The sequence below is a fragment of the Zonotrichia leucophrys genome, chromosome 2 (genome assembly GCF_028769735.1).
Source record: "Zonotrichia leucophrys gambelii isolate GWCS_2022_RI chromosome 2, RI_Zleu_2.0, whole genome shotgun sequence".
NCBI lineage: Eukaryota > Metazoa > Chordata > Aves > Passeriformes > Passerellidae > Zonotrichia > Zonotrichia leucophrys.
In genome coordinates, this window is record NC_088171.1 from 111,836,081 (window position 1) to 111,980,259 (window position 144,179).

Sequence of the window (144,179 nt, forward strand, 5' to 3'; positions counted from 1 at the left end):
AAAAGAACAGGATGTACACAGTTACAAATGCACCACTAAGCTCTATTTATGTGTCTTCTGATTAGGAAGGCAGCAACTCATAATCTTTAATTAATGTTTTCTCATATGACCCTAGTGAGATAGGGAAGTAAGAACTAGTAAGAGAGAGATGAGTTAACATTAGCCATCTAGAAGTTAGCTATCAAGTCTAAACCATCCATCTGGGCTCACTATTTAGGCAGGACAAAGAAAGAAATATATGGAGTAACTCTGAAGACAAATGGAATAAATGAAGATAAGGTGAATCAGCATTTGGTTAAATCTATAGGAAGCCTGGTTGTCTGTTGTGGCATCTACTTTTTAGATGGCTGGAACAAGAGGAATTCCTTTACAAACAGTTTAATAAGATATCTCAGGAGGCATTGAAATTAGGCTAGGCTTCCCAATGCTAAGACTAGTCCTAACTCTCTGTCTTATCCATGCTCACATGGCCTGCTTTGGCCATTTTAAGGGATACCCTGTGCTGGTGATGCAGCACAAAGCAGCTGCACGAGAGCACTCTCTGGTATCAATATCTACCTCGGATTTTGAGTGTAGAAATTGTGTACACACACAAACGCTGATGCACATATGCTTTGGAGGCACAAAAGGAAAAGGATTTTAACTCTTTGCGGGTTCCAAGAAATGAAGAATTTACAGTAAAGATACTAAGGGAGCAGACTGGAAAACCCTAACCCTCTCTGTTAAATGTGATTGGTGGATGTTTCATTTATCGGTAACACATTCTGAATTGTTAATCTATTCATACCTTGCTCTGGTGCCCTGCTCTCTGTAACTGCAGCATGCAGGACTAATATCCTCACTAACTCCTATGCATTTGGCAATATGATCTTGCCCAATTTTTACTGCCCCCCTAAGGAAATAAAAGCACTGTGTATTCTAGGAAAAAACACACTTTTAAAATATTCATATTTCCATGGTTGTGTGTGTGTCTGTTGTGTAAGTTTTCCTTGGTGGCAGTGAACAAAGTGCTCTTCTGTGGAGCAGGCTCTCCTGTCTCCTCTAGCAGACTCAGTGTCTGTACAGGGAATTCCTGTTCCTGGCCCAAACCCACAGGCCCTCGGCACTGGAGGACAAGGTCGGCCATCTCACACTCTCTCTTTCTCCTGGCCTGATAGTTGATCTCCGTGCTGGAGAAATGTGCTCTGAAGGAGAAAAAGAGGGGGGCTGAGGTGAAGGAGAGAGAGAGCACATGTATGCGCTTTTAACTTGTCCTGGGAACTTTGGCAAACATTTCCTCCCTAAAGAAAGTTTGTTCAACTTTTGCAGAAGCCCTGATAGCCTCTGATTTACTTGACTCTTCATGTAGATGAATTAGTGGTACCTGGCTGTGTCATTTTACCAGCACTGTGACAGGCATCATCCAAGCCTTATTTCACACCTCACATCTTCCATTCTGCCTGTGAAGGGTTTTCTTTCCCTTGTAGCAGTGACTGAGCAACAGCATCCACTGCTAGGCAAAAATCTGCCTACAGAGAGCTTCCTCTGTTTAGACTTCAGTCAGAGGACCGATGAAGCATACTTTGTGGCTACTTATGGTCAGGGCGGTATGCATAGTTTTTTATAAGCTGCACACTGTCAAGACAGGTAATTGTGTAACCTTAGCTGCACTCTTTCTTTCTCCCCCTCTTCCCCTGAGGCTGGAGTGGCACCTTGCATTCCAGCTGGTGCCGAGAGCAGGGCTAGCTGCGCTGTTGTACAATCTGGCTCGTGTTCTGTCCTTCACTGAGGAGGATGGTATCAACCCTTTAAGGCTCTCCCCTGATGCATGGTCCTGGCTGATTGCTCTCCCTTTCATGCACAGTACAGGAAACTGCAGGGCACAGTGTATGAGGCACCTTTTTTATCCTCTGCAGCTATGCTTTCCATTGAGAGAAAGGGTAATTATCCTATTTCTGCTTCAGTGTCAGGTACCACATGGTTTATGCATTTGTCTCTTCGAAAACATGTTTTGCTTTGATGTTTGCTTTTCTAATGGGGCTAGTTTGCATAATACCTTCTGCTGCAAAAGAATGCTGAATCTACAGATGAGCTATCACTTCTCAAAATACTGATTGCTATCAGCTGGCTTGCCGAAGGCCTTGGCTGTGGCTCTGCATGCGTGTGTCTGTGCGTGTGTGCACAGTCGGGGGAGGGAGGGAGGGAGGGAGAAGGTTAATTTCCTTTCTTTGACCAGTTTTGACATAATGCCTGAAATGAAGGAAGTGGATCCATCAGAACATTAACATTTACCTGCTTTCCCAGAGCTCCATAGCAAGCTCTCTGCCTGTAAGGGTGAGGTTATACATGGGTAAGGAGTGAGATGACAGGAAAAGGGAAACGCTGTATTTGTGATACTGGTTTCTACAGTATCTCTGTCACAGTCTTTTTAGCTGAATTTACACCTGTGGATTTCCCCCAGTGTTGACCTTTAGCAGTGAGGATGTCTAAAGTTACATAGATAAAGCATACAGATGCAAAAGTCAGGTCAGGGGGCATGAAGCAGAATAGTTTTAGGGAGTGTTAGGGGATATACATACATATATAAATAAATATATTTATATGCACACAGATACATGCATACATGTGAGTGAATATGTGTGTGATATTTGCAGTATGCTTCTTCCTTTTCTCAAATGATAGATCATTGCTCACCCAAGCAGACATTTCTCCAGTGAAATTCCCTATCTGCTGCCTACAGGCCTGACCTCATTGCTTTTCTGTGCCTGGCCCTGATGCATGATTAACTCATAGCAGGCAATAGGGATATGGGGAAGGAAAGAACTTCTCATTTCCTTCTCTGGAAAAAGAACCTGAACCAGACACTGCCCTTCCTCAGAAAATGCTCTGACAAAGCAGAGAGCAGAGCTTAAAGAATTCCCACCAGCAGCAAGCCTTGAGAGTCAAATTTGAACATTTTGATCTCAGCTTGTTGCTTGCTGGACTAAAGCTCTAGGATGTTTTTTTCCCATGAAATTCAGGAACTGCCTTCCTAGAGCATTTCCCATTCCTCTGCCTTCAGGATTCATGCAAAACCCTCAAGGATTCAGAGCCCTATTTCAATAAATATTCCTGCATTCCAATACCATCTGAATTTATCTGTTTCTATCCCTCAGAAATGGGGTCCAATTTTTAGAGAAGAAACTTTCTCACAAGATTTTTGGAACTCCTTGGCTTTAGTGAGACAATTGGAAATACCATGAGAATGATAATTAAGAAAAATTTGTGCTGACACAATGCCTTCCATCTGTAGATCTGAAAAAGCTTTATGAACATTAATAAATTCATCCCCTTACTACCCTATGAGACCAGGATATTATTGTCCCTGCTTTGCAGGGGGGTAATGAGGGGACTGTTAGGAGTCTAAGGGCCTGGTCTAGCACTCACTGGAGCTAATGGGAAAATTCCCAGTCACTTTACTGGGAGCTGGATTGGCCTCTTGGCGGCTTCCTCAAGGCCACACAGTGAGTGAGCGATAGCTTTGGGAACGGGACCCAGAGCCACAGGACTGCTTTGTTCCTTTCCAACCCTCGACTTTCTTCAGGTCTTTCATTACTTTTCTGTTTGGATGAGGTGCCTGAAGTCGAAAGCATAAGGCAACAATATAGAAGGTTCATTTATAGCATTTCAAACCTCAAGAGAAAGCTTGGCTCTGATCTAGTCTGAGGGAGGAGTTTTAGAAAGAACCAATTTTTAAAGAGGTATCTAAGTACTCAGTTCCCACTTTTATGGGCAGGAGAGGCCTGAAGACCTGATTAAAAATCAGTCTGTAAATAACAACCTTGCTCTGACCAGGTAAACTATCCCTTGTGTGAGCTCCTGGAGAAACTTAAGAGAGCTGAAACCTAGCTGAACCAAACCTTGCAAACAGGTCAGCTCCCCAGAGTGTGTTCCCACCCTGTGGAAACCTCTCCCCACCCAGGTATGCCCACAGATCAAAGCCACATCTGCTGCTACCAGAGACACCTGCCTTACCTCAATGCAGCAGCCCACTGGCTCCCCCACCCCAGGGTGGCCCTGGCAGCTTCCCCCAGGCTCATACCCTCCTTTCCTGGTCTGCCTGCCGGCCTTATTACCTTTCAGACTGGGTTCTCCTACCCTCTTTTTGATCTTTTTTGCAGCTGGGCTGCTTTCCACCTGCTCCCCGGGTTAACCCTTTCCTTGCCATCACAAACATTGCAGATGCGTGTAGAAATATGCACAGGAAATGCAGAGGTGTGGGAGCTGAAGTCAGCACTGAGCAATGCGATGCGTCCTTCCTAAGCACCCTGGTGACAGTGAGAATAGCAAGTGAGATTTCTGATTTGTGAGAAACAACTTGGGTTTTTTTTGCTAGTCGGGGACAGTTTGATGTTCTGAGCTCACCAGGAGGGATCCTGCAAGGCAGGGGAAGGGCTGGTCCTCCTGGGGCCGGTGCCTGCTCAGCAACTCAAGGCCGGCCATCTGGCATTGGCCCAGACCCACTCCAGAGCAGGGCCCGTCAGGAACTGACCTTGTGCTCTGCATTTTCCCAGACCTTGAGCAGCCAGCACAAATCCAGGTAGGGTTGTGGGAAATCTATCCTGCCATTAGCAAAATCTTGTAGAGCTAGAGACTTTCCTACAATGCTCTTCAGTTGAGACTGCAAAAGAGCTTTTGAGCCATTTCCATGTTGAAAGTTTATATAAATTATTATTTTTTAATGACAAAAATCAAAAGAGAATAGCTTAAGTTTTGATTTGAGACCGTGAACTAAAGATAGAGGTAATGGAATAACCCTGGAGACTCCTTATAATTGAAATCAGTAACAGTCTGTGTAGCTGTTTTTTGAAGGATTGTAACAAAATCGCACTACCCATAGGGCAAGTACTTACACAGACTCCACAGTAGTCCCTTTCTGAAGCACTTCATACAAGGGAAAGTTGTTTAAGAGAGAGCTATGTTGCTCAGCAACACTATGTATTTAATTTTTTTTTCCTTTTTTCTAACATTTCATACCTCATGGGATTTTAGGCACTACTGCTAATTTATATGAAGGCTCCACTGTAGTTTTCTAAAGTTTATTTAACTGTAGGAAAACATTTCCAAATAAATTATGTAATCTACAAGATATGTATGTTATTTGTGTGCTGCTTTGCTGGTATTTCTGCTAAAGTACCATTTGATAGGTCTTGAAGCTGAACTGGGATATCATCTGTTCATTCACTGATTGAAATTATTATTTGGGTAGTTTCACCCTCCTGCCCACTGAGAGGTAGGGAGAACCCTTTTACAATTCAGACTATTCTTTATCTTTATATGTTTTGTGCAACTAAAAAACTGGTTGAAAAGCATGCAGGGAAAGCAGATCTTTGAGGCTCTGTGAGAAGATTACAGTTGCAAGTATTCAACCTGATTCCAAACACACAGTTCCCCTCCACCCCCCATTTAAATAAATAAGATAGAGCAATCCCTAATAATTTCCCACTCTTACACACCCTGCTTATGGAATGACAAGAGTTATATGGATGTTTATGTGCCTATGTTCACTCTGCTAAATGCTGTTTCTTGAGAGTGACCATTAAGGAGTACAAATAAAGCCTGAGAAAGGTTTGTGGCTATAAATTGGTAAGGGAAGGTTTTCTTCACCCAGCTCCCCCTGCTCCTGGAAAGCTTTCACACTTTCTGGCCTCATTACCCATGTTCCTAGTTTCCTCATTACTTGGTCTCATCTACTGCTGGGCAAATCCTGCAAAACAGTATTCATAATATGTGTTCAAAGACAGCCCACACTAACTGACATGCCTCTTTAATGCACTTTCTGTGAACAGGGGGACAAGCAAATATTTGTTCACATAAATACTGCTGAAAGAGAATCTTCCATGGGTAACCACTGATGTCTGTAATTGCAGAAGGGTTGGGGCTTGGGGGGGAAAGGTGTGGAAGATGGGTTGGTATCGTCATTTTGAAAGCACTTTGTGGGTTTGACAGTTAGGAAATAGGTTATGTGATAACTTATTGTTTTGTGATAGCTTCTGCTCATCATGCTGCTCAGTCAAATTCCCAAATCCTGCCTTCAAGAAGAAAATCTCATTCCAGAGAGAAGAATGAGCACGACCTGTTGGGTCAACTTGACAGCAATAAACTATCTGATACATAATCAGGAGTAACTAATGACTCTGTACGAGCCCAGGTCTTTCCAACTCCACTGTACAAGTGGAGTTGGAGGCTTGATGAGAAGTTGCAGAAGACAGAAAATATACCCATTTTTGTTCCCATCACTTAGAGAAGTCCCAGAATTAGGTCACCTCTAAGCTGGCAGGTACTTCAGCCAAGGGATCTCACTGCCTTCATCGGGGGCTTTGGCTGGTAATAAACTAAAAGAAGCTCTGACAGTTGCAGAGAGGATAGTTTGGTTCAGAAGAAAACCTTTGCAATGTGAGGAGAGCTTAAAATGTGCTGTTTTCCACAGAGCTTAGGATATGGTTAACATTTATAAAAAAGGGGTGTTAGCTGCTTGAAAAATGAGAAAGGTTAACCTTAGTAACTGCGTATTTGCATTTCAAAGTGGTAATTATAGGTATGTGTATACACAATTAAATAGGCTGCACAGAGTGAAAATAAACAAATAATAAGTGTTCTTAGGCAAGGCTTAATGAACATTTTTGTTATAACATAAATTAATATGTGTTCTTTGAAAGAACAACAAAATGAGGTATTTCTGTTTGAGATTCTCAAGAATTATACAAACAACAAATGAGCTAAAAAAACTAAAGGTGTAAAACCCTTTGACACCAACATGTACTTTTAAGCATCCAGAAATTAGACCTGGCCAGCTACCCCTGTGCAGCTTTTTCATTCCCTTTGGTAATACATTCAGCAAGTTCCTCTGAACTCTAGGCAATCAGACACATAGATGGCATACCTAAGGCTTGCTCCAGCAGGCTCCATTGACGTTTGCACTGTTGGAAGCCATTCTAACACAGCTTTTTATGAATATGTAACATGCAAACTGGATCTTACCCAAGACCTGCTTCAGTTTTAATGACTCTGCTCCTGATTGCACACCCTGACTGAAAACTGTTTATCTGTAGGTGAGCTAACCAGATCCAGGAAATGTTAGCCATTTTGACTTTGGGGTTTGGTGACAGGAATTGCACGCCAGCTGCTCTTTCTTGCAAACATTCCTCACATTTCTGACACACAGTAGGGTGGATGCATGTTGTGTAACAGCGTTTTAACCTTCTCATTTAGCTGGTCAAGTGACAAAATGCTGAAAGAAAACTAGTGTGTTCAAATGACATTGGCCAATACTTATCTCACATACCAAATAACCACTCTATTTACTGTGGCTAGTCCTGAAAAAAAAAAATCTCTTCTTGGAAAAAAAGGGCTTTGTAAAATCCTGTCTTCACTGTGTTATACTGCCTGAGGACAGCAGAAACAGCAGAGTGACCTGTTCCAGCCACATGCCTTAAAGGATTGTCTCAAGAAAATTAGAGTGTAGCTGAGTCTCTGTGTCCATTCAGCCTAAGTAAAGGCTTCTGTGCAGAATGTGCTCTCTCACTTAGCTCTGTCTTGGTTTTAGTTAGGACCTACTAACTGGACAATTTCACCCTCTCTCATAAAATAATTCTTCAAATGTTTCAATTTTCTCTTTCATTTTTCTTCTGACTTCTGCATGGCTTGGACTGGGGTTCGATGTTGAGTTCAAATATGTTCCAAGCTTGTTTGCTAAACCTCATCATCCTCTTGCATTCTCAGCATGCTATTGTACTGCCTAATCCCTGGTGGTAATCTGCCTTTTCAGATCAGTGCTTTCCTGGTATTATCAGAGAGATCAAAAAGAGTTTTCAGCTGGCTGAAGGCATCACTTAACGCAGTGGGGATATCTGGACCTGCATCTACCTATGTGTCTGCAGTTTAAAAATCTGAAAATGCTTTTGAAACAAACCGATAAAAATAAATCAGAATTGTAGCTGAGTTCTCAGTTAATGCAAACGAAAATAGAAGATGTAGAAAGTAATTACACTGTCATTATATCACCTTCTAGGCAGCATTGTATTCAAGTCTAACAATTAGTATTTCCATTTCCACTTCCAGATCCATATAGAATCTCAGTTCACCAGACAGCTTAATTAGAAAGGTATGATTTTTCTGTAGCCTTAAAATATAAATGAAAAGAAAAGAAAAGAAAAGAAAAGAAAAGAAAAGAAAAGAAAAGAAAAGAAAAGAAAAGAAAAGAAAAGAAAAGAAAAGAAAAGAAAAGGTATTGACAGTCCTGATCAAAATATTACTTTCTTCCATAGCATTTAATGTATATGTACATCTAAAATATCTTCCTATAAAGTGTTTAGGTACTATTCTCCTTTGTGGAAAAACCCAACCAAACACCACACAGTTTTTTATAATGCTTATGGCTTTTTCTTCTGTGAAGAGGCAGTTTCTTAAAAAAAAAAATCCAGAACTTTTCTGACCAATGGTTACTGTTGTGAAGGTTTTTCTTTGTTTCTATGTTCTTATAATCTCTAGTTTTAACATAGAGATTAACTATTAAAAACTGATAGAAGGTGCTCACTAGGATAGAAATCAAGTGGTTTAACCACTTGTGGGAATTTAGAAGTGTTGCAGGGGTTTTGTCAGACAGGATGCCTCCCAACATGAGGTCTCATATCCCTGAACTTAAGGATGGCTATGCAGGTGCTCTGATTTTGCATACAATTACATTAGGTCATATCAACCCCTCTACCAGATAAAGGCTGCAGCTCCATTGTGCAGGGAATGAATAACAGTTTATGAGCATGTGAGGGCATAACTGACTTGAACCACAAGAAGGTTCTGAAGAAGTGAGCTGCAGGCAAGGCAGAGACAAAGCAGTGGATGCATCTGAGACCAGTCATGCGGATGTCCCTGATGCCCATTAGCATACTTGACCTGACTGGAGCAATAGTGAGCAGGGAAATGCCTGTGAAAGCACTGCCAGGTCACCCCTGCTGCTGTTCCTAGAGCTGCCCTTCCCTTTGGCACTCTGAGTGAGCTGTGTCGTCTCTGCTTTGCACTCACAGGCTGTGTAATGGGCTTGGCAGGTTGCTCATGCTGTTGAGAAGTGTTGCCGTGACTAATGTAGGAGGACAGCCTTCCCTTAAAGCTTTTGTACTCCAAAATTCCTAATAAAGCGGTGCTGTATAAAAATGGGACAAAATAGGAGATAAAAACTGTTCACTAAATCTTCCCAGACTGAAACAAGTTTGGCACCATCAGCTTATGCTGTGGCCCAAGTCCTACAGCTGGATGAAAGAATAGAAGTTCAGCATGGTCTAACAGAAACAAGATTTATGCTTACATTGCTCAGAAAATCTAGATAAGGAAGCGTAAGCAAAATATAGCCTAAGCCTGATATTAGACCCTGATTATCACTAAGATACTACCACGACACTACCCACATCCCTGACGGCTGCTCTGGAAGATCCTAGTGAACAAAAGCCAACAAAACTAGCATAAAATTGGGGGACATATGCAAGATGTGGCCTGTCCCTCAGTGAGGTCCCATTGTTTTCAGGTGTCCGACAGGATGATATGCTTTGCAGTCAGCACTTGCTGCTCCGTGTGGTGTGGTACAACCTGTTTGTGAGTTACATGTATATTCTTGTACAAAGTCTGTGAACGTGCATTGAACTCCTCTGCCTTTTCATCTCCTGTGCAGGGTACTTGCAATGTTGTTCTCATTTTCTAATCAATTGCACTTGTTGCTTGGGGGCCTTTGCCTTCATGTTGCTACACTGCACGAGCTGTCACATCTATTTCTAGACACCTGTCATTATTGCACTGGGTAGAAGACACATTTCAGACGTCTTTTTCCTTTCCTTCCCTTCTAAAAGGCTGTTTTGTTGAGTGAGAATGAACTTTTCTAGCATTTCTTCTTCCTCTTATAATGATCAATTTCTAGAATGCTGCTATATATATACACACATGGCTATTCATAAAGTTTTTACATACAGTAAAATTTCTTTTCGATGAGTATTTTGGATTCAAATATTAGTGTGTTTTGAAATTCTTTCCAATGTCTCCTTCTAATCTAACATATTCAACTTAAAAACAGGACAAACCAAAAAGAAATTCTCCCATAATGGTGATGTCACAGCAACACAAAAAAAACCAACCAACCAAACAAAAAACCCAAAAAGAAATAAGCAAAAAAATCAGTCACTATTGTTGCAATTGTTAGAAGAAGAGAAAGAGGTTTTCCTTCCTGAAAAAGCTAATTATGAGATCTGTTTCAAAGTAAAGTATCTCTAGCAAAAAATTGCCCATGTCTCTGTAGACAGATACATAAGACTCCATTTCTTCCTCATCAGAGCCAACTTTAATTTTTTTGTATCATATGTGGGGTTAGACACAACTGTTCTGGACAAAGACATGAAAATTATAGTTAAGTCAGTTGTTTCTTTCAAGTATTGTATTTGCTGTGTTAAGTGAATTTTTTATATTAATTTATATTAATAAGTTGTTTTTTGTTGCAAGAGAATTACATCACAATTAGAGGATACAGCTACCAAAGTATTTCCTCAGTACCTCTGAGATGAACAAAACTATTATTTGTTTTGACCACTGGCAGGTTGTAAACTTTTTTCTTTGTCCTTTGATAGGCCTGCCCATCCATAGTTCTAAGATCCTTACAAAGGGATTGACAAGGAACGCTTATTTCTGTAGTTTGTAGAACAAAAGGGCACAGAAATACAGAGTGAGAGGAGAAATATGTGCCCAAGCAGTGAGCCCTTGTGTGAAAGTGGGGCATAATTTGGGTGAGAACTCTTCTGAGTTGGTTCTACTGCCTGAGTAGTTATCAAGGAGTAAGTTGGACTGAACTCCTCTTACATGTCATATTTCAGCAATAATTTATATATAATAAAGGTAAACCAAAATTGATACTGAATGCAACCAGGCAGAAAAGGATTGTGTTCAAAATTCTTCTACAACCAAGTTAGACTCTTCCTTGAATTACCTTACATCTTTCCATTAGATCTTACATTCCTGAAGTAAGACTCCATGGTTGGTGGTTCTATTATTACTTTAAAACATTTGCAACACATCCCTTTTGGTATTCTGTAACATGAACCCGAAACATCCATGGACATGAAATCGAGTCCTTGAAAGTTTGTTTTCTACAGAATCTTTCTCCAGGATATGACAAGTTACTGGAAAAGACACTAATGTAGAGGTCTCAGTTTAAATCCTATATTCCGATGAAAACTGATTTTGTACCAAGAACAAATTAGCTATTAGCAGTCCAGAGAGTGCTTCTGTGGCACAGTTCACCTAACAGTTACCTGAGAGTTAAGAAACACAAGTCCAAGAACTTATTCTGAAGCAGATAGAACAGAAATATGAACTCAAGTTTTCCCACACTCTGGTAGGTGACCTAACCAAAAGGGCGACTTGGGACAGAGTTTCCACAGTTGTTCCCAGTTATTTGTTTGTCTCTTCCCACTCTCTGCCAACCCCACCCTTATATTTTGACCAAAAAATGATCATCACCCTGAGAAACTTTTCCTAAAACAAATCTAGTGAAAACTCACACAAATAGTTTTGGTTTAAAGGAATTTTTTTAAATTTTATTTTTTATTTTTTTTTAAGGAAAAAAAACCAAACCAAACAAATTCCCAAACACGAATTGAAAGCTTTTCAACAGGCTCTGCTTTGGTATTGTGTGACTGGACTATTTCCTGTGACATTAGAAAAGTAGTCTGTGTACTTGTCATACACTCATGACTTCCATTTAACTAAGTATCAGTGTTTTGTATGCCTGGAGATACACTAGGACTCACCAAACTACCACAAATTCTATTGTATAATGAAGCAGAATTCTGCCCTCGTTTGCTTCTGTAGCAGTGCACTAAATAATATTTTTGTCCTTTATTTTAGAAAACTAAGGGAGAAAGAGAAACTGAAAAAATGACCATGAAGTTTTCAAAGACTGATTACTTTCAAGGAGATTACATAGGCATAAAAACCAAATCAGTAATGTGTGAAAAACAAGTCAGTAATGTGTTTGTAAACTATTTCAGTATTCTCCTTGTGCTCCCAGAATGAGATATTTTAACATTTATGGAAATGGTGGCCTTTGAGGCATGACATTTTCTAAGAAATACTGATGAGTTTCTAAGCTACAAACTCAAATAGATAAGGAGGCTGCAGCAAATGAAGTGAACAAAAGGAGCTCTGATCTCTTTTAATGATGTTGTGTATGATCACTATTAAATTAAACCTTTGACGTTATTAAGGCGTGTTAACAGACTCTGACAGAATCGTGAAACAGGCCATTTTCCACCTTTTGTGGTGCCAAGGAATAGAAGCCTGGTTCCCTGAAAACCTGAGGAAAATGTCAGATGAATGCCTATGAGGAGGAGGTGCTGGGAGCCATCATGTTTTGGGAGCTGTGTAAGGTCCCGCATGATGTTCCCACAACTCGGCAGAACGGGCTTGGCCAACCACCACCTCTGGAAAAGCTGTTGAACTGAAATTTCAAGACACACTCTCCTTGCCTGGATAATACTGGTATTACTAACAGTCCTGGGAATCAGAATTGAGTTATGGGATTTTTGGTAGGCTTAGAGAAGAGAGGAAGAGAAGGTATCCCAGCATCTCCCATGCATCGCTGCCAGATGTGTGCTGCTCCCAGTTAGAAGTGATTTCAGTGCATGACTCATGAGGTGTCGTTTCATTCTGCACTTGGTGCAAGGTTCCCTGAGCCTGCCAGATTTCCCTGTGACCAAAGTGCACGTGTGATTCCCACCTAAATTTTTCCCCAATTAGCAGTTTTACTAGAGTGTCGGCAGTTCCACCCATTTGTGAATGTCAAACAAAATATCTTGACCTTCAGTCATTGTTAACTTTTAAACTGAATATAGAAAATTTCATTTTGCTCACTTCTTGTAGGAGAGATTCAGCTTTACATCCAGTCTATGCAAGAAAAATAAATTAAACTTGTTAATAGAATCTGGCAGTACTACTAAGCTTGTTATATGACTCCAGTAAGGGTGATAATATGAGAAGACAGAATGAATATTGTGCTGTTAAAGTAGTGTTTGCATAAAATTTTTAAAAGCCTACATAAGTTTGGTATTTAACTATTTCAACTAATTTCAAGCATATATATTTATTAAAAATGAGTGACCAATGTTCAGACATGTATATCTAACTTTGAAGTTAGAAGTTGGTTTCTAGGTAGGTGCAAGAACTACAGCAAATTTTGTTTCCTTTTATTGATTATTCCCCAGAGGACGTTTCAACATTTAATGGCAATCTAAACAGCTGAAAATTTTAGACTGAGAAATAGAGGTTTAATTTTAAGTGATGCATTACAATATGTGGGAATAAAGTGTTTTATACCTGAGATTTTTGCTGTATGCCAGGTTTCTTCACTAGCATGCATCTGAGCAGTAGGATCATCACATCTCCTCCTTCTTGCCACAAGCAGTGTGTTGTCTGAGTCCTTTTAGCCCAAGGCTAGAAGGCCTTGCAGCTGAAAATTGAAAATTATTTCAGGTTCATTTTATTGCTGAATGGTTCTTCTGGAAGCTGAGGTTTTCTTAAGACAGGAGAAACTTCAAATGTAAAAATTGTTTTAATTCAAGAGCTCTAGTTATATGTCAGAATGTATTTTGTATGGAAAAGTTTCAATTAGCTTTAGCTAATTTTTTTTTTTTTTTGTGCTTGCAAAACTCTTAATAAGAATGAAGACAGTGTACATAAAGTAGTAGGCTCAACCATTAGATAAAAAGGTCTTGCAATGGGTTAAGTTAACTTTAAAATTTGCTTGCAAGTTGGAAGGTATAATAAAACATATCCCCAAACCAAGAGACAGCCAGCAGGTCTAATTTTAGGGTTACCAGCTGTTTATATTTGGTGATGCCTGTCATTACAGAACAATTTCTGTGTCTGTGGCTAGAGATTCTAGTGCCAAACTGAAGAGTAATAGAGAGAGAGGAGCAGTGTGAATTGGTTAGCCTTTTCTTTGTGGCAAGCAGATTATCTGCTCATCAGTCTTACACTGTTAGTGGGTACTGGCCATCGTCATAGCTAGTTGGCTAAAAATGATCCCCAAATTAAATTTTCTGCCTGTGTGAGCAAGACTGGCCCTTCTTCTTGAACTCTGTGCTATGAGATCAAAACGGGAGACAGACAGAAAGGAAAGAGGGGAAAAAATGAAATTTGGCTGAACAACTTATATAATTGAGTAACTCAGTATGTTAGTTATTTTATGATTTTTATTGGCCTTTTTAAGGCCTAAGTGAGCGATATATGTTGCCAGATTATCATGTCATCTGGTACTTTTGTGGTATCCCCACAAGTTAAGAAAGTCTCATGAGAAAGCCAAATGTCATAGTTTGTTACTGCTATAAAACACCAGAATGCTGCAAAACTATGAGGAAAACATAAAATCATAAGCTCTTCTGTATTTTCATGGTTATTGTCCTCTTTGAAAGGGCACATTTCTGAGAGGCCTTTGGTATAAGCCTTTCATGAGACATTTACAAGAACCCTCATATCAGTTCCCTCTGCCACAGTTTATACTAGGACTTTCCTAAGAAAGCATGTTGCTTCAGCCTCCTAATGACTTTTCAGAGATACTAAGATATCACAAAGTCCTTATTCCCCAGAAAATTTCTGGTGAGATGCCTTTTGCTTGTGTAAACACCCAGTCCATCCTAAACCTAGGTGAAAGAAAAGATTCACTTGGAATTAGTAGCGCAGTTCTAGGGACATTTTTCTGTTTTTTTTTTTCTAGAACAAAAGATAGGAACTTTTCCTCTAGCTGAAAGTTTATCTTTAATTCTCTTTAAGAATACCTGAGTTCTCATTATTGTTGCTGTTACAGAAATATATGGATCTGTGACCTGATGTGAATCTTAACATGCTACTGAGTAAGGAAAAGATACACCTTTGAGAGAAACTGGAGTTTAAACAAAACAAACTATGTACAAAATGGAGGAGCAAATCCATATTTCACAGCCAGGGATCTGGTGTAGAAAGAGACTGTAAGTTTCTCAAACCTTTCACAATAAATCCTCGCTGTTCTAAGAAAAACCTTGATGTGGATCAAAAGAAGTATCAAAAATAAAAAAATTGTGTGGCCAGCAGGACCAGGGCAGGGATTGTCCTACTGAACTCAGCACAGCTGAGTCCAAACCTCAAGCATGTCCAGAGAAGCTGGTGAAGGTTTATAAGATTAAGTTGTATGAGGACCTGGGGTTGTTTATGAAGAGGAGGCTCCAGGGTGACCAGGCTGATCACTCTCTACAACCACCTGAGGAGGCTGTAGACAAGTAGGTGTTGGTCTCTTCTCTTAGGCAACAAGTGAGAGGACAAGAGGAAAGGGCCTCAAGTTGTACCAGGGGAGGTTCAGGCAGGACACCAGGGAGAATTTCTGTATGGAAAGAGTGGTTAAGCATTGGAATGGACTGTCCAGGGAGATGGTGAGGTCAACACCCCTGGAGCTGTTCAAGAAATGACTGGACACGACACTGAGTGCTATGGTCCAGTTGACAAACAGGTCGAAGGTTGGACTCAGTGATTGGGGAGTGTAATCCTGCAAGGATCCTGCAAGGATCCTGTGAAGTAGCTTTGTGGAGATTCATGAGAATTTATAAATGAGCATTTATCCTTAATTAATATTTTTATTATTCTTTTATCTGTCCCAGAATCAGTATTATATTATTGAAAGCTTTAGTGAAACCAGACAGATTCACCCAAGTCAGTGAGACAAAACTCACTGTCCATGCAAAAAATCTGGTTATATTGTGGTTTCTTTTGCAGTGAGCAGAAGGGGAATAGGAAACTTCCAAGTGTGGTTTGTGCTGCTAGTTTTTTAAGATATTTGAGTCAGGAAATCTCATGCTTCTTGTGATGCAGCAGAATGTCAATATTCCATTGGTGTACTCACAAGCATGCAAAGATAAAAGTATTGCTACCCTATTCTCAGAAAACATGGCTGAAGTCCTTATTTTGTATGCTGTGCAGAGCATTAGATAACAAAAGAATCCTACTCACAAACCAGCTACTTTTCCTGAACTGCAGTAGTGTATTAGTACAAGACTAACTTATCCCTTTCAGGACTCTCTCTTGCCTGGGTGGATTGACACAGAAGCTCATTTGTTCTGTATTAACTAATGTTGATTTCTACTCATTGTCACAATGAGCAAGGTAGAAGGTTTCTTTTAAAAACCAAGAAAGGAAAGCAATCTATGCAAGTTGTAGTGGAAAGTAGCAGATGACAAGGAATATACCTGCCTTAATTACAAAATCATTTAATTGTTTTGTGGGATTAGAATATAACAGGTGTCCATACTCTGATGTGAAAACCTCCTTTCTCTGAGAGCAGTTTGTTTTTTTTGTTTGTTTCTAGCAAAGGATTCATAACTATTCTATTTGGTGACAATTATGAATGAAGAAAAGTAAATAATTCACACTAGGCACACTTCTTGCCTTTTCACTGTCCCTTTTTGTTTTCTGCAAACTATTGTGTGCATTTTACTTTACATTTACCCTTACTCACATAAACTTCCCCCGGGTGTGACAGTGACACCAAGTTGGATCATAGTGGCAGCGAGATTTTGGGAGCTGTCAGCTACTTAAAATATGGCAGACAAATCGAAAGCTCTCTGCCTTTGTGCTGGTTTATACCTGAACTGTGCTTGGCACGTCTGTCTTATTTCCAAAAGAAACACATAGTATGGCAGGCAGGCATGGTCACAACAGGTTACAGCGAGGTATGTCATTTCAGAGCATGCAATTTCCTCTTTGAGTCATTTTGCAAGAAAGGTTGAATCACTACATCCTCTTTTTTGACTGTGGTTCTGTCTCTGCATATCAATGCCATGACTAGGTCCGAGGTGGAGGCACCTCTTCAATGTTAACAGGAGGTAAATGACACACACTACAGCAGAATGGCTGTTCCCTTTGCAAAGCTTTGGAACTAGTCAAAAAACATGCAAAGTACATTTGCAACTTTCACAACTGATCAGACATGGAAACTGCTAGGGAAATAATATAGGACCTAAGTAATGAAAAAAAAAGGAAAATAAAATTGCTAACTTGTTTTATTTTCCTTTAAATTTGACATGTGAAGAGCTGAAGAATTCTGTCTCACAATTTTTCAGACAACCAGGTTCAAACCATGCTAACCTGCTCTATCAAAGGAAAAATTAGCAGCATGATTTGCTCTTTTCAAATGTCTGTATTCCTCAGTCAAATCCCAAACAGCTCTTTCATTTGGCAGGGTCCTATTTTAGAGTTTTTAGAACTTTCTGTGTCACTAAAACTGCAGCTTTGACATCTGACATCCGTTTTTTTTCCAGCCTTTCCACAGAAAGGTAGCAGCAATTCCCAGTGGCAGCTTCCCAGAGCAGAGGGACTACCTCAGTGGATAGTTCATTTGTTATGCAGCATCTGGGATTCTTTTCAGCGTCTCCAGTTACTGGCCTGATCCAATTTCCATTAACATCAAGTATAAGATTCCCATGACTTCAGTGGGGACCAGAGCTAGATCCTAAACTTCTGTTGACACTAAACATTGGAACAGAAAATGGACTATGTTGCTGAGTTTCATGTAGAACAAAACAGATCTGAAGCTCTATGTTCATAAGCTATAAAGGATAGACAGAATACAAATACATGATGTTACTAAGGGTTGTTTTATTTTTTTTATTTTTGGTGTTTATTTTTTACAGTGTTTGATGTCTAATATAGTAAAGAAAATCACTTAATAGTCTCAGGATCATGAACTCCCCATTGTCACACTGTCTTCCTACATGTGTGAAATGATGACATCTGTTAATATTCTGATGTCTGTAAGATAAATCAGTGCCAACAGGAAAAGACAGCTCCATTAGAAACAAATGGTTCTAACACAATATCCAGTGACAGGTATTTGCAGTGCTTTGGAGGCACCATTTCAATACAAACTGTCATTATATATGGTGCTTAGGAACAGTGACTTGTCACTTGTAAATGGAGATACTGTTATGGAGCAAGAATTGTCATAAAAGACATTTAATTTAAGGGCAACCTCAAAGCTGAGGCTTTTGCTGTTTTTTATTAAGTACTCTCCTCTTAGTGTATGAAGCTACAGCCCAGCTGCTTATTGGCAACACATAGAATTATAAGCAGTGGCAGAATTACCCCCTTTATAATGTCCTTGGGACTCAAGCAATGTGATCATTATAAAATGGTGCACTTACAAGCTTAACACATGCAGTATAATTTTGGTTTGATGTACACTGTGTAGGAAAAGATTATGTGCATAATGAGAGTGAAGTCATCTACTACTTGAACAGAGAGTGCCTTGCCAAGTGAGCTTCCCTCCCACAGGGATCCTCCAGAGTACAGCTGGGTGAAATAGTTTGCCCAGAGCCTGTTCTTGAGAAAGGCAGAGGATTTTCACTCAAACAATTATTCAGGTTGATTCAGTGCAGAATTTTTCCTTGAGGAAAAAAAAAATTAACACACAAAGCATCCAAAACTAACCAATCAATCAAATCACAAATACAAAACCAAACTCAAATCAAAAAACCTTTCTCATATATTTTTTTAGAAATATCAGTGTTTTAGAGCCTTAAGAAATGTAATAAACATAATAAAAATGTGGACTTCAAAGTACTGGTCCCCACCCTGTAAACAGGAGAGTTCAAGTGGGAGTTGATCATGGTTGCTCTAAATGAAATCCTGGTCTTGCCTGCTTATAAGATAAATAATGATCGGGGTTGTCTCAAAACATAGTGGGCTTCTCTTTACCCATTAGGTTTCACTCACTGACCTGTGAAAGCAACTTTGTGGCCCAGCGCAGACCAGGGCCCTTTTATTCCATCTAGCCTCTAAAAACCTCCTGCTTTACACTACTCTCTGAACTCTGGCTTTGCTCCACAAGCCAGGACAGAAAATAAGTATCTTTTTGTGCCTTCTAGGGCCTTTGAGGAGCATCATGATCACAAGAATCCCTTCCTCTCCTGAGAATGCAATGTGTGCAGTGTGGGCTGCCCTGTCCTTTTGCAGGCTATGCAGTGGGAGACTAGGTTACTGTTGTGCTTTTGCTTCCACATTATGTACTCAAGGCTTACATTACTGTTTGGAATTCTGTTGGGAAGTTTACAAAGATAGAGGCTATCTGAAAATCCAGGTCCAGGCCTAGCTTCATATTTTAAAGTTGCTAAGTCCAAGGCTATTCAGAGCAAAAATGTTTGCTCTGGCCACTCATGGAGTTTTGCTTCTCTATATGTGTGTATATGTATGTGTCCTGGTTTAGGCTGGGATAGAGTTAATTTTCTTCTTAATAGATGATACAGTGCTGTGTTTTGGATTTAGTATGAGAATAATGTTGATAACACACTGATGTTTTGGTTGCTGCTAAGTAGTGCTTACTCTAAATCAAGGACTTTTCAGGTCTCATGACCTGCCAGTGAGCAGGTGCACAAGAAGACAGAAGGAAGCACGGCCAGAACAGCTGACCTGAACTGGCCAAAGGGATATTCCATACCACAGAACATAATGACCATTGGGATAACTGGAGGGTATTGACTGGGAGCCACTCATTGAGGGACAAGATGGACACCAGTGAGTGGGGGGGTGAGTGATTTTATTGTGCATCACTTCTTTCTCTTGGGTTTTACTCCTCCCTCTCTCTACTTGTCATTATTATTATCACAATATTCTAATTATTAAGCTGTTCTTAACTCGCGAGTTTTACCTTTTTTATCTTGATTTTCCTCACCATCCCATGGAGGGTGGGAGGAGTGAGCAGGTGGCTGCATGGGGCTTAGATGCTGATTGGGGTTAGCCCATATCAGTGTGAATACACCAGGCAGTCTGTGGAGTGTGTGACTAGGTGTGTGCTTGTTTATGTGCCAGCATAAGCCCCTGCATGTGGGTATAGCAGAAACCATAAATCCAGACATACAGCAGCATTTATTCTTCCTTTTAAAGAGGCAATTGAGTCATCTTTGGTCTATATGCAGCTTAGTAGAAGACAGGAGAAATATAGGTTGTCACATGACAGCAAGACCTGATCCTCATGCCTACATTTAAGCAAATGGCTTTTGCAACAAAGCCAACAGGTAGAAAGTTTGTTCAGACCAAAAAAGAGGGATCTTCAGAGGCAGCCTCAGGAGTGTATGTGAAGCAGAGGAGGCAGCAACTTGGCGAGGGGGCCAAAGAGGCCCCTTCCCGCGCTCCTTCTCCACAGAGGAGCACACCAGGCAGCACAGCACAGCCAGGCAGTGTTTGTTGAAAGAGCAGGGTGGCTGCTGTTCGCCCCTTTGCTGTCTCTGGCTTGCCTCAGTGGTCGAGGTGAAAGCAGGAGGGGATGTGGCACAGCTGCCTCACCAAGTATCACCACTTTCAAATTCCACTTCTTATCTCAGCCCTTCTTCCTTGTTGCTAATTACCACCTACTCCAAGATGTCAAGAACATACTCCCAGGAATAAACTGCTAGATAAACAAACCCCAGACAAACATCAAAGCTTAAAACAAACTGATAAGTCCCTTTGATTGATTTTAAGGGTCGGTGGGGAGAGGTGTGTTTGGATTGGAAGGTGCAAATGTTGAGCGGAGCAGCACCTGCTGCCTTGTGATCTCACCAAACCATTTGGCTTGAAAAGGCCAGGAGATAGGGAATCAGAAATCCATTTGGAGTTACAAAAGCAGCAGGGGAGGCTTAGATGAACAAAGGGGCTCTCCGGGCAGGGCCGTGTGCTGCTTTTTGTCAGCTTGGTATCACATTCCCTGCCCCAGCGTGACAGACAAATGCCAGGCCAGATGATGTGATACGATCAGCCTTGCTGGATGAGGTCTGTACCTGTATTATATGATGGCAGCAGATGCTGATTCAATACTGGGGCAAGCACAGAGTAAACCAAGGTTTAAACTTCTCAGCAAAAATTATTTCCAGGTACCCGTGTCAGAAGGTGGGAAGGGAGTTGTTCAGAGACAAGGACAGGCTTGGGATGTGCCTGTGTACAGACAGAGCATTAGTGAAAAATGCTCAGTTGGAGAATAAAACATGTATGTGACTGCAGAGCTCCCCCACCCTTTCCTGGGGTCTCACAGGCTCTCAGGCCTGCTCTGCACAGACTGTGCTTACCTCAGCTGATGGAGGAATAGGAATCCAGCTCATCCCTACTAAACCAGAGATTAGCAGAGAAAGTTTACAAAGTCCTAAATATGCCTAAGATCAAAGTGATACAATTTGCTGTGATAAAGCAGGATATCTTCCCCTCCCTTAAGTTCCAGCGCTGCAAAAATACTTCCACGCTCTTGACTACACACATACAATAATGCCACAGTTACTGATGGGCTCTCCATATGCTCAGTTAAGCAAGCAGAATTCAAGAACCCAGACTCCTATCAGCTAATATTATATACTTGTTTGTGTCTGGGGGCATCTAGGGGTGTTTCAAATGCTGCAGTGATGTGCTGAGGTGGATCTACACCATTCATGCTTTAGCATTCCCTCTAAAGGTGACTGTCTGCATAGGAGAGCAATCGCAGTGGGAAGAAACAGAATGACTGGGAATTCTGCTTTGATTGTACCATGCACAGTTAAAGGTGAAAAAGGTGCAGCCTACACAGTTATTTTACTTACTTGTTTCCCTCAGTAAATGAGCTTTCTGATCTCTTACTAGAAAATGTTAGTTTTGTCCTAGGCTTTTTGGTAGGTTGTTTGTTTTTCCACTGGCAATGAGGTGGGGGGGGGGGAGGGAAAGGGAGGGGAAAAGACTGTCTCTTTTTGGTTATGAATTTGCTGTAACTGATGAAAATTCTAATGTAAAGCTCATGTTTACCAAGCTTAGAAGCTCTGCAAAATCTTTCCGTTTTCTCTACTTCTTCAAGTGAACACAAAGGAAATGAGACTAAAGAAATGATGGGTGGGTGAAAAAAAGACAGTTCGTGTTACTGAAAATTGGAAGTGGGTGGATGTTTCAGAAATGCTCGATCAACATTTGCAAAAAGCCAGGACCAATGTCTAGGAAAGTAGTTTACCCTCAGGAATAATAAGAGAAAAGTAATTTTAGGTAAACTACTGAAAATCTCAACTTGAATTTTCATCATACAAATCCAGTTCTTGGATCATTACTTATCCAGTTATAGACTGGGAGACTGTGCTCAGTGAAAAACAAGCAATGGAGGTTGAATTTCTGCAAAATGAGTTTTCAAAACCATATTTATTTCAGGACAGAATGACTGACTCAGTCCTACTACTGGCATTGCCTACAGTGCTTAAATGGTGTTTCAAGATGCACCTTTCTACACAAGAAAATGATAGTAAAAATTCCCAGGCATGCTCCATTTCTCAGTGATTTTGACTGAAACTACTTGGAGCATGTGCAATGACTCTAATATGACTGAAGAAATATTGATGTACATTGAAGAGATCAAGGAGAGACATGTTTTTCTGACTCTCTACTTACAAAAAAAAAAAAAAAAAAAAAAAAGAAAGCAACATCACCTCTCTGTGCATTAGACTTTCTGTCTACTGAAATGGCACAAAAAGAACATCTCTGAGGGCTTTCCAGTGCCAATAGGGATGATTTATAGCTTCAGCACTATTTGTTTTAATCTCTGAGGGAGGGGAGGAGGAAGGGAATGGATTCGATGATACATAGAGAAACATTATTTCCCAAAGGCAGATTTTATTTCTTTAACAATTTATAAAGCTCCAGAAGTGAAATATCACTATTTTGGGACTGGTGTTATATATCAATGAGTTTAGCAGCTGCCAGGCTTATGCATGTATTTTGTCCTGTACATACAGTGCAAAGGCCATTAATTCAACAGTGGTAACAGGGTCTTTATTGCCAGTAGATCACAACATTTTGATCTTAAGAGACAGACTGTGCACTGACAAATGTCAAAGGCAAAATTGTTTAATAAGCAAACCCTGTTCTACCTCTGCTAATCACCCTGCTAACTACCTCAGCTGCTGCATCTCACTTATTCTGCTCTTTGCTAGTAGCAGATCTGACCACAGCTCTGTTCATTCTGCTGTCATTAACTGTGTAGGCATAAAAATGTGATCAAATATTAAATATATTGATAAAAACTTTTTTTGAAGTCCAGTGGGGGGAAGTGGATGTGTACTTTGGGGGAGGTAGAAAAAACAAATCTTGTGACTCTTACTGTAGACATACTAGCTTGATAGCCCCTATAGAATACTACAGGGAGTACCTGGATTTGCAGGAAAAATACAAAAAGTCTGCTTTAAGGTGGAAAATCTAGTGATCAGTAGAGATAAGTGTTTTAGTAGAAGATGGGTTCTTGAAACCCTAATCCAATTATTGAGAGGTCTCAAAATCGTACAGATAATTGTATACAATTCACAGGTCACTCCATGACCATTTTCTGTTTGAATGCTGCTAATTATGAAACCAAAAAGCTTTTTCCTCTTGAGGCTTGTGGGAACTCGAGGTAATAAAACAGTTAAGATAGTTCTCTTTCGGAAGGTAAAGATATATATTTCATTGTGGGGTTTTACACATAAAGCAGGAAAGAAACTTTCAGAGGGTCTCTGCAGCCCTCCCTTTTAAAAAGAGCTCTGTAGCCATGGCCTATTACCTGGGTTTTCATCTCAAAGCACAGTTGAGGTGAGAAAGAATACAGCTCTACTGAGATGCAGACACTGTTCCCCTGTGTGTTTCTCTCCCTTTTAACTAAGTTTTATTTGTGTAGGAGAAAAATCTAGTTTTCAGCTCTGTGGCCACAGAGCCTTTACTGTCAGCAGAATCAGTGTATTTTCCCTAGGCAAAGGCAAAAGAGACAATGGCAGGGCAGTATATACAGTGTGCATTGTTACAGCCTCAGCGGGGACTTCTGGTATGGGAATGATTATGGGAATCAGAGTGAACCAGGGCCATATCCTTCCCTGAGAGTGTTGGGACCCCAGAAAGCTCTTGCAGACACTGATGCCCTTTACATTGCTTTTATTGGGTGCTAGCTCTCAGGCTTTAGCTTATTATTATTATAGGATGTTTGAGTATTTACTTGCTTAGAAATAACTTAGGCCAGACTTTGCTGAAGACTCCACTTCACTTGAGATGCATCAAGATTCAAAAGTAGAGAATCAAAAGTTTGTTTGATAGTAATATCACTGTTGATCCAAGGCTTTGAAAATTGCTGGTTATGGCCCTGAAATGGGGAGCAGCTTTACTCATTTCTGATGGAGCTTGCAAAGCAGAAGTCTGCTGATTTTTGAGCTCCTAAGAATGTCTGCATAGTTTGTTAATCCCTGGAAGTGGGAAGCCAGCTTTTAGCAACAGTATGAGGGACTGGACCTTTGTGTTTGCTAGCTCTGAAACTGGGATTTAGCCAGATTATTTTTCATTTCTCACAAAAGGGGAGTCATAGTGCTTGCTGAAGCCAAATGACAGTTGTGGGAGCTGAGACTTCCATTTACTACATACAACAGCAAAGCTAAGAGGAAGCCATGGCTGCCAGATGTTTGTTTTACATAATCCAGAGGATGCAGATGTCTTTCTTCAGCAATGGACATTTTGTGATATTGTTTAAAGGCTGGTACCTAAGGAACTGTTTCTAGATTGTGACTTGATCTATGTCTGAGTGGAGTGGAGCAAGGGTCCCTTTCCTCTTTGCAGGTTACCCGAGGCAGCTTGGAACCTGGGTGAAAGAATAGCTAGGGCTTTATTGGCTTACTCTTACCAGATGGCTTACCAGAGGAAAGTGGGTGAGAGAATAGCTAAAGTGGTGGCTTCCTTCCTGCAGCAGCCTATGCTGAACCTGCAGAAAGGAAATGGAATGGAATGGAATGGAATGGAATGGAATGGAATGGAATGGAATAGAATAGAATAGAATAGAATAGAATAGAATAGAATAGAATAGAATAGAATAGAATAGAATAGAATATTTCAGCTGGAATTGATCTACAATTGTCATCTGGTCCAGCTGCCTGAGCACTTCAGGGCTGACCAGAAGTTGAAGCATGTAATTAAGAACATTGTCCAAATGCCTCTTAAAAACTGATAGATTCAGGTCATCAACCTCCCTAGAAGCCTGTTCCAGTGTTTGACCACTCTTGCTGTAAATAATTTCTCCCTAATATCCAGTCTAACGACTACAGGCTGTAAGGAAGAAGAGCTTGAGAGGAGCATGAGGGAATCAGCCTTTGCCCAGCTGTTGGCTTGCAAGTGCAGCATCTTTGAAACCAGCCCTGTTAAAAAAGGATCACTTAAAGAACATGGTCTTTTTTGAATTATTGCCTACTGGGGTGCCCTCAGGTTGCTAAAAATGTAGACATTAGGTCTTGAAATCAAACAAAGGTTTTTTGACTTGCAGTAAAAATACAAGAGGGAGAGATGTTGGGACTGATGAGTTTCCAAATAAACTATCCTTTGCATCACAGAAGAGTTTGTACTCTCTGTAAAAAGTCGAGGAGAGGAGTTAGAAATGAAACAGAGGAATAAAACAAGTCACAGATGCCATAAAGAATATGTAGAATTCAAATCATTAAGGTGGTGGCTGTAAAACACTGGGTCCTCAAACAACAAAGAGAGAAAACTAGATGCAACCTGAACAGAAAGGAAGGAATATGAGTGCCTAAAAAGACAAATGTTTATTCTGCTGGCAACAAGGCTACATGGATGAACACATTTCTCTAAGTGCTGTAGGTTACATCTGTACCAGTCACACACACACATGCAAGGCCAAGCCTTGAACAGTGGCTGATGATTGTTCCAGCAGTTCAGTTGTTTGCACAACATCAACAAACATTTTCTATATTATCCCTGCATGTGACTTAGGTGATGGCACAAAGCAGGGATCTCTCTGAATAAGTAGTCCATACACAGCCATCTTGCTTTTTTGGGAAAATTAATCTCTTGAGTTACCTTGTTGTAACTCAGACCACAGCCTGGGATCCCCTGGGATTTTGCAAGGTCTGGCTTATAATTTCATTGGTGCTTGCTGTAAAACTCTTTAGGTTCTCCTCTATTTCCTTTGATGGATAGAAATCTTTCTAAGTTCAGCTATATTATATAGCCAGGCCCAATACAATCCCAGTGTTTACAGTAAATTAGACTGCAAAAATGTGGCCAGGTGCAAGTGGCTTACAATGAAAATAGCCTGAGTGCATAGGTAGGCATAGGTCATCAAAAATTAATGAAACAAGACATTGAAGAGATTAGTAGCCCTGAGCTAGAGCAGGGACCCTGTTCTGGGAGAAAGTATGTCACTATATATGTGTGACTGCTCATGACTTGATCTTAGGCAGTAATCATAATTAGAAAAAGTAAGGTTTCAATTGGCTTCAATCACACAATATGACATGTGGGCCTTCCCATGTAGAAAGACAGGGAATTACAAAATCTTATTAGACTTTGTTGCACTGTGCTACAGTTCAACACCAAAACATTCTCAATGTGAAAAATGAAGAACAATCACCCTGGCCTTCACCCAGCATGCAAAGCCAAAGAAAGCATATATTGGAGGAGACGGAGGCTGCTTCATGGTGAGATGAAGATAGAAGCATATTGGATATGTAGACAGTGAGGATACAGAGGATTTCTTTAGCTTCAGGGAACACTGGGCAGAGAAAACTGTCAGTTCTGCAGTGAAAAGGTAACAATACACCTGTTGAAACAAGCACAGAACCAGTCAGAAAACTCATGCTTCTGATCCTAGACATCTGTTGACTTTTGAGAGACTCCAGCTGCACTCTGAAAAATGTAGAGTGTTTAGGAACTAAAGGGTGGGAAGAAGTTCAGTGATTTATAGGGATGCCTAACTTATCTTTCTAGATTCTGCACATGCTTATCAGAGCCTGTGAACTCTTGAGACAGTTAGCACATAGTGGGCGTATGGTGAGATACCAACAAACAGGCATTTGAAGGAGTAAAGAAAAATGTAAGCAATATATCAGGCTTTAAGCACTATCAAGCAAAGCAGCCCTGGAACTATGGTGACTATGTCTACATAGACACACCTCTAAGCAAATGTGATTGTTCCTTTGGACCATGCACCACAAAATTATGTCCAAAGCAAAAACCATCCAAGGGATACCCCAGTGTCAACAGTCTGCTTCCCTCTCCGTTAAATGTCTGCAGTAAATGACTACAAGTATTTTTTTTTTTTTTTTGAAACTTAGGGAACATCAAATATGTATCATGTCTACAAAAGTAAGAAGTCTTCGGGAGAAAAAAGAAAGAGTCAACAAGATTGTTTCTGATAATGTGAAGCTGTTTGGTTTTTCTTCTGAGCCAGCCCAGACTGGGGATGTGGCAGACTGGGCAGGTGTAAGTGAAAAGCAGATGTGTCAGTCTGACTGGCTCACACACGAACAAAGCATGGTGATGATGCCCTTGTTCAAGATTTGCATATTGATTAATTTTTGAGTACACCTGGCATGAGATGGAGGGGTGGTTTGGACTCTGGTATTGAAGGCTGGCCAGTGCTGCTGGAGGATTAGACTGTCAAATGCTTATCTCTGGCACTGGAGGAACAAAGACGTTTTTGCACGTGGGCACAAGATGAATTTAGGCACCTCTCAGAATTGGAGAGCAAGGTAAGATGTTGCCTGGATACACCTTGCAGGGTTTTAGAAGATGGGCTGTAAGAAGTAAAGGAAGAAGACTACAGCAATTGTCACCATCAGAGCTCTGATAGACAGGGAAAGAAGTATCTTAGTGCTGGAAAGGATGAAATTACTGAGATTTTGGAATACAGAAATCCAATTAATTTACCTTTAGGTGGAACATAAACATATGATCTTACCAGATCCGTTAGAAAGCAATGTGCAAATAAGCTGATACTGAATACATCAAAACTCCTATCCAGTGTTGAAGTTGAAACCACTTTGATCATGAAGGAAAGAGTAAGGCTTATGAGCATTTTGAGGTCTGACAGACACATATGCAGTATATCCTACTGTGAATATAAAGCATCTGGGACCCTGGAACAGAAGACAAAATCCCCAAGTATGCTTACAGTACCTTTCCATCCCTCGTGAGACACTTCAGGCAGCTGAAACAAATGTGCTAGGAACAGCAAAATGACTCATGCTCCAGCATTAATCGCTTCATAATAAAAGACCACAGGATGTTACTTTTTGTTTGGTGAGTAGTGACTATGGTGTGCAACACATGATCCTGAGTGCAGAGGGCCAAGCAATCATACTGTTGGATTTAGGGTAGGCATGAAAGCTTCTAGAGATGAGCCAGGAAACATACTCAGTGGCCAGACATGAAAGGCATACATAGAACAGTGTGCATAGTGCAAAGTGCTGGCTGCAGTAGGAGACTATCTCTGATGACAGCCCAGGGAAACATTGTGAAGTGCTCTGTTCATACTGCAGAGCAGAAATTACATTGTTAAAATAAATTATAATCCAATTTCTAAAAGCTGGATTCTCTTTTTAGATGAAATCTTTGTCTTACAGGGCTATTTTTTCCACTAGTTATAATGCAGTACTTTAAACAGCCAGGAGCCAATGACTGCTGGAAGAGCATGAGACGGATGACTACCAACTTTCGGCACAGGGAAAGCTGGGCAGAGCTGTTGACTCACAGGTGTGTCACTAAATCACTCTGCCAGCTTGAATTGTTCCTCGGGTGATGCAGTCTGAGCACCACACCTGTCTAAGGGCTATGCCTGCACAGATGAAGAAATATGAATCCAATTAGTTCATAAAGGGAAAAAGATTGAGAGGGGAGAGAAATGAATTTTTTCTCAGTATGCATGCACATGAAAGCAGGAAGCCCGAGGAAATCAGAAGAGCTGATTAGGTAAAGGACTGTTCAAAAGTAACTGTTCAAAATTTGAACATGAATACATTCAGACCAGGAAATTAGAATGAATTTCTCACAAGGAATAGGAGGAGTACAAAAGAGTTGTATCTAGTTCAGTAAGAAGCTCAATCAACTCAGGATGGGACAACATTTCCTAAGTTTGCAGGAGATAGATTCAGAGCTCCAAGATTCCCCTTTTCATCTGACATTCCTATAACTTTAAAAAGGGAATACAAAGATTTGCATTCAAATATGCTAACTTTAACTGTTTACAGCTTTAGGTATTCCAAGGCTGGTTGGTAATTGAGATATTTATGTACAAATGACCACCTGGGCATCAGTCTTCTGGTTTGTGCAATTGTGTGGCTTGCATGTACAAAAGAGGTTGTGCACCCAAATAGACTTGCTGTGTGTATGGAGCCTGTGCAAATTGTGAGCTATTTAAAAATATCTTGAAGTGATGTAAAAGCTTTGTCTGCTATAGCTGTTTGTTTCATTGCTGATTCCAGCATTCTCTAAGCCTCAGCATATGAGATATGAACATTAATGAACCTTTCTGTAACATATTGGCAACACAGAAATATAAATTTTAGTGTTTGGGTTGTTTTCTTAATTTTTTTAAAAGACTGTTAGTGGGAAAGCTCCCTCCTAAGATTGATTGGATGACTTTCTCAAGGAAAACATTTTCTAAGATATCCTTATTTTTTACTAAAACAGCAGGAGAAAATCTTGATGCTATCCTTTGGGGAAATACAGACTTAACAGGATACTTCAGCTAACCTCAAAGTCATTGGGAGGGAAGATCTCTGAAATCTCACGAGCTGGAGCTCCAGTTTAGCAAAAGACTTTAGCACATCCTTAACATTAAACATGTGGGCTGTGCCTTTGAAGTCAGTAAGTGCACTCACATGCTTTCGTCTGCTGCTGGATTGGGCTCTGACCACCTGTTTTTTATCTCAGCAGGACAGAGCACCCAGTCATTCCCTGTATCCCCTTACTCATGCTAGTGGCTCCTGAGCAGTCAATAGGCCCACTGTGCATGCAAAGCTGCCTCACTTCAGGCAACGTTAAGCCCACCAGTGGCACTGGAAGTTTTGTACTGTTTGGCATTCTGCTTGGACTTCTTTTTAAATTTTTTGACTGATAATTCTGTTTGAGCTGCATTGCTCCAGGGATTCCTGCACTCTTCCCCTCCAAAAGCCAGACAGACTAGTTAATAAACATTCATAATTGCAGGCAGTCCAAGACAGAAATTAGCTTATCCCTTGTAAATTCATTTATTCACTTACTTGAGTCAAGCTTCCATTATTTTGTTTTTCTTATACCTGCTGGAGGGAACAGAAATCAACCCCCTGAGCTCCTTCAGGCAGCATATTCACTACTTTTTCTTTTAAAGTGCCAAAATACTCAATTTGTATTTTCTTCCTCAGTCTGCAAGGAAAATAAAGTAATGGAAATTTAACTCCAGTGAAAAATCAAGTGCATATAAAGTGCAATCTAATGAAGAAGATTTATTTTGAGTGTCCAGAGATATGGCTGCTAATTTCCTTTTCTGGGGCCCAGACTCTGAAAGTACCTTTCTTTTGGGGAATGGCTGTGTGCCACAGGCTGGTATCACTGGCTGGTTGTGCCCCTTTGCTGCTTATGGCCTGCCAGCTCCAACATTTTCCTGTATTGACAAACAGAGTCCTTGACCTACTTTTGGAGACTAAGGTCTGATTCTCTTCTCAGACTGATTTTGAGACCAATATTGTTTTACTGCATTTGTTGGGGTAACTACCACATGTAAAACAGAGAGGGGAGAAGACAAGACTTCTGGAGGCAATAACTGGGATTTCACTCCCAGTGGTTTGGTGTCTGTAGGCAGTTCCTTGTTCTCTGCGGTGCCACTGCTATCGAGTTGCACATGGTTTTCTGCTGACTGCTCTGGATATTCACATTGCCTTCTAATGCCATTGACAGATGCAATGATGCATCCTGACATTGGCAGACTGAGGTCTAATTTTGCTACCTAGAAAACATCAGTGAAAAGGAGTGAATTTTCACAGAACAGATTCAGGATATTGCCATTTCTTCTATGTTTATGAGAGGAAATGACCATTCTGCCCTGCATCAAATTTGCAGATGCTCCCTGGAACATTGCTCTTGATGAATTTGTAATGACAATGTCTCATTTTTCAAAACTACATTTTTTTGGAAGAAGTAATGTCATACTGGGCTATGGAAAGTAATCTGCCCGGGTGGGAAAAGCAAAAATTATATTAAGAGAAAAAAGAGAATAAGGATGTTTACAGAAAATCAAGTATGTAAAAGGAGTGGGGCCTGTGAGTTTTTTAATTTCAAAGTTCTATTGAATGAGATTTTGTAATTTCTTGTGGCTCAAATGACAATCAGACATCATCTTCTCATAAACAAATTGTAATATAAAGATTAAACCTTAACCTACTTTTAGAATTACTGGGTTAAGAAAAACAACAATAGTGGAAAAACTGCAGTGAAAAAATTCAGACTTTTGGAGCTCATCTGACTCTTCTTTCATTTTACAGCATTTAAAAATTCTTGTTAGGCAAATGCACCTAAGGAGAATCTCAGAAGTCACTAGGCTGAGGATTTTATGAATTAACTCTGAGCCACACTTTTTAGTTTTAAAAACTAAATGCCTGCACATTGTGTTGATTTAAGCAACACACTCACCTATAAACCCTTGTGCCAATAGTGTAAGATGAATTAGAATCATATCTCAAATCTAGCTCTAAATTAGCAACCATTTCATCTCTACATGTCTCTGTCGATTGCCATCCCCCTGATTTATATCACCAATACATGAAATGTCCCATCTCATGGCAAACATCTTAATTGAGAAAGCAGAAATACAGGGATGATATTGACTCAGGAAGATGGAGACAGACAAGAATGAACTTTCCATTATTCTGGATGCTGGTTATGAATGTTTTTCCTCTTCTGAACTTTGACTTGTTATGGTTGGAAAATCATTACAGCAAGTGGATGTAGATGCCATTCAGTGAATATTACATATCTGTTTGGCTCCTCTTCTAAATCCTTCATTAGAGCTTCAGCCAATCTATGTAATCATTTCTGGTCAGTCTCATAACTTTTGTCTGCAAAAGACGGACTTCAGTGTCCATCCGCTACAGCTTCCCTACAGTGTAATGGTCATGTGCCAAATCAAAACACAGTGCAAGATTTCTTCCAATTTTCCTGAAACTTTATAAAAAAAAGTATATTTATTTTCAAAGTAGGTTACTATTTCTGAAAACTGCTGTAGTGAGAAACCTCCTAATTCAAACATTCAACCACATAACAGAAAGAGCATGGTTAGCAGCAATAGAGCCTCATCTAGCCTGTCTGTAGCAAACTTCTAGGGATGAGAGGAAATTCAGTTTCCATGCCCATTTAACTTTCACCTTTTCTGTTAGAAAAGACAAGCTAGTTTTGGACTTTCCAGCCTCAGGGTGCTAGTTTTGGACTTTCCAGCCTCATTTTAAGTCTGATCTGTGAAGTCTCATGACCGTAGGCTTATTGAATGAGCCTGACAATGAATGACACAGAAAGGCTTAAGGCAGAACTACTGTACATTTAGAACAACAGAGACTGAAGACTTGTTATAAGAAAAAATAGATTACTTTTTATTTGCACTCTAATATCCTTCATTCAACCAGCCCATTCACACATTTGTAGATGGTTTGGCAGGGCTGGAAGAGGTCTATAAAACCTGGATATTTGCACTGACCCTTCTTTTTCTTAGCTCCTCTGACAAACTTCCAATTGCTTTAATCCTTTTACATGTTGCTTCTTTTCATGGCTGCTCATTTGACTAGAGTCACAAATATTGAAAGAAAGGTCTCCAAAGAAGACCACTTGTTTTGCTGCGTGTTGTAAGTTATTTCAATTTCCTTGGATTGCATGGGCAAGGCAGAGAGAGAAGGGAAAGAAACACTTCCCTGATGAGAGATACCCTTCCAGCCATACGGCTTAAGTAGGGAGAGAGGACAGCAGAGGCTGACAAAGGATTGTAGAAACAATAAAAGGCAACCGGTTTGTCATCATAAGAAGCTGCACAATGGAAGGAAGTTATATCCCTATTATGTATCAGACTGAGATCTGTGAAAAAGTGTGTCCACTTTGTCATGCTGCATGTATTTAATTTCCCTTTAGGAAACTGGCAGCAGTTACCAAGAACAAGACATACATGGCCTGAAGGACACAAAATAATGTGTGACTTCTCTATTCAATTCTCTTCTAGTCTGCTTTCACTGATTGACCAAATTAGATCACTTCTGCAATGAAGAGAAAGAGACTAATACGCAGGCTGTTCTTGCAAAACATGATAAAGCAGAAAGAACACCTGGAAGACCCCGGCGCTAACACAGACCACCCAAGTCTTCCACACAGAGAGAGGCAGAGGCAAACTGGAAGCTAACAGAGAAGTTCACACACAAGGGCAACAGCTCAGACACTCAAGAAAATAGGAGTTAAAACACAACTAAATTGATGTCATTATACTCATATGGAAATGGCTGAAAAAGAATCAAAATAGATTTTTTAAAATTCCATAAGATTTAGTTTTGTAGTATTTATTTTCTGAGTGTTATTTCAGTTACAAAAGTTCAGCAAGAAAAGGGGATTACTCCCCATGTGATCTAAGGGCAACAAAATGACATCTAAGAAGTGTCAGCTGACGATTATAAAAGTTTGCACCAAAGAAGTATTCAATTTTAATATTTAAAATATTTTCTTACAACCATTCATTTTAATTTCTAAATTTTCAACTTTTAGTCAAAAAAACCCCTAAAATTCCCTTTTTTGCTAAAACCAGCTTTACTGTCAAGATATTTTCATTTTCCTTGTTACATTTCTTTCTGTAGTTGAACTACAGTGATACTTTAATATTCACCATTACATTTTGCTGTATCATCAAGGCTTTTCTATCACCAGTGTCCCCTAGAACTGACAGTAAAGGTAAGTGGTATATTTTTCTCTTGCAAGAAAAGTCTTGGTTTTGTAAGCTATCTTATACAGTCTATTCTTACATTTCTAGAATTTCTGGTTATTTTCTCTGCTTTATAAATAGATGAAAATGGTCAGGCCAAGTCTGCATAATACATTTGAAAAGGGTTGGCCAGTTTCTGTTAGAATAAACAAAAGTGAAATTGTATTTAAACTCCTCAATGGAAAAGACGTCTAATAAGCATGATATTTTTACTTGGGAAATAGAAATGGTGAAGATTTTGAAAATCAGTGAAGTTAGAGCCAAAATATACCCAGAAACAGCATCCTGAAGAATCTGAAATATCTGTTTGGAAAATGACATGCAATCTTGTGTTAGAACTTTGTTGCCAAAGTTGTCTGGCTGCTTCCTGGGGATTATTGACTGCAAGTCTCCAGTGTCTCACAGTGACATGATTGCCACTTCTCTGTTTAGTTAATTGAAGATTTGAGTAACTCATGGTAAAGAGAGACAAACAGAAAGAGCAATTGTCTTGTGGTTGTTTTGCGGTGCGAACTTGAAGAGCCATACCCTTCCAATGAGTTAACACCTTGTCCCCAGAGTAAAGAAGGATAAAAATAAAGATCTGAACAGTATTGTTCCAGTTGAGTAAAATTAGAAGCCGTTTATAACAGCCCTGGCTCTGCCATGCTATTGTTAGAACTTGTTCACTCTCTGAAGTGTTCTGCGTGACGCTACAGTGTGCGCTCCCTCCTCAGAGTAAGAGCTCTTCTCTGATCGCCTTCAGGAGCCAAGAATGTGCCATATAAAATGGAGCAGCTATTAAAATGTGCATGAAAAAACAATTTGCTTTGTGCCTAGTTATACCTTCAAGGGTGATTGTTATCAATGTATTTACTGAGTCTCTGTGTATAATCAAGCTCTAGAACACAAAATTATTGTAAGCACAATAAAACCATGGCAGTAGGAAAGCCAGTGGAGACAATTTAGTGATTTGCTGAAAAGTGTGTGGAGATTGAAAGAGGGGAAAAGGAGGAGGAAGGAAAATAGGAACCCTATTGAACAGAGGGTTATCCTGTCATTCATTCTGTCTGAGTGTGGCTTTTTGCACGATTTATGCTAGCTGGTTGGGTGATCATCCTGAATGTTTTATAATGAGGAAGGATTTTTGTACAAAATTTGCATGAACTGTAACATAGACACTATATGGATAGCCAAAAGGGCCCTAAAGCAAGAGCACAACAAAGACCCTGCCTCTAGGAAATTGTTGGAACAGATTCCGTCTTCCACTAATTTTTGTTGAAATCTTCATTTGCATATCTTAATAAACTAGTCATGCCGGAATGACCCCAAAAGCATAAACTTCATAATAATATTCTTACTCTTCTGGGCCTCAGTTGAACAATTGCTAGCATATTTATGGCATTTGCAGACATGAATATTTTGTTAATAGAAGTGTATTATTATAAATAGATGCTTTTGTTACCCTCTTCCTTGCAAAAGTGTATACCATGCCATGTGTTAGCAAGCGATGAAGTGTAAGGGAAAGAGTTAGGAAGGTAAAAGGGAACATGCACTCTTGGAAGCACAGACAGACATTCTAGGTATGGAAAAAATGCACATCCTGCCAGGAATTTATTCTCATTTCAGCATAAATGGAATTTTCATGTCAGTGATTCTATATTGCTGCATGTACTGATAAAAACCTGTGGATTTAAATAGGCCTCTAGAATCTCGAGACAAGAGTAAATATTTGCTGGGCTTTTATGGAGGTAAACTTCACAGTGACATCTGAAAGTAGAAGGAAAACATCCATGCAACACCAACCCTTCCTTTCTCTGATCCTTTTCCTTTCTGTGAACACTCCAAGTAATAGTTTGTGGCAGTATGAGGAAGTATCAACAACACAAGCTACCTGCAAATTCCACAGAAACTCAAAACTTCAGACCTCTAAGATTCGTTCGGATCTAAAAACATGCCTAAATGGCTTTAAATGTCCATTCTAGAGTCTGGCTTCAAGATCTTGTAGAAAACCCTCAACAAAAAAAGTGGATAGACGAGGCACTGATAAAATCATATTCCTCTGCAACATAGCCTGAATGTAATCTTGACTTCAAGGATTGTGCAAGATTGGGGATCTGGAAGCCCTCATAGGTGTCCTGAATCACTCTTTGCTGTCTGACATCCAGGCGCAGGAGTCTGCTGAAGGGTGCGCTATGTCACAGTGCTGCCTCAGAACTGAAGCCAGGCCTTGATCCTCTGGACTGTTGAAAAGTTAGTGGAAAAGATGCAGGTAGACGGTCGTTCCCACATAGCTCATTGCTTCACACATTTCTAACTGAGCAACCAGGATCTAATCATATGTGTTTCTTACGTGAATAATAGATCTGTTTCCGCCCCTTAAGAGCCTTTGTTTTACTTTGAACTTTCATTATATCAGATTTTTTTGCAAGTGATAATTAAAACAGTAAGTACCTTTGTCTGGATTCAACTTTAGTAGAATTCTTTTCAGAGAGATACAAATTACATTCCCCTTTTCTAAAAATAGCATTGGTGGAGGGAGACCTGGTAAAGTCTCTGTCAAGTATTAGAAGGTCTATACAACAAGCTTTGATTTCCTCTACATAGAAGAATAACCTGGCAAAATTCAAGAGAACTGCAGACATTGACTGGAGGAATTTCTAAGGCATTTGCCTCTCACTTACTGAAATGTGTTAGTCCTTGGACATGGTTCCTTCTTTGAATGTGGTAATACTTAGAGCCTTGTGTTGCCTTTGATCACATACTTTAATCATAGAAATTAGAGATGGAACAGACATATCCATTGATCTAGTCCATTTCCTGCTGCAGGATTGGTCTGCAGTTTATTTTTGAGGGCTTTCTAGTTCTTACATTTCTACCTGAGATAGATCAATGGGTGTTCCTCACCCAGATCAAGGGCCGTGAATGGCTCATAACCTGTGAAACTCATACTGAATTGTATTTTTTACCATGTTGGGTGACAGAAATGCTGGAAATAATGGGGTATTCTTCTCATACAGGTTGAAGCAAAGCATCTGATGGAGAAATGGTTCATTTGTGAAGGTATTAGCTAAGTAAAAGGAAAGGATATCTCAATTAGTATTCTGTATATTCAGCTTTCTAAACAAGAGTACCTTCCTGTGCATGTCATCTATCTTGTCTGTGCAATGTTTTCAGTCAGCTCTTCATTCTTCCTCATTGCTTTTCTCTACATGGAGATGGTCAAGATTTTCCTCACTGTGTTTTACAAATGCTAAATTATTATTTTGCTGAGTGAAAAAGATATCAATTTGTAACTGACCAGATGTGATGTATTACACAAATATTCCATAATTTTCCTTGAAATGCAACATTTAGCATTTAAGAAAGAAGAGTCATAAAGTTTTTCATCGCTTATGGTGAATTTTTAAGTTTTGGTCTTTGAATAAATTGCTAGCAATTTGCCTAATCATTTATGCTATGGAAATTACGATCGAAATTTTGCCTCAGGATTTCTTGTAAAACAATATTGTCTAATGTAATGATCATGCAGTAGGGGCTGTTTACACTTTTTTTTTTAAATTATTGAATTTGTTATAATCCCTGAACCTTTCCTCCACCCAGCATTCCCTACATTAATTGTTGTTTCACCTCAGAAGGTTCTGATGCTTTGCAATATTCCCCTGGCTGCCATGATACAGTCTATCTGGCATTTCCTTTTCAGTACAGTGCTCTTCAAAGTAATTAAAATATAAGCCACAACATGAAAAAGCCTGAATTCAGCTGTCAGGCATGTCTGCATATCATGGCACTGGTCCGACAGTAAGCTTCTTAAATGATGCCCTGCCACAGAGCTCCACACAATGGAAGATTGCCAAACAGTTTTTAATTCATATAATTTAAGCTTGGTGGCATGAATGACTAAGTGTGAAATACAAAAAACTGTCAAAAGAAGTCCAAATGCTTGCTGAGCTACAGAATCTGATGTGACTTTTCAGCTTTCTCTGTGGTTTGGAGTTAGTGTTCATTATCCTACAACAAAATATGGCATCTCTAGTACCTGCTGCTTATTTAATACAGATAGAAATTCAGCCCTTGCCCTGAACCACGGCAGGGGAAAAAAGCAGCAGAAGAAAAAGCATAGTACGTGGTAGCAAACATGGAACTGCCCTTGCCCTAAATATATTTTAAGTGGGCATCTAATGAGCAGGACCAAAGGAATTCTATGGAGGAGGAAGTCTTAAAATAGTATGGCTGTGAGCTGAGCTGTGCGAGGTTTTTGGCTGTCTCTCAACCCACAGAAGGCAAAGTGTCACACAACAGCCCAGTGTTGCTGGGCTCAGGTCATTGTTAGTCCCCGCAGGAAAGGGATTAACTAGACAATTGCCTTTCTGCAGAGCAGAAACAAACTTCCCCATTAATTGCTACCAGCCTCTTCCTGTTCCAGTAGGTTACTCTGGCTTCTTTCACTGCAAAGCCTTTGCTATCAGAGCAGACAGTATCTATGGGCACAGGAGGCACTTTCCAATTAACTCTTTCTGTATTTGCTCCTCTGCATTGCAACCTGATGTGACAAAACTTGCCTTTTAGAGATAAAAATGTCTTACAATTTACCAAAGAAAATTGATCATTACTATTATACACAGCACGTAACTACAGCATAAACTCCTGTTCACTTTCACTGTAATGAAAAACTCATGTTTTACCACTCCTTTTTCAGAAGAAAAATTAATTTGTATGCTACTTGGTTAATATTTTTTTACCTTAGCTTGAATTGCAGTTGCATAAATTGTCATCCTGGAGCAGAGCAATAAACTAGCTGAAGTGTATTAATTTCCTTCCCTCCAGCTATAGTCCAGGCTAGATGCCTCTCAGAAAAGTGAGGCTGCATGGCTGCAGAAATGCATATTTTCTACCTCTTAGCTCATTGACTACCTGCAAACAGAAGCCTTTGTTTATGTATATACCATGGTACAAGAATCTTGTAGTTTAGGTAAATACTACATTACTGCTGCTGAAGAACTGGCATCTTGTTCCTGTGTTAAAAAAAATAAATAATGCTTCACTTTTATCTTTATCTGAGGTTTGGAGAGGGGCATAATACAGTCTGATCTTGTTTCTTTTTTTGTTGTTTTATTCTGTGTTCACTTTGGTGTGGCTGAATATTTCAGAAACCATTCATAGAATTGACATATTTTCTTTTGTTATCACTTCTAGAAAAACTTCTAGTTACTCAGTGGTAAGTGGATTCTGAATATTTTTCTCTTCTGTCTACTCTCCTGCCTCCTTCATGTACACCTATAGCTATTGTTTTTGCAAATATTAAGATTTCTTCTCATGTAGATGTATAAAAAGATCAAATTTCCCCACTATCCTGCTATTAAAATTTGCCCCTTTGTGGATCCAGGAACTTCCTGCATTTTCTGGATTCTTGCTGTCACTGAGCAGGGTTTTGCTGACAATGCCACTCTACTCTCTTGCAAGGCTACACTTCCTGCCTTCACATATTCTAGTAGCTTTTTTCATCTTCCAGTCTTTTTCACTGGCGCTTATGCTTTATTACTAATGTTTATGCCCCTTCCTCAGCCTGCATGAGACCTCACTCCTTACTTTTATACTGGTCTGTATGTCCTCTCTGCTCATTCACAGCCTGGGGGAATATTCTTCTTATTTCCAAGGGTTTAAATGTTATGATCACAATTACACATTTGGGGAAACACTCCTTGTTTTATATGTCAAGCCCCTTTCCTCCTTTTGCAGAGAAACCCAAATTGCACTTCTCTTCCTACTGGGAAGGACAACAAAACTCAGGAAAAACTAAAAACCCCTAGAAAGTTCCTCACTGAAACTCATTGCATACCACACTCAGGCACTGTAAAACATGAACTTTTTACCTGCAATACTATTATTAGCTTCAGTAAAGAGCACAAAACCTTGATTGTTTCCCAAAAGTGTTTTTCATGTGTTGCCTGAAATGTGTACTTTGAACCTGACACTTCAGAGGAGGAAAAATATCCCATTTTGGTCATATGATCAGTTGTATGGTGCTGAAAACATTAGGATATATTTCTTGTTACATTATTATCGATTATTACTTTTCAGTTCTCACTGGTAGCTCTGTATATTCTAATTTTAAACTGGATAGCTTGAAAGTATATGCTAAACACTGTTTAGTAAATTGAATTAATGACTGAAAATGTAAATGACTACATATCTGATAAAGTTTGTCTCTGCTATGATTTTTTTATCAGAAATGTAAGCCTTTTCTTTACCTACATAAAAATGCAGCATTTTTAGTTTTTTGACTACTTGTGATCACATGATCTTCTGAATGCCCTAAGTGCAAAATTGATTTTCTATGTGCATGCCACCATGGAGCATGAGATCCTAGGCAGACAGGATCCTGTCCAGGATCAGACAGGATCTGAACCAGTGACTTGTGGGACAATTAATGACTTCAGTTTCTGTATCGTAACAGCTTGGTAGGTTTTGGAAACATTATTAATGGATGACAGACCCATGCATGATTAGGGAACTGTGTTTTTGAATATTATAACTGCTTTACATAATCACATATAAAATAGTTAGAGAGCCCCAATATCTTTTTTTCCAGAGACGTTTTTTCATGAAAGATGGAAGGGTTTCCAGGACTACCTCTAAGAAATGATGTCGTTGCTTAATTAAAGTATATAATTGGTTTCTGCTTTGACTTCTCTCCCAGCCATGATTTCATTGATTCTACAATTCTAAACCTTATAGAACATTATATTATGAATACAGTTTCTTATAAAATCTTCAGTGCCAGACTCTACTGCAGCAGAAACACGATGGTAATGTAAATGTGTGAAGCGGCTGCCAATGGCCCCAAGCAGAGACTTTATTTCTTGCTTGTCCCGAGGAAACTTCCAATCTCATTCCTTTTAGCATGGGCAAAATTCTGTGATATCCTTTAGTTTATTGAATAGGATAACCTGGTGTTGAAGTCTAATAGATAGACTTTTTAAATATCTATGTATATCTATGTATGCATAGATGTACATACATATGTATATATATATATGTGTGTGTGTGTGTGGTGTGTGTGTGTGTGTATGTGAGTGTGTGTGTGTCTGTAAATGGATATATTGCTCCTGCTGCTGGAGCAGTAGAAATGTGAAATAGCCTGTACTTCTGAAATAAATATCTTTGGATGCGCAATTGGGAAGAACCAAACACCTTGCACAGTTAAAGAAAGGCACAAAAAAGAGTACTTGGCAAAAGTGAATGCAGTAGACCTTTTTCCCCAGAGGCCTGGCTGTCATCAGTGGGGCTGTGGGAGACAGAAGGACTATTTAAGTGAGTGATTTGCAGGGCAGAACAGGTCTTCAGACGCACATGCAGCTGTGAAGAAGTCACTATCTGCTGCCCACCTTCCCATTCCAGATGCTATACAGTATAAGAGTTTTTTCCCCTTTGGATCTCAAGAAATCCCTGTGGTCAGGTCTCTGTAACCTCCAGCTTGACCATGGCCACCAAATGAATACTTTGCACTGGAGGGAAGTCTGCAGCAGAAACCATTTGCCTGGACCTTTCTTCTGAATTTTTATGAGACAGAACTGCTCTGTCTAAAGCAAGGGAGAGATCCTAGGAGTTACAAGTGAACTTTTGCTAAGGCATTTGCTTCACTAGGTCATGAGCTTTTCCTGTAAAGATTGATTCATATTAGCTTGTATAAGAAAATTATTGTGTGGATAACAAATCAACAGAAACCAAAATATGGCAAAGTTTCTAGTTCTGGTACTGAACAGTTGAAAGTCTGGTTTTCATTTGCAGCTTCATTAACAGATCAGTAAAGAGGCCAAAGAGAAATCCAATAAATGAATATATTAGAGAGAACTTTGTGAATGCTACTGAGAACAAAGATGGAAAAACCTCATAAACAACCAATGTTAAAAAGTTTCCTTGAAATGCAACTGATTGTTGGGCTACTTAAATTGACTGCTAAAATGAGGTTAGGAAGGGTTTTGCTTTTTTTTAATGTTATGTATCAGACTAAGGAAAAGCTGTGGGTGAGAGCTCCTAGTTTGCTTTCCTCTGTATTCTGGGTATGGTCTGTTAGCCCCTAAGAGCTTTCTGTATCAAATTCACTGCTTTTGAAGGGACCCTGGGCAGTACAAAACATTATTTTTCATCTTAACAACTGTTTTGAAGTTGTTAGAGGGCAATGGAATAATTTTATGGCCTGAAGAATAGGGGGAATTGGCTGAAGGATAAACGCTCTGTGGAGCTTTCTAAAGGAAACACCTCAAACTACAAGGGCAGAATTCATTGTGACTCGTGACCCTAATGAGTCTTGCATTCTCATTGCCAGCCAAGGGTTATCAGAAAGAAGGCCTATTTGCTGTGTGTTAAAATGAAAGGGAGAGATTTCTGCTGAGGGGATCCCCTCTGTTTTTCTAACAAATTGATTCTTTGTTTTGTCAAACCTTGAAGCATGTCACAATCTCCTGATGATCTAAGGCACGAGTCTCAAAACGAAATAATAGACTTTTGTTCTAACCCAGTCTCATGGAGAACAGTACATGAGCATCAGGCAGACGTGATGTTTCATGTTGTAGATCTGAGAGAGCTCAAAAAAACCCAGAACTAAAACCTGCCACATTTTACCTCTGATGCTGGAGGGCTGAGTGGGGGAGGAGGAGACAAGGAGCCAGCAGAAGGAGCGTGTGGGCACCAGCCGCTCACTGCCCGGCTGTCTTGTTGCCTTGAGAGCTGGAAGGGAGAAATTATCATTTGAATCTGCCTTTTGTCCCAGTCATATGGCACCAGGAAATCACTAACTTGAGAGAAGGTGCTCTCAGCTTCTACTTACATCTCTTACTTGGCCCAGAAGACTGCTAAGAAAAGCACACTGAGCTCAGCTGGATGGAATGAGGCTCAGTAGACACCTGGTACTTATTGCTAACCATCATTTGTACAACCATAGTGACCTGCTCCCTCCCAGTATCACATGCTTTTTGGTGTTACAATTTCTGAGGCTTTTCTCAGTAGTAACCATTGGAATCAAAAATTCCACTTAGAGCAAACTTCAGTTAAATGAAATGAGGTTGCAGTCTGTTAGATCTGGGTAAATATTACAAATCTTAAATAGAAACAAACCTTTGCCTTTTTTTTTTTTTGCTATGATACTTGAATTCAAAGTAAGCAACTCTAGATTATTTCTCTAGAAATTTCTCCATGTACGTTGCACATGTTACTACTTAATAATCTTATGCCTAGGCATTGGAAGCTGGAAAAAGATGACTACTTTTTCTGTGGTCTTGACTGTTACAAAGCCTGTAAATGGGCTCAGTCTTAGCCCATTTTGTGCTGAGGTACTGAATTTAAGCACTTGACATCAAAATTTTATCTTTAAGTACACTTTAACATTATGCTCAAGGCTACCTTATGTTTAGCATAAGTCCTTTATACATGCCTGTGTAAGGAGAAAAACTTTGAAATCTTTAAAAATAAAATTTCAAATACCTAGAGGAATTTAAAATTATAACCCTCCTTCCCCTTTATTATATATATATATACACACACATTATTACATACACATATACATATACATATACATATACATATACATATACATATACATATACATATACATATACATATACATATACATATACATATACATGTATATAATGTAAATAATATATATGTATATAAGTGTATCTTATATAAACACATATATATTATTTTTTATTACATACATAATACAATACATATAGTATTTTGACATGACTGATCTTGTAAAGAAAGACTAGAAAGTTTTGTAGAGTAATTTTAAATTATTGTTCCTGTGTGCTGAAATAAACTGCCTATGCTAAGATGCAAAGATTATTTTATGTTCTTTTTTTCTAGATGAGAGTAAAAGTCTAGAGTTTTCTCCCAGTAAAATTTCCTACAATTCACCCTTCAGTATTTTCCTCTCAGAAGCCACAACAGATATTTTAAAGCCTATGTGAAAGGTTAGATTATGACTCATAAAGACTGACTGACAAGTTTTTATTTCCAGATTCTAGTCTGAATCTGTGTCCTGTATGTGTGCGAAGAAGGGAGTTATTAAGTACAAATTAGGATTTTCCTAAGTGAATTGGGCTTTATAGTAAATATCCCAATTCAGGTAATTGAAATTCTTCAGCTTGGAACATTTGCAGTTCCCATTGTAGTAAAAAATACAATAAATAGAAAGACACAGTAGCATGCAAGTAGCTGTTCCATACTTGAAAGGTAGCAAGCTTTGAGGGACCATGCCAAAAGATCAAGGATGAGTTGGTTTTCTGAGTGTGAATTATTGTTCTGTAATTCATGCTCTGCTATAGAACACAGAACTGGTAAGATCATTAGGTGAATGAGCCTTATATATTGCCAAATCAAATATTAGATTGGTAACCCAGAAAGGTAGATTGGGGTTTCTACTCCCTTTGAATTTACAGAAATAACAGAGGACAAATTAGCTTTACCAACAGTGAAGATGTTGTGTGACCTTTTTGTGTCTAAATTTGCATATTTTAGCAGGAGATGAGTTTAGGTTAAACCCTCAGGCTGTAGACATTGCTGTAGGACAGAAACTTCAGAAGTTGAATATATATTCAATAATTTTCCATTGTTAAGACACAAATACTATAGTCATTCAGCATTGCTTGTAAAGAAAAAGCATTGACAGTATACAGCTGTCACAGAAGCTTTTAAATTTAGTCAAAAATAATGATATCTGACCTACCTTAAATATTCCATTTGGGTTTCAGCTCAAGAGTTTGGAAGCTGTCTTGATGCCTGAGTTTTGTGACTTTTAAGAATGGAAATGTTACCAAGTGGTACCAAGCCCATAATTATAGTTACATTTTCTGTTTAGTTTGATGAAGAAGATTCACACTGTCTTCCTGCATGCTTTCAGCTGGAAAGGAGAAAGTCAGCAATGGTGTCCCATCTAAACAGAGAAAACCTCCACTTAGTGCATATTGTCTGTTTAGTTGGCATATTTTATCTGTGTTTGGACATAAAGGCGTAATTCCTTAAAGGTGTTTATGAAACTCATTTCTGGACAGGTACCTAATTTCTTATGAAATTAAGAGAAATGGTATTTAAGATTTTATGATGTTCATCACTTAAGTGATAAAAAATGCTGAAACAGTAGTGAAATAAAGATATCTTAACATTTTTCTCCTCTATAACAGCTCTGAAACTTTTTAAATGTAGCCTTTCTATTGTGGAGATAATTTCTGAGGTATATTATAGAAGAGGTGGATAGAAGTAATTTTTGACTGAAAAGGTCCCTTGTCCTCTAGCTGATCATGCTGGTAAGATTATGTCCACATTTTTTAATATTAATATTTTTCATGGAAGCATCCTGCTGGGGATCTCTCTCTTCCCAATAGAATTGGCAGCAAATAGGCCACTGTGAAAGGAATACGTAGGATCACTGATGAAGACACATTTCTCAGGTCTCATATGTCCCTGCCCAACTGAATGGCTTTGACCAGAGTTTTGCATGCTCACCGGGCAAAGGGACATGTCTCAGAGCTGAGGCACCTCTGTTTATTTAAATTTAAACTTTTGCATGTGGAGAATAAATGGATAAATGAATGAACATATTTCATTGTCTCATTCACTTTCCAATTATCTTTTTGCAGTGTTTAAGAGACTGGCAGTAGTATTCATCTGCTCTGTCTTTTCAGAGCATTTGTGTTTGCCAGAAAAAACAGAATTTGACATTTTACCACTGTAACTGAGGGAGAAAATGGCAAAATTAAAACAAGACTAGGTTCACTCAGGGGCTACACTGATACTTGAGGGCAAAGAAAAGAGATATTCAACAAGAACTTGAAGTACATAAAATAATAAGCCTGAGGTCCTTAACAAAGGCTTCTGGCACTTACAGAGTGCAAGCAGTGAAGATTAATAAATGTGATTAAATTGAATAAATGTGATGATTAATAAATATTATTAAATTGAACCAGATTTTGCTATAGGATGCTGAAGAGTTCAGAAACTTTCCACTGTCCCCTTGTCCCCTACAAAATTTAATTGTAGGAACTAAAACAGCTGTATTGCTTTATTAACTAGAATGCTAATACAGTTAATATACCAGTGATTAAGTTACCTCAAGGGAAGCCTAGAGACTGGATGTTTAGACCTCATAGTCCAATTGTTAGTCTGGAGAATGTGATAAATTTTAGGAGTGATTTAGATCAATAAATCATAGTTTTCTAATGAAAAAGCTGCCTACGGAGACTTTTGCTCACAGTTCTGAGAAAGAACTGTTGTCGTATCTTAAAGAAACATTTTTTTCCTTGTTTCACTTGGTATTATTGTTCATAAAAGGGGTAAAATACCTGTATTTTATTGGCTGAAAGCATAATTCAAAACACCTTCATGTAAAATCTGTTCATTTTTTTCTCACTAGGAAGGAACAAGTAACAGAACAAGTAAAGCAGCCACTGTAACATTACAGAGTACCTTTTGGGGATACTAATAAACAAATGATGCTCTGAAGAAGCAGAGGAGAAAGAAATATAGTGTCTGTCTTTTAAACAGAGAGAGGAAGAAGACTTGAAAAATTAGGTCCAGCTGGCCTCATATCAATACTGGGAAAGATACAGAAACAATTTACTAAGCAGTCAATTTATAATTACTTAGGGATGATAAGAAAAAACCAATAAGAATTTATCAGGAAAAAGAATGTCAAGGCATTCTAATTATTTTCTTTGACAAGGTAGCTCTCCTTGTAAATATAGGGATGGGGTACATACGATATATAGGTTAATCTTGCATTTTGACTCATCCTCATACAGTTTTCTGACAAGCAAATAAAGGGAATGACAAGCAAATAAAGGGAAAATAGCCTAAATGAAAGTATTACGAAGAGACTGAAAGTCAGTGTTTGGAAACTGGTGTGAGTAGTTACTATTAAAATGGGTAGTTGGTAAATCCATTCTGGTCAGTATTTTGGATGAGTGTACAGACTGTCATAACAAAATCTACAATATTCTGAGAATGAGGGAGATTGTCGGTGCTGCTTTCTAAGGCATAACAGATATTGAAAGTTATTGTGAAAATTTGGAAGAATGATCTGAAAGGAGTGTCAATAAGTATTACAGTGAAGCACTGTTTCCAGGGAGGGACGATCACACACAAACACAGGGCAGGGAGTGACTGGCTACAGAGCAGAGCTGCAGAGAAGGGGCTCAGTGTGATTATGGACTGCAGAGCAAGGATGACTCAAGAGCACATCTCTTTTTAAACAGCCACTTCATTCTGTGGTGAATTAAAAGAAAATCTGTGTGTCAGGCAGAGGTAGGGGTTCCATCCTCCTTGGTGCTTCGGGTTCTGAGCTAGGAACTTGACCAAACTTTGGGCACCACTTTTTCAGGGAGTTGCAGACAAATTGGCGAGTGTCCAGAGGAGAGGAACGGGAATGATAAGCGGCTTAGAAAACATGACCTGTGAGGAAAGATTGAAGGAATTGGATTTGTTTAGTCTACAACAGAAGAGCCTGAGAGGGACATGATAACAGTCTTCAAGTATGTAGAAGGTTGTTGTAAAGTAGACAGTGATCAATTATACTCCAAGTCCACTGACAGAAAAAAATGATTGCTTTAATTTGAAATGAAGGAGGTTTATGTTGGGTATTGGAAAAATCCCTCAAAAATAAAAATCCTTTTACTGCACTGATTATACATAAGCATTTGAACAAGGTACCAAGGAAGTTTCAAGAGTTTTTAATGAATTCATTGATAAAATAAGTAAGGGTCAGAGAAAATGCATGTATTTTCAGTGCAGGGATTCACTAGGTAAAGTACTAGGGTTCCTTTTGTGTCCTATATTCTCTGATTTCTAAACAATAATCTGCTCTGTAAAAGTTACCTAAGCTTCAGCAATGCAAGAACTAATGAGTTTCCTAATTTGTGCTAGGGTAATTTACTGTATTTGCATGTCTGAATTTGTCTTCTGGTTTTGTTTCTGAACAATAAGGGTACAGTTGTTCAAAAGAATTTCAAGTAGTAACTTAAAAAAAAATCCAACAAAACACAAAAAAATCAACTCTGGGTGTAGCAAGTCATTACTGCCATTTTTATCTGAAGTTTTTGTAAAGCTAAGCAAATGAGGCATTTAAAGTTTTAAGTTTATCTCTTACAGCACAAAGGCCATCAGAGACCTAGTGGGTGTATTTATTTCCCAGACAGCATTAACTTATTTTTGTGTTTCTGATATACTTGTAACTACGGAATTTTCCCTATAGAACTGCAAATATGAAAACATCATTATCACCATCTGACCTTTCCAGCATATTAGCAATGAAGATATCAGGGAAGGTGAGGTAAACCTAGACTGTGTATTGCAGAGACTGATAGGCAGACATTCCCTTCTGCTGAATCTGCTTTGAGAGTGCTAAGTTCCAACAAAGAATAACAGGACAGGTGAGAAAAGACAGCATCTGAAACCACCAGAGGAACATCTGCCAGAGCCAAGTGCCAAATGTCCATGGCCAAGCTCTTGCCCTGTGTTCAGGAGGCACAAAATCAAGGTGTCTAACTCTCTTCTGTTGCTGTTTTTTTGCCATCCAGTGCAGTTATTTGTGGGTTTTTTTTTCAACACAGGTTAGGGAAAGGAGATATTAGCTTGTTACAAGTTAATACCTACAGATGGAACCCAAAGGGTCTTCCTGTGCCACAGAACCCAGCCCTGTCACAGCAAATTTTCAGTTCATCTGTCCTAAAACTAACCATGAACAGCAGTAAGAAGCTCAGCCAAGTGCATGTCTAGCATTTCCCAGCTGAGATTGCAGATCAAAAGCAGAGAAGGAATTGGTACATGAATTTTTCTCATTTCTAGGTTGTTGCATTAAACTTATTATTCTATTGGAAAGAGGCAACTTAAAGGGATTAGGAATGCATTTCGATAAAGAACAAATAGAGGTATGAGGAGAAAAGTTTTGTTTAAAGCTGTGGGATCTCAGCACCTCAGGACTGAGGTGCCGAGTCACCGAGACCACCCTTGGGGGGCTTGGGAGTCCTGGAATGTTGCCAGAAGTGTCTGGTGGCTGGACTTTGATCCTACACAGGAGACGACACCTGTATGAGGATGGGAGGATTTCACCGGAGTGAATGGTGAAGGGATAAGTTAATTAGAGAGTGAAACACAGGGTTTAGGATTTCTGTACAGGGGAGTTTAGAGAAGTAAGATGGAGGAATTGGGGCGTGTCCTGTCCTTCTTCTTCTTCTTCTTCTCCTCCATCTTCTGCGGTGATGGTGGCACTTTGGGATTGGTTATTACTAAAAGTGCACTGGTTAATAAGGGTAAAAGGTATTGGGGAAAAATGATAAATATTGTATACGTAACTTTGAGTATAAAGATAGGTGACCGCCCCGGAGGGCAGGAGAGTGTGCTCATGGCTGGCTGCTGAGCAGACCTCTGTCGGGCCGAGAGAAAATCTTTTAGATAAGCAATTAATAAACACCGAGACTGAGAAAAGATTTGAAGCCTCTTCTCGTCCTTGAAGCGCGGGCTGCCCCAAGGCCACCCCGGGCCTTTCCAGGCCATCCAAACAGCCAAGAATCCGACATAAAGCTAAGAATTAGCTTTCATCATTTGGTATCAATCCATTTATATGTTTAATTACATGTTTGTGGATGGAATTGAAGTTAAGACCAGGTAAAATTTTGTTGAAAATCCCTTTCAAATATGTTTGTATTAACTTTTCACCTGATCTGGATAGACTCCTCAATTATTTACCTTCTTTCACATTTTACCTATTTAAAATGTTGTATGACCACTTCCTTTCCCTCTGAGCATTATAGAACCCCCAGGAAATACAGCTCCTATATAGCATATCACTGACAAAAGAGTCAGTTCAAACTTGGAAACCTCTTTTGATTACTAAGGCCTCCCTCCTTTCCATGTTCTCCTAATGGTCTATTTTTGTCCTGTCTATGAGAAATCAGCCATTTACAAATGATAAGCTGGAGAGAGTTACAGTTTATCCAGAGCAAAGGAGCACAAAAATATTGCATCCTCAATTCAGCCCTAAACTTTGCCTTTTTTAACCTACAATCTCCACAAAAGCTGCTCTTTTACCTAGTTTATTAACAAGTATTTAAAAAATGCTAGACACAACACTGCTGGAGACTTGTCTTTTCAGAGATACCTAAATCATTGTGCATACCCACCATGATCCTGAAAGAATCTCTAAGATACTTCACTGGAGTCCATGCCCAGATGGACTTTCAGCTCTCACCTTTTTGACCCTGCTTTAAACTCATCATTGACTCACATATTTCAGCTCCTTTCATTGTCTTTTTCTTGGCCTCTCTCTTAGGGCCACCTTTCTCTAAATATCTTTATCCATATATTTTCATTTTTGATGTTCCTAGAGTGTACTTCACTCCCAGTTTAGCTGGCTATTCCTTCCTTCCACATGGACTACAAACCATTTTCTTTTGTAAAGAGACAGCACCCCATTCCACAGCAGGATCTGCTAGAGCTCATTAAATGACATAGTATTTATGTTTAGGCATCAGGGTTATCCATCACATTTTCCTTTCACATACTGTTTGGCATAATACCCTTTTCTCCAAGTAGGCATGCCCAAAAGGTCCTCAAGAATCCAAGATATCATAGCTGTGTTTATGCTGATAAGCCCTCATGGACAGGGACTGTTCTCTTGTCCCTGTCACAGAGCATGGGGTGCTGTGTCTCCTCTGAGCATATGGCTCTGGCTGGATCTAAGGTATAACTTTAAGTGATTTTCTTCAGGTATGCTCAGTAAGGTGAGGACTCTCTTTCTACCAGTAAGAGCCAATGTTTGGTGAAAACTGTGGGGTTATGTTACATGCCTTAGTGCAAAGTTGTGGAGAGATCTTTGAATGCAGAAGGCCTGTGCAGGTAGTACCAGAGGACAGCACAGGCTCTAAATTGTTGTAGTCTCACCCACATTACTTGCTGGGAAGTGCTCCCTACCATGTGTGCTGTCCCATCAGTCATGTCTGGACATTATTACTGAAAAGTGGTAGTTGGCACAGGCAGCTCAGTGATCAAGTTCATTCTCTGGCCTTGATTTATTTAGTGATATAGATATAGTCTATGTTTTGAACACGCTGTACAGACCATTATCTGTTTTATTTTTTGCTCTTATGTACTAAGGCAATGTGTAACATATCAGGCACTAACCACTAACGTTTTTTACGATATTTGCAACCACAGGATTTTTTTTTATGACAATAATAGCAATAATTAAGAAATGAGTGCCAAAATGTAGCTCATGTTTTGCATGTTACAGCTATTCTCCAAATCAGAGAAATGTCCTGTGCTAGGAAATAAGAAGCAAAGGGTGGCAAAGTTCATGGACAGGAACTTTTTTTGAGCTGGAGACCTTTCTAGACATGTTTATTATAATTTTGTTCTGATTCAAATGCAGGTTTAACAGCAAAATAAAAAGCTGTCTTGTTTAAAGGAAGATGTAACTCATTTTATGAACAAGAACAGCAAACAGCTGCTTCCATATGTTGCTAGTATTAGGAAAAATTCTTTTTTAAATGGCATCTTTAAGATTAAACTCTGTGCTGAAAATAAACACAACAAAAGCGTGAGATGATTGAGGAGAACAGTGACCCACTCCAGGAGAAAATACACTTTGTTTCAGCTGGTGATGAATCTGCATGACCCAGACAGAGAGTTCCAACATGGACTATCACTGTATTCTGCAGTATTTTGACATGTAATATAAATGTCTGTGATAAGGGATAAAAGGCACGTTGGACCATCTGTGCTAGTTTTAAACCTGTTTGTCCAACTTTGGGATGTTGTAACCTTTTTTTTTATTTGTTGAAAGTGAATTTTTAACATAGTTTGGACCTAATTCTACTTTCTGTAGTATCTCTATTAGAAAATGTTTTAAGTGCAGCCCTCTGTTAGCCAGATTGAAACACAGTTCACGAAGGTGTCATCATGCTCTCTTTGAAGTTGAAGGGAGACACATCTGCCTTGAATGAGAGCAGGATCAAATCACCTAAGCAAATGGTTGATTAATCAGATAGTGCCAAGGAAGCCAAGTATGGTTTGAGACCTTCTGTAAAGGAGACAAAGCTCTGGCTTCAGTTTAATGATGAAGTCTTTTCCTTCATAATGGCTGGAGTGTGAATCTCCTGCTGTCATTCTCATGCCTCCAGAATTGCTTTTAGTCTTATGGATCTTTCTTCTCTAATAAATCCAAAGAGAGCAGTGAGATTTGCAAGCACAATTAGGGCTGTCTAGTTCTCGCAGCCTGCTCCTGTAACCTCTGATCACCTGCTCCTTGCTATATTTTCATGCAATCACCTCTTTATGAGTTTTTTTGCATTACTTCAAAGGGTTTTGTAACACAATCTAAGGAACCATATATATTTGGTAACGTGCTATCACTTTTTGATTGCAAAATAACTTTTAAGAGCTCATCTTTTACATGGGGGAAACTTTGCTTCAAAACTGCTGCTTGAAGATTAGTTGAAGAATGTGTGGAAGGCTTGTGTGGGTATGCTTGTCCAGAAACATACACACGCCAGTTAGATAAGCTTCATGATTTTTTTCCAGATGTCTTGAAAAGGGAATTAAATCTGGTTTACATTACTGGTTTGCAATATTTTCATTATACAAAGAATTATTTTGGGTGGTTTTGTTTGTTTTTGGTTTTTTTTTTTTTTTTTTTTTTTTTTACTTTGGTAGCCATATATTTACTTTTTATTATGGATGGATGGATGGATGGATGGATGGAAAATCTTGAAAAGATGAGCCACCTACTGACAGTGTAGAGAGCCTGAAATAGTAGCTCCGAGGCATTTGAGTTCTCATTTCAGCATCTCACTGGCTCTGACTGCAGCACCGATCTCAGTACAACAAGCTGGATGGCTTACCCAGGTCCCTCCCACCCCTGTATTTCTATTGATCTGGGATTTCAGATTAATTAAAGGATTATGGGAAACCTTTCCTGGGTGTGTTAAAGGCACCACTCTGCAGCCATTAAGCCTTCACTACAGTATTCCGTAATTTTTAAGATAATCACAGCCAATGTATATTGCTGTGGGTTATTTCATCTACCCTCTCTGTTTTGCCAGAGTTTTGTTCTTAATCATGTCACTCTTGCTGTGTTTCATATCTCTGCAATCAGGTGCGTGTTCTTTACATGCTGTGGTCTGAACCAAGAACATGCATTTCAGGCTCGTGTGTATCCAGGCAAAGTGAATGAAGGAAAACCCAAATGTTAGCAACTATTGCTCTCTGTGTCTGCTGTGGAAGATTTATCTGGATATACAGTTGTATGCTGGTTTAAACAGGGAAGTGACATTTAGAAAAAATCCACTTTGGGGGATGTTATTGAAAGAACTTAAATGCATGTTATGATTAACTTGCCAAAGCTACTAGGAGTAAACACATCCTTAACGTAGACGTAGACGTCTTCACATAAAACTCTTTCCCACATCCCACTCCCTCCCCTTCACCTCCCAAGTTTCATCCTAGCCTAAGGCAGTAAAATCCGTAGGGTGGGGGTTTCCTTAAGCACATTGTATATGAGAGTATGTGACTTATCATCTCGGTGCCTCATTTACAGTGAGACTTAGCAGCTGCTTCGCAACCATGTGATACATTGAGCTTTGTATAATAGTTCACTTGAAGGTCTTTGCACAGTTCAGGCATGTCAGCTGAGTACCTTCAAGCAGTGCAGGGACTTGTAATTAGAGTGGCCCGAGGCTGCTTTCCTTTCTGAGGGGCTTTGTCTTGCCCCTGGATGCCAGTGGCATTCTGTATCCAGAGCTCTCCATCGGAGCGCACCAGCGTGGGCTCAGCGGGCGGCAGGGGGGATCCGAGGTATGTCAGGAACTGAAAACAGGTATGAGAGTTCAAGCCTAGACAAAGGTCTTGTTAGTCATCTGAGCACAAAGCATGCAGCACCTTGCCTCTCTGCTGGATCCCGCAGCAGGTAAAGAAAGAACCGCCCTGTGCTTCACTTCAGAGGAGTTATGCCCCAGTCCCTCTCCAAAATAAACAATCCACTGTGTTTATCTGTAATGACTTTTGCCACTTTAAGCAAGCTGGCTGATGCAGACATTCTTGGGAGGATGTCAAAGGAAGAAACACAGTTTTCTAAGCTGGCCTTTTAAATGACTGCATTGCTTCTGCAACACTCTGAAAGCTTTATATCCTGCCTGCAAGTTCCCATTCATTTTCCCTGAGCATTTTTGGAAGCACAGTCTGAGCAATTTGGAAGGGATAGACCTGAACTTCCTATTTCTGTCATTCCATTTCTGTTATCTACTAAGTCAGAGGAGGAAAAAAATGAAGGAAAAGAATGAAACATTTTTACATGGAAGACAAACTTTTGGCCTCTCAAATTTGCAAAGGCATGTTAAATACCTTAACAACGGAGAATATCAAACAGCAAATTGGCGAAGCATTGCTAAACCAGTTGCTCTAGGAAATGGAAGATATTTTTTTTACCTCATGAAAGGGTTACTTTTGAGTATTAGGTTAGGAGGAATGGTTCCTCCCAACTACAAACTGGCACACTCTTTCCATCTGTTGCTCTCCTGCATTGGTTTTGTAGAAAGTATAAATCAGTATAAGAAATGTCACGTCTGACTGAGTGTAAGAAAGCATGTTTACCTGCTCTTGTACCTCTGTCTCATGGCTCACTGAGCAAGAAATATTTCTAGTGCCCACACTCACTGCTATATGAGAATTTTTTTTTCCCTGCAGAGCTGCAGAGAATCACTATTAATCTGGGCACAGCAGTTCTCCCTCCCTACCACCTTTTATGTCCACTTCCTTCTGCACCTGGCTGTGACATTCCATCACCTTTAGAAGGGAAAAATGTGGTGCATGCTCACCAAAGTGGGTGAGGTAGCACACAGGTGACACCCTGTTCAAATAAATATGAACTGTTACTTTTTATGAATGAAGAAATGGATTCCCTGTCAGTACTGCTGGGAGGCACATGTCTCTGCTTCCTTGCAAAAGCAGGGCTTAAGGCAGCACATGCCCAAACCCACACAGCATATAGCCCTTGTGGCTATATTTATCCCTCTAAAAACAAAAGATGGCCATGGATTGTGCTCTGGCCCCCAGCCTGCTCAGGGTCAGCTGCCTCAGGGCAGGAGGGTCTGGTGAACTATAGCTTTACTAGAAAATGAGATGTTTGGATTAAAAATAGTGGATTGGCGGCACTGCTGCATTATGAGGCTGGTCCCTGCCTCTGAGCAATGTCCACCAGAACTGTCAGACATTTGCCAGAGATGGTCCAGAGGTCATCATGATCCTGACTCGATTCCCAGTTGGCCAGCTGGGCACAGCTTCCCTCTTCTAGTGGGACAGGGGTGCTCTTCCCTGCCAGCTGGCCCCAGAGCCAGAGGCCAGTCCCAGGCATGCTTAATTGCCGCTATGAGTAGCTGGGCTTTGCACCCCTGCAACTCAGAGACAAGCCTTGGGTTTCCTCTGGGCCGTGGGGTATCTCTGTGACCCCAAGACACAATTACCATGTCAGCCTTGGTTATTCAGTTCAGAGTATTGGAAATAGCTGAGGGCTATGTTGCAAGAAATGTTTTTATAGCGCAGATTGAATGTGTGTGCTGAATACACAGAGGTGTGCCAGGAGGACATGGGAAGTGTTTGAAGAGCAGTGTCTTCTGGGATAGTAGAAGATGGAGAGAGAAAAATGTAATACTGTCTTAACCACAGTGCCCTTTGGAAGTGGTCCCTGGGGGGAACTAACCCATTACTTCCTCCAGCACGTTCACTACCATGTGCTGACACCTTTGCTGCACCAGTCTGCTGCTCTCCTTGCTTTTTCTGATGCTGCTTCTGCCCCCTGCCCTGCCTCTGCCACCCCCTCCAGTGAGCCAGGCAGCAGCAGACACACAGACACACTCCAGACACTCAGGGCTCCCCTCACCTCTCTGTTGAGCAAGCTCAGGCCATGGGCTTGCTGGGCAGCACAAACCTGACATCAGGGTTATGTTCTGGGCACTCTGAGTAACAGCTGGGTTTGCTTCCAGCCCTGAGCTCCTTGCAGTTGTGGGTGAATTGTGTGCTAGAATAAAGCTGGATAATTTAGCACTGATTTTTGAGTGTCTATGCTGCGTTTTTATCTATGGCAGTCTAAACAGACATGAGAAAAAATCAGCAAGATTGCTTGGGCTTTTCTTCTGTCTCTAGAAAGAGCAGACTAGAAACAGCTCAAACCACTGGGACTGTTTAACTAGATTTGGGGTTTGGATACTGTAGGTCACTCATTTATACCCTCCAAACTCCAAGAATACTCAATAATGTTGAATAGATTTTGGCCTGGTAGATTCCTTGTATATCCAAAAAACAGGGAAGCCTGATGAAATGATTTCTGTGCCTGTCCTGGGTTTGTAACAAAAAGTTTTGACTTCAGGCCTTGGATTCTCTCTAGTATTTTGAAATCAGTATCTTGATTTCTTGAATGTTCTGAAGCTTACCTAATTAGCTATGACATAAGAATATTGTCACTTGGCCAGTTTTTCTCTAAGAGATAATATTTTATGAAGTTCTTCATATGCATTGCTGAATTTCTTCTTGTTTTTAACTGCTCTTGGAAATAATCACTTTATCAAACTCATCACAGAATTAAACTTGCAGATTCCCAGCCACAGGGCTCATCCAGTAAGCTTGTATCAAGCTCATGTTCTTATGTTCTTTTAACACTGAACATGTCTGTGATGGTGTCAGTGACAAAATTCCATTGATTTAAAGGAAAGTAGGATGGAGCCCAAAATGCTAATTCTGTTGACTTTCTTGTTGGACTTCAGTTTAACCCTACAGCACTGAAGACTGTTTCATTTCCTATGGCTCAACTTTATCTGTTCATCTCAATACCCCAAGTTTACATGACTCCCTTTTTCATCCCATCAACAAAGAATTATGCTGAATTACGTCTTTGTTACTAAAGGGGAATTGTGTGTTTGAGGTATATTTTTCACGAGGCATTTTGGCCAAGTGGATGAGGTATTAATATGAGAAACTATAAACAAATCTTGGTTTTCTAAACTGCGGATAGAGTGATTGGCTTAATTTGTTTCTATACACTGCCATCTTGAAAACTAAACTGAAGCATCCAAATTAAACAGGAGATGTAAATATTAGCCAGATGTTCCCTGGTGTCAGAACTCTTTTTTGTTTCTTTTTTTTTTTTTTTTTTTTTTTTTTTTCTGTTAAATGGGTATGCTTTTTTACATCTAACATAATGACCTATGTTTTAGATTTTGGTCCTGGCCTAATGGCTTTTTATCATATGATTATGATATCATCTAATCATGTAAGTGTCATGAGATGCTGTTCAGCTTTGCTGAAGCACATGAGTGTCAAACTGCTTAGTTTAGGCTGAACATTTGACTGTCTTAATGTGAGGAGTGAATGTGCTGTTAATTTAGGAAATGCCAGCTGAGGCTGAGAGTTTAGTGAGCCAAGCAAAACAGAGCAGTGACCACAGATTGAAACATTACAGAGTTCCTTAATGGTTCTGTCAAAAAGAAATATAACCTTTTTTTTCCCCTACAGAAGTTGCAATAGTCTTCTGGTGCAAGTAGCAACCAGTAGGGTTTTAGCATTGATAAACATGGATGGAAAAGACAGGCACTTGACTTAGCTTTTGGTTAATGCTTTTTCCTGATGACATTTGTTTGAATTTGATGGTAGTGAAGCTTTTGGTTCCGTTCCTTACATTTAATATTACAAGGCAAATGACTGTAGCTACTAGTAAATCAGGATTTAGCAGATACAAAAGGAAGATTTTCAATACAATTGAAATTGTAATGCTGACTTTCTGAGTTTAATGAAAATGAGGAAAGCAAAATGATAAGTCTTTATTTAGTTTTTCTTTTTCCTTGATAGTCTTGCTCAGAAATATGATCTTTTTAAGTTTCCTTTAGTGCAGGTCTAGATTTGTGAGATACAGATACTGAGAAGCCTCAAGAGCCTTGAATCTTCTCCTAAGCACTGACAAAGCTCCACGAATTTGGCCATAGAGCTTGGACAGTTTGGGGTTCTGCTGAGAGGGTTTTCTGCAACAATTCTTACTCTAAGACCCTTTTAGTGGTAGGTCTTTAAGAGCTCTTTTGCTTTAGTGTTGTTTTTGTTTACTGATCTCTTCAAAACTTGGTTGGGACACTAAATAGTTTTGAGGTGTCTTCTTTTGCACCCCAAGGACTTTGCTGGGTGAAAGAGAGAAAGCTTAATAAATAGAACTACTATCATCATCCTTTATCTATCCAAAGCTTTGTTAGAGAAAAGAGGCTTGCCTGTGAACTCTCCTCAGCAGAAATTCTCATCACTTAGGCCATTTAAAAATAGACTGGACAAAGCACTAGGGAGCATGCTGCAGAGGGCAAGCCTGCACTGTCAGCAAGAGGGACTAGATGACTTTCCCATATCTGTGCTATTTTATTGTAGTGAGGTAATATGTTACCACTGTGTCCTCTAAGGCAACAAAAAGGAATAAATTAATCTCAAATGCACATCTGCCCTGAGAATTCCACCACAGTCAAGCATCTGGAAATGACCAACTAAGAATATTGCTATTAGTGAATTGCGAGATATCCTTCACAGTAAGGAACATCGGTGCCTGAAAGCAAGGCTTTGAAGGTCCTTCCAGCTTATGGGAAAGCATTTTCCAAACCATCCTTGTGAAAATGATGTAAATGGTCTCTTTTCGCCTTCTCTGACAAAAGGTGTGAATTGCCTCCAGTGACACTGCCTCCATCCATCTTGCCGATATATGAAGTACGCAGCTGTGTGAAACAAAGGAGGTGGATGCCACATCCACACCCGGAAGGTTCTCATTGCATTGCAGTATCAGGCTTTATTTTGGTTTATTCCTTTATTGCCTGGAGCACGTGAAAGAAATTAGGCTGTATTTCTTGTAGAGGAAAGTGGAAATGTATCTGTGGAAACAAGTGCACCAGAAGGAATGGGTCAAAATCTAAACAAACCCTTAATTTCAGTTACTAAAGGCACTTTATATTCTGTAAAGCATGTTTTATAGCACTTAAAATAAGCAGAGGGAGCCTTTAAAATCATTGTGTTTGTTTGGCCGCATACATTAGGCAAAAGGTCATCACTGGGTTCGAATTTTGAGAGGCCTCCCTATACAGCTGACTGAAAAGATGGGAATTCATAGTGGTAAATGAAACATTCTGAACAATCCCAAACATGCACACCACCACAGATGAATTAGCAAGATGTGCAGGTGCCACAGATGAGTAACTTGTTACTCTTCTCACCACCTCCCTCTCTCCTTTCTCAGAATCTCTTTGTTTCATGTATAAAATGATGTTTTAAAAATCCCAGTAACTGGGCCCATCTCTATATGACCAGCAAGATTTGCACTCCATTATCAGGAATTATTAATTTGTAGCTCCCAGTTCCTCAGTAGTCCTAAGGAAAAGCACCACCACTTACTAGCAGATCAGAAATGTGTTCAATTAATATTTAATCTCTTTTTATGCTGCCTACCTAATGCTTTCTGAGATAATATATTCCAAGTTCTACACCTGGAGTCCCCAAAACCCCAAAATATAGCCTCAAGTCAAACAGGTTTTGCCCTGGTCTTGTTAAAAAATTACGCTATGAAGAAAATACTTAATTTCACCCTGCATATAGAGACAGAATGTTTGTTTTCAATTTAATATTTTGCAATGTCTATTCAATATAATTATTGTCATGAAATACTTTGGTTTTTTAGTAATTCGAACTGTAGTGATAGGACAAAGAGTAATGGGTTCAAAGTGAAAGAGGGGCAATTTTTAGATTAGATACACAGAAGAAATTCTGTATTGTGAGAGTGGTGAGGCGCTGGGACAGGTTGTCCAGAGAGGTTGTAGGCACCCCATTTCTGGCAGTGTTCAAGGACAAGTTGGATGGAGCTTTGAGCGACCTGGTGTAGTGGGAGATGTCCATGCCAGTGACAGAAGGGTTCCAAATAGATGATCTTTAGGACCCCTTCCAACACAAACCATCCTATGGTTCTATAAAAATACTTCAAGAATCATCTTGTGATTAAAGTGTGATGAGACTATCCCTTTAACTGCCTCTCAATTCTGCCATTATTTCTGCAATATTAATTTTTTAAATGATAGCACGTCTATTACCCCAGGTTTGCAGTCACAGCAGCTGTATTATCAGTTTCACTTAAGTGTTATTAGTCACAAAATACTGATATCCCCAAAGCCTGTGATAAATGAAACTCTCTTACAGCATCACTAGTTTTACATTGAAGCATTTACAAATGAAAGATAAAATACTGGGTAAAAAAAAACCAAAACAAACAAAAACCAACAACGAACCAACCAAACTCTCCTCCTCCCTCCAAAATACAAAAATCTACTCCCAAAATCCCAACAAACACCCAAATATATGAGGAATGAAGATCCTGCAAGAAGAATTGCATAGCTGTGAGATGGAGCTAAGACTGACCTTCATCACAACGACATAACACTTGTTCCTATCACCTTGTGTGACTTCACAACTGCCCAGAGTGGAAGATGTAAAACAGTCTCCCCTGCATATCTCCCCAGAGTGCACTGCAGCTGAACTAAGTAATGTCTCAACTATTTTCTGAACCTACCCAAGATAGGAGTTGAAATCCATCCAGGTCCAAAAGGCTGCAGCCACTTCAATCAAGGTTTTTGTGTTCCCCTGGCAGCACCTTTCCCATGGACTCAGGGGAGTTCTGGACATGAGTGCTGCAAGGCAGACAAAGGCCATGGGAAGGTCTGCAAACTCTTGACTTACCTACATCTTCTATTTTTAACATGCTGAACAAACAGTGTGAATTACCTACAGGCCTTATTCTAGCTATAAATCTGCATTGCTGCCCAATGCTGCAGCCAGGGCTTGGGGACTGGATTTCAGAGGTTCCTAAGAATTTTGGGGGAAATATCCTGGAAAGACCTTTCAAACAGGTGGTGAACAGAAAAGACTGCAACATTGCTAAAAGAAGAGTTTTTCATGTTTACAAAAAAGACAATTCAGGATTTAAAAGTGGAAGTTTGTAAGTGGTATTCCCAAGGGGATGAGTGATTTCTGTTTGTTGTATGATTGTTTTATACCATATTTACATTGGCCGGGAAGGAATTCCCATTTCCTTTTCTCCCTTGATGTATATCTTGGCCTCTACATTGTTTATTTATTTTCATTCCTTTGAAGCATTTAGTCACTGGCCATGGCTAGAGACAGGTGAATGGATGCACTAATAGCAGGTTCCAGGTGCTTGCATGGCATGTGGTCCTTACACAGCATCAAACCCATGTGCCATTTTGGCAGCAAAATCCATTGCCCTCTTTCCCGAGGTTGCACTGGGAGAGATTTTTCAATGTTTATATTTTGCCCCCCTCTGCAGTGTATTTAACCCCACAAATCACCTGTTGTGACAAAGACTATGGATGGTGGCAATGCCTTTAGTTGACCTCTTCATTTTCTTGTCACATTATTCATCGTGACTCAGTCTTTCTCTGTTGGCCCTAAGTTTACTGCAGAGTTATAAGGACTATTCAGAGTGGATCAAAATACAGAATGGCCTTTTGTTTGCCTGCAGTTCCTGAAACCACATCATGTTTTGACACCACAAAATCTATACAAGAAACCCCTATAATTACACAACATTACTCCTAGAATCTAATTCATGGTATTCTCATGGAAAGTATAAAACTGTTCTACTTTTAATAAAGATGACTTAACTGTGTTTGAAAAACAAAAAAATCTCTGAAAATCTGGAACTAGTCAAGTAAGGCAGAATTAATGTATTTGTTATTAATACTGCTTTGGCTGTCTTACAAATATATAACAAACACCACTTAACAAAGACAACAGGACTTCAGTGTGACATGCAGAAAATGATGAAAACCAGAAAATACTTTGCCACATTTTGCAAGGTAAAATGTCATTAGACTCTTGTCTCTGCTGTACAATATTGACTGCGGGCTCCTGATGTGCTCTGGCTGGAGCTGCATTAAACTCTGCTCGTCTTTGTGACTGGAGGCTGCACAGTCCCCTTTAGAAACTGAGGGTAGAGTATTTGTAATTGTCTCACAGAAGGGGATACATGGGCTCAGAAAACTTACATTTACATTTGCCAAATTTGCAATGACTCCTGTAGCAAGGCCTCAAAAATGTTCTCGGAGCTTCCAGATGCTGTTTGACTACTGCAGACACAAAGCTACACTTCCTATGATTTAAGTCAATAATTACATCAAGGATATGTTTATCAACAAGAATTAGTCAAGGTTTTTGTGAGTTTATGTCTCAGTAGATGCTAACTGACATTTAGAGACTTACTAGAGTCATTTCTCTTAGGATTTTACTGAAAAATACAACAAAGACTATAAAAAGCATGTACAAATAGGCACAAGTATGTACACTACAGTAAAAATTTCATGTTACAAGACAGCAGTGGGCAGTTTTAATTTATGATAACTGAAGGAATCTGAGATTACTACTCACAGGATTTCCTTCTTTCATAAGATCACAGTAGTATAAATAGAGGTGACATATTGCTTCACTGAGAACTATAAAGTGCAGGTCTGTCTTATTCAGTAGTTTGCAGATGGGAAAATGTAGGAGTTAAAGCAAGGAGCTGCAGACAAATCTTAATGTCTGCACAAGGTTCCAGGCCTCAAGGTTTCGGAAGTCTATTTTTAAACTTGGTTTCTTTGAAAAACCGAGACCTGCGACTAATGCTTGTCGTTATGGTATAATGATCTATCTTCTTGCCAGAGTATTTGGGGATTACATTTCACAGAGAAGCAGAGCTATCTGCCAGAGATTGCTCTTCATGTTTGTATCTGTTTTCTCTCTTTCCTAGTAAAGTCTATAGACTTCCATAGTTCCTAGGGCATTAAAACCAACTGTGCAAATGTCTCCTCTTCCAGATTTCAGTGTATCTGTCTCTGCCCAGGCTGACTGTTCTGCCAGACTGCTCAGGGAGCTTAGAGCCTCAGGAGCCAGCATCCTTCTGATGCTGGCATTCAAGCAGCTCCTTGCTGGGCAGCTTGCTTAAGTCTGCCCAAATGGTCTGGGTATCAGCAAAGATCACTGAAAGACTGAGCTAATACAACCAACTTCAAGAGAAAACTATAGGAAAAAAAAAGGAAAAATGCCCCCTGTTCAAGGGTACTTGACCAGATACCATTCCACAAACAATGCCACCACTAAAGACCTCTGAACCTTCACTGCCCTGATTTAATGATAAACTTCCAATTTCACCTAGTTCTAGATAGGGAGGATGTATTAGTGCATTAGTATTCAATATGTTCTTATGCACAATTTTATGCTAAGCAATAAGAAGATTGTGTGGCTTCTGAGACAGATGACAGCCCTCCAAACCCTCTGGAGTAGAGAGCCAAAGAGCTCTGTGAATGACAAAAGACCTCTCTGTGTAGCATATGATCCACATAATGTGTGTGTGATATGGCAAATGCATGAGCTGCCTATTGGCTATGAAAATACTTGGAAAATTTTTCACATATGGGGGCTTAAGCATATGATTGCACCATAACATGATAAGTTACACATGTCTGGGCACTGAACAATTTTCATTGTGATACTCAGGTGCATATTAGCCCTGAGGTCTCAAATCCTTTCCATGAGGTGATGCATTCCTCCAATCCCAAAGAGCTCTCCACTGTGAATCAAATACCTCACAGTGATGAGGGCTATTTTTCCATGGGTTTATTTATAGAAAGGAATTCTTGTATCACATGTTTTATCTATCTGTTATACAGTCTGACTGAGAATGATGCTTCATGTATAAGACAAGTAGATCCACCAGTCGATGCTTGTTATTCCCTTTCAGAAGAGATGTAGACAAATGTGCTTCATAACTGTGACTATAAACCACTTGAAAGTAGGATTTGAAACAGCCAAGAGGAGTAATGTAACGGAATATAAATGAGAGAAGAAGAGATTGGTGAAAAGCACAACCAATATGTCCTTCCCATCTTGGCAGTTTTACGGTCCCAAATACAAGTTCCTCTGGGTTTATTCTCTTCCTTGTTTGACACACAAAGGTTTGCAGCAGCAAAAGTAGAGCTAGGGAGAAAGAAATTGTATGTAGATAAGGAGAAGATTTCTGTGTGATAGAAGCATTGCAGACTTGATCTACTGCTTATCTGCTGGGAAATAAAATGAACAGGAGGAGGCAAGCTAAATTTGAAACAGGGTTCAGACTACTTCAAATTTAAAAGAACTTTCCATATTAAATAGGGTTCAGACTTGGAGATTACTTTGTATGGAAAGAACTAGATAAGCACTTTTGCTATTTTTTAAAATACTCTTACTGCGTTGGTTTCAAAACTCGGAAAGAAAACTGAAGCTGTGTGTAAAATACCTTAACAAGGTATCCATTTAAGTGAGGTGGATTTAGCAGTGGTATAAAGTGATCAAAAATAGCTAAAACTGCAGGGAAGAGAAAGTATTAGTTTTTCTTGGTTTTTCAAGACCTTGTTTTAACAATGTGCTTAATAGTCTGTCTGCATTTAGGCACGTAATTTAAGTAAATTGGGTCTAAATGAAACAGCTGGCAACAAGCAGCAAACTGTGTTTTCAGAAACACATCAACAGTTTTTTAAGATGGTTATTGTTAGTCATGGCAGAGTAGCTTACTGTACTTCTCAGTCTCCTCAGTTTATTCTGTATCATGATTTGATTCTGCAAAAGTCATTGGGCTCCTCTACCTGCTTGCCTAAAGGAGCAGTTCACATATATCTTCATGCTCCAAGTTTTGCTTTTGTTCAATGGAAGGCTGAAAACTCAAAATAACTACCATTTCACACAGTGTTAGTACAAAACTTTATGGTACTGGGACTAAATCTGCACTTCTGCAGTCAATTGTGGCCACATTAGGGCCATTATCAGCTCAGGCAGTTACTGAAAACACTAAAATAAAGTTTCACACTGCTTGCTCTGCTGATGTGTTTACCAGGCCATATTATCTCCTCCGCATGAATCCAGATATTGGGGATGCTGTTACATGGTCATAAAGAAGGAAAACCAAGAGAACAAGAACTACCTCCTTCCCCACTATCCCTCCCTCCCCTTCGCTCTCCCCCTCTGATCTTTAGTGAGCTGCTTTTAGACAGGGGTGTAAAACCAAATTTAGTTCTTGGTTACGCTGGTGTGTATCTGATTAAACCCACTGCCATCATGAGAGGTATTCTGGTTTTACACTGTTATAGGAGATAGTAAGTTTTGGCAACAACCTTTATGTAGCACAGTGTAAACAGCTTGCTTTCGTGCAAACAAATTACAAAATTGTGTACAGAGTAAGAGAATCCCTGCTTTTAAGCTGTCGTTCTCAGGAAGAGGAATTAAGTCATCCAGCTTGGATGTGTGTAATCCTCTTGAATTCTTCAAATTTACAACTTTCTATTGCTGTGTAAACTTGCCTTGTAGAGATGCTGTTCTCTAATTGTTTGCTTTTTGAGGATATAATTTTAAAAGATCATACCATATCTAGTCATCCTCACCATCTGATGCAATTTAAAGAAAAGAAAAAAGACCATTAAATATAGTTAACACAGCTTGGCTCTGTCTTCTTGTTGCTCCCCTACAGGCAATGGAAAAGGAGCCCAGAAAACAATTTGTTTATTATAAGCAGGTCAGTCCTCGGGGGGATTCATGGAATCACGCAGTGGGAGAGGACAATCATGGCACTGAAATGGTGGGTAATTTTATTTGTTCCACTTGATGGTCACAGTGGCATCATGCTGGCCAATTACTCTTGAGTCAGCAGGTTTCAGAGGTTAAGACCCCCTTGTGGGTTGCAGCACTGCAGGCAAAGTATTCAGGCCAGATTGAAACCGTTTCAACAGCAGAGACGCCAGCCGCCTTCTCCCTTGGAGTTCTCCTTTTTCAACTGTGTACGAGACATACATGTGATAAAATAGGCATGTCTCTAGCATCGAGACAGCTTAATTATTGAGAGTGGAAAAAATGCCAACTTCAGATAAAGAAAGGAAGAAAATCAGCCAGGGAGACAGGCTATGCCGAGGAGGCATGAAGCGAACAAATATTGCAAACTTCGACACCAGGTTCCAAAGGAAAGATCATGTCTGGGAATAATCCTCATGCCAATAGTCTACTAGTGTTTCAAGGCTGCTGAACCTTTAACAATTTCATCACATTTTTCTCCAGTGGAAATGTTTCAAGCTACTTCTTCAGTGATCTGTAATTCTGAGGGGAAAAACAGCAGCAAAGCATTTGCTTTACCAGTAGAACCTGCCACAAGTGATTGGGCAGAGGCGGATATGAAAATCAAGAGAGCATAAATAATGTGTGCGAGGGGATTGGGCAGGAGAGTTGTCCAGGACAGGCTGAAATTGTTCCATTAGGCTTAGATGAAATTCATTAAGTGACTCACATTTCATTTGGATTGGGGTATGGGAAGCAAGGAAGTGGCATTTTATCCTCTTAATGATAATACTACTGTTATGATCTCAGAAACAGGGGAGGCTTCTCAGGCTTAAGTTCTGTTGTGTATGTGACATTTCAGGCTTAAAACATCTCAAGTGTATATTTCCTGTCAGAAATATTATGCTGTGAGAGCTATTCAATTTCTGAAGGATTCACTGGAGAATTAAGACCCATGCTTTAATGTTTTTTTGGCTAACATCATGCCAGTTTGCAGTTTCTGGAAAACATCTCAAGAATCTCAGAACCAAGACATAGATGTATTATTATGATTAATAGTGGTGCTAATTTATCCAGAGCCTACTCTTGAGAGACAGAAATGATCAGTGGGACTCTGATGTCTTGCTCCACAGAACTGGATCGATGACTTTTTAAGCTTAATATAAATGTCAGGCTATTTGAATTTGCAGAAAACTTTGGCATGTAGTGGAATGAGAACGAATGTATATAATCAGGATTTTATTTTTAAATAATTTTCTTATGAGGAGTAATTTTTCCTTCTTCAGCAATAGAAAATGATGAGAAAACTTTGATTATGACAAATCTTGCAACTAACTTTTTCAGATTAAAATACATTTTGATCTGTGAAATGCTGGTGCATTGCTTTTTTTTTGGAAGTGGAAGATATTTCTCAGTGAAAGGAGGAATACAAAACAGGAAGTTTTTCTAATCCTCTCTATTCCTCTAGTACCACTTTATACGACACAAACACAGGAAAAGTCTCACAATGGAAAGTCCTCACACTATGACTGTAGAAAGCCGTGTGTCTGGGCATCAAAAGTGAAGCAAATCTCAAACTCTTGTAAATCAGGTACTTTTTACACTGCAGTGATTTCAACAGTGGCAGAAAGTTAAACACATACTTGCTTAAGCTGCTTTCTAAGCTCTAGTGGCTCTGAGCGTTCAGTCATTGTTACAGATGTCTAATGAACAAAGGGCATGTGAGACTTCATTAAAAAAAATTAAGATAATAACTTTAACATCTTAATAATGATCTATTTAGCAGCCCGGGAATCTTTCTATTTGAAAGTTCAGAATGTGAAACAGAACCCATGAAAAAGATCAGAACCAGTCTTTTCCAGTTCTGTTTTGCTGCTTGAGCTGCACATTCACTTGTCCGGCCCAAACAGTTGTCAATTAACCCCTGCACGACACACGCAGAGGCAGAGTCTGTACAGTTTGGAGTTACAGTTCCTAATCTGAGCTGTATCTAAAACACTACTCCATCTTCCAGATTTTACTCCTGCCTATTTTACAACCTTGGATTCCAAAACAGGGAAGATGTTAGACAAAGAACAAATTGGCCTGAAGAAAGAGCTCTGGGAGGACGGAAACTAGATAGTTTCTCTTTCCACTGCCATTAATAAAATACTAAATAGGATATATACTTTTTATTCTTTACACTAGTGGAACAAGTGATATTCCTAAGAACAGTATAATTTCTTTGGTTTAATTGAGTACACTGTTTTATTAAATGTGCATGGTTACAATATCATGTTTTAGAGGTGATTGTCAGTGATTGTATAGAGCTTGTTGTGCTTTGAATATCTGGGAAAAAATAAGGTATAATTAACTGTAAATACTCAAGTTCATTTTAATGGCCAACAATTTCCACTTTGGTTGAGGAAGCTCTGTTTATGAGACAAAAGACCTGAAGGAATAACTGATACATGCAGCAAATTTGTAAATCAGTAAAAGAAGGAATGGGGATGTCTTGCTGCTCTACTGAAACAGGCTTAAATAGATTGTGTACCAAATTATAATAAAAGATGAGTAGTGAATTTGCCTAATTTACCCAAATCAGGATTAGAAACTTAATTAATCTCTTTTAATGGTTTTTACCATAAATAAATCTTAATCAAAAATAAAACATGAGAATATTTTTTTAATGACAGAAACCCATATTTCAACATCCAGCTGGCTGTCTATTTCCAATGCTTGTTTAGTAATCTTGCCTAATATTATGATTTTTTCTGGGACTTGAAGGATGGGATGACAAGAAATATGTCAATGAGCCATAGAAAGAAAAAAATGCACTTGTTTGTGGGATTTCCAATCTTCTCATACATTTCTCCTGAAAGATTCTGTAAGATTTTATCATTTACATCACCAAAATAAAATAGCATCTGTTGTAATTAAATACACTAAGAACATTCCAGGCAACCATGAAATAAATATCTGTGCAAAAGTAATTTTTACAAAATTATATACTGTACAAATTATTGGGGTAAAATGTGTCACACAGAAAAGATATTTCAGCCCTTAGGTGTATTCATGAATATGCAGAAACAACCTCAGATGTGGAGAGTCTCAGCAATTTGTTGTAAACATGTGTCCTTGTGTATGGATTTTCATGTATGTACAGGTATAGATTGATAAAGATCTACTGAACTAAATGCTTCAGGGGAAAACAGTTCAGGACTTTAATAAATTTCCCTTGGAAGACTTATTTCTGAGACTTCTTGAAGTCAGGTTGATAACATATGGAATAGCCCATCTCCTACACATCTCAGACAAACCTGCCCCTAGACCCCTCTGTAAATGTCACTTACAAGGGACTTCACCACTATGACAATAAAAAGAATAAGAAATCTTGCCTTGCAAATTAAAACCTCCGTGAATAGCTGGCAAAGGAGAAAATACATGATTAGTCATTGCTGAAATGCCTCTTCATGTGAGGGGAAAGCACATGATTTCACATCCAGTCACACTGCTGCCACACACACCCATCAACTCTGTTGTACCTCAATAGAGTGAAAACAAGGCTAGAATTTAGAAGGGTTCAGTAACTGAAATTAAGACCATAACTGAATTTGAAGTTCCATGGCTAGAACAATAAACACATTTCATAAATCTGATCCAAAGAAATTTAATTTTTCTCTAGGGCTTTTTTGTTCACATGAAAGTATAATCCCCCCCCCCCCCCCCAACTTTCCTTTTTATTACTTTTTTTTAACCATAGAATTGCAGACTTCTTGGTGATGGAAGGCATATCATATCTGCAGATTGTTTCATTGAGGCCCCTGTTCAAGCATGGTCACCTAGAGGTTTCCCAAGACTCTATCCAGGCAGAATTTTAATGTCTCCAAGGTTGAACACTCCACAGCCTCTCTGAGCAACCTGTTACAGTGTCAGTGTTGGATTCAAATTATATCTTTACAGCTGCCTGCAATAAAAGGTAAGGAGGTATAAGACAATATTTACAGGTGTCTAGAAAGAACTCATCCTCTTGCACCAATTCATGCCCTGCTGTGAGCATTTGTATCTGGTTAGTCCTGGGAACTTCCTGGATTAGACATCACCCATTTGGTCAAATCTGAATCAGTTTTTCCCCTTCAAGTGGTCCAACCACTTCTGCAAGTTATCCAGGTGAAAAAAGAAAAAAAAAAGGAGGTTGGACTCTGACTCATATGCATCAAACCAGGCACAGTCCAGGGAGATGGATTTAAGCCTGTATTGTGCATGATAGGAGGGTTTGAATTTGAATTTAAAGATTGATCTCCTTGATGGCACCTTCCAAATTTGCTTTTCAAGCTGGCATGCACAAGGTTAGGTTTTAGGTAGACCAGCATTTAAGTGTGGTTTTCTTCCTAAAAGCTTCTGAAAGCCTTTTTAAAATAGCAGTAGAGAGGTGGAAAGGTTTTGCTGTTAAGTCACTGCCTGCAATTCTCTTCAGGGTCTGCTCTACTGTGAGTTTTCCACATAAAATTTGCAGAATGACAGCTACCTGTGGAATGGAGCAGCCTGAAGGACAGGCCACAGGGACAGATGCAGATCTCCTACTGTCCTTTCTCTGAAACATGGAACATGTTGCAAACCACACTGTTTCCACACTGCCTTTGGAAAACGCTTTCTTGACAGAAACATTTTTGACCTTTGGCCTATAGGAAGTAGATATAAAATAAAATTTGGGATACAATGGCTCCAACTAGACTCTGGAGCAAATTCCCATGTTACAGTGGTTGTTGTCCCCTACTGCAGGAGAGGAAATGCACCTTGTTTTATATGCCCAAGATTTCCCCTGTAGCAAAGTGAGATGGCTCACTAACATTTTGTCCTCACACGCAGTGCGAGTGTAACCAGATGTGCACCTAGAGACTGGGACACTGGGGTACACAGAGAATGCATCCACCCTGTCCTGTGGCTAGAGCCTTGAGAATTGGCTTTCCTGTTAGCCATTACCCTCTGACCTTTCCAGCATTTTTCTGGCCTCTTCTGCAGGCACTGCTTAGTGGGGAGCCAGAAGAGAGAAGACTGTGGCTATTCACTGGAACCTGGTGCTTTGAAAACTCCAGCATAAAACTAGCTCTGCACTTGGCAGCTGAATACTGATTGTGTGCCTTATGGGGTGAGAGGTTATAATTCACAGCTCCTGTGGATGAAGGAGGATTGAATTTGTGATGATTATCCTTTGAATGCATAAGAACAGTTTTATCTCAGAGTTATCTCTCTTAAAAGGTGAACAGGAGAGCTTCATGACTCAGATTCCCCTTTTTCAGAGCATCTGTAGAGAGGTAGGATTTTTCTATTGATCTTGGTTTTCCAGAGGGTTTCAGAGTGTTTAGAAAATGTAAAACTTCATAGTTTCATGTGAATTCTTGCTTCGGTGTAGATTGGGAATAGGTCTGATGTGATGCTGTGAGTGCTCTGCACAGCTGTATTGCTCACACCTGGTAAGACCAGTGTTTCCTGAATGCATCAGATTTCCTGAGCACACATGATATATTAATGTACACAGGAAGATACCTGGCTCTTTACTTTGCTCTGCTGAGGCTTGCTGAACATATAGGAGAAATCCAACCCCAAAACCTCAGCTGTGTCCCAACTTAATTTCATCTAGAGAAAGAGGATAATGCAGGTGCAAGGTAAACCTACACAGGGACATTGTAGTCATGTGCTGCCATTAAAGAGACAGGGAAAAGTCTGAGTAAAAACAAAAACTGCCTGTATTCCATAAGCATCGGGAAGATTTCTTGACTAATATGGCAACTATGGGCCAGCATACTGGCTCTGGAAAACAGTCCACAGGCTGGTTCATTGAGCCATGCATTTTATGTGGCTCAGAAACAGGAACTGAATAGAGGGGGGTAATGGAAACAACATTTTTTTTTCAGTGTCGAGAATCTCAGAAACCTTCCAAGGAGATGCTACTCCCAGTGAAAGTTTTCTGTTTTTATAAATGTAATCCAGTAGGCTGTTGCCTGCAACACTAAGAAAAAAGATCACATTAAGTGGTGAAGATCTTCACTATGGTATTCTCCCATGCTTTCATTCCTTGCTTTGGTCAGCCAGAGAACAGGTTTCTCTGGTAATATTTGTCATGTCCTTGGGGACTGTCCCCATTGAAGCCTTTCTGAAGGAAGCAGTGCCAATATTTCTCTTTTAGAATTGTCTGCCATTGCAGTCTGTTTTTCAGCTGCATGAAGGTGACTAAAAATCTACTGGTTACACTTGATTGCTGTCAAAAGTATTTTTTTCTGGGTAACTATGGGAACAAGAGACGCTGTGTAGGTTTATTTTCAATGAAAAGTAAGATTTTGGAACAGAGAAAACGGAAATGTGCCTCATATTAGTAATACTGCTCAAAAAATAAAGTATCATTTACAGTGTCATTTTAATTCTATCTCTGCTTAGGTACAGAAAATGTTTCCATGTATATGTCTGTATATATGTACTCGCGTTTGTATGTATGCATGCACATGTATGTCTAAAAGGACTTGTTTAACTTGAAAGAAATGGGAAATGTAGCATAGCTGGAAAAGATTAAAACAGATGAGTCTAGGTGGACCAGAAAACATATTGCACTGATAAGGATTTTTTGTTTTTAATTCAATCCTACCATAAAGTAATTTATTACCCATCGCTTGTTTTTCTAGAAAGGCCAGTGCAGCACCATTTGCTGTCTGATTGACAATGTAACTCTCTTTTTACAACTTGTAATTTAAAACAGGAAGGCTGCCATTCACATCAGTTAAGAGTCTACATTTTAGATTACCTTGAAAGGTTCATCTTTGGCATAATTTACTGGGAGGTTCAAATAGCTAAAACCAAAATGCAGCATTCCTAGCTCAGCATAGTCCATGCAAATGCAGTGACATGCAAAATCTAAATCAGGAGTAATTAAAGAAAAGCATTTCACTTCAACTCTACATTTCCAAAAACTTATTAGTTTTCCCTTCAAAGAGCAGAAGAAATTGTCATTTTATATTCCTCAACTGCAACAGTTCAGACTCTGCAAGGCTGGCTTGTCACCTGATCACACATCGAAATCTGCAGCTAATCAGTACTGGTTGAACCAGGAAAGGTCACAGCAATCCTGCTGAACTATTACCGAGGTGTTACAAGACATGGACATTATTCATCCTCACTAAAACCAGGCAAGGAATAAATAAAATGAAAGCAAAAGGATTAACTCTTGTATATTTGCTGTAATATTACCATGAGTCGATCTGTTTCCAGCCCTTCTTCTGCCATTAAATGAACATTTTCTGACCCTAATTCCTATCACAAGCCACATCAAAATCCTACCACTTTAGCCTTAGTGTCTGGGCTATACTTTAGGCCAAATCCTGGGAGCAAGGTGTGTAAGCTGTACTGTCCTTAGGCTCAGATCAGATCTATGTCAGGAACTTTTTCCAGGACTGTAGCACTGATGTTTTCATGCTTTCTTCTCTCTCTTTTTTCTTTTTTTCTTCAACACTTCTGTACTGACTAAAGCTGAAGTCTAGTGGTGTGATATTGGCTTGTAAGTTGCTCCTGTGCTTGGGCAACCAGGAGAAGAACTGCTGAGCACTTTGTCATTATGAGTTGTGTATGTGCTGGTGGAGTTTGCTGCACAGTTACATCAGCAAAATCTCCTGGAGGGAAGGATTGTTTTTGGATACTTCACTGAAATATTGGCCTGCTTTTTTTCCCAGCTGCACCAGATCAGACCGTGATGGCTCCTGGCAATGTGTTAGGCACTACTACCAGAGATTTAAAGAGCATGAGAATAAGGCTAAAGGACAAGAGTGGCTCTGTTTCAAGGGAGGAGAGAGTCCTGCTCCTAGAGAGTTTGACTTGGTCATAACCTGCCAGTGAAGGAGCAATACAAATGCATGGTTTGACTTTACGTAGCACTCCTTCAAAATATGTCTCCCTTCTTTCAAAATGAGGGACTGCATGGATAACGTACTTAAGTGTTCATCTGTGTAGGTAATATACACTGTAATTTTTGTTATGTGCTCCTAAGAAAAGTACAATGCCAGATTCTAAGATCTTTCTCAGACAAAAAAATCTCTTATGTTTAGGAACAAAGCAATGTGAGTGAGAGAAGATTATCTGGACTGGAAGTCCTTAAAACTGTTTCCTGTTTAAAGGGGGGGACAAAAATGACTCATATGATGGCAACATATTTGTGTTTTTACAAATGCTGCAGAACAGATCCTTCCTCTCCATTAGTGACCTAAGAAGCAAGCAGGCATTTACTTTAAGAGCTATAACATGCCTTGTCACAGTGTCAAAGCAGCAAGCATTGTACATGCAGCAGTTCCCTTCTTAAACATATCAGCCTAAAGTGCAAAGAGAAGAGCCATTATTTCAGGTTGTCCTCCAGAGGTCTCTTGTGAAATTTTTACCTTTTATTTTAAACAGGGAGATAGAAACAGGGTGAAAAGGCATTTACCAAAATGTCACGATCTAACCCCAGGCAGTGACTAAGTACCACACCAACTGTTTTCTCATTTCCCTGCAAGCCTGGTGGGATGGGGAAGAGAATCAGGAAAAGGTAGTACTCTTGGTGGGCAAGAACAGTTTGGTAATTCAAACAGAGTTTAAAACCTGGTGAAAAGTAAAGAGAGAAAGATACAGAGAGGAATAAAACCCAAGAGAAATGGGTGACACATGATAAAATTGTTCACCACCTGCTGACCAATGTCCAGCCAGTTCCTGAGCTATGACTGGCATTTCCCAGCCAATGCCCCCATTTATATATTGGGAATGCTGTACTGTGGGAAGGAATATTCCTTTGGCCAGTTCAGGTAAGTTGTCCTGGCTGTGCTCCCTCCTGTCTTTTTGTGCAGCTGCTTGCTGGCAGAGAATGGGAGGCTGAAAAATCCTTGCTATAAAGTAAGCACTACTTAGCAACAACAACAGTGTGTTATCAACATCATTCTCATCATAGATCCAAAACAGAGCACTTTAACAACTACTAAGAAGGAAATTAATTATCTCCCAGCTGAAACCAGGACACAAAAATGAACAGAAAAACTTTCTCAAACATACAGGGACTCTGATTTAATATCATGTCTGCAAGTTATCTGAAAAATGGTGAGGAATTATACTTTCAAAAATTACTTGTACTTGGCCTTAATAATAAGTCCATATTGTGCATTCCTTCTATTAGTATGTAACATAAAGACCAAGGAGAAAGATGTTAAAAAGGCTGTAAATTTACCACAGAAGCTCAGAATTGCAACCTCATCATTGTTAGCACAGTGACATAAAAACTGTAGCATTGCAGGAAAAGGCAGGAATGCATTACAGAAAATTCTAATTTTTCTTTACCCTGGGCAACTGTAAAGGAAGAAAAAAGGAATTTACTAGAAGAAAGAATCCATAGAGCTCTAAATAGGTCATTTTTTTAGAAAGAACAAGATATCTAGGCTTGCAAACTTCTGGCTATACTCCTTTCTTAGCACTATATAGCTAAACAAATACATGTGATGCAGTATATGGCGTTGGACTGCAGCAAGGGATTATTCCATTTATGTCAGCAAATGTCCATGGAGATTCAAAATAGGGGTAAATGCAAAGGTCAAGGTGAAAAAACCACTGTATGGGACAATCCCGGATGCCTTGTGCATAGAATTGCTTCCACCAGAATGGCACACATAGACATAAAAATTTTAGGAGCTTTCTATCATGATTGTCAACATAACTCAGTTTCCTTCAGGGATCTATGCCATTTTGGTAAAAAGGAAGTATACTCTTTTTTTTTTTTAACTGGAAAAAATCATATATTTGAGACACCTGTTTTCAAAAGCTGAAAAACAATGGAATTTTTGTTTTTGGTTAGAAGTTTTAGGCTAACTTGAAAACTAACCAGCATTGTAGCAGGTCTGTTTCATAAAATATTTCCCCAACTTTAATTCTCATATTTAATTTTACTTGCTTTTATATAGATACAAAAATATATATAGTTTATCGTGATTTTGGTTGTTCCTGTTCTCAGTAATTTCCACATGTGCAATTTAAAAAAAATCTACTACAGCCTTAGTTCTGGCTATATTTTGTGGCACTAAGAGCAATGATGAGACATACCTGATTCATCAGATGAATCTTGAGTCAAAATTTCTTCTCAAAGCTAAGCCATGCTGAATTTTTGAGTTTTTCCTGGTACAGAAGACTTACCTGGCAGATTATTTGTAATTGATATTTACTGCTTGTAAATATCTACTAACTACCATTCTCCAATGTTCTCCTATTAATTGAAGGCTGACATCTCAACTGCCCCTGGGACCTTTTTTGTCCTATCTTTGTTCCCAGAACCCCTGTTGTCCTGTCAGTGTGACAAGCTGACGTATTTGTCTGTGGAACAACAAAGCATTTGGGTTCAAATACTAAGGAGCAGCTCTCAGTCATCTGCTGTGACCACCAGACTACAGCCATGACTTTCAAACCTCTGAAAAAGGTCCCTGGGAAATGAAATTATTGGCAATTGCAACTATTTTTTTTTTCTGCCAATGGTTGGAAAAGTGGGGACAAAGAGAGGTGGACCAATTTCTTGAAACTATGTAGGAGCAGAAAGCCATTTTCCAAATAAAAAATTATTTTTCTGTCATAAAGTGAGAGCTGTCAAAAAATCCTGACAGTTTTTGAGTGTTGGCCTTGCCCAGTCAGAACTAGTTAGGATCTGGGCTGAGTTGCCAAGCTGTTTTAAAAACACCACGAAATGTCCATCACGAGTCACAAGATTATTTTTTCAATTTCCTTAGGACATAGCAACCTGGCCTGGTTTCATGTATTACAGATGAATAGTGAATACTTTGCTATAAATCTTGGTGAACTGTCTTGCAAAATATCTTTTTATAATGCTTAAAAATGTAAAAAATTAATGACTGAATGCCAAATACAATGAAGCTTTAACTGAGATGAGGGGATTTTTATTAGTCTTTTATGCATAATATTATTACTTTGAGTTGCTGATTGTTTTTCATTCAATTTTTACTGAAGTTACTTAATAACTGTCACTTTTCATTCTTCTAACTCTTTATTCATTGTCAGCTCTGGATGATCTGCCAGCCCACATGAGAGGGCAGGTTACATTCAAAAGAATTTTCTTTGGTTTAGGGACATGTGCAAAATTGGCACTAATTGCAGTGCAACTTTATACTTTAACTGCTTCTTATTAGCGACTTAGCAGATGTCTGATGGTACTCAGATGTTCAGAGCCTGTACTGGGAGCCCACTGGACTCAGTGAGATGTGGGCACTTATCTGAGAGGGATCTGTGAGACCAAGCTCAGGTCATGCCTTTGGAAAGGTGTGGAGAGGTGATGGTCAGGGGCTGCTGCCATTTAATGGCCCAGCACAGAACATTTGTTGCTCATACGTGTGCCTAGGGCTGTGCAGGAGCCACAGCAATGCCCACATCTCCCTAGCATTTAGAGATAATGAAAAAATCCATGATCCCCTGACTCTGACTCCTTTGACACATCTGGGAAGGAGATGATTCCTATGCAAGGCAGAGAAAGCAGTGATGGAACGGGCTAAAACATGACAGGTAAGGAAAATGTAGGGGCTTTGCAAAGTGAAGATTGGCTTTCTGTAGCCTCCCCTTGGTTTGGCAAAAGGCTCTGTTTTATAGGATAAGTAAAATAAAGATAAACCTCCAGGAAGCTATTCTGATCCAGATCGTATGGCATTATCAGTCATTCCTAAGCCAGGTGAAGGGACAAATGGCTTGAAGAACACCCTCCTTTGACTTTGTCCTGCTAGACAGCACCCTTGTGTTTGCATTTATTGAGGGGTGCTCTAGCAACAAAATAAGGCACCTCTCTGAGGTATTTTCTGAAGTAGATTCTCCAAGCCAGGGCTGAAGTCAAAGGATTTGTGTGTTCGAATGTGCAGCTCTATGTCTATTTGTGTGAAAAAAGGTGTGAATATCAGCATGTACCTCCATTGCTTTTTCAAGTTTACAGAGTGAAGGTTACTAAAAATATTGGAAACATGTGAATTTGAGCTGGTATTCATGTGATTCCTGTTTTCCATGTCTACTTTTGAAAAAAAAATTAAAAATTTAATTGTATAACTGAAAGATATAAAAGGTCTTTTATTCCTTCTTAGGAAGGGCTGCCTGTGACCTTTATCCTTGCAGCTACTTAGTGCATGCACTGGACAGGAGAAGAAAGAGATGCACAAACAAGGGATGGGAATATTTGATACCCAGGTAAAAGATTGAGCGACAGATATAACAGAAGCCAACTGTTGCATAACTTTTTTCTTGCAGAGATGTGACGAGAACAAAAGGAGGAGGACCATGAATGAGCACTTATTTATGTTTTTGTACCCAAAATGATGAGCGCATCAGAAGAAAAAAAAAGTTGCTTTGAATGGCATTCTTGAAGTATTGGAAAGGTAATGAAGAGGAACAAGGTGACCAAACTGCCAGACATGTTAAAGCAGCACCATTATGCACTTGTTAATTATTATTTTTTTTAAAAAATCTCTAGTCTGGTTAGGCTGAGGCACCCTTATGCTGCAGTCTGCAATTCTTGCTGTCTCTGGAAAACACAGTCCCACACTCCAAAACCTGCAAGGTTCCCGGGGACTTTGGATGTATTTAAAATGAATGAAAGCTTTTGGGAAAAAGCAACAGAGAATGCAAGCATCGTATTTGTTTCTTTTCTACTGCTTTGGCTGTTCCCACAAATTTTATGCATCCTGTCAGCCTCCCAAGAGAAACTGAATGGTATTTCCACCTCCCCTCAGTAGTGATGCAGCCCATCTGCAGCACCATTTCCAGTTGTGTTCTCACCAGTACAAGGCTGACACCAGAATACCAGAGTCCAGGGAAGGATGACAGAGGGAATTAAGAGATTGGAGCACCTCTCGTATTGGAATCACTGAGGCAGCTTGAAAAGAAAAAAGCTCAAGTAGGATCTTATTAATGTGTATAAATTCCTCATGTGAGGGAGTGAAGAATACAGCCGGACTCTTAATGCTGCCCAGTGACAGGACAAGAGGCAGTGCACACCATCTGTAGTGCAGAAAATTCCATTTAAATGAAAGAAAAACCCCTTTGGTACTGTAAGTGTGACTAAACACTGGCACAGGTTGCCCAGAGAGGTCATGGAGTCTCCATTCTTTGAGATATCAAAGCCCCATCTGAACACAGTCCTGGGTAATCTGCTCTCCTTACCCTGCTTTGAACAGGGGGCTGGGACTAGTCAATATGCAAAGGCGATTTCCCACCTCAATCATTCCATGATCCGTGATTCACTTGAAAAAATCTGTTTTTATTTCTTGCAGTTATTTTATTTCTTGCAATTATACGATATATTCAGGTTGGAGTACACTTCTCCCCTTCTACTCCTCACGTTTCTGTGAACCAGAGTTATAATTCTCATAATCAAACTTTTAGAACACCTACTTTAAAGAGACAAAACTCAGCACTTGGGATGGCTAGTAAAGCCCATTATTTCCAAAGCAACAATACTCATAACTGAAAATGTCTTTTTCAAAAAAAACCAAAAGTTTTCAAATTAAATATTGATTTATTTTGTGACACGGGAAATCAGCTGTAGCAGAAGACATCAGAATTAAATTACCAGGTTTCCCATTGTTTTCTTTTTAATTGAAATTGTGGAATCTTTACAGTGTTTCATTTTTATATGACTTTATGGGGCTAACAGTAATAGGCCCTGAGTTTGCTCAATGACAACAGGAACCATAATAATCCAAATAATAGAGAGAAATACAGAAGAAAGATTTCATGGTGCCTTAATCTGAGAGGCGCTTCTTTTAACCCTTTGGTGAGTGTATAACATGCTTTTCCTTACTCTGCAGTACATGGTAAGATAATTGCAGTGCTTTGAGCCTAAAAGTGTACTTTGTTCTTCTTCACTTCATGCACATCTCCCTTCATTCTGCAGGCTCTGAAATGAAAAGCATGCCCAAACGGAAGCAAGGGAAGAAAGACATGGAAAGCAAAGTGAATCAATTATTGCCTTCAGCCTTGAGAAATTAATATATTTAACTTGTAACTTCACAAGTGCTGAGGTGGTTTCACTTTTCTCTGAACACTGAAAGAACATTGAAAGCAAGTTGATAGAAGATAGTAAAGGAAGGACCTGGAGCACATATTGTTCAAAAAGTAAAATAGAAGTGACAAATTTCAGAAAAGAGGCACTCAAGATATTCTGAGTACAGGGACCATGTTTTCCTAAGAAAGATTTTAAAAATTTAAAAGAGTATTTTGATATAGAATAAGAGATGTGTTGTGAAAAATGTTGCAATGGCCTAAGAGGTTCAATGGGAAGATTGACCTTGCAGGGAACTTCTCCAGCGTGTGTTGAGAAAATCATAGGAGTCATCAACCAGTAGCTCAGAACAGAATTCAATTTACATTGATAAATAGCTTGTGCAGGTGCAGAAGGGCATATCTAAGGTAATGAGGTAAAACTATTAATGGAATATGTTTTAGAGAAAGTCTTGACAGGGAATAGAAAGCAGTCACACAGGAAAAGCAGAGAAATTTAGCTGCTTGGGAAGTTTATGCTGCAACTGGACAGAGCGCTGGGATCTGTGATAGAGTGTTCTGTTTCAATTACAAAGATGAGCCAAAAGAGCTTCTAGCCTTTCCCATCTTTGTGTTTTATGAGTACAGGTGTTACAGGCATGCAAAGTAGCATATCTTAATTGTCATCTCCAAATCAGACCAGTTCCACTTGTGTTTGGTTTAGCATACTGTATTTTGATGAAGTTTTCATCTGATTTCCCTTGAGGACTGCAGTAGCATTTCCACTCACTCAAGAAGTCAAGCTCTTGTACTGTTTAATTTACTTTGGGTGTAGAGAATTTAAAGTGTGAATTAAAACAATGGAAACATCTTTGTGGCACAGCACAGGAGAGCAAACCTAGAACAGTACAAATAGGTGTTGACTGCCAGGGCTTTACTCATACTCCAGTAAACTTTGCTCTGGGAAGAAGGAGCTGCACAAAGAGCTGCTGGAGCCTACAAACTTCAAAGCGAATGACATGGAAGTGCAAATCAATAGAGAAACCACATGAAACTTTTCAAGGGTATTTGATGCCTTCATGTGTTCATTTTGAAATGTTACCTCACAAATTCCCACTAACCCTATCTTTCTTGAACTCACCAGCTATTTCCTGAAAAAAAACCCTAGCAGCTCCTAGGGAATCATTATTTTAATGCTTGGAGAATATGAAAGCTTCACTTGAGCTTCATTTTTCAGTATCATGCTTTCTGTGGAGAAAAGGTGCAAAACATCCCCCTATTGCCTGCATTATTCCAGTGCAGTCCTGCTGAATCCCTCCTCCAGAACTGGGCTGGAGGAGACAGAAAGCATATATGATCTATTGCATTATTTTGCTGAAGCATACATTCTTTTTCAAGAAATGTTCACCTTGCCTTTTCACATCAGTAACATTCTTGGTAAATTGTTGGAATTTAATTTTTGCTATTACTTGTTCTGGTTGGTACCCTAGTGTAGATATGGGGGTCTTCAGACTGGATGTCAGCTGGTGCTTGCCTGTTCTCTAGCTTTGTACTTTGCTAAAAGTTGAAAATAGGGTTGTTTCCCAGCAGTCAGTAATGATGAGATGTGATTTGTTGAAGTTGTAATACTTTCATGCAGTTCAGACCTTGGAGTACTTAGTCAAATCACCTGAAGGAAGATGATTTCTACTTCTTATTACGAAATAATTTCTTTCCTCTGATATATTAGCTGATATACACTTGTGATGCATTCTCTTGACAGTTCTGATATGTAATACATTTTAATAAAATCTCTTTAATCATCTTGAAATTGCCAAATAAAGTATATTATAATGTGACTTGACTACTACTTTAAAAGAGCATCATGCAAAGAGTGTTGATCTCCTGTAAGGCTCCACTGACTTCAATGAATTTTGGATCAGGCCTGTATTCCCTCATGTGAAAGTCTCAGGGAAAGTACTACAAGGCCTCTCTAATAGCACCCTTTCCTCTGTTAAAATGCTTTGCTCTTAAATGTTTTTGATAGAATATATTTCACAATGTTGTCAAGTGTTGTAAGTACGAGAAAAGTAAGTGTTTTAGAGCATTGATTAGAGAAATGCACTGTAAGGTTTAAAGTATTTTAAAATGCAATGCATATATTCCTTTCTAATGTTTAGAACTTGTGGAGTCAGTCTTCACATCTGCAATTCACTTTAATCTTCATTTGATCATGTAGAGACATTCACATTTTTCTGTGTTCCAAAGAGTGTAAACAGTTGTTTAATCAGAACAAACAACAGAAATCTTACTTAAAAATGTTTATTGTAAAAAAGTGGCTAGAAAACAACATCAATTTCACTTCACACTTTCTTCAAGTTATCTATAGATGCTGCTATGGGCAACAATTTGCTTTCATTCATAACACATTCAATCATATAAAAATAAAAATATTTACATTATGTCGACATATTTTACAAAATCATCAATAAAAAAGGCACTTGGAGGGGTAATGCTGAAAATATTGCATTTCCTTTGTGCATTAAAAAAATAATTGTAAAACTCCCATGGATCCCCTCTCTTGCACTTATTCCCGTTTTTTTAAAACAAAAATGAAGTTTAGAGGAACTATTCCATATTAAAGTATGGTCAAGCATGCACCAGGAATGTTTGAAGCTACAGTATTACCTTTTATTTATTTATTTATTTTTAAGGCACATGCAGTTAATTTGTGGCTTTAAATTTTTTCGTACATTCTCTTATACTTTCTTCCCTCTTTTAGTTATGCAGTTTTAAAGCATTTCAGGTCATTAATGAAGGCCTTGGCTCCTAATAAAATAAAAAAAACACAGCAATGAATAATATTAAACATTTACTAAGTAAACTTGGAATACTTTTTAAGGCACCTGAGATAAATGGTGTCTAGCAAAATTCACTTGGGTAGTATTTTCATTAAAATTTCCACTTAAAATACTGTTTCTTTGGTTGAAATGGCTTGGCAGGAATGTAATGTTAACTTTGAAGCCTTTTCTAAGCAAGAAAAGACGACCTACATTTGGCTTCATCCATAAAGAAAGCTGATAATGCTTCTTCCTTTAGATCTACTTGAAATGTCATGCGTGGCGTCTTTCCCCCCATTTCAGAATTCACACTTAAGAATGCAAATGTATGGCAGAACAGAAACTACTTAAAGCTCATTTCTACTGACATTCTAAGTTCTTCCACTTGTTTATTTGTTTGCTTGTTTGGTGGTGTATTGGTTTGTTGGTTTGGTTTCTTTGTTTTTTGGTTTGCTTATTTATTTTTGGCTGAAAGGTAGACGAGAAAACGCCTTTGGATTTCCACTTATCATTTAGAACTGAAGTTGAGAAATGCATCAAGTCCAGGTAAACATTGACTGCATGACTCAGTGTGCTACACAGCAGCCAGATTCCTCATGTTTGTGCAGAAGAGACATTCTGGAGAAAGTTTTGGAGCAATTTTTGCACTGGTATTTCTTCACATCTGAGTGGGTCTGCAGATGAGCCCTCAGATTGGATCTGTCTGCAAAAGCCCTGTTGCAGTGAGGACAGGAAAATGGCTTCTCTCCTACAAAGGAAACATCAAGAGAAATTAGGATAAATCTTAAAAAAAAAAAAAAGAAAAAAAAAGGTAGATGTTTGGGACAGGTAAAACTTGCTTTTTTCCTAAGAAAAAAAGAACAAACAGAAATGACTTGTTATAAAAAAAAAAGTCTAGTAATAAGTTAATCAGGCCACAGATACAGCAGCTTTCAGCACTGCTGGCTCTTTTGCGGAATCCCAGTCTATCGAGAATATGTTGTAAAGTGCAGTCTGAAAACAAGATGCTGACACTGTCTGCATCTACAGGTGCATGCAATACCTTTAGACTGGGCTCAATCCAAAATTTTCAAACATTTTCATAGACAATTTTCTGCTTAGACTCTGTGAATTACTGGGGAACAAGGGCTTTGTCTGAAAAGCAGCAAACAGCTGCACAGACATTACATTGTACCCAGTGTTATACTCAAAACCCATTTTTGCCTCAATAGAAAAAACCCAACCACGTTGCTGATGATGGGTTTCTAACTGGAGGTAGTGCCTGCAAAACCTGCTAGCTGCTTAAGGAGTCAGAAGGCAGCCCCTCATGCATTGCCTCTTTTTGCTGCCTGATTTCAGAGTCAGCTAGAGCCTTCTCAAAGTTAGCAATTTCCTGAAAGTTAACATAAAATCCTTAAAGCAAAAGCTTCAGCTAGTGAAATTTGTCTAAAACATCCTAAAATTATCAAGGAAGCAATGCTGATTGATGCCAGTATCTGGCCTGCAGTTATGGCACCATGCTCAACCTCCCCACTCCCACCTTCCCCCTCTCCCTGCAAGAGGGAGAATTTAGCCTTTCAATGATTCATTTCAAATTCTGTGGTTGCATTTCAAGATTAGTTGAGAAACTATGCTGGTTTTTCCACCTGTGGAGAAAAATGGCAAAAAAGGCATCCCGATGTTACAGCAACAAGAAACTGCAAATGTAACACTTGCTCTTACCAGTGTGAGTTCTAATGTGTCCTTGAAGTAGCCAGGGTCTAGAGAACGCCTTGCCGCAGATCTTGCAGACACAAGGTAGCGTGTGGGTCCTGATGTGCATCTTAAGCGCTCCCAGGCTGACATACTCCTTGTCACAGTACTTGCAGCTGAAGGATTTCCTAGACTGGGCGTCACAGTGCAGTTGCTTGTGTTTGGCCAACCCAGAGAAAGTCGAATAGGTCTTGTTGCACAAACTGCACTGGAACTTTTCGGCTTCGATTGCATGAGGGTCTGAAAGCTTTGACTGGATTCTCTCCTCTTCATCGCTGATGGGGCTTTCTGAGCCGCTGTGATCTTTGGAGGAGGTGTCAGAAGGTGGAGGTGGGCTGACTCTTCCCAAAGATGAGGGGTATCCAGAGAGCGGAGAGAGGTCACTGGGTAGTGGAGACGGTAGCAGCCCGGTTGTAGTCCACACAGTGATGGGGTTGTAAGCTACTGAGCTCAGGATCTCTGGCTGTGGGATGATAGGGACTGGATAGCTTTCGTACAGGTATGGGGATATAATCACTGGAGAGAGAAGAATATTTTCAGGTAAGAGAACAAAAGTGTATTTCAAAAAGCAGGAAAATTAAGACTTTGAGGATTAAAAGCTGCACAAACGAAACACTCAGTAGGGTAATCTGAATATAAGGGGGATTCAGGAAATACTGTTTCATACATATGTTCTGATGGGTAGAGACAGAGCCCTTGAACAGGCAAGCTGCAGCTGGAGAGTCCCTCCAAGGCAGCATGCTGCTTCTAAATCTGTGCAGCCTGACACAATGAAGCAGTGAAACTTCCTGAAGGATTTGAATAAAAGTTTCAATTCCACCACCAACAGATAAAGAACAGGGAAACTCCAAATGCTTTCTAAGTAACTTGAGTTCAAGTGGACAAGCAAACTTTCACGATTCATTCTGGTCAGCACTGACATATTTCTCAAAACTCCTTCTTTGTAAGAGGGAGAAAATAGAGCCAGCAATGAACTAACCCGTGCCCTGCAGCCTGCAGAGCAATCCCACCCTCCTCAGCGCCGCCACGCCACGACCGCAGCCTCAGAAGCGACGCGGTGGCACCCGATCTCCTCCTGTTACCTGTGTGAGTGTCCAGCTCGCTGTAGTTCGGCTTCTTGGATGAATTGAAATGCTTCTTGACCAGGAAGGAGCGTGGCATTTTGGAGGCAGGCTCTGTGCTTCTCGCAGACTCGGTGTGCTGCCGGGGGCTGTGGCGGTCCGGGGGCGCAGCGCAGGCACTCGCGGGGTCACTGCGGGCGCATCGGTCCCGATCCCGATCCCGCTCCCGTTCCCGCTCCCAGCGTCCCTACGGCGCTGCCGGCCGCGCGCAGCCCATCCACTCCCGCCCGTGCAGCGGCACTGCCGAGGCGCCTTGAAAAGTGCTGTAAATACCCACGAGTCAGGTGCAGGGGGGAAGGGTTTTCCGCTCCTCCAATCGCTTCGGGATGTTCTCAAGCACTTTTCCAAAGAGGCTGTTTTTCTGGGAGGGCTCTGGCGCTGCTGGCTCAGGGATCCAATCCCACTCGGAGGGCTTGGTTCAGGTTTCAGCTCCTCCCGCTGGAGACAGCTGTGAACGGGGGAGAGAGCTCTAGCAGAGCGCGTTGCCCTGCTCCGAAGTGGGGGGATGTGGCTCTGTACAACTGCAGCCTACAAAATGTATTGCTCAAAATTCTTGAAAATAAAGGTCAGTTTACTGATTCAGCTGAAATATATATATATATATTTTCCTTTCTGACAGAGACCTGAATAAGTAATAGGCACTGAAACGTCCTTCTTCCTCCCACTCTTTTTTGCCCCTTCTCCCCTTTTCCCCCTCTTTTCTTTTTCCTCTCCCTCTTCCCCCCCCCATTTTCTTATTTTCTTATTTTTTATTCTTCTTTCTCTTTTTGTTTTTGTTTTAACGAATCTGGTTTCCAGATGTTTGATATGAGAATTACAGTGGGACAAACTGTTCACTAAGAGAAGAAGGGGTAAATACACACACACACACACACACACACACACACACACACACATACACACGAGACTACAAGATACCAAGTTGGCCGGCAGACCTAATGGGAGGCTTTGAACTGAGTGTGTGCCTGCTCCATTCGGGAGCTGCCTTTGAATTGTGCTTAGGGGAGGCTGGAGACGAGCAGGCTGCCTCCCTGACCTGCACCCTTTCAGGCACAAGGACCAGACAGATACTGCAAGAGAGTTCAAGGAGATGGAGAAGCCTTGGGAGCATTATATTTCAGAGGAGAGTGATAGTCTTTATACAATATGCATATTGCTTCAGACTGCTCATATGAAGAATATTTTCTCTTTTGCTTTAAAAATCTGCAGAATGCAAAACCTCGACCTTTCCTTCCTTGGGAGTAGTTATGTCACTCTTTTGCCTATGCTCTTAGGACACTGCCAAGGAAATTTTCCTAATTATCCAAAGCAGTTAAAAGATGCATAGATAAGCAAACCCCCCAAAATTATAGACTGGGTAATCTAAATGTCTCTTAAATGCCCTTCTCCATTAGTATATTTTAGGACCTCTTGATTTCCTATGAAGGTTTAATCTATGTTATGTATTTCATTTAAGATGAAAGTCTCTTAAATGTGCCACAGAGTGTTCTGGTTATCTAGATTGATTTAGAGGAGATATTTAGTCACAGATAGGTTTTTTAATTTTAAAATATTTGCATTTTGGAAATACGGACAGCTGAGCGCTGTTAAATTTCTAACACAAATTACACTCTGATTGACTCTTGGTCTGCCCTCTCCACCCCTTCCCCCCTGGTTGTGTGTTACCTCCACCTGCCTGGGCACATACCGGCATGCCGTGCTGGTGTGACGCTGGAGCTCTCTCTGCTCTTGGCAGGAGGTGTGCAGGGTGTTCTACAGAGACCACCCCAGCCCGTTTCTGCAGCAGGTGTTGGAATAGATGTGAAGGAAAAGAAAAAGAAAAAAAGCCCAATGGGTGTGTTAAGACATGCAAGAGCAAAGTGCTTTGTCAAGCTGCATGACTTCTTAATCTTGGGGAATACCAAAACAAGTGCAGGGAAAAGTTAGCCATTTTCAAGAACTGATTTAAAAAAGTCATCTGTTCATCATCTGACTCTTGTGTCTGTTAATGAAAGGTGCCATATGAATTTCCAAGTGGCAGGGAACATACCCAGGCTGTGGGAGGAAAGGGAAAGTGGCAAAGAAAGGGAGTTTGCAGGTTGCTTGCTTTGCAGCTGGGGCAAAAGGAACAGACGTGGTTTTTCCAGAAGAGAGAGCAATGCTTGCAGAGACACAATATGTTACTTTCCTCATCTCCACAGAAATGAAGAAATCCACAAAGCATTTTTTAAAGGTTTCATTTGTGGTCCTGCTTCCCTCTCTCAGCTCTGTTCCATCTAACAAGTCCCTGTCCCCTGCCAGCTCTGGGAAAGCATTGCATTTCAGGATGTGAGGCATTAGTCTGTATCTAAATAGTCTGTTACATGAGCTGTGATTCAGACCTTGAGCTGGTTTAAGTTTGTGTGTTGAAATGAATGGAGCCATGCAGATTTTCACTGGCTCAGGATCTGTTCTTTTGTGTGTTTGTTAAAAGTAAAGGCTCTGATTCACCAGTGAGGTTCTCCCTCTCGGGGCATTTTCACCGGCATAGCACCGGGGTGATGCAGTTTAAATTAATTGCACTTATATAAATCACAGGAGCGTAAGCAGTTAGCCCACTGGCTGAGCTGATTGAAGGATGCTAGGAATTGGATAGAAGGCATGTTATTACATGGTTCTGAAAGGATATTAGCAGCACATACTACCTGAGTGAGGTCTGCTGTCAAAAAAAGGGAGAGTCTGCGTGAGGAGTGGGTGAGTCAGAGCAAACAGGTGTTCTGGGTGTTTACGGCAAATGTGGATGAGAGGGCACTTGGAGACGTGTGGCATCCATCCCCACGCAGGAAAGGCAACACAAAGGTCGAGTGCAGAATACAGGAGGTTCCCCCTCCTTGGAGGAGCCAGGGACGGAGGGTGGCGGGTGACTCTGATTGATGGTAGCGCTGCCTGTGGGCAAAGCCTTGCACCCACCTCCCAAAAATCAGGCCTACAGCTTCCCTCTCACATTTTACAAGTAGCTGGTCTTTTAGGGATTCTTTATGTCTTTCCTTTGAAAGCTCACGTAAAGCTGTCTTGTTAATGCCACTGTGCTGCTAATTGCCACTCTGCAAAGTGCGTAGGAAATGATCCAAGCAATTCTGCTGCCTGCAACCACCTTGGCATGTGCTTTGCAGCAACTAAATTATTAGGACCAGATATTAGGACCAGAGCTTCATCCCAACAGCAGAAATGGCCTTTTTTTTTTTTTTTTTTTTAAATCAGGTCACTTGTTCCTGTGCACAGATAACAAACTGTGAGCCTTTAGTCTCCCCATTTCAGGCAGCTCCATCAAATCCCTTTCCCTGTCAGGCTTTCTGAGAAGGGCTGTAACTTTGTTACTTGGAAATGGAAGGATGCCAAAACTATGTTTATTATCAAAGAGGGAAGAAGAACTCAAACTAAGCCATCAATAGCTTAGATCTTCTTATGATAGCATTAGTGTCCCTACCAAGCATCAATACTAGCAAAAGTGTGGATCAGAAAACGTTAAATATCTGGATAAACCACAGGAGAATCAAGAAAAACAGTTTCAGAATATTAAATGAGTTATGTTGGATCACTATTCCCATATTTCTCAGTCAGTGCTTTTAATCATTTTGACTGCCACGGAGTCCATGGAAGGCAGCACAGTGAGGTTAGGAAGAACCCCCAGGAGGCACTGAGCCCAGCAGAGCTCACCAAAAATAGCTCTGGAGGTTTATTGATGCAGGTGACGACTTCATCCTGCAAGAGGTAGAAGCTCAAGTAACTCACACCTACAGAATAGCTCTTGTAATTCATAAGCCTCCTACATTTCAAAGGAAAGTGTGAAATGGTTAATATGGGAAAAAGAAAGGTGAGTTTTCAGTAGCCAATTGAATGCGGAACATATCAACTCAGCTTCAGTGTTACCCTATGCCTTCATATTTCCCTCTCAGTGCCAGCTGATATATCCTGGAAAGTAAAGACACAGTGTGACTTTCAGAAGCAGGAAAACTTTAGTAGCACTAGAAACTGAGGAGTACTTCAAATGTGATTAGATTGGATGCCAGAAAGAAATAAACCCAAAATTAACAGAGTAGAGGGAAAATAATTAGCCAAGGGTGTTCTCTTCCATCACCCCAGTGTATATGCCTTAATAAATTTTGAAACAAATTCTAAGAATTCCTTTTCTTTTACATTTTGATCTTTCCAAATACTGACCTGAACTATCAGCAGAAATGGCAGCAAATTTAATGAAGGATTGTTATGAAGTCATGTCAAACTCCAGTCTTTTAGGCCCCATGTTCAATAAGGTCACAATAAATCAGTGCATTTTGGAAGGTTTTCCACAGTCAAGTAAAAAATCTCCACATTTTGAATATTTTGCACCACTAAATACATTTCTTTTCTAAAATCAGTAACTTTGCTAGAGTTTAGGCATTTTTAAGAGATGGTGATTGAACAGAAAAAGTCTGATTCAGTCTGAACTTTCTAATAAATCAAGGCCCTTCAAAGTGTCTCTTAAAGATCCATGCCTGTCTATATTTTATATCTATCTATATGAAAATAACTTTCCTTAAATATAAACTTCAATTTTGTAATGGATGCAGATTGGTTCCTTTTGGATCAAGCAGTTCAAACAGTCCTGGCTTCAGTGTGCCACTCTCCTTCACACCTGTGTAGCTTCACCGATTTGAGAGGGGTCATTTTGGAGTCAAATTAGCCAGCAATGAAGGAACCTGGTCACAGTTCAATTTTCCTACATTGTTTCTACATGAAGATATTTTAACAATGGGCCAAATTCCCCTGTCACTCCCATCTGTAATATCTCCACTGGCTGCAGCTGACCTATTTCAGATTTACTCAAGCAGAACTGAGATGTGATTCTGCTCTAATGAACACAACCCTGTTTTTGTGTGTGGTGCTATAACAAGCATTGGTTACCCAAAAGTGTGTTACATCCCAGGCCATCGCCTGGAAAGGCCATGGCCTGGCAATCGCCCAGGCCATTTCCTACTCTGGAAAGCAACTCCGACTTTCCCGTACGCCTCTGCGTTATCCATGCGGGGAACAAAAGGATTGGGAGCGCTGCCCTGGGGATGCAGGTAGCGAAGCGAGGCTCGCACGGCGTTGTGTGGTCGGAAGGAGCCACCTGCTGGGCACCGGAGCGGCTGCCGGGACTGGGATGTGGGATGGATGCTCCCGGTGCGGAGCCAGCGCCGGGCCGGCTGCCCCACCGTGCGGCCAGCCCGGGAAATGGGGATGCTGCCGCACCGGGATGGATATGGATGGATGGATGGATGGATGGATGGACGGACGGACGGACGGACGGACGGATGGATGGATGGATGGATGGATGGATGGATGGATGGATGGATGGATGGATGGATGACCGCCCTCCTCGCTACTGGTGGGGTCTCTGGGAAGACAAGGACAGGGCACCAGCAGCGGCAACCAGACGGCTAAATCGCGTCCCCACTTTTATTATACGACCATCTACGAGTTGTGTAGCTTTTCATAGTTATTATTCACTGCCTACAGCAAAGTGAGACACGAAGGCATCATAGGACACTCCCTGCTCTGGAAAATGCATGTGTCTGTGTGTGTGAGATCACCCAACAGAGATCATAGAATGGTTTGTGTTGGCAGGGATCTTAAAAATCATCTTGTTCCAATCCTTCTGTCATGAACAGAATTCACTAGACCAGGTTGCTCAGATCCCCATCCAGCCTGCTCTTGAATACTCCCAGGGAGGGGGTATCCACAACCTCTTTAGGCAACCTCTTCTGGTTAGATTAAAAATGTCTTCTTAATAGTGAATATGAACCTACCTTCTTTTAGTTTGAGGCCATTTTCTCCCTTGTCCTATCACTACAAAACCCTCTAAAAATCCCACTCTTTCTTGCAGTCTCCCTTTAGGCACTGCAAGGTTGCTTCAAGGTCTGCACAGGGCCATCTGTAAACACTTATTTATCATGTGTTGTACACACCACATTACAGTCTACAGCATCCTTACCAGGGGAAGCAGAGTGGCAGGCACTGATCTCTTCTCTGTGGTGACCAGTGACAGGACCTGAGGGTCTGAATGGCCTGAAGTCACATCAGGGGAGGTTTAGTTAGATATTGTTAAAATGTTCTTCACTTGGAGGGTGGTTGGGCACTGGAACAGGTTCCCCAGGGAAGTGCTCTCTGCACCAAACCTGACAGAATTCAAGAGGTGTTTGGACAATGCCCTCAAGCACATGATGTGATTTTTGGGGCTGTCCTCTGCAGCATAGTTAGTATTTCTGTTTCAGTAGAAAGTCATCCTTTTGCAGTGTAAACAGAGGATGAGAGCTGCTAGATTTGCTGCAGTGTCACTCTTCTGCTTCATCCTGAGGCCTAAGCACCTTCTGCAATCCCTGCTGCTTAGAACAGCAGTAGTGCTGCAAGGCTGGTTCACCACCTGTATTACCTGGTCTTCATTCCCTCTCTAACTTCATCTATTGCTTATACACTGGACTGCAGGCAGATGCTGCACTTGGCTATTCTTATAACTTCTTACATTGACTTTAAGAACTTCATCTTTCTCAAGGACCATTTGGAAGTTGCCAGGGCCCCAGAGATTTCTGGCAGTGCAGCTCTCTCTTCCCCTGAGAAGCAGCTTCTTTGCGTTTAGACTAGTACTCTGCTCCTGGCTCTGTGGAGCTCGATAAAGACATCCTCTGCTATCTGCTTAGACAATAATTGTTGCCAGCTGCAGGCCTGGTGTCTGAAAGTCCTGTTTTGTCTTTATCTGTTATCGCTGCACTAGCTTTGAGGGCAGGCTGATGTCTGGAGCCTATTTTTTTGCTTTCCTTCAGCAGTACCTGGCAAAAGATGCAGTGCAGATTGCAATGGACTGGGTGGTTCAGCATGCCAGAACCTATTTTAGACATTGCAACCAGAGACTTTTTTAGTTCCAGACAAATCAAGCAGTATATCTTAAGGATTAACACACAGTGACTTCTTTGCAGGGCTGTGTTCCCTGATGGGAGGTTTCCCAAATATCCAAGGCATTTTTGAGGGCTTTCTGCCATCATAAAAAAAATGCTAAAGACTGCAAAAATGAAAAAACACAGCTGGCAACTCTGTTTTCCATGAGTTTGAGGGTGTCTGGGCTTTCTGTTCTTCCCACATCCTTCCTCAGCAGCTCCACCAGACCTGAGGGATTTCTGTAGTTTGAGTTTCTTACAGGTCTTGTGAGAGCCTTCATCTGACTACAGTATGGGTTGGAGGAGTTGATCTCCTTACAAGCACATCTCTGTTAGGCTGATAGAGAGGGCACCAAAGGACTTTCATCTTTTCCTTTCATGGTGTGGACAGTCAGACACAACATTTCAGCTGAACTGCTGGTTGGCTTTACTAATGTTTTGTGGCAATGGTACTGCCTTTGCATCAACTATTGTACATTTCAAGTAATAGTTGCTTAGTTTGTTAGTTTGTTTAATTTCTGTGTAAACAACTGGCTTCAAAAGTGTTTTATAGCATATTATGACCTTGGCCACACTTCTTTCCCCTCATCTTTTGCTACCTCTTGGTTGTGGTGGGAGGAAGCTGCAGCTGTGTCTGCACATTGCCTAGAACTGTATATATCATTGATCTCAAGGTTCAATTAAAACTGTGTTGGTATGGCTGAATACTCAGCTGAATTTCTGATGATATGTCTCTCTAGCATACTTTTCCATGGTCCTGAATATTTCTTCTGTAATAGGTCAGTGCTCAACAGTACTTTCCCTGTTCTTCCTGTTTAGAAACATGCTGGATTAGTGTTTCATCAGTATTCAGCTCTGCAAGGTGATATGAAGTGCACAATGAATGTCTCTTGGGAGATCATTTCTATGCCTCTAATGCTGCATAAAAATTGCATCAATCTCAAATTTCTGATGAAAGTATTTATTTTTTTTTTCTTTTTGGGGATATGAAGCCAATATTTCTCTGCAGTCCTGTTCTGTTTAATACTGCTCATTCTTCCCCAGAGTTGTGACTTGGTGATGAGGTCTCACCAACATCTCAGATGCCTTCCCCACAGAGGCTGCTGAGGATTTGCATTTTGACTTGTGGAGTGTCTGTGTTATAGGTAGTGCCTTTTCCTCCAATTCTTCATATTTTAGTTCTTAGTGAATTGTGTCTTTTAGCTTCACTGCTATAAAGACAGAGTGGCAGATCTTTCCTGAACTCACCAGTGCCAGTAGGGTTTATGAATAAGATAGACCAGAGCACTGAGAAACTGCATTGCCACAGATGAATTGTGTGTGTACAGATACTGATATATGTGTTTCTACATGGAAGAGATTGGACACTGCCTTGAGGCTTAAGCTCACAGCTGACTCATGTCTTCAGGTGTTAACTGGCCTAAAGTAGGGTGACTACAGCTTAACTGTCTATTAGAAACAGTCTTATGAAATGCTGAAGGATGTCTAGACCATAGCTGAAAAGATGTTAATGCCTGCTCTCCAAAGCCATGATAGGAATATGCTAAAAATGAAGCTGTTCAGACATTTGCAATCCTGCACTTTGACTCTGTTTCATCTGCTAATCCAGACATAGCTCATATTCCTGAAATCAGGCTGATTCTACATTTAAGGAGATATTTACCAAGATGTTGAATGCAGGTATATTAAACAGGACAAATTTCTCTCTAGTGTCTCATACACACATTTCTTTATAACTTCTTTTCTTCCTAACAAGTTATATGCACTGTACTGTGTATTATGTCCTGACACATATCTATTAAGAAGAAAAAAAATAAGAAAAAATATTGATTTATGTGTTTTAATCAAATTATGCTGTAATTTTCTTAGATGCAATTTCAAAACTTCAAAATCAGCCAGTAAATTTCTAAAATTCAGGTTATAGATTTTTCCACTGCTTTCCCTTTACTTTAAAACCTCGTTGCAGCTTCGTCCACTATTATGAACCATCTGTTTCAGTTTATTTTGTATCGGTTTAGACCTAGCCTCTTACCCATTGCTATCTTCCTAGCCTCTTATCCTCACAGCTACAGAGAAACTCTAGGTGCTTGGTAAATGACTTAAAGAAGATATAGATATTCATGACATCTGGGGAGCAGCTACTATTGATCCCAGATGTCTCACTGCTCTTCATGGCAGATGTGACAGAGGCAGGTGATAAGAGGAAAAATGATGAGTCCCATGTTATAAGCAACACCAGGAAGCAGAATGAGTAACCAGTATGACCAGCTTACATCTTTTGAAGTGGAAGTAATAAAGACTTGCAAGACGAGGTGGCCTGTTGCAAAATCACAACTAGAAATCATTCTGTGGCTGATATACTTCACTAAAGAAAGCAAACATTTTGCAGGAACACTCTATATGTGATAGCCTGCATTTCAAGTGGAGAGGTGTTTGAACCTTGGAAGAGTCACATCCTTCAAACTTTAAAGATTACCTTACATCTTTTTCACTCATGATGGAACAGGAGTCCAAACAGCAGGTTTTCAAGATGAAAGGTAACTCTATTGTTAAGGCTTGATTCACTTCATCTTGAGAAAAGTTTCATGTTTGATCAACCTGAGAAACAGGTTCCTGCTCTGCAGCAGATTCCTGCTGTTTGTGTATCAGCTGATGTTTCTCATTTCTGAAATGGGGCTTATGACATTCCCCTATCTTCTACAAAGTTCTCAGGACTACTGCTTTAAAGCACAGACAGCATTAATAAGGATAGTAGTAGTGCCTTGGAGCAAAAGGAGTTCTGGAAGAAAATTCAGATGTGGATGAGGAGGAAACAGAGGGAGGAGGAGAGAGATGTAGTTGAATGTGCAGCCTGAAATTCCTTCAAGGCTGTGTCAATTCCCTCCTGCCCCCAGAAGCAAGAGGTGGTGCTGTGTTATTTTGTGCTCCTCCCTTCTGCCATTCTGCCCCAGTATCTCTTGTTCCTCTTGTGCACATGTTCTTACCCAGTGGCAGAGTTAGTGTGAAGTGCACAACGAATGATTGCTCCTCCTATGGACTTGTTCCAACAGGTCAACCTCTTTCTTGTGTCTCTGAGGTACCTTTTTAAGAGATTGTACACTGGACAAAAAAAAAAAAAAAAAACAAAAAACACACACACAAAAAAAACAACCCAAAAACCCCTCTCTCAAACTAAAGCTGAGGTTTTAGTTCCTCTGCCTCCTGAGATATGAATGAATTGTTCCTGTCATGTGCTACTGCATAATTCATGACTTGAAATAACTACGAAATGCTTTGTTGAAATTTTACAGATCAACAAAGAAAATGTGCATTGCAGAATTCAGTCTAGAGCATTGATAAACACAAAATATAGAAAAGAGAGGGCCTTCAGGGCCTCCAAGAGAATTGCTTTTCACTTATTCTTTCCATTCTTGCAGTTTTGTTTTCTCATTAATTACTCTTAATATATGAGTCAATATTTATGTGTGTAATAACACTGGCTATACCAGCTGCTAGAAATTGCTTATTTCAGGCTATTATCTCCATGCAGAATAAATTGATTTGAAGGGAGGTTTATGCTTTTTTAGTGACTTGAACAGTTTGTAGAGGCTGATCCTTGAGGAAGTGAAAAGGAACTTGGCCTTAAATTTTACTTGATCAGTGTCCCCATCACCTGTCACATTACCTACATTCCAGAGGGTGATTTTACTCACTCAATCATTTTTTTCTTATGGAATGAAATGATGTACCCAAAAATAACTTTATGGTCAAAGGCAGCTTAAAAAACAACCAAAAAAATCAAAACAAAACCCTAATAAAATGAGCTAATCCTGAGACAGCTTTAAAGTCCACTGAAAGTCAGACTGAGTGGTATAGCATGTAAAAGCAAATATCTGCTGTTCTAGGCATTTCCCAGCTACCATATGAGTTGGATGTGCAGATCAGATATTGCTGTACAGTTTATTGTCTGCGGACTGCTCTTGCAGAATTTTTGTTGGGATTCTTTGTGAAATGTACAATGATAAGAAAGTTTCATGCAGTAGAATCAGATAAAAAGGGAGAAGCATACCCATGAGAAGAAAGAATGAGCAAACCAAATAAACGTCAGGCTATTGATCTCAGATCATACAATGCCTTTGAAAAATACGAAGTCTCTTTCAGGTGGCAGAGACGTCCTTTCAATTCTACTTTACTGACCTATAAGTGTCAGCATAATACTGTGGACAGGAATTTTGCCACCTGAATTGCTTTAGGAGCAGTATTTCAGTTCCTCCAGATTCCTCAGATGTTCCTCAGATGTTCCTGAGCGAACATCTCACTTTAAAAAAAAATTCCTTTTTCTTTCAGCATCACCGTTTGGAATTTCCACAGCTTCTCTATCCTAAATGGTCGTACATCTTTTTTATACATTTCCTTGGTTCTTTACATTTTGTTCTTCTGTGAATGGTTACAAATTTTCTCATATGAAAAGATGAAAAATGAATGTGCAGTTCTGTGTAAATGCAAAAGCTACCTTAACACTTGAGGTGACCTTCCTTTGCCAGACTAGCCAGGTATATCTGAAATGTGATGGGAGAGGGATGCAGTAGGACACCTTAGGGCTATTGTGCATAAGCCTGGCAATGATATCAAACATGTGCAGTAAATCACTAAATCTGGCCTTTCTGAGGAGTATGGTGTATTATCATGCCAGCAGAGACAAGCTGATCTGCACGTGCACTGCAGAAATCCCCAGGACTGGCAGCTGCATTGAGCAACTTGTCCTTCACCAGCCTAGAGGTCACTAAAAAAAGTGTATAGTCCTCACATTTCTTGCAGACACACCTTCCTTTTGAGAAAAGGGGTTGCATCTGAGAAAAGCCTGTGACATCTGGTCGGCAGGGATGGAAAGTCAGCTAACTCCATTTTAGTGATGGAGTACCGAGGCCATTAAAAAAACACAAAGCCAGCAAAAAGACCCAAAAAACCCCCCGTGTAGGACTGGAGCAGGTCTATTAAAAACAGAGTAACTATGGAATAATATTCTTTTTCCTCAGCATTATTTTAAAGCCATCCTTGAAAGAAGGTGGTTCCATCAGCAGGCCTTTGGTCTGCATGCACTTGGGAAAGTCCCCAAGTGCAAAGGCAGCTGTGATGGACAGCTACTGAATAGCACATTTTGCTATGATTCATGTAATCAAGTTACTTCTCCACTTACATGCAGTGTCAACTCATGTGACACCTCATGTCTCAATAAAATATAGAGAATTAAGCTACCTGCAGAATTTGAGTAGCATTTGAGAAGACATAATAGCACAAAAGATCAAGGGGATTCACTCTCAAGCAGTGTCAGGGATGTTAACAAAATTAGCAGTGAAGAAGAAAAAATGAGTCAATGATGAATAATCATGTACTATATCAGGTAAGTCAAGCCTTTGTCTCTGCAGTAATTAACTGTTCCAATGATATGGGCTGGCAATGTAATGAGGAAGCATCAGTGAACATGCACTAATTACATTTGCTTTCAAATTCAACAGAAGCTGAACAGCTGTTTGGTGCAGTAGGCAAATTAAGTGCACTAGTCAGATCCAATTTTGAAGTGAATCCTTGATGTCACTCAATGATTAATGTGTAGGCTGAATGTTTAATGGCATGATTCAGCTAAAAAATACTTTCACTCCATGTCTTATTATCTTTTGCTCTCTTGATCACACCTTCCCTGCACAAAAACCCACTTTGGGTATGTGTGTGGAGGGGGTAGGAAAGAAGCAGCTGAAGAAAGTGACTTCTGGTGTTCTCTTTGTAGACATTTTTTGTCAATCATTTGTGGAGAGCAGAAGAAGAACAGAATTTATTCTCTCCTGCTGTGGAGATAGCTTGCAGAACTTGTAGTTATAGCCTGTACCTGGAGCCTGCTGGACCAGAGGTAAGCTAGGGCATCCATCAGAGGAAAGAGCTGTTCCAGTTCACTGGATCACATTAAAAGGCATTTTAAGTAGGGAAGGAAAATTTTAACAATGTTATGTTAACATATGAACTCCTCAGGAGCTGACTGAGTGGCTCCATGGCTCTCACCACTGCATGTTCCTAGCTTTCCTATTACAGCCCCAACTCCTACACTAGGGACTAGGACTCTGGGCTGGAGTAATAAATTGTAATAACATGTATTCTTGCTGTGTCCTGCTATTTCTGACAAATATATTCCGTATTCTCATTGTCCTGGTTTCAGCTGGGACAGAGTCGATTTCTTCTCAGCAGCTGTTACAGTGCTGCAGTTTGGAATCAGGATGAGAATAATGTTGATAACACACTGATGTTTTAGCTGTTGCTAAGTAGTGCTTACCCTGAGCCAAGGACTTTTCAGTGTTTCATTTTCTCATGCTCTGCCAGCGAGCAGGTGCACAAGAAGTCAGGAGGGAGCTCAGCCAGAACAGCTGACCTGAACCAAAGGGATATTCTGTGCTACAGAATGTTACACCCAGCCCACAAACTGGGAGGGAGGGGGCTGGCTATGGGTGGCTCATCTCTGCTTGTGGACAAGAGGGGCGTTGCTTAGCGAGTGGTGAGCAGTTGTATCAAACTGTTCTTATCTCAACCCACAGGTTTTAACATTTTCTGATTCTCCTCCCTGTCCCACGGGGGAGAGGGGCAGGGAGTGGTGGAGGAGGGGGCGTGAGGAGTGAGGCTGCCTTTTTGGACTGCTGTGGTTTAACCCCAGCCAGCAACTGAGTCCCACACAGCTGCTTACTCACTTTACTTGAGATGAAGTGAAATAGAAAAATAATACAAATAATGAAAAGAAGAAAGAGAGGAATAAAACACAAGAGACACAAGTGATGCACCATAGAATTTCTTGGGAAAAACATGGGAAAGTGAAAAGTCCTTGGCTTAGGGTAAGCACTCCTTAGCAACAGCTAAAGCAACATGATTCTCATATTAAACCCAAAACCCAGCACTGTACCAGATAATAAGCATAATGTTAACTCTACCCCAGCCAGAATCAGGACACTGATATTATGCACTATTTCTACCTAGCTTGTAATGAACCTGGAGAGAAGGGATGCCATCCATTGACAGACTTGACAGTTGGGCCTGTGCAAACCTCATGAAATTCAAAAAAGCCAAGTGCAAAGTCCTGCACCTGGGTCAGGACAATCCCAAGCACAAATACGGGCTGGGTGAGAATGGATTTAGAGCAGCCCAGAGGGGAAGGACTTGAGGATGTTGGTTGATGAGAGGCTGGACATGACCAGTTGACATGTGCTTACTGCCCAGAAAGCCAACCACACCCTGGGCTGCATCGAAAGAAATGGGCCCAGTGGGGCAAGGGAGGTGATCCTGTCTTACTACTTTGCCTTTGTGAGATCCCATCAGGAATTCTGTGTCCAGCTCTGAAGCCCTGAACACAAGAAAGATGTTGACATTCTGGAGGAAGTCCCGAGGATTAGCAAGTCCAAGCCTTGAAGAGGCCTGGAACAGCTCTCCTATGAATACAAGCTGGGAGAGCTGGGGCTGCTCAACCTGGAGAGAAGACTTTGGGAAGACCTTACAGCAGCACTTAAAGGGGGCCTGGAATAGAGCTGGAGGGGAACTTTTCATAAGGCCATGTAGTGATAAGGGAAGGGGGAATGGCCTTAAGGTGAAGTAGGGTAGGTTTAGGATCAGTTATTTGGAAGAAATTCATTATTTTAAGGGTATTGAGGCCCTGGAGCAGGTTGCTCAGAAAGGCTGTAGACTCCCTGTCTCTGGAGGTGCTCAAGACCAGATTGGATGGGGGTCTGAGTAATGGAGTAGTGGAATGTTCCTTACTCATGGCAGTGCTGTTGGAATGATATGATCTTTAAGGTCCCTTTCAACCCAAACCTTTCTACAATTCCATGGTTCTATAATTCTATGATTGATAATGTTTAATTTCTGGGGTTTTTTTCCATGCTTCACAAAAAATCCCCATCTTGCCATTTGATTTGGAATGGATGGGCACTGGTCAATTAGAGCTGAAGAATCACCACAGCTGTTTCTGATCTATGTGAAGGTTCATAAGACAGTCAGAAAGCAACAGGTGGACACTCAACCATGTGCATTGTTAGAGAGAAACACCTAGGATTTACTTAATTAAAGCCTTTTCTTATTTGCATTCAGCTTCTCATAATGTATGAGGGTAAATCCATAGAAAAACACTAGGTGTAATGAATGGGATAATTCATTATCCTTGTATTATCAAAGGGACTTTCTTGGAGAATGACATGTGACAAGTCATTGCTTTTGTCATCTGAAACTAGGGTTTTGGTCTTTCTCCATGCCTTGATTGGCAAATACATTTCCTTTATGACTTCAGCCCTTTTGTGTCTGTCACAGTGATAGACTCTTTTTGATAACTTAAAATATTACTTTTAAAAGAAAAAAAGAATCTGATAGGTGAATGTTGGCTTCGAAAATTAATTGCTCATGGTCAGATATTCTTGTTTCAGGGCACTGCAGAAAATATAATATATGGCATTACATTCAACATTCTCATCTGGGTACTACTTCCCTCAGAGCTCATCAGCAGTCCTGCTCTAAAGCATGACTTTGATGTAGGTGCATTTTTTAGCTGCATATAGATGAGAATTAGTTTTAAGATTATTAATGGGTCTACAAAGACAGAATCATGGCAGGGAAAGACAGAAAGCAGCCTGTCATCCTCCTTTCAATTGTGTGGTTTCCAGAAATGAAGTAACTTGAGTGAATAATATAATCAGTATTCACACTGTCAGATGCAAATTTATGGTCCTACAGTTCTCTCTAAATGCAAATACTGGGGCTAGATCAGTACTTTGCTAAAGAATCAGATATTGGCAATGTCAGCACATACTGAAATAGACTTAGTTAAAACAGTTTTAGTGGAATCAAGCTACATCTTTAAAACTGATCTCCTTTGTCATAGAACTTTGGTTTCTCTAATTTCATAGCAGTGCAGAAATCCAGGAATAAAGAAGTCACTACACTTCCTAGATGTCCCTTCTGCCCACACAACATAGGTACAGAAGAAGAAAAGATTATACAGACTTGCTTAACAAACACAATGTTGTAGTCAAGGTATGAAAATATGGTCTGCTAGGCAGCACTGAACCTAACGCTGAACCAAGTCACATCCACCTCTGATAATAAATTACTGATGCTTTCCAGAGCTCCTTGAAAGTTAAGCTGAAGGTCTATGGAAATGATCACCAAACTTAATCACAGGAAAATCCAGCAGACACTCACTCTGCTGAAATACAAATATGTTGTGGCAAACTGCCTCTTAGAGGTGCTCATGTGTAGATATAGGATTGGGTGATCAGAGAGAACTGACCTTGAATTAAGGGGACTCTCTCAACCTTCAGTTTATGATACTGAGTTTGGGATTTCCTCCTGAAAGCTACTCCTTCAGTGAAGATGAGAAAAGTACCTCCCGCCCTGCATGGCCTGGCCAAATTACATTATTTCTGTCTCTTATAGCCTGTGACCTAGACACACAGGGGACAATACTGGCAAAACAGAGAGTCTAAAGCTAAAGAAGATTGTATAGGGAGAGTTTGTAGGGAGACCACGAGGGAAAAACACCTTTTAATTCTTTTACAGTTAGATAATTCACTCCATAATTTTTTAATTGAATTATCTTTGGAACTGATACCTTTTGAGTCTGCCTTAAAAATATTTGTGTTATGTGGCTTCTTATTTTTCATCCATTATTGTGTCTCAAGGTTTCATGAGGAAGGCTTTCACCTACATTGGTATGCAGCATATATATCTTATCATACATTACTTATTATACCACTAAAGAGTGAGAAAAAATAACTCCTCTATGCCAAAAGAAAAGGCTTTACAGACATCTCAAAAATCCTTCCTATAATCCTGCCACGGCAACAATGTTTGAAAAGAGGAAACAATTTAATGGTAATTAGGATGTAACACCTACAGCTTTGCATTGATCTGCTCAGAAATGATGTAGGCCAAGAGAAGACAAGCAGAATGCAAGGATAAGGATGTAGCATCTCTGAGCCAGCAGAAATCCCTGTGCTTAACTTCCTTCTCAAGGGCTGCTTTTTCCTTAAGGATGCCAACATACAGTTTGTGAAAAGAAAAGGGCTTTATCATAATGACAAATGAACAGCTATGTAATAAACTCTCTTTGCATATACAGACATATGCTACCCATCTCTCTTTTGTTAAAAAGTAGTGACTTGATTTTATCCAATCCTCTAAAGTGTACCTTTTGCTAAGACTACTACTAGCCCCAGAAATTTCAATGGTATGCAGTAGATTTTATTAGGTTTGAAATTTACATGAAAGTGTTGATATTTTGTCTTAAAAACCAAGGAAAAGATTAGCTTAATGGCAAAAATGCACTTTGAAATAGGTATTCTCTCTCCTCACCAGAATGGTTATATAATGAAACTGAAATACATGAAAATCTGAAGGGAAGTGAAAACAGACTGAAATAGATAGGGGGACCCAGCAATACAAACTGAGGTGGGAAATATCACATTGGAGAGATTACAAATGAAATTAAAGGAAAAGATAGTACAAGATAGGGGACACAATGTCAAATGACAAAAGTAGACAAAACCATTAAGAAGATGGGGGGATGTGGGGAAATAGTGATTGAAAAATGTAGCAATGTAGAAAGATGTAAAAAGGAACAATGACAAATTGCAAATGAAAAGGAAGGAGTAGGTAAAGGAATTTAAAGATGCTTAGGTCCAACAACATTAAAGGGAATAATTTAAATTACAATGTTAAAAAAACTATAGGTATACACTACTTAAAAAAAGTAGGAAATGAATGTTGCAATGAAATAACCGTGTTCAGAAAGATTGCCTTCTAATTTGGGTCTTCAGAAAGAGATAGAATGACAAAGGTAAAGAAATTAAGCACATCTGGAAGTTTCCCTTCCATGAGTATAGCTAAACTAAGATAACCTTATGTTGATTTTGGAAATAAGACTTTTCTTACCAGCCCTTATATGTGAAATTCTCTAAGGAAAAAAAAGGGATGCATATCACGTTGTTAATAGCTTGACTTCAGAGAAGCTGTGCTTCCCAGCTTTTACACTACATGAAATGAATTTTGCAGTCCCAGAGTACTCAGGAATGGATGAATTCCAAATCATGTAATGTCTGTGGGACTGTGATAACTCATCACACTTGGGAAATCCACCCTTTTTTAAACCTAGGAGTGTAATAAAAGAAGGGAAGGAGAATATATCTAAGCTGCTGTAGCAGAGGGGTGTATTGGATGAATTTTGTAAAATATAGCCACTCTGCCTGTGACTGGCAGTTCTTTTGGATTTATTTATTCTAAGCTCAGAGAAAAACCAAAATTGCTCCCTAAATGTTCCAACAAAGACTCATGTGTGTCTCTCTGTTATATATAAGAAGAAAAAAAAGATAAAGAAGAGTATTTTTTCTGAAAACAGTATCTCATAAGCAGTAAGACCGTGAAACAAAGAGCATGTTGTTGCAACTGATCTTTCCCCTGTGTGGAATCCTGCATTTAATGTTATGAAAGCAAGATATGACTGTGTTTGCCAGCATATGACTGTCTTGTGATTCTGATATAGAGAAACTTCTGCCTAAACTTTGAAAAATCAGTTAATCTTTAGTATGGTTTGGTATGTCTGAAGAGAATTATGACTCATAAAATACATAATCCATTAGCATTGATATACAGAAGAGATGCATTTTGCTTTTTCATTCACGTTGTGAACATTTCCATGTGTTCAATACAGAAAAGTAACTTTCTGTTTGGAAGCCTCTAATTCTAGAGTGAAACCTCAAAGAGATCCAAAACAAATGTTCAAATTTTTAGGAGTGTAGTATTTTCATATCTGCCTGTCCCATTGACCACCTTGAATTTTTATTTATTGAGATCAGTGTTTTACATTTTAAGCTTTCTTTCAATAAGAGAAACCAATCACATTCACCAGTCACATATTTATGTATAAAATTTAGAAAAAATATTCTGCTATAAAACCAGTAAAAGAATAGTGAAAAAATAAGGCTTTTTAAGATACTCAACAATATCTATACAATTTAAATCCATAATTCACTCATAGAATTCTGCCATTGTTTACAATGCAGAGAGATTACTAAAACTTAGATTTACTCATTATCTGCCTATGTGACTTTCTGCTTTGAGAAAAAAATAAGTGTAAATCCTACTAATATAAAGGACCAATACATACGAAAATGGATATGTTCATCAGTTTATATTATTGCTGCAACATTATCCAATATTCTGAAGGAAAAAAAAAGATGTATAGAGAAAAAAAAAGCTATACCTATAGTTGTACATAGGTATGCTATGGCTGTTGTGCAGTGAAACTGTGGCTTCTCTACCTTAAGCTGCCAGAAATTGTAATTTAAGGCTCAATATATTTTCTTAACTATTATTTTGTACTCCTCCAAATTTTGTTCTAAACTTCCATTGTGATACACAGAAATTTAGGTTTGTTGCCAGCCTTTAGTGAGGTCTATCAACACACTTCTGGATAAGACTGAGGAAATGCCATATAACTCAAAAATTTTTTCTGTTTTAAGAGTGATCCTCTTCTTCCACAAGACAGAAGTATGTACAATTCACAGGAAGTGGCCTTGTCCATTTGTACTTTTTTAGCATAGAAATGCAGTTTGTTTTTGAGGCTCCAATACTTTAGTAATAGTGTAAGTGAAGTAGCACTTGCTGTTTGTACCCACTCATACTTTCTGCCAGGAGCTCTAGAGAAGGTCTTATCAAAGGGTGAGTTAGATTGGCCTAAAGCACATCTTGTGATCACACGATGTGGAGCTTAAGACTTTCCTTCCTTGTTCACTAGAGTATTGTATGAATTTTGTACTATTTTATAGAGTTTTTCCAATGAAGTCTTCATGTTATGTGTGGTGGCATCACAGTTGTGCACGGTTCTATCAGCATAGCAGTGTACTCAACACAATGCATCAACCCTCAGGCTCTGATCCCTTAGGATTTCTTGCCCTGCAATTTAATGTATTTCTTTTTGGATGCCTTGCTTTCAAAAAAATCCCAAAAATGAAACTAAAACCCAAACAAATAGACCCCCCCAAACAAAGAAAACAAAACAAAAACAAACAAAAAACCGCAAATAAACAAAACTAAAAAAAACCCAACTAACGAACGAACCAACCAACCAACCAACCAACCAACACAAAAACCTCAGCACAAAACTAAAGCCAAAACACCCATATATTTTATTGGTTCTCTAGCTAAGAGAGCCAAACTGCATATTTCTGAATTTTTCTTTGAAATGCTAAGGGGACACCTTACTGCTATCTCATACTAATATCAGTGTTGATATGTTCCTGCCTTTCATAAAATGTTCTTTGAAAGCTATTCACCAATTTTGTTTTTAGCAATGAGCTAAATGAACATCCAAGAATAAAACCAAGAGGAACTAAAAGTGTAGAAATATGGGTGCATTTCTAAAGTCAGCTATGTCAAAAAAGAAACCTGAACAGGCTCTCTGCAAAGTCAGAGGCAAAAAGATGATCACTGTATTAAAGCTCACTTGTGCTTCAGCACATGACAGGAGCAGCTGCTCAGCCGCACCAAAACACTACATCACACAGCACTGTATTGGAAGACCTGAGTGCAGAAGTTCACAGAAGAGCTTTTTCTGTGGCTCATCTGATGTAATATTGACATTTCAACATGCTTATACAGTAAAACAAGTTTTGGTAAGGCTTATCTTAAAAAATACCTCATAATTATAATTGATTTGCTGCCACTTTCCATGAATTGGTGTATGAATGGTACAGACATGGCAATAGTTTACAGGTATGATGCCTCCAGGGGAAAACAACCAGCATCATGGAAAGCAGAAATGGTGAAGGCTGTTTTTTTAGAATTACTTCCTTTTCTCCTGCTTGTGGCAAACAAGCAGTGATTTCCAAGTACAGCATTTCCATGGTTGCATTTCCATTCTTCTTGGCAGTAGATTTCTGGGTGTGTTTTTGAGAGATCAAACTGCATGGTCTCAGTAAAGGTACTAAGAAAGCCAATCTCATCCAACTGGCTGACTTTTTTCTATTTAAATTTGAGAAACTGACGACATTATAACTTGTTCTAACTGTTAAATTTAGTTGTGTATACTATAAGCAAAAAATACACGATATGCAGACTCACATATGGTATATATTTATTTATATATATACACACACATAAAAAGTGATTGCATAATTCTTGTGTCTTTGTGATAAAAATGAATTATGGCTTGCCAGAAGCTTGAAAAATAAGGAGATTAAAAGGAAAAAAACCCAACTCCTTCATTCATCCTCTTTCTGGTATTTATGTGCATAATTCTCTGTACTGAACTAAGAATTATATCTTCAGATTCAAGATGTTTGAAGTTATCTTTACATGTGAACATATTTAGCATGTAACATAGCAAGAAATATTTTAATGACGCTATGATTTGCTGACCAATAAAATATTAAACAAAATAGTTTTATGTTCTTCATTTAACACTCTGTAGCATGTTTTTTAATTACACAAGCTGATAGAAGGTTAAAGTGTCTTTGAAACAAGTATATCTGCTCTTTAAAAGTGAGAGTTTGGTACTCCAAAGGCATAGTCATCTCAAGGAAGAATTTTATCTCTTATCCTCTGTTTTATATTCAGAAATTTGACTAGTGTCTTTAAAAATTAAAATCTTCTTATGGGCTAGTTTTCTGTTTCTTTATTTTCCAAGGTAATTATTCACCAACTATTCCACAGTCATGCTAAAAATTACCTATACAGTTAAAAAAAGAACGAATGTCAAGGTTATATACAAACTCTGAAATATTTGGAGGACAATCCAAATTTAGCATGAAGAGAATAACATGAGGAACAGAAAAAATTTGTCCTTGAATTTTCTCTTTGAAAGCTGGATATGAAACAGGCTTAAATATTGTACTTGATATATTGCATTTTATGTTTCCTTTGAGCAATTATCTTTACAGCAGTAATAAAACCAAGGAAATAAATTAGATATTTTTTAATGCAAAATTACCAAATCAGTGAGAGATGCTAATTAGTAATAACTAGGTATTCAGTTCAGTTTTTTCTCCTCTTGATTCTGGATTTCTTTCATTATTTCCCTGTGTATATTTTTCCCTTGCTTATGGATGATGGTTGAATTTGGAAAATACAAAATTGTTATAGCCTAACTGAGATCTCTTTCTTGAGTTATGACTCTATAAGAAAATGATTTCACTATTCAAATGAATAATTGAATATCACCAATAATATTTTGTCTCTTCCCTGTGAGTCAACTTGAAGCACCTTGCTAGTATACACATGTGGAAGATTTTATGGTGTATGTTTAATTGGGTAGAAGTGAAGACTGGCTGAGATACCACCCTTCTGCAGGTTGTAGCATTTTCTTCCTAAAGGTATTTCCCCATGGCTGAGGAGCAAGGAAGGTATTTCCCACCAATTCATTTAATTTGGGTGTGTTCTTAAGCACAATGGCAGTTTATTGCCCACCTTTCTCTGCATATGCGATCAATGAGAGTGCTAATCAGACAGCTCCAAAGGGGAGCACTGGGAAGAGGTGGATGGTGCTGTGGAGGGGATGACAGCAGCCTCTACTGCAGGATGGAGCCCAGCCCTGCTGTGCCTCACCAGGAGGGCATGAGTGTCCCCAGAGGGTGGTTCTGTGGTACCAACCTGCCTCCAGCCCTGCTGGGCCTGCCTCGTGTGCACTCCTGTGTCCCACCTGGCTGCTTGAGGAAATGCACATCTTGAAACCTCCTTGAAATGGAGGACCATGGAGGTAGGTCTGGGCTGAGCCCACACTGGCAGGATGAATGATTTTCCTCTGTTCTAGGTTTTGGGTTTTTTAATAGTAATAATTTTAATAATTCTCCAGGAGACAGTGATATATCTGAACAGTGATAGAGCAGGTGATATAACCTGGACTTCAGGAAAGCATACCTTGGCTTCTTCAGGGATCTGCCTGGTAGAGTACCATAGGATTAAGCCCTGGACAGAAGAGGAACTGGATGACATTCAAGAATCATCTCCAAGCTCAAGAATACACATCCCAATGAAGAAAAAATCAGGCAAAATGCCAGGAGTCCTGTGTAGATGAAAAAGGAGCTCCAGGACAAACTCAGACAAAAAAAGGAAGCCTACAGGGGATAGCCTGGGAGGAATACAAAGGAATTGTCCTAGCAGCCAGGGATGAGGTTAAGAAAGCTAAAGCCCTCATAGAGCTAAATTTGGCCAGGGATATTGAGTGCAACAAGAAAAACTACTATAGCTATGTTGGTGAAAAAAGGAAGACTAGGAAAAATGTAGTCCCTCTCCAAAAGGAAATATGAGATTTGGCTACCTGACATATGGAGAAGGCTGAGGTATCCAAGACTTTTTGTCTCAGTCTTCACCAGCATGTGCTTCAGCCACATTGCCCAAATCACAAAAGTTAAAGGCAGAGACTGGGAGAATGTGTTGGGTTGCATTGTAGGAGATCAGGTTTGAGACCAGGTAAGGAGCCTGAAGTCTGTGGGACCCGATGAGACACATCTGTGGATCCTGAGGGAACTCAGAGCCATGAAAATGATTGGAGGGCTGGAGGAGTGAAACAAGGCTGAGAGGCTTGGGAATATTCAGACTGAAGAAGAGAAGGTTCCAGGAAGACCTTATAGCAGCCTTCCAGCTCCCAAAGGTACTACAAGAATGATTGAGAAGGTCTTTATACAAGGACATGTACTGACAGGATACAGGATAATGGCTTTAAACTAAAAGAAGGTAGGTTTAGAAGAAAGAAATACAAGGAAGAAATTCTTTACTGTGAGGATGATGAGGCACTGAAACAGGTTTCTCGGAGACATTGTGGATGCCCCACCCCTGAAATTGTTCAAGGCCCAATTGGATTGGACTTTGATTGGATCAACTCAAACCATGCTGTAATACTTTGAAAACCTGTGAATGATAGACTTAAAAATCCATTATAAAAATTAGTATAGGTTAAAGAGAAGGTCATATTAAATTATTCTTTCTGTGTCAGGAGTAATCTTTTTCTTTTCTCTACATGGTTTTCAGGTAGTTAAGTATTTGGAAGCTGTTTCTGATAAATTAAAAACTTAAGTAATTTTTCCCGGTGGGGAGAAAAAAAAAGAAGAGCACAAACACTTCTCTAAAACATCTGTTTTGGCAGGTTTTGACATTTGTAATATTTTGTGACAGCTTGAGAATTACTGCCAAAAGTCCTGCAGATCTTGTGTTAGAAAATTATTGTCTTGTAGAGGCCAGATCTGGCCACAGGAGAGCACTGTAAATCCAGAGAACACCAGCTTCAGCAAAGTTCATGAGACCCAAATGCGATGTTTTCCCCCACTGCTGTCAGAAAGCTCGAGAAATTATAACTATGTTTATTGATGTTAGCACCAGACAGATAATTAATTATTTAGGGTTTTTTTCTGAGAAGTGAAAAGGTCACCTTCATTACACACAACTTTGAAAAATACCGTGCATGATACTGCAGATCATGAAACATTAAAATGCAAGCAGTGATTGAGAATTTCAGAGCTCATGTATTTGCTTTATGTGTCCTTTCAAGTTTGAAATGCTCACTTTTCTACATAAATGAATGGTTTGAAAAATATCTTTCATAGAAAAAATCTGATTTTCAAACCCTACATTGAAAAACAGAGGCTGAGGTCTTTTCTATTGTATCTGTAAAGAAGATGAGAATTGCTGAAAAGAAAGGCTGGGAGAGATTGCAGGGTATGGTTTTTCAGTTTCAAGAAAGGGTAGAAACCTAGTAAACAGAGGGTCAAGGCCAGAAAAGCAGGAAAAATCAGGAAGGAAAAAGAAGAAATTAGGCTCTAGGCAAGAATTATTAAAAGGATAGGCTAGAAGACAACATGAGAAACCAGATTTCCAGCTGTACATCCTGACAGCCTCTGGGCGCGCACATGACTGCTCACTGCATGTGTCTTTCTCTTCAAGCTTCTCCAGCAAGCAATGACCATATTCCACACCTGTGGATGGGATTCTCCTTGGGTCTGATCACAGAAGCTTCTGCTAAGCCTTGACCAAACTGTCTGAGCAGTGAAGCATTCTTGGACCTTTCAAGTTGAGCTGTGGGGCACTCACTCCCTGATTGTAGCAGGAGATCTTGCATGGTAGAGGTGGGAATAATCAGAAACCTTCAATGTCCAACCAAGGTGTGGAACATCCATATCCTTTGCACCCTTACTCCATTTTACATTCCTGGCATCCATGTAAATCATTCCAAACTGCTTCTAATTTGATTTTCCTTTGTATATTTTACCTGTGTAGTAAGTAATAGAATAAAACCTTGACATCAAACTCTGTGAAGCTGTATTTTCACGAATTCATATTAAACCTTGGTTTTGTCAAGATCTTTCACTATGTTTAAGTGACCAAACCACTCATTCAGAACAGCTGCCCCGGTCAGCTCTAACAGCTCTTCCTGAAAGTCCCATCCTCTTCACACATTCCTGCTAATTCTGCATGATGAGGCTGCAAAGAAAGACTCACCATATTTTCTCTGCTTCCTTTTGTGTCAGTTCCAGATACGGGGTTATTTCTTGTTTAAGACTGATAAAAGAACAACACCCTATTTCCACATCTCCAAATTTCAATAAATACCTGCAAAACATGCCAGCTGCAGGGTCCTCCAGCAGTGATTCCTGTAAAGTATGAGTGTACAAGCAGCTTGAGAGTTTTACCCAGTTACACAGAATAAAAAACCTCCTAAACTCACTGAAAATAAGCAGTGAAACACAGTGTGAATAAAGGGATGGTTCTGTGACATCAAAAAATTATGTCACTTCTGCAGAGATCATATTTTAGTCATCAGAGAGACTAGATTAAAATAACCTATAATTTACTTCATGCTTTATGTCTCTTCTCTGCTGTCTGGCTTTATCCCTTAGAAAATATCTTGACAAGGAGAAATAGAATGTATAGATCTGTAGAACTCAAGGTGAAACTGAGAAAAAGAACTGTAATGATATGAAAAAGATGATTAAATTTCTTGATAATCTTTGTACTCAAATTTATAAGGAACATGAATTTAAACTAGTAATGAAATTAAACTTGCCTTTCAGAGTTGTTTACAGTGAAATTTGGTGGTGTGCAATGGGGAATAAAAAGTGAATTTCTGCTAATAAACCTGCAACATCCCTGCTCAGGTGATGGTCTGCCCTGTTCTGCATGCAAAGCTACATTTTTATGATCACAATTTGGCCAGATTTGGGGGTGCCTCAAATTTCTCTTCTTTTAGATGCTGTCAAAACCTTCCTTGATAACCTGTTTGGTTAAAACCTGGGCAAAATACAGACAGCTATTCCAATCTCTTTGCTCTTGTTCTTAATATATCCTCTTTATCCAGGAATTATGTCTGGTTTGGTTTTTTCTCCCTGTATGATTTTTTTCTTGCTGTCTTGTGAGGAAGAATTAAAAAATTGGTAGCTCTAAAGGCAAAGAAAAAAGGAAGGGGAGGAAAGAAGAGATCTTGAGGAGAATCTTTAGGACAGCTGTGAATCTTTGGAGTTTTTTGGGTTTTTTCCCTACTGATGCTGGGTTGCTATCAAGCTGAGCCCTGGGAAAGGGTGTAAGCCCAGTCCCTATGCTCTGCTGAGGACAGGTTGGGGATTTACTGCTCCAATGTGAGGTTTGGTTGGACAGTGAGAACCTGGTATGGGCGCTTTGATAGTGGAAGCCTTAGGACAATCTCATCCTGGAAGACTGGGCCAAGGGATATGAAGAAATCCAGTTTTGTAGCAAGAAACACCAAACTCCTTCCTACTTCCCAAGGAACTGGCTAGCTCCCTGACTGTAACAGCGGTGAGTGAAACTGTCAGTCCTAACCACAACATGTTTTTGGATGAAAACAGGGAGAACATTTGGTTTCTTGCAGTTAATCCAGGACGGAAGATCAGGATTATTTAACTTCCATCATTTTGCTATTAGGTTCCAAATCTCAGGCAGTGATTCAGCTCCCAGAACACCACACTAATTTGATACTAATCCGTGAAAGGTCATTGCTGGCATAACAGTATCCCATAATAGCAGAACAAGAATATTCAGTGGCATTTTACATGTGTTTGCTGATGTTAAGCTAGCATTTTGTGACACTACAGGTCTTATGCAGTGGTGAATGTTAAAACTAAGCCTTTTTCCCTCCTTAATTCTACCTCCTAATGCAAACACAAATACAGGCTAAGACAAATACACACTGGAAACACTGAGAGGGCAATCGATGCACTTTAAATGTAATGTTAGTCCAAATTTGATATTTGATGAGATGCTATCTGATGAGGCAAAACAGAAGCTCTGGGTCTTGATAACAGAGCCAGGAGGGTCTGTCACAGAGGAAATACTATAAAAGTTGGGAAGTCCCCAGAGCCTTAAGAATCTGGAGAAACTACTTAAAGTAGAACTGACAGGGATGTTGATTTCACTGAGGCTTTGGTTTTGCCACAGGCCCAAGAAGTTCCAGTTTTGTGAGAAATGTCAAAAAAATGTTGGTTTTAGCCTTATCCAGGCCTAGCACTTCTGCATTTTCATCTGCACCTTTTCACTAGATGACCATGTGCTCCCTGACTATCACATCTTCCAACAGACAGCCAGAAGAAATTGTGAGTGGGACTGAAAACAATTGCTCAAGTCCATTACATGCCCAGCATGAAATATTTTACATGTAACTTATTTTCATAATGCTTGGACCATTATTTGAATTAAAGAGTAAAGCCTTTCTTGTATTCATGTTGAGAAAGTGACAGTCATTAAAATGAACAAGTGCCTGTTACCTATGAAGTAAGCCTTGGAGCAAGTCTCTCTCTGATCCAAGCATCCAAATGAAGGAAGAGATGAGAAGGGGAATGGTAATGAGAAACTGGATGGAAGTTAAAAAGCAGTTGCCTTTGGCATGTTTTTATTAATTTTTGGTTGATATGCAAGAAAGGGTTGGTGTGTTTAGTGATGTTTTAGTGCTTCACAAAATTATGATGAAAAGAGAAGTAACAGTAAATAAGTGTTGAAGTAAAAATTCCTCAGAAAATATTCATATGAAGAGTAAAAAATCAGGCAATAAATAATTTTCCAAAACAGCTGCTTTATGTACTTGTCCCATCAAAGTAACAATTAACATCCACCTGCCACAAAGCAGCACTTTGAGCTGGTGTGTGAGGAAAATGTTTCCTGGCTGTTCATTAAAACCATTGAGAGAGGGGAAGAGCCAGTTACTTTGGTTTTTGTTCCTTTCCTAGTTTTGTGCCATTGAATGTAAGGAAAATCCAGCCTTACACTCAGTGAGTCTCCTTGCCCCAGGTGTGATTGTGTTTGTTTGAGACTTTCTTCCAAGAAATATTCCAAGAATTAAGCTGAAAGACAACATTTTGATATTGCAGTTAGGGGGGTGGGTTTAAAAGGTAAATTCTTTTTTTTTTCTTCTTTAAAGTAAGTTAGTGTTTCAGAGCCTTCTTTCCCTTTTGCCACTGTTCTAGTCACAGGATACAGGTCTCTGCAGTAGCTTCTCTTCTTGCATGGAAGGAAGCACATTAATTCTATTTGTGCTAGGGACTTCTTGGAAACATCCTTTGAAAGTTTGCTTTTGTACTACCTGTTGCAATACCACAGGACTGGACCTTCTTCAATTCTTTCAGTTTCTAAAACTTCCAGTGAGAATTTGATCAGCAGTAACCTGGTAGGCTGAGCACAAATGTACCTGTGCATCTGGCTGCAGAAAGCCTTTCCATTATTTGCTTTATTTTCTTGTTCAGATAACAATTTCCTTTGAACTATAGCTCCCTTTTCTATCCTCTTTGTGCAACTCCTATGTCTTTGAAACTCTTGTAAAGGGGTTTCCAATTGAAATATTGAAATTCTGGCAATTTTTTTTTCCAAATATAAGACCACTTCTGTCTGTGTAGTTACATACTCTGTCAATGCCTTTGTAGTTAAGGTTGGTAACATTATAGATTCTGTGCTGGGTTAACAGGCAGACATACACTGAGGGAGATGAATGATATGGGAAAGGTGGAGAACAAAAAACATGGGAACACCACTTCATACTCAATAAGCCCACGGTTCTAATAAAGTAAGTCACTTCTTTCAGGAATGTGGGGTTTTCATAACATGCATAAACATTTTACATCTTTCTGTGCTTAACTGCATTTTGGATTTGTAACCTATATAAACCACATCTGTTGCAGAGATGAGATGGACTTGAATTGCAGCAAAGAACTTCTGTCACATTACAGTAGAGAAGGAGTACAAAAACTCCTAATTTCAATATGCATTGACACTGGACATTATGCAGATGTTTGGTTTTGAAGACTTTTACAAAGGAAAGTTTTACAAAAGAAAGGACCCCAGAAAAAAAAATTAGGTACTTCAAAATGAAGAAAAACCTTTCAATTAGAAAATAATCAGTGGCATAAATAAATAGTGCATTACATATCATTTTCATGACGGAAACAGTCAAGTGATATTTTCCTTGCCCCAATTTTTTCCTGCAGATCTGGGTGTCTGAAGCTCTGTCTCCTTCTGTGAACATTTGTGCAGTTAGTGATTAAGGCTGAATCTATTGCATACATTAGACTTCAGCTGAGCATCAGCTGTGTAACATAAGAGTTCAGTGTAGATGGTTTTGGCTGGTTGGATGCTTTGTGAAATTTCACAATTGCACACCGAATATTAATTAACCAGTTTCCATTTTTAATTTAACTTCATTTAATTTTAATGCTGTTGGAAGAATTACTTAACATTAATATGTCAAAAGCACTATAGATATCATTACCAAATTATTATCAGATTTGTTTTTAGATAACTTCTCTTTTGTCAGGATAGGTGCTATTACATTTCCATATCACAAAAATGTTGGATAATCCAAGAAATAGTGAATAAATTAAAAATGATGATAAAATTATTACTTATTTTCTCTGAGATTACCAGGAACATTTGGCATGATTTGTGTTAATAAGGTGTTCGAAACCTTTCTGTCAAATGAACCTGTAAAACACTATAGAATCATTTATGTTTGAAAAGACCCTTCAGATCAGGTCCAACACCTCCAGGTCTGCCACTAAACCATGTCCCTAAGCTCCAAGTCCACATGTCTTTTAAATACCTTCAGGGCTGGTGACTCAATCACTTCCCTGGGCAATCTCTTCCAATGCTTGACAACGTGTTTAGTGAAGAAATTTTTCCTAATATCCAAACTAAACCTCCCCTGGCACAACTTGAGATGGTTTCCTCTTGTCTTATTGCTTGTTATTTCTGCAGAGACTGACACCTGCTTGGCCACAGCCTCCTTTCAGGAAGTTGTAGAGAGTGATAAGGTCTCCCCTCTGAGCCTCCTTTTCTCCAGGTTAAACAAACCCAGTTCTCTGAGCTGTCCTTCATAAGTACTATTTCTATGTTTTATGTTCATGAAGAATTATCTGATTTTCAAATAAATATATTCATACTGTAGGTGAGATAAATTTGGAGTCATAGGACATCAAGTATATTGGCTTAAGTGAAGGCACAGCACAGTCAATGAACAGCTTTGAGTGTGTTGAATTTTGTTGTAATTAAAAGTGTCTTTTAAAATATCACCAAGAAAGATACTATTTGCTGTTCTGAAACAGATCTTGCATGCATAGTAATGATAGATATTAACAAAGATAGACTTGTGTTTTACAGATTGGGCGGCTAAGGTTTAAGGTGGGAAAGGACAGACTTCAGATTTTTGAATCATTTTCATCTTGGCATAAGTCCAGGAAAATTTGGATATTAATTTCATAAAAAGTGCAATGTACTGCTGTTCCTAATTATTTCTTTGACATTCTTTTGTCTTGGCTTCTCAAATTCCTATCTTCCACCCGTCTTAACCTTTACTACACCCTAATAATTTTTTGTATCTAAAATCTTTACTATAGTTATTGTGTGAGTTAGCAGAGGCAAGCAGCTGGGACAGCCACAAACCCATGGCTAAAGCACAAGGAGTAAATTTATTTCCTTTACCTCACTGCTGGGGTATGCCCAAAGCAAACCAGGGCAGAGGCACACAGGCAGGGACACACATGCTGTCATACTCAGTCCGTGCCAGAGGATTACCAGCCTGCTGTTCACACTTGTTTATCAAGGGTTGTTTCCAACTACAAAATCACTTGGGCATATTTACAGTCCTCCTTGCCAGTCACTCCTAACACTAAACTCCACCTCATAACCCTGTAACCAGGATATTTACATCTGAGGGGCACTCTGGAAGTCACCTAGTTCAAAATAAAACATAAACCTAATAGGGTAGCCATGCCATACCTTTTTAAAATTTTATTTCTTTCTTTTCTAGTTTTTCTAGTTTCGCCCCACAGACTTAATAAGCAGCAGAAGATTTTATGTTTGCTTGCAGATCATCTTTTCTAGCTCATCTTTAGCTAATGAAATCATCTTCCCAATGTGCAGGTACAGTCCATCCTGTGAACCAAGCAGAGACAATGACTTCAGAAGAGCTTTTCTGAGCTCAACTAAAGTGCTTATGCTGTCACACAATGAAGACCTGTCAGGACCATCTGGTGATTAATTTAAGTTTCTTCATCTTTTCTGTTGACTGCTTTAATGAAAAACACATCTGATTTTCTGTGTTGTAACCTAGTAGCAGTGACAATTCCTCCAAGTTTGTGGTCATTTCTAGCAAACATTCATAGACCTTTGAGCTTCCTTTATAGGAAATTTGAAATCTGCTAGATTAAGGAGGTGATACAGATCTGCCTTGTAATGTCATCTGTTGGATTCTCTTTGAAACAGGGGGAAAATTCTGGGCTAGGGTAAGATACCAGGTAAATATTGGCTTACAGCAAAGAGATAAATGTTTTGAATTTAGGCACAAATTAGAGTTGGGTTTTTTCTTTTAATTTGTTTTATTCAACAAAGCAAATTTTGTTGAACAGCAGAATTTTGATTATATATTCTTATCCCAAAAAAATATCAGTGAGAGAGGTAGCTTTTGCTTTAGTAATGTGAACAATGCTAGGGGTCTGAAGAGTCAAGACACAGGAGTTTTTCAGGAAATAAGTTTTTCTCTACCTCACCTTGATTCTGAAGAAACTCCTTACAATGTAATCCTTCAAAAAAGTGAGATTTTTGTGAGTTCCTAATAGAAGTTGAGCATTCTGACTGTTAATTGAAACTTGCAAATTAGAGCCATTGAACAAATTATGTTCTTGGTTATGTTGTATAACCAAGCAGTCACTGAGGGCTGTTATATTTCTCACAGTTGGAGAGCACAGTAGTTTTCAATCTAAACTCAATTTAAGGGAAAATAGCAAGACTGAGAACAAACCTGAAACTTTTATGACAACAGAACATGAATTTTCTGTGACATAGTATAAAATTCTCCTTCAAAAATGACCTTTGCCCCTGCAGAAATGGATTTGTGAGGATTTATAGATATGGTACCAAAGCAATCTTTACAAATATGTAGGTACATACACTCTGGTTATACTGTGGTAATTTAAACCTCACAGGCATGTTTGTTCACTGTTCTTTTTTTTTTGTGCAGTCTTGTAAGAAGGTTTAAAAGTTGTGGTTTCTTGGCACTATGTTACTTTGATGCTCAGTACTTCCCATTTAAGTACAAAGACACAGGTCTGACTAAGAGGTAAATCTTAATAGATAAAACTATAATACCCTGAAAATAATACAATCTCTCCTCAACTCTTTCTCCTTTTGTTGTGATTTTTTTTTCTTTCTGCGTCTTCATTCCTGGTTTAACAGGCCCCAGGTGCTGTGATAATCAGAATACAAGACATAGTGAAAATAATGCTAGTGCAGGAGGTCCCTGATCCTTTCTTACCTGAAAACAAGCTCTACACTGTGTTTATATGCTGAGGAAAATGCTATTGATGGTTCTTCCTAGGTTCTTCCTAGCACGTATGACTGCTTGTGGCATCGCACCAGAAATGGCAAGAGTGAGATGAACAGAAACAAACACAACAGGATGGGTGCACACGAGCAGGAATGGGAAGGAACACTGGAATACTAAATTTCCCTCATTATCTGGTGCTCTCTGAGGCACTGTTGCTTTTCTCAAGCACTCCAAGCAGTCCACAGGACCTCCACAGAGGGGTGCTTTGTGATACCTTTTATATGAATACATATACCTATCACAGAAATATATAATTTAAGATGACAAGCAATGTACAACATGTGAATGAGAAAAAAAATACAATTAATTAATTTAATAGTGGTGCAATAGGACTGGTATTAGTTTCACTGTTTAAACATGAAGTAAGTTTTACAAAATATAGGATGGTCTTTAATCTGTTTTTCTGCTGACTTCCCTGCAATACTCTGAGGGATAAATTTAGTTGCAATCCTAAAGCAACAAGCAACCTCCTCATTAAAAATGAAACATTCCACTTAATATAAGACATCCATTATCCTATGCTTTGTGTCAGAGGTAAATCTGGAGTGACATAATGGAATCAACAGAGTAGTACTGGGGTTAAACTGTTTGGAAATTACATTTTGCCAGATTAGATTCTTCCCAGAATTTCTCATTAATAGCACATTTTTATGATTCTTCAGTTGAAATTAAACTGGCACAGAAACTGGGTAGGATATATGATGTCCTTTAGTCTCTATGTAAACAAAGCAAAGCATTTTCTAGGCATCATCTGTCTTGCTTGTTGGACTGAGGAAATTATAATTTCCTTTCTACATTTTCTCTCTCAGTTTGAAATGATACTTTCAAACTTCATCTCTGGTCCCCTGATCAACCATTCTAAATTAATTCTATTTTTTCATCTGGGAGACTGTAGAAGAACTGTGTTTCAGGAGTATGGATACATAGTATGTGACGATAAAATCTCAGCATTTCTTGAGAATATCTTTTGTGCAGGGCACAGAAAAAAATATGCCTTGAACCACCCATGAAAGGAAGCTCAAGTCTCGCTTTTCCCAAAGAACCTGTTTTAGAACTTGTTGATTTTCTTTATTTTGTGTTTGTCTGGCTCTGTTCACTAACAGAGGAGGATTTTACCTAAGACAGCCACAAAAGCAATCAGAAAAGAACAGTAGAGGGTTCCCTATAAGCCTGGTGCTAAACATGGCTGAGCATCTCGCTGTTTCTCGGCATAACAGATACACAGGACAGTGTAAGTTCAAAAAAAAAAAGTGCAAAAAAAAAAAGCTGGTGATCTGCATGAAAACCCCTGACAAGAGAAAGCAGTCATTTCTTTAGCATGGCAAGTTTTGACCACAATGACACCTTGGTATCACTCACTGTCCTAAGATTTCTGGGCATGAGGCCAGGTGCGGTTGTGCGATGATGTCTTTATGCCCTACATCCGTCACACCCGTTTGTTTCAAAGTTGTTTAATAATGGTGTTATAAACTTTTGTTCTTTTCTCATATAGGAGGATTTGATTAGGTTTCCTAGATGATAATGAGTACAATAAATAAATGCCCATGCTATTGCTGTGTGTACTCAAAAGCAGTAAATTGCTCATGATTATTCTATTGCAGGAATGAAATTAAAAGACTATGCCATTAGCCAAATGATGATGGCTATAACTTTTTAATCAAAACATATAATTTTATGGCCTATAAGTTAACTAATGGTTGTGGAGCCTGACATGTGGTTGATACATGATCATAACACAGGTCTCAGGGAGGAGATCTTGGTTGGTATGAAAAAAGAAAACCATTTCAAATATATGGCCTGTGCCTTGTTTCGCATCAGTAGTTGTCACCTTTTGCTATTTCTAGAGCAAACATGAAGACTGATACATCTGATTTGTACTGTGATGGTGGCTCTCCTTAATATAACCTCCTCTGTCTGCACTTTTCTTTGTAACAAACTGGCTGTGAGACCTTCATCTGTCAACGTTTCAAGAATTGACAGCCCACCTCTGATATGTTTTGGGCACAAAGAGTTGAATCAGACTGCTGAGAAAGTTGTGAAGTTGAGACAAAATTCTGACAATGTTTGCCAAGTCCTTAAGAATTTTTGAGCCATGGCAAATGAGGAGCCCAACATTCTGATGAGAAAAATATTGGCCCAACAGGGTATAAAGTTTTCAAGGGAAGAAAGTGATGCGGATTCATCCAACTGTCAGTGCTATTGATGTGTCAGTATTGATGGAACTGGGGTATGACAGCAGCTTAGCATCAGTCAGGGGCTCATTTCCAGCTCCCTGACTCTCCTCCTCCACTGATTGATCCTCTCCTCCCTGGCAAAATATCTTTTCAGTATTTTGTTGGGGTGGAGAATGTGCTAATGTCTAGCCTTGAAGTCTGTGAAATCCCAGCCACCACCTTCTGTGTGAGTTGACCAATAAATTACTGCTTTATACTTTTAAGTGTACTATTTAGAGATCACCTTTGAACAGCCCAGGATATCTAAACAAAATGGCCTCCAAACATTAAAAAATATATAGATTTGTATACCCCTTTCCAGGAGCAAAACACACTGCATTTGCCTACCAGAAAACTTAAGAAAACATACTCTTTTGGGGACAATTTGATAAACTATGTATTTTTCTAGAGGCACAGAACTGAGTTAGACAAGCACAACAGCTTGTAAAGAGTGGGAAGTTTGACGGCTTTTGCTAAATGCACCATGTCAGCAAATATATGGAACTAGAGCCCCAAGAATCACACCATGGGCTTAAAAATGTTGTCCAAAATTTTAAATTCTGGCAAGCTTTGTGATTGCTTCCCTGGGAAACCTGTTCCAGTGCCCAGCCATGCTCTGGGTGAACAACTTTTTCCTAATATCCAGCCTAAACCTCTTCTGATATAGCTTCAGACCATTCCCTTGATTCCTGTCACTGGTCACAAGAGAGAAATCACTGTCTGCCCCTTCTCTTCCCCTCCTGAGGAAGTTGTATTCTGCAATGAGATGTCTCCTCAGACAGGCTAAGTGACCTCAGCCACTCCTCTTATGGCTTCCTCTCCAGACCCTTCACCATCCTTGTAGCCCTGCTTTGGATGTTTTCTAAGAGCTTCAGATGTTTCTTACATTGCAGTGACAAAAACCTGGGTAAGGAGGAGTGTGAAAATCCATTTGCTAGCTTGAAGGTCCAGATATCGTCTAAATGAGAGCAGACAATATTTCCTTTCCTTCACTTGAAAATCAGAGAGAGCATAAAGCCTAGAAAGTGGAAGATTGCCCTTAGTTTTCAGTAGTGGAAGTGGGAGTCAATAGGTTGATCTATGGCTTTAAATCCATCTTTTGTTTGTTTTTTTCCAAGCTTGGATTTTATATTTTCTGATTTGGAATGATTTTTAACTTGTTTGAAAGTTTACTAGTGGTGTAAAAAGAATGAATTACCTATAATACAGGATCAATATAAATATTGAATTAAAATAATGGAAAAGTTTTTCCACTTTGGCAAATGTCAGGTGTGTTCAAAGAGAGCTTGACTGTAAATACCCAGGATAGGCTCTTACTTTGTTTACAGAGGTGTGTGTGGCATAAGCAGTTAAACTGTTCAACTGTTCATAAGTGGAGATATGATTTCTGCTTCCTTCCTTCCTTCCTTCCTTCCTTCCTTCCTTCCTTCCTTCCTTCCTTCCTTCCTTCCTTCCTTCCTTCCTTCCTTCCTTCCTTCCTTCCTTCCTTCCTTCCTTCCTTCCTTCCTTCCTTCCTTCCTTCCTTCCTTCTTCCTTCCTTCCTTCCTTCCTTCCTTCCTTCCTTCCTTCCTTCCTTCCTTCCTTCCTTCCTTCCTTCCTTCCTTCCTTCCTTCCTTCCCTTCCTCCTTCCTCCTTCCTCTCCTTCCTCTCCTTCCTCCCTTCCTCCTTCCTCCCTTCCTCCTTCCTCCCTTCCTCCCTTCCTCCCTTCCTCCCTTCCTCCTCTTCCTCCTTCCTCCCTTCCTCCCTTCCTCCCTTCCTCCTTCCTCCTCCCTCCCTCCCTCCTCCCTTCCTTCCTTCCTCCCTCCCCTCCTTCCTTCCTTCCCTTCCCTCCCTCTCCTTCCTTTCCTTCCTTCCTTTCTCCTTTCCTTTCCTTTCCTTTCCTTTCCTTCCTTTCCTTTCCTTTCCTTTCCTTTCCTTTCCTTTCCTTTCCTTTCCTTTCCTTTCCTTTCCTTTCCTTTCCTTTCCTTTCCTTTCCTTTCCTTTCCTTTCCTTTCCTTTCCTTTCCTTTCCTTTCCTTTCCTTTCCTTTTTCCTTTCCTTTCCTTTCCTTTCCTTTCCTTTCCTTTCCTTTCCTTTCCTTTCCTTTCCTTTCCTTTCCTTTCCTTTTTCCTTTCCTTTCCTTTCCTTTCCTTTCCTTTCCTTTCCTTTCCTTTCCTTTCCTTTCCTTTCCTTTCCTTTCCTTTCCTTTCCTTTCCTTTCCTTTCCTTTCCTTTCCTTTCCTTTCCTTTCCTTTCCTTCTTCTCTCTCTTTCTCTCTTTCTTTCTCTCTCTTTTCCTCTTTCTCTCTTTCTTTCTCTCTCTTTTCCTCTTTCTCTCTTTTCATAACTTGAAAACTTTGATTCTGTATTTTCAAGCAAACTTAGCAAACTTTACTGTTGCTGAGGTATAGGGGCTCTTCTTATATTTAAATCTGTTATTAAAATAGTCTTGTAGCAGTGCTGGCTAATGAGATTTCTGCTTGCCTCTCTGAGGGCTTCTTGCTGTAGGGTGAGAGCTCTGGGGCACTCACACTCCAGGGGACAGCAAGTGGCTGCTGAGCTGGCTGGAACACCAGATTTTTCCCTGGGGGTAAATTCTCACAATCTGTAGTGTTTTAATTTTAAATTATAAAATTTTAAGTTTCTCTCAGGAGATAAAACTTTTTGCAGAGAAATTTGATTTGGAAATTCAAAATCATCATGCTAAAAAGTTTTTTTTCCCCAATTTATGTCCAAATACTTAATCTCAATAATAAGACAATGCCAGCTGTAACAACACCAGTTCCAAATTTCCCTCTATGGCATAGAATTTAAGATTCTAGATGGATCTGTAGAGAGGAAACACTGTGTTTTGAGTTTGAATAAGCCTAATAATTTTCCACCAGAAACATACTCAAAATGAGCACTTTGTTTTTGGACCAAACAACATTTTGCAATAGACAGCTGTGTTATAAAATAAACATTTAAACATTTATGTTTGCTATTTCCTAATTTCAGCCTCATATTGCTCAAGTCAGCGCTATAAAAAGCTCTACTATTTCATCATGTAGGGGTCAGTACTAGATGGTGTCTTTCCTTAATATTAAGCTTTCTTTTTTTTTTATAATAAGAAACTCAACCCTAAATATAATCACAAATGAGTGTCTTTAAAATATTAAAGTGATTATAAATGTCATATAAGAGATGCACCAAAGCAGGATAAAGTTCACTGTAGGTCACACCTGCCATCAAGCTCAATATCTGCATCATAATGCTTTTCTGCTCCCAAGGCTCACTTCTGTGGTAACTTTTTATGTTGAGGCTGGTTCATCATAAAAAGAACAGCTGCTCTTTGTCACCCTTAATCTTCCCAAGGTGATTTAGATTGTTGAGGTTTTGGGTTTTTTGGAAAATCCAATATATAAGAGACAACTGTCCTATGTACCCAGGGACCTGAGATTTTTTCCTGTCCCTTCTGTTCCTTAGTGGATATTTTCCAAGCAACCCTGGTGAGTAATCTCTACCCTTCCAGAACTGAGCAGGTAAATTAGCCAATTAAAACTCTGATGGTATTTATAACATGGACTGTAACTGCTGGAAAATTAAATAAAACCAAAGAAGCACAAAAAGCCATAAGTACAAGTTTTATCAGCTTGAAGATCAGAGAGTGATGAACATTTCATGAATGCTAATAAGAGTGCAAATGCATTGCCATGTTGTGTTGAAAGTCTATGTTTTGGAAGACAAGAGCCTTAATTTCAAAACTGATAGACACACTACAAGACTTAGATTGAAATAAAAAAAATCTTTAATTTCTTAAATTTTCTTACCCCAATTATTTTGGGCTTGTTAAAAAATTGGGTAGAAATTGAAAGGGAAAAACACTGGAAAGCTAAAATGGTTAGATGAGAGAGAAATGCAGTTCAGTTTTTTCCTTAATGAGAAGGGAATGTAGTTCGAGCTTTTTCTTACATCTTGAAATGCAAGAAACCTTAACATTACTGGCATTATGCAAATAATGGTAAATGCAAACTCTTGTTGAATTTCAGCTGCAATTTCTCATGTGAAAAGGCTATAAAATCAGAATCAGTAGTACAATACCAAGTGCACAGATTATTATTAGCTTTAAATTATACTAAGCAGTACAAATACAGAAAGGAAATTCTGCAGTATTACAGTGACCTTACACTGAATAATGATGGCAGTGAACAACACCCCTGGGCTAACATTTTGTGCATCTGCTGGTGATGACCCTTCCACTCCAGAGGCAGGACAGGATGCTGCCTCTGCCTGAAAGAGAGATGCCAGTGTTTGCTAAATTCTGTGCAGGGCACACTGAGGACAAGACAGGAAAGGCTATGGCAGGCGTAGAAGCCTTTATGTGGAATTAAATTTTTAAATAAGCATGGGCTAGTACTTAAGAGAGCAATAACTTACCTTTATAACACCCACAGGCTCAGATCCTCTGTGTGGATGTTGTGAGGGATCAAAGCCCTTTTCTGTTAGGTTTATATAAGAAGTAGATAATATGAAGCCATTAATTACTCTCTTAATGAAATGTATTGATTGCCTCTTTTATACCAGTAAATTAATTACAAAACTTTATTAATCAGCTTATTACCCAAGAGCACTTACAGTAATAAAAATAGCCAGCAATATTTCATTTTGTTAAAACATTATAAAAGCAGAAAGTATCTGCTGAAATTCATGCACCATGCATTCTGGAACATGTCCAATTGGGAAAAGGAACTGTAGTACTTGAAGACCAGACACTCACTCACAGCAACATTTTAGTAAATTGCCTGATTGGTGGGTCCTAGGAGTATGCCTGTGTCCTTTGTGTTTGTACATGGACAAGTAAACGGGAAGATACAGCTCATATCAGATCTTGCAGACTAAAAGAGTTTGTGCTCCTGTTAACTCTGTTTCTGTCCCTTAGGCACACGTGGTATTGGTATAGATCCAGAGGGAGTGCTTTCCATGAGGGGAAATGGTAGCAGCAGAGTTGCTTTTGTCACTAAGGTCGAGATACAGCCCCTTTTTTACATGCTGCGAGCGCATACTTTTTGGTGACTTTTAGGATTTGTGCCTTGTATAGAAACTGACTCTGTAACTATTCAAGTTGATGACACAAAACAAGGAAACTCACTCAAGAATCATCACATAATTGCAGCATGTTGCTGAAAAAAACAAAAATTTGTTAGCATGTTTCCTAGCATAGCTTCAATTCAGGCCAAGTAATCTTTGCCACACAATTCCTGTGGGAGAGTGATGTTAGGGCTGGCACAGACCAGGGTTTCTGTACACAGGTCAGTGAGAGGCAGACTGCTCTGGAAAGCAGAAGACACATCCACATGCCATGGTTAGAAAGCACACTATGCCCTTTCCCAGAAACCAGGCCTGGTCCTGTGTGTTTATAGCTGTGCAGCCAGGGATCCCTCTCTATTTACCAGCTCACCTTAAATGACATGCCCTCCAGAATGGGTCATGCACATGAAACAGGCTCTCTCTTTTCTCCCACTGACATCAAGTATCATGAGCCTTCGAGACGAGGAGCTCAGGACCTGATACAAACTTGGGCAGGAGAAGGAGCAAGAGCAAACAGTAATGAACAAGTATTAGAACATGCTGTAATTTTCTTTGGTCTGCAGTAGGAGAAGATTGTTCCTGACCTCAGCAGCTCTGCTCTATATCAAGGACAAGAAAATGAAAAGGTCTCATTACAGTCAGATGAGATAATGGGGAAAAAGGTAAAACAATAGTATTTTGGTAAGGACTGAAGTTAATAACTCAGCTAGTGCTATGAATCATTACACACCAATTAGCCCAGCTTTGCCCCCTTTCCAGGATTTTCAAGAAGAAAGGCATAAAAAAGGACTTTCCTAAATTCTAAGCATACATATGCACATGCATATACACCTAGTTAATTATATAAATATTGGGGAGGTCTACACTAGATGTCTCATAAGCCGTTGGTGTTAGTGGGTCACAGTTAAATTAAAATAAAGTAGTCAAATAATTTGTCAGCATGTTAGAACTATTTCAATGGCACAAGAAGAATCTGCCAGGGTATCCTGTTTACAAAATAGCACCTGCATAGCATGCAAAATCTGATTCTTACTAGTTTTTCAAAAGATGTTCTGGGTAACATAAAGGAGAACGTATTAAATGTCAAACACAAGCTAATTTGTGAACAAAAGAGAAAAGCAGAGACTGGATTATTAATCAGTCAATAGAAACTGATAATTTCCATTAAAAAACCCTTTGAAGAAGGTAATGAATTGGACATGGTGCCTAAGGCACTATGCATTAATACAGAATTTATTTTTGCTTTCAAGATATCTCTGACAGCATTAGACATAACTAGCTTGAAATAATCTGCCTTTGCCTATCTCACTGTGCAGTTAGGGCAAACAATTTAAGATGACCTATTGAATCACTGGGTTCTACATGGCTGTGGGTGAGAAAAACAGGGTCATCAGCAAAGCTGCTGCACTCCATCATGTGGCAGCGATCAGCCAGCCATTACAGAAATCTGCTTGTGCACTGCTTTTTTCTTGTTTTCCTGTGCCACAGTTTTTTCTTATATTTCAGCCTGGCTTTAATTGCCAGCTTCAGATAACAACATGTAAACAATAATCTCTGTAGATGATCAGCTCTATCCTTCACCTTTACAGTTTGGACAGATCTGGGCAGAGTCCTAATCCTAGACTCTGGCAGAGCTGTGAACTTCAGATTAAAGGGAAAGCTAAAGGTGACTATGTTCCAGTACTTCAGAGTTACAGATGAATTTATATATATATATATATATATATGAATACGGTACATACAGGATGAATAAATGTGCATTAAACTGTAATCACACCTAATGAAATGAAATTATAAGAGATAAGGGGTTTTCCCCCTGAGTACTGAAGAAATACGATGTGTAAAAGCATACTTCCTATCTACACAAGCATCTTAGCATGGGGAATGAGAGAAAACTGGTCTGGAAGGGATCCAAAAAGGTCGGTCAGACTATGCCCTGCTCCAAGGCAGAATAAGCTCTATATAAATCATCTCTGACAGATGGCTGTGTTATGTCCTACTCAAAAAAAAACTCCAGTGAGGCAGACTCTATAGCTCCCTGGGCAGTCTTCATTACTCAATGATCTTTCCATTAGAGAGTTTATCTCTGGCTGCAGTGCAAGACCCTGCTTCTTTTCCTGTTGTTGTTCAATCAAGATTAGAAAAAGAGGTTTATTCCCTTTCTCTTTGCAACAAGAATGCTGCAGAAGAGCAGAACACTCTTAGGAGAGTGCTCTGCACATGGAGACTGTGATATGGGCCACACAGTTTTCCCAAATTTGGCAATGTTGGGAGGCCTGTCCAGTTAAACTCATGTAATGAGTTATCTATCAGTACAAGTTCCTGAACAGAAAGCTAAAGTGTTCATTTAAACCTTGCTGGTATGTCCCTACCACTTTTCCCTGGGGTTACTTTTAGCTATGATCCCCCAAGACAAGCACACCAAGACTGTTCTCCCTCTGCCCTGGCCACAGAGTGGGCATTCAGTAGCCACGTGTGATGGATCATGGTAGCAGGGCAGGGTTATTGAGCCTGCTGGTCTGTGTGTTAGCTCATAACACAACCAGAGCAAGCTCACCCCCTTCCAGAGCTGCCTTTTTTAATACTAAAGGACTGCTTGTATGGGGAGGTTAGTGTGAGCCAAGTCAGGAGTCAGGCATGGCATTGATGAGCTGCTCCATAAGAACTGTCTGTGCAGGAAGGAGGCATGTGCAGAACATCAGGGATGAAGGAATAGCAGGATGACCAATTAAAATACATCTCTCTGTTTTTCTGACCCAGTTATGGAGCTCTGTGGGTGACAGCAGAGAAATCAGACCACAATGTGCCTTGGGTGACCTGGCAGGAGCTCAGATGCAATATGATGCACGGCACCAGCACAAGGCTGTAGATGGAGACAGCCTGGTGCCTAGAGGGGCCTGTTAGCTGCAGAGCCTTGCACAGAGGTAAGGCCAATCACCCTGACTCCTAAGAAGCTCTAGATCTTGGATATGAGGTTCCTTTAGTTAGTGAGTCCATGCACAAGTGGGTTCATAAAGGAACAAGGCCTCCAGGAGAAGAATGAGTGAGGATCTCTGTGCATGAATGGTAATGTCCCTCTAATTTCATACATTACATCACTTCTCAAAAATCTCATTTCATATGTTAGCCCCAAAAGTACTTCTGTGTGATGCAGCTGGTTTGACATTAAGTATGGGGCAAATTATTTCAGTCTTAATGCACAGTATGAAGAAAGTGGATGTTAGACCTAGCACACTGATGTCCCCATGTAGATGTGCCCACATAGGTAAAAGTTGAATTTAGTTCAAACATGTTTCTCTTTCACCTGACATTTTATCTTCTTTTCTGCTTTTTTCACTGTGTTTCTAACCAATCTCAGTTGGAGGGTAGTGGTACAATCTTTCACGTGTGATTGAAATTTGAGACTTCACCCTTCCTTAATATTAAAGATAAACTAAAATATTAGAAAAGTACACAAATTTAGGTTTAATACCTTCTCTAATCTAATCTTAATCTTCATCCATTATAGTTTATATGAGTCATAAAACTATGTGCTGATACAAGAGAATTTTAAGAACAAGAAATACTGCTGAGCGGTTGAGTCAGCAGGTTTTGTCCTAACAATTAATTTTCCAGCTTTTATGCTTGCATCCACATTAAAACAGTGAACACATTATTCTGCCAAAGAATCCCCATCCCCTCAACTGAATAAAATAAAAATCAAGTAATGAGCTAGGTAGAACTGTGAGACATGCACAGGCATACACATTTCTTTCAGAACACTTACAGTATCTCTTTTACTTCTGTGCATACATCAATATTTTGAATACATGAAATGATAATGAAAACAAAACTCATGGTTTGCAGTAGGATTCTAAAGCTTCTTAAAGAAATTGGAAAAATTTGAGATAACACTTACATATATAATGTCTTTAGCCTTTGGATTCTGTTCTTTTGTTCTTGAACAAGTCTAAAAACAACTCTGTATTGATAGACATGTAAGAGACAACAGAAAAACACCTGCTGTACACAGAAGCAGTCTATCTCAGTGCTTTAAATATAACCATTCAAACATTTGCAAATTATACTATTCTATAATTCAATGAGTAGATTTATTTTCCCCTCAGAACATGTATATTTTATGAATGTAGAAGATTGTCATCTCTATATGTAAGAAAACCATTCCTTATGAGTTTGGCATCTTTCTTCTCTCTGACATCTGGGCAGAAGGTTGAGGAAGAAGAGTGAGGTTTTCTTTTTGTTTTCTGAAAAGTACATTGCTTTCCTCTGGCAACTTGCTGATTTCAGTCTTATGGTAAATTTCTTAAATGTCACTTGTATTTATGAATAATTAAATTATATATATGTATGTGTGACTTTTCAGCATTTAGTTTTAAGGTGGAGTGTATGTGTTAGAATACATAAATACAGAGAGACCACATTAAGAGAAAATTTTGTTGCTACAACATGGTATTTTACAAAGACTTACACGGGCACCTAGGGAAAATCAAAATGTGAGAATTTTTGAACCATAGAAAATAATTTAAGGACGGAACTCTCCCAGTGTTTCCAGCAGCAGAGATGTGCTCTTTCTGAGCTTTAAATCCAATATCAACAAACTTGGTTAAGCCATAAAATCCATAGAGGTTTGGTATTCTTCATGTTGCTAGGAATCCCATAATGTACACATTCTTAAAACAATATATTTTTGAGACACATCCCATTGGCTTCCTGTGAAAAACATGTTAAGAAGCCTAAAATAGAGAAAAAAGCCTAAATTGTGGCTTCCAGCCACAGAGACAAAGACCCTTGCATGAGGCAGAATGTAATTAGGAATTTGCAATACAATGATGCTTAATGCCTTCTCAATCTGCAGGATAATCAGGATGGTGCAGATCATTTGTTCTGCAGCCTGATGCAGCCTATAATTGCTACCTTTGGGCAACCTTGTCCAGTCTGCAATGGCTCCTTTTCTTACTGGTCTTTCGGGACGTGGTTGTTGAGTCCTGAATTCTGAAATTGTGGCTGTGACCTCGACTCTTTGTTTGAGGGCAAATACTCCTTTTAGCCAAGACTACAATGATGTATTGCATTCTGGCTTTTAATATTTATAAAACCGTTAGACAAAAGGTACTGCATATTGCAAATTACAATTATAAGACTTTTCCCTGAAGCCTTTTTTTTTTTCATTTAACCTGATCAAGAGGATTTTAGTTGAATTAGCATTTGGTCTGTATATTATTATTATTAATATATACCAAGAAAAATATCCTAGCTTGTTTTGCCTATTTTCATGAGGTCTTAAACTGTTCTAAGCTGCATTAAAGAATGCAAAATCAGAATAATTCATTTTCCTCATAGTGGTGGTGAGGCTTAATACACATTCAAATTCCTTGCTTATAATTTAAATCAGACTATAGAGAGTTTGTAGCAAAGAAAAAAAAAAGAGATTGCATAGAAAATACGTTAGATATGATTCAGGATCATGAGTATTCTGTTCAGAAATCTGAACCTGGGTTTCACTAAATGTCAGAGGATGTTGCTTGCACGTAGGATTCAACGTTCGATGTTTTCCTCTTGCTGTTTTCACTGTATTCCTTTGGGTCACCTTTGCCCTACAAAAGGCTCTTGGTTACTACATGCTGTAGTATACGTGAACAGCAAATTAAAAGCAGAGGGACACATCTACAGCACAACAGTCTATTTTAGTACCCAGTAAACTGGGGTAAAGGTTACAGCTGGTTAGCAAATATTTTGGCAGCGCATATAAAGGAGCAGAAGGAAATCCACAGTGCTGAGCTTTGCATTATCAAAGGCTTTTCAATCTGTATTCATTTTTAAACATCCTAAATTGCTTGGCTTGAACATACAGGCATAAAATAACATTTATCATGTTTTTTAATATGAAAGATTGAAACAAGGAGCTGCTGACACAGATCTTTTGAATGCAACTCCACTGTTACATATCTTAAATGGACAAAATTTTCTTTTGAGCTATTTCATATCAAGGCAGCAGAATACCTTGGCTGGAAATATAAAATAGGATGAACCAATTTATTCCTGTTACTCCTCCTATATGTGGTTCAGCAGAAACAGGATGATATTCTTTTAGGGCTTGACTTTACTGACTGGTTGTCTTAAATTACCCTACTTGAATAATACTGACAGGGTTTAATTCTAAGGAACATAAACAAAAAAAGCTGAGAGATGGGCAGAGATGGTTTGGAGTATAGAAAATGGCAGTTTTAGCAGAGGGACCACACGAACTCCCCTCTCCAGATGAGCATCACCAGCATCCAAGTTGAAAACTGTCCCCTAATCTGCCAGCCTAAGTAAAGCCTTGTGTACGACTCAGCCTGAAGTGCAAAGCTTTGCCGGTGTGGATGAGTATTCAGATAGGCTTTGAGCTGGCCTTGCGCTCTGGGCTGACACTCCTGCCCAGAAAAGACTTTAGTCCTGAGTTTGTTCCACAGAATGGGAAGACCATCCTACCTGCCTTGCAAAGCCTCGAGGCACCTGTAAACCTGTCAGCCCATCTCATTAGTTTATGGGGCAGAGCATTTCACTGCCAGTGACTTACATAAGAATTTACAAAAGCTCATGGAACATGTATTCATTACTAGTTTGAGATTCACTGGACACTGTGTTTTAGTCAACTCAAGTTTTCCTTAAAGAGCACTATGTAGAGATGACTCACAGAAGGCTGGGCAGATAGCAGAACGTTGTTTATGTCTGAAGAACAGGGATTTTCAGGGTAATGTTAGTGCTGTTTCCTGTTTATCAGAATTCCAGTGGACTTTGAGCAGCGCAGTATGTAACTTGGCAAGCTGTGCTTCCAGACACTCTAATACATATTTGCTCTGGTTCTTCCAGCAATCCCCTGTATCTCATTCACCTGATGCTGGGAAGAGAGGCAGGAGAGGTTGCAGCTGAAAAGTACATGATGTTGTTTTGAAAACATTTTTGAAAGATGGAGCAATACTCTGAACTTCCTCACCAGTTTAGTCTCTCTCCAACTGAATTGATTCCAGGGACTAGAGCAGCAGTCCTTGATGCAAGAGAACCATCATTCAAGGTTTGGCTCAAAATAAAATAAAAATATTTTACACAAGAAGTTATAAGCTATGCAAAACATAAGTCCTTTCACCTTCCAAACAGATTTTCTCATAATTACAATCATATCATTTTCAGCCACTCCATAAAACATAAAGTAACTACAAATAGGATCTATAGACCAAACTACAAAAAAGATGTATGTTGCAACAAGAATTCAGCAGGTTCTTCACATTCTTCCACATGTCTTTGAAAGTTACTTCATTAAAGAGGCTCAGCAGAGTCCATACCGAGTTTAATCTTCACCATATTTTTTACCTTGTTTCCTGACTTAAGGAAGCATGAGCAGTGAAAAATACTTTTCAACAGCAGCCCAGGATGGTTTCAAAGCAAGGCATGGCAACAAATGGTTTCCCCTGAAGATCTATCTGCTTGTGGCAGCAGGTCATACACACACAATTGGTTTTTCTATCCTTTGTATAGTTTTAAATTAATTTAGCGGAAATTTATGGATTTTGACACGTGAAACTCTGTTCCAGGACTTTCTTCTGAATGAGGTGCAAAGACAATAACTAAAGAAATTCAAATATTGGTATAAGAACATTTCTTCCATCAAAAGTGGTAGAAAATGCCAGCCTTTCCCTTGTATCTGTGGCAAAAATAAATATACTTATCAGAAAAAAAGGGTGCATAAATAGTTCAACAGAAAACTACCAAGCATCAGCTCGGTGATAGGGTGGACCTAGCAAAGGATTTCAACTTTTGAGGACTACAATAAAGTCTTGTTTTTATCTCATACTAGTAAAACCAGTACCAAGTAGGTACAAAGGATCATATTTCAAAATATGTAGTTTTGAGAGTTCAAAACCTTTGTGAGGACAGTGTAAGTTTTAAACTCCTGATACAGGGGCTAACTTGGAGTTCCAGTGGTACAGAGGGATTGCCACACAGAAGAGCTAAGTTCACAGGAATCCTTTATGAGATGAATCAAAAGGCACGAAGGATGCCTTGCTGTGCTGAGCACCAGAGGTACAGAACAAATGTACAACCTAAGCTCCTTCCTGTCCCCATGGAGCCCTACAGCCCTGTCCCAGCAGAGAAGTCACTGGTGCAGCCCATAATTCTCAGAGTGCAGAGCATGCAGTGGTACTGGGCTTACTGCCGGGGAAGAGCACTCTGGTGGGATTCCTATGGAAACAGGAAAGTTTTGAAAAGTTTTTCTCATGGAAGCTGACCATGCTTATTCTGTTGTATCAGAACTCAGCCAGAAAATTTTGCTCTTTTAAAGTAAATGAATTCTGTTAAAATCAGCTGCTGCTTTAGTTGATGTGATTGCTATAACAGGAAAGGCTCCTTTCTTGTGTATCAGCTTTACTAGAACTCTACATGGGCTTAACAATCAACAGAGACCAAAAGTAACAAAAGATAAAATTTTGGATGCCATTGTGCAAATAGGAAAACTGAGATTACAGGAAAATGCAGGCAGGCTGGCAAAGAAGTGGCAGGGTCTCCTTCTTTTGCTGCCTTCAAAATGAGATCTTCCAGGTGTTTCCTGGAAGATATTATTCAGTCAGAGAGAAGTCTTTGGGCTCAGCAGAGGAGAATATCCTGTGGCTGATGTTGTACAGAAGCTTGAATGAGTTTATTTACTAGCCCTTAAACTCAATGTAAAGCTGAAAAAAGGCAAGGGAAAGCAAAGACAGAAATGAGGGGAGGAAAGAGATAGAATATTTCCAGTCTTATAAATCAGAAATGAATCCTTTGTCAGGAACAGTTTTACATCAATGTAACAGCAGAACATGACCTACAGAAAGCTGTGTTAAAAAAGCCTTGCAAGATAAAGTATAGTGTTTCTCACACCTGAGGCTCTGCAGAGACTTTCAGGAAATAAAAAAAAAACAAAGTTAAAAAGTTATAATGTGCAGCTGCAAAGGATTTTTTAGCTTTCATAGTACGTCAGGCAACTTAGTATATTTTTGGATGTGTATAGGTAACTGTGATCCATTTCTATATTCTTCCCAGTATCACATGCTCTGTGAGTAAATTTTTTTTCCTGCTGCTGGTAGCTCATAAAACGTTAATAGTAAAATATGTGAATAGTACTGTAAATACTGCAAACAGGATTCTAGTGCATGTTGCAGAGAACCAGTAAACAGCCAACAGTGTATGGGTAATGTAAAATGACTGGCTGCTCTTCAACAGTGCTCTAGGAAAATTGTGATTTTCAGTAACGATCTGTTCAGTCAAATTAAAGTCTGATGACTGCCTCAAGATGTTCATTTATCACCCAAAATAAATCAAACTGAGAGAACAGGCAACAATATGTGATTGTATTCAAAGGCAACGCATCAGTACCTATGGGTAGAATTTCCAGCAGCAGTCAGATAAAAGTGGCTGGAAATAAGAGTACAACAATAGATCACATCAGGACAGGATATTATAGAATCTCAGCTTGGCTCATAAATATAAAATAATGAGCTACTGCTTTCATAGTCTTACTTGTCAAACTGTATTAAAAACTTGAAAAAATGATATTTCCACCTGCTACAGGTGTTGATTTGGTCAAAAAAATGTAATAGATTATACTAAATGGGTACATTGGCTTTTTTATTTTATGTATGCAGACCTGGAAACAAGAAAAATAAAGATAATAGAGTCTGTCATGCTCATTTTCAGATTTTCTACCTGTAGCAGATGTGTGCATGGCTCAGTCATGTGTGCATGCATTGCCTCTGGGTTCTCAGCCCACGAGAGTGTGTTAAGCACTGGCCTTGCCCAGGGAACACTGAGCAGGCAAAAATGTTATCATCACATCCCACATAGCACAGCTGAGTGTGCTTTGCCCTCTGAACACAGCAAAGATGTCCAGGATGGTATAGATTTTCACCAGACAGGAAAACAGCAGTGGGTGGTGTCCTGCAGACTTTCACTGCATCCGCAGCCACAGCAGCTTTACTAACACCAGACTGCTGTGCTATGGCTCTAAAGGAGTCTGGCAGAAACAGCTTTCAAGGAAAAATGCCCATACACTTCTAGACTTGGAAAGTGGAAAGAGAAGCAGGTGTGATACCTCTCCAGCACTGAGCAGTTTCTGAGATGGGATCAAAAATCAGCACCAGGAGGGGCTCATGATGCATATCCAGAGCTATTAAGACTTGGCAAAACTGAGTTTGATGGTGCATCTGGCATGCTTTTAGTATATCAGAAAATGGGACATTCATTTGGTGTTGGCACAACTTTTGAAGAGCACAGTGAAGGAGATCCAGAAGTTGAGTGGCCTCCAGAAACCATCTGGGAAGATGGGTTTTACTGTTCATGAATCTGGAGGATACCTGGAGCTTTTTGCCACCTCTGTTGTCCTTTGTCGCAAGCTGTAGCTTGCTGTAATAGAGTGATCACAGGGTAGATGCTGTAAGGCAGCAGCAGGCAGTGATCTTACAGGTCCTGTAGGTCTGTGCAGGAGCAAGAGACATCTTTCAAAGGAGATAGAAGAGCTTGCATGGTTGCAGTCACGGCCTCAAGGACTTCATCCTTGGCAGAGCAAAACATGTCTGCGGCAAATTAAGGGAACTGCAGACACAGACCAGGCACTGCAGCCTGAGCCTCCTTCCTGAACTCCTGGGAACGGTGCTGACAGGGGTTAATTCTGCCTGCTTGTCTTGCAGCACTGCAGATCCATGAAAGAAACAGCTGAACAAGTAAATAGCTGCCTTTCTCAGATTTCCACCTAGCTCAGATATGTGCATATATAAAAGGCCAGTGCTAATGGTGCATTTCCAAATGACATTACAGAATTTATAAGGTTCAAATACTTGCTTTCAGATCTTCCATTTAGTAAAAAATAATAATGAAAAAAAGGGAGTTCTTTTAATCATGTATTAAGAATGTGCCTTTTTCTGCTTAAAGACCAAAAATGAAAAAATTTATTTTAATGATCATTTGGCAAGATGCAAATTTACAGAAGGGGGAATTTGGAGCCCTAGGGCAGCCAAGAGATGCTCCTTTCCAAGCTGAGCCTGCTGCCAGTGCAAAGAACAAGGTGAGCCAAATTTCATTTACTACCTGGAATAGTACAGCAGGGAAACCACAGGGAGAGGTGTTCACTCACTGATAACACAGCTGCTTCACAGGCACTCTTGTGCTTCTCAGGTGCTGCCAGGGCCACCCCGGTGATTCTTGTGATCCCTGATCCTTGGGCAGACACCTGCACCAGTTCAATCTCCTGGATTCGAGCTCCAGTGTTTGTAGTGAGGGGGTGACAGGGCCAAATGACACTATTTACTCCCAATTTCTGAGCTTACTCAGCTTACTTAACTGTGACATAAATGAAAGTGTTGATGTGGATTAAGTGCTTGAGTTTAAATAATTCATTTAAGGAGCCCTAAATAAATGAGTCAAGGAAAATGACAGAGTCCTTGAAAATATACGAAATACAATCCATTACAGAACTATCAAAGTTCCCATCAATTTCAAAACCACAACATCTCTCCCACTTTAATACAAATTTCTATTAGAAAAATATTTTGCAACTATATTTTGGGAGAAAACTGAAATTCTGCAGTAAGATTTTCTGATATTTTTTTCTCCTTTTTTGTACTTCTGGCAAATTAAAGAAGTCATTATGGTGTAATAGAAAAGAATATAATTTTGGACTGGGTAACAATTAAAATGAATGAGGTTATGAATTGTATCAGAAACACCGCTTTTATATTCAGAAATGTTGTTTGGTTCAGATGCCATTTTATGCCTCTACTATATGTATTACACTTTCAGAAAATAAAAAAATAGAAAACTCTATCTGTGATATAAATCACAAAATCACAGTAATTATGTGCAAAATGTGAATGTTTGAGGATAGGACTTGTTCTTGTTGGCTTTTAATTTATTGCTGACTAACTGCCCCTGCTCTATGTGCCTGCTTTGATTAATGCAGAACCATCTTGTCCACATGTGCCTGAAATTCTGAATATTGCAACTTGTGCATAAAAGAATATGCCTAAAGATTTAAATTATTGAATCTGAGCTGCTCTTATTTGTGAATATTTTGTTTAACAAGCTAGTTTGGAGAAAAAAATCCATTATAAAAAAAGTTTCAAGATTTTATGTAATAAAATTTTAAAAAGGGTGGGGTTTTGGGAATGAATCTCTCCAACAATATTCATAAAGATAACTTCAGGTGTTTGGCATCCCTGAGTCACCCAGATGAAATTACAGAGATGGAGCTCTGCTGTTAAACCAAACATTACTTGAACCCAGATCCTCAGAAGTATTCAGAAATAGTTGTCTTGTATTCTGTTCAGGCACTGATCCTTCCAAAGGCTGACAGCACCAAGCTGGTGAATTACAGAGCAGATGTGTGAGAGTTGAAGCCAATGCTGAGAAAAATGACTTTGTTCTGGAAGCTTGCCTGACTTTAACCTTGCTGTGCATGACCCAGCTCCAATACCAAAGCTCTTTCAGCCACACAGAACTACTTTTTCCCAAAGGTGACTTATAAGAAAACTAAGAGGTAGAATGGAAAACTGTTCTTTTCAACAAATATTTCTCAAACTGCAGGCCAGTAGCTTTTTGGCAGTCCTGAAAGGGCCTAAAGTGGGTTGCTCAAATATCATGTGGCAGCAGTTCTGTCTCAGGGTCGCAGCAGCTGCTGCATTAACAAGTGAGGACAACCTAAGATCATGGTTGCAGGATTGATAACCACCCTAAACTGCTGACAGCAGTTTATTTTCTCCAAGGCAAAGGAGTGAATATGAACGCTTGTAGCCAATTATAAACTCTTCTCTCTTGACTGATATGGAGGTTCTGAGCTGCTGGAAAGTCTAATTGAAGGTAAATGAGATGAACCAAATGGAAGTGACATTGTCAGATTTGCATAAAACAGTCCTAGATGTTTCAAGATTCTCCTGCTGAGTTCAAACAATCCATTCTCTGCATTTCTTCTGCAGTGATATGTGAAATTAATCCAGCACTTTTCACAGCTCCTTTTACTCGTGCAAAAGACAGACATATGTCCTGTATCATACCCTCTAGAACATTTTGCAATTATTAACCATCAACTAATTGTTTACAGTTTTATTGGAGTAACTGTTTCACCTTCTTGCTCTTTTTCATTATAAACTTGATGTGTTCTACAATACCTTTTGTAGCTTTGATGCATAAGCAGTTCTGGTGATCACTAATTTTGCAGTCTGCTATAACTTGCTTTTCTCAACAAAATTCTTCAAAGAGAATAGATCGTCTTGTCACAGATGCACGATAGGAAACAGGAGGAAGAATGGAGGGAAAAATTAGCAGTAATCATAACCTCTGATCACATACATAACTATTTAGTGTACCTTTTGATTACAGCTAATTCCAGTATTCTGCCAAAAGTCAACTGGCAATGAAAGTGTGAAATACTTTCAATTCAAAATGTATGAAGGATCTGTTGGACTTGAATTCACTTGAGAAAATTGCAGTTAACTGCAGTGCAAGCAAAAGAGAGGAAAAAAAACGAATTTAAGCAGGGTGAGGAAAATGGGCTATTCACTTTCTGTCTGATCAGACTCCTCATGCCTGAGACTGATCCTTGTAAAACTATTTCAAAATTGTACTTCAGTAGGATGAAGATAAATGAAAAACTGCCTATCACTATTTTCACTGGTAAATCAGAAAGTAGATAAACTCAACCCTTGACAAGAGATCCAGTGATAAGATGCAGAAAGAACACTGACCAAATGAAAATAATGTGAAAACTTCATTAAAGTGTATCAAACTTGACTGCATTATCAACTTGAATCTTTAGATTCTTGTCAAAGTTTGGTTTTTCAATACTGGCATTTGCTAGGAAAACCTACTATGAACCTAGCCAATAAAATAATACTACAAGAATACTTGTGTTCCTGAAATTGCAAGGTTGCATGTGGGCCTCAGTTCTCATTTGTTAGAAAAAAAAATTGACTAAATTTCTGAAAATATGGGAACTTTTTAAACTATAAAAAAGTGAAAGTCAGGGAACTAGGTGTTTTATGTCTAGCAGCTGTATTCAGAGTCAAGTCTAGTCACTCTGAGGAGAGTTACCTGTAGCATCACCAATGTGAACAGACTCTCATTTACCTGAAGGAGATTTCCCTCCCATCAGCAGAACATCAGTGACCAGTCCTCTGATTCTTCATCAATTTTGATATGATTCAGCATCATGGGAAGTAGACAAACACTTGTCAGGGCAGATTGTGTCATAAGAGGCAGAAGATTGGAGCAACACATCTCAACTGGGTTGGTCTCATTTAGAGTAAATGACTGTCTCTTTGATGCACTCAATGTAACTCTGTGGTGAGAATGGTTTATTTATGTCTTCTTGCTAGTGCCTTGGCAAAATACATCCTACAGATTAAGAAACTCTGGATTAAAGGACCCCTTGCCATATTTCATTTCATTTCATTTCATTTCATTTCATTTCATTTCATTTCATTTCATTTCATTTCATTTCATTTCATCCTCTTCTGTGTTTCTTGGACAGTACTAATACTGTTTCAAGCCTGTAATTCTAGTGGTTCAGTAGCAGTGACTACGGCCTCAGATTCCCATGTGGGAATGTAAACAGTATATCCTGACACAGAATAACCACTTGCATCCACCTGACAGTTTGATGGGAGTAAGAAGCTCTTACTATCTTTCCTCAGCTCCAAGAAATGCTGCCAACCATGCCTTCATTGCCAGTGAGATGAGTTCATATTTGGAGAAAATTCTGCTGGGATGCTGGGCAATTTTACCTTGTGAAGAGCTCAGCTTGGATACCTTTTCTTTCTCATAGGGTAAATTGAAGTGCAGTGTCAGTATGTCATGCTTAGAGGATCAGCAATGGTGTCAGCTAGGATTGAGACTGGGAAGAATGGTCTCCCAAAGAAGTTGCATGTCTGGCTATTTTCTCTCCTGTTTTTTGGTTTTTTTTTTTTTTTTTTTTTGCTCCTAAATGGTCACTGAAACAGAGATTGGCATTGCCTGTTCTCCTCTTTTTTATGTTGCATATTTAAAGCAGAAGGCCCTCCCTGGTGGTGTGAATGGGACTGTGCTCTAGCCTTGGCTGTGCTAAAAGACTTGGCACTCTGTGTGTGGAGGCAGCTTTGCAGAAGCCTCAGAGAAAGACTTCCTGCCAGCAGCATCTGTGGAGATGGAAACTGCCCCTGCATTAGATCCATTAAGATCTAAAGAAATGCAATAACTGGACCCTAATTAGCCATCTACACCCAAATGTTAAACATGGTAGGATTTCAAATGGATGCCTAGCAGAGTCATTTGTCTGCCAGCTTATTGGACTGGATCTTACACTAGGCACCAGTGACATCACATTAAGTTAACTAACCCTTGAATTAATGCCAGGGAACCTTGACAGGAGACAGAACATGATTGTCCATTCTATTAAGATAATTAGAAATGTCCTGGAGTGGCTTAGGGCTTTCCCTGGCTTTTTCCCAAAAAACTGCCAAGCAGCTTGGGTTTTAACACAAGCAAGAGAGAATTCTTCATCATTTTGGTTGTAAACATCTTATTTTGCACTATAAAACAGCGTGCCTGTTGGCCATTTCATAACAGTTGTCTTCAGGGCCAAAGAATGGTACTAAGCATATTTAAACTCTGATTTCAGGTGAAATTAAGTGTGTGGGAGTCTAGAAAAAATGGCAGAGTCCCTGATCAGTCCTAATAGTGTTTGCACTTCTGAGATCAACTGGTTAAATTTTGAGAGAATAAGGAAACAACAAGCATAATTAACTGAGGATCTGACCTGACATCCTGGTGTGATAAGTCTGACACAGCCAGCCTTCCTCCTCTGCATGCTGGAGGGAGTTGTGAGTGAATTAAGGCTTTAATGTTTCTTCAGGTGTTGCTGTCACAACCTCACCATGTAGATGTAAGTCTGCCACACCTTCAGGATATACAGTTTGCTCTAAGAAAGCTTGTAAAAGAAGACTTTGACTTCTTAATTTTGGAACAGTTCAGCTCTGTGTTGTCCTGGGCTAGCTCTGTTGCTAGGTTAATGGGAAATTTTCCAGCTGCAAAATTATGAATATGTTCTTCTTATTCACAAGTTCCCTGATTCTTTTTGCACCTCATGCTGCTCCATTCTGAGCATCTGGCCTGGTGACAAGAACAACCAGTAAAGAAATGAGCATGCCAGCTTGTCTCAGTGCTGAGGAATATGATGGGCATGACGGGCTACTACAGCCTTCTAGGATGCCTTTGCAGAGGTGACAGGTTGTGCTCAAATTGGTGAGCCTGAGTCCATTCTACCTGCAAGGACAGAGAGAGAGCAGGTACAGAAGTGAATGAGAAATGAGTCTGTGGGTGTATATCAAAATGCTCAGAACTCTTTACAGCAATTGGAAAAAGTGGATGCTATTCAGTAAAATGTTTTAACCAAAATGGACAAGAGTATTAAAAATATGCAATTTGGCCCTGCATCTCAGTAATGGGTGTGAAATTGAATAACTAGCCAAATTTCTCATCTCTATAGATCAATAAATTTCCAGGGACAGAATAAAAAGGTATAATATAAACATAATATAAACATGTTTCAATCTTGCTTCATTCAGTTACATTTCAATCAATTACATATTCTGTTTTGTAGGAATACAATTTTTAATCCTTATATTTGGTGATACTGGGAGCTTATATCTTCTTCTTCAGAATACTTGTTAAACAAAAGTAACAAAAAGTCCAAGTATTGATAATCCTTCTGAGAAAGATGTAAAAGATGTAGCTTGATGGAAGAACTTTGTACAGCTTGTTGCATATGGATCCAAAGAAAAATGGCTTTAGTTAAAAGCTAAGATAAAACTAAAGTGACAAATGCTAAAATGTCTTTGTTTTTGTGTGAGTGTAGGGCTGCATTGGACATGAATTGGACTGAATATAGAGAAATTTGTAACTTTTAGCCTTTGAAAACTGTCATTTCACAGTAAATGCACAAAGATGTACTAACAATTTAGAAATGTACAGTCTTTCTCAGTTCTTCTGCCATGCAATTTGTATGTAAAAGTATGTGTTTTCCCTGCTTTTGCTGACATTTCTGGAAATGTGCATCATTCAGAGGTGTACTCCATGCGCTCCAGAGATCAGTAGCTACCCTTTGCTTTCAGTATTCTCTCATCCAATATCTTAAATGGTCAGGAAAAAGAAATCTTTTTCTCTTCATCAAAGGTGTTGCTTCATTTTGTTTTTTGTCAAATTTATATTCCCATTTGTAGTAAAGATCAAAAATAAAAACAATGAAAGAAAGTGTCACAGCTCAGTAAACTATCAGCTCATTACTGGGAGTGGTCACTACTACAGAGCGGTTGATTTGCAGTGGTGTCACACACTGCAGTGGTGAAGACAAATTTTTCTTGTCCCTTCTGTGCTCAGAATCTCCCCAGCAGCTCTATGGCTCCATGTATCTTGCAGGCTACATACAATATGAATTTCCATTCCCCTGCCACCTCTCACTCTGCCATTTATATAATTCTCACACTGCCATCAATACCTCAACTCCTCTTGTTTTTGATAGATGAGCCCTGCATTTCTGCTGAGCTGTTTGGCTTGGAGGAATATTTGAAAAATAAAACAAATGAATGAAAAAAGTAAGTCATGGCACTGGTCCTTGTAAGCAGCTAACAAACTAAACAGGTTTTGATAAGTAAATTTTGCATGGCAAAGTTTTTTTACTTCACAAAGTGGAACTATGAAATTTCTTTAATGCGAGCCTCTTTTATAGACTCTTTTCAAAATTTGACAGACTAGGTATGCAAAGCAATTTGTTGAGATAAATAGTGAATAATTAGAGTTACTAATCCATGAGATCCATGAAGGAAATGTTTCTGAAAGTTCTCTAAAAATGTCAATACATCCATTACAAAATGGATATATTAACAAAATTCAAGGAAGTTTGGTCTTCTTATGGAGAACTGGTACACACTTCCCTTAAAAAAAGAGTGATGTATAATTTCTGTAAAAAATTGAAATGACATGTTAGCTGTGGATGGGTAATAAGATTAATTTTGAGATTGGCCCAGTTGGTTAGAGCAGGGTGCTAATAATGCCAAGGTTGTGGGCTCGATCCCTGTATGTACGATTCACTTAACAGCTGGACTTAATGATCCTTCTAGGTGCATTTAAACTCAAACTATTCTGTGATTCTATGATTTATGAAAAGGTGCAAAATCTGCTTTTCCAGAGGCTTGTGGGGAGCGAATATTCAACCCTCATGTGCCAAAACAGCACCTTTCTGCATATGCATTCAGAAAGCTGCCTTCACTCAAATTGTTCACATCGCTCTAAACATTGTCAGAGCACCAATATAATCATACACAGGACACAGCTCTGAAGCAACACTGTAGAATTTCTAATGCCACAGTACTCTTAGAGAAGGCTAAGCGGCAAGGAAAAGTGAAAAAAAAGTCATAAAAGTGCACGGAAGTCCAAAGCAAGTCCCCAGAAAGCACCAGGCTCACAGATGTTCCAAGAAGTGAAAGAGTAGTTAAGTTTATTAGATAAACATTTTTGGTAAATAATTAACAGGTCAGCTTCAAAGTATAACTCTATATAGACTGCTTGTTTGTTTTCCTTTTTGTGACAGTGATGTTTTGCTTTTAATGTGCAATAAAAGGTTATGTCAGGTAATCCTGGCACAATACAGTGGGAGATTGATCCATTTAATCAGTTGTATTGATATAATTTTTAATTTCAAGTTACTTTCTTAGAAGTATCCATGTTTCATGGGATCACAAACAAAACAGCCTCTATTTAATAGTTATGCATACACAAACTAATATAACTAATGTTATATTAATGCTATTTTTAAGGTCATAGTATTATTAATTCAAGGGGCTGGAAATGTACATTTTGTAAACACATTTTTACAAAATTGGGAATTATGTATTTATTTATATATTATTTATTTCATAGGGCCCCTGCCTCTTCTTGGATAAAGCATGGATATGAACTGAGTTTGTTATATTCAAGAGACTATAGCATTATTTAATAGGACTACTTCCATATTCAT

At 39.4% G+C, this 144,179-nt stretch overlaps 1 protein-coding gene and 1 long non-coding RNA gene across 3 annotated transcripts; one reads left to right on the forward strand and one right to left on the reverse strand.

The window, feature by feature from the left end:
• The first annotated feature begins 19,461 nt into the window (after window positions 1-19,461).
• LOC135443293 (uncharacterized) lies at window positions 19,462-81,236 on the forward strand. 2 transcript variants are annotated; one of them, XR_010438952.1, is made up of 4 exons: window positions 19,462-19,596; window positions 65,355-65,462; window positions 77,699-77,826; window positions 79,344-81,201. It is a non-coding gene; the product is annotated as an uncharacterized LOC135443293 (long non-coding RNA). The 2 variants fall into 2 exon arrangements; XR_010438951.1 differs by lacking the exon at window positions 65,355-65,462 and having other exon boundaries at window positions 79,344-81,236.
• A 481-nt stretch (window positions 81,237-81,717) lies between these two features.
• On the reverse strand, window positions 81,718-85,342 carry SNAI2 (snail family transcriptional repressor 2). The gene is made up of 3 exons (XM_064703505.1): window positions 85,062-85,342; window positions 83,950-84,495; window positions 81,718-82,996 (listed from the first exon to the last, which is right to left on the reverse strand). Exons 1-3 carry the CDS (start codon window positions 85,138-85,140, stop codon window positions 82,815-82,817), a joined length of 807 nt encoding a protein of 268 aa, XP_064559575.1. The 5' UTR covers window positions 85,141-85,342; the 3' UTR covers window positions 81,718-82,814.
• Between the last annotated feature and the right edge of the window lie 58,837 nt (window positions 85,343-144,179).

What these genes read in the sequence shown, in the direction of transcription:
- SNAI2 (XM_064703505.1), bottom strand. Translation starts at nt 85,140, where the DNA reads ATGCCACGCTCCTTCCTGGTCAAGAAGCATTTCAATTCATCCAAGAAG. An exon ending in CGAGCTGGACACTCACACAG is followed by an intron (nt 84,496 to 85,061) that starts GTAACAGGAGGA and finishes TTCTCTCTCCAG; the next exon opens with TGATTATATCCCCATACCTG. An exon ending in ACACATTAGAACTCACACTG is followed by an intron (nt 82,997 to 83,949) that starts GTAAGAGCAAGT and finishes TTTCCTTTGTAG; the next exon opens with GAGAGAAGCCATTTTCCTGT.